General features: G+C 42.4%; 1 protein-coding gene across 2 annotated transcripts; it reads right to left on the bottom strand.

Moving 5' to 3' along the window:
- Positions 1-93,802: 93,802 nt before the first annotated feature.
- emx3 (empty spiracles homeobox 3) lies at positions 93,803-122,032 on the bottom strand. 2 transcript variants are annotated; one of them, XM_069899253.1, is made up of 3 exons: positions 121,439-122,032; positions 104,449-104,633; positions 93,803-94,439 (listed from the first exon to the last, which is right to left on the bottom strand). In XM_069899253.1, the coding sequence occupies exons 1-3, from the start codon at positions 121,788-121,790 to the stop codon at positions 94,272-94,274; spliced, it is 705 nt and encodes a 234-aa protein (XP_069755354.1). In that variant the 5' UTR covers positions 121,791-122,032; the 3' UTR covers positions 93,803-94,271. The 2 variants fall into 2 exon arrangements, with proteins under 2 accessions (XP_069755354.1, XP_069755355.1); XM_069899254.1 differs by lacking the exon at positions 93,803-94,439 and adding an exon at positions 103,660-103,895.
- Positions 122,033-144,179: the final 22,147 nt, after the last annotated feature.

Here is a 144,179-nt window from a genome sequence, read left to right as displayed (position 1 = left end):
ATGGAATTATTTGTTCAAAGTATTGCAAAAATTCAGTTTACCGGAGAAATATATTAATTGGATTAAAGCATTATATAAGGGACCGTTAGCGAAAGTGACAGTAAATGGACATGTATCAAAGCAATTTAACTTAAGCAGGTCAACGCGGCAGGGATGCCCACTATCACCATTATTGTTTGCGCTAGCTATAGAACCACTAGCAGAATCGATAAGAATAGATAATAATATAAAAGGGATAAAAATAAAAGACAGGGAATATAAAATCAGTCTATTTGCGGATGATGTGATAGTGTACTTAACAGAACCAGAACTATCAATAAAAGAACTATATAAGAAATTGAAGGAATATGGAGAAGTGTCGGGATACAAGATAAACGTAAATAAAAGTGAAGCAATGCCTATGAATAACGCGGATTTCTCAAAATTTAAGAAGGAATCCCCATTCAGATGGCAAATGCAGGCAATAAGATACCTAGGTGTACAAATAAACAAAAATCTAGGCCAATTATATAAACTCAATTACAATCCACTAATGAAAAAAATTACAGGACGATTTAGAGCATTGGAAAGAGCTACCACTAACACTGATAGGAAGGATAAACTGTATTAAAATGAACATTTTTCCAAGGATACTATACTTATTTCAGGCATTGCCAATACAACTGACAGAAAAATTCTTCAAAGAGTTAAAGAAAATAATAAGGAAATTTTTATGGAGAGGGGGGAAACTGAGGATAGCACTAGATAAATTAACAGAATGGTATAAACAAGGAGGCTTACAATTGCCAAACTTTAAAAATTATTATAGAGCCGCACAATTAAGGTACCTATCAGATTTTTATCAAACAAGGGAAAAACCAGACTGGACGAGATTAGAATTAGATAAAATAGGGGAAAAGATACCTGAACACATATTATATAAATGGGACGAAAAATTGGTACAACATAGAACTTCTCCAGTATTACACCATCTCCTCAATATATGGAAGAAGATTCATGTAGAAAGAAATAAAACAAATTATCAATTACCAAAACTAATATTGACGCAAAATAAGCTACTCCCTTTTTACAATAGACAACCTATCCTTTAGAAAATGGGAAAAAAAAGGGATTAAAAGAATAGAAAATTGTTTTTCAGGAAGTAGATTCTTATCCTTTGAACAAATGAGAGATAAGTACAATATAACTGGAGATACAGCGCTGGCATATTACCAACTGAGATCCTACTTGAAAGATAAATTAGGAAGCAATTTGAGTTTACCAGAGGGAAGTAACCTTGAATATGTGATTACAGATACAATGTTAATCAAAAGATTTATAACAAATATGTATGTTAAACTGCAAGAAAAGGAGAATGAGGAAACAAATGGTAAAACTAAACAAAAATGGGAACAAGATTTAAATATAAAGATAAAAAAGGAAACATGGGAGAAATTATGCTCTGGAACGATGAGAAATACAATAAATACGAGGCTGCGTATGATACAATATAATTGGTTACACAGACTATACATTACACCGCAAAAGTTAAATAAATGGGACCCAACAGTATCTGATAGATGTTTTCGATGTAAAAAAGAAAGGGGAACAACAATTCATGCAATCTGGACATGTGAGAGAGTAGAAAAGTTTTGGGATGATCTCAATCAGATATTAAATAAAATAACAGAAAACAATATACCAAAGAATCCAGAGATCTTTCTCCTAAGTAACATAAAAAATAAAGAATTTGGAATTGACTTGGAAGATGCACAAAAAAGATTTGTTAAGATAGCCCTAGCCGTAGCAAAAAAATGTATTATGTCAACCTGGAAATTGGAAGATAATTTGAAAATACAACAATGGTATATAGAAATTAATAAATGTATTCCATTAGAAAAAATAACATATAGTTTAAGAAATAATATTGAAATATTCGAACAAGTATGGGAGCCTTACATTAAATACAATAGCGAAAACCTACTGGGAACAAACATTACCTAAGTTGATGGAAGGAGAAGAAAAGAAAAGAATGGACTCAATAGAATTTCTGGTGTATTTTTGTTGAATGACAACATTGTCTGACTGGCTTAATGCAACCTAGATTGTATACCTAAAATGGATGAGAGGGGGGGGTGGGGGGGTGGCTTGGGAGGAGGGATGGGGGGGGAGAAAAAGTCACTGTATATGTGTGAAAAAGAAAAAGTGTATATCATGGCTAACGTGATTTATGGTGTGAAAAATAAAAAATTTTTTAAAAAAAACAAGGATTACGGGGAGAAAGCCAGGAAGTCGGGGAATGGGGCTGAATGGGTGGATGGATCAGCTCATGATTAGAATGGTGGAGCAGACTCAATGGCCTACTTCTGCTCCTGTATCTTGTGATCTTGTGAACACATGAAAGACTTAAAATGCCGGAATTTGAAGCTAAAGGTAATCTGCAAGAATTCAATGGGTTGAGCAGCGTCATTGGGAGAAAAATCATGTCTGATGTTTTAAGCATTTCATCAAGACAGAAGAAAGTTAATATAGAAGCAGTGCAAATAGGACAAGGAGGGAGAGGTGAGACACAGCCCCAGCAGTGTAAATAGGACAAGGAGGGAGGGGTGAGACACAGCCCCATGAGAATAACAATCTGAGTCTCATTATGGATAAATCAAAGGAGATGATCATAGGCTTCAGGAGGACCAGGAATGATCAACACCCATTGCATATTAATCACTTGATAGTGGAGAGAGCACCAAGTTCCTCGGAGTCCACTTAACAAATGGACACACAACTTCTCCTTGCTTGTCAGGAAGACAATGACTGCACTTCCTGAGAAGACTGGAGCGGCCAAAGCTACCAGCCACCTTTCTGTCAACCATCTACAGGAGTTCTATCAAGAGTGTTCTGGCTGGCTGCATCACAGTATGGTACACTTGCTGTAGAGACATGGATCAGAGGTCAATCCACAGGGCAATAAAAGCAGCAGAGAAGATCACTGGAGTCTCGCTCCCCCTCCATGACATTATCTACCAGGATCATTGTCTGAAGAGGGCACAGAAAATCGTTGAGGATCCCTACCACCCTGCACACAGCACCTTTCAGGTGCTCCAGTCAGGAAAGAGATACAAGAGTATCAGAGCCAGCACCACCAGGCTGAAGAACAGCTTCTTCTCATGGGCAGTGAGAATGCTGAACGACCCAAGAAACTGCGCACATTAACCATTCGAGATTCTCATATGTACAAAAAATATATTTATTTATTTGTATAGATGAAATACTTGTCCTGCATTTGTATAGTTTGTCTGTATGAGTGTTATGTCTGGTTGTGTGTCTGCATGTTTTGCACTGAGGACGTTGCTTCATCAGGTTAACTAGTACAATCAGATGACAATAAACTTGATTGGTCTTGAGATGCTGTCACTGCCCATATGTTAGTATCTAGGTGCTGGATACCTATTTATTTCTCTTTACTTTTCTGTTATCTTTTGTCCCCCACACTGGTGTTGTCCAACTCTCTGCTGTGCATTTTCAAGTCCCACTAGAGCCCAGCTTTGTTCTCATGATGGTCCCCTTCCTTCTTCAATATCATATCTAAACTATCCACAATGCGCCCCCACCCCAACACAATGCTCCCTACCAGCACCACCAGCCTCCTCTCTGATATTGCTTGGGAAATCTCCAAACTCCATCCACAAAACTGTTAAACATTTACATTGGAACTGTCAAAGTATCTGTAAGCATTCATACTTAATTAGCATTGGCCAATTTCAATTTTAAATCACCTATAAAATACCAATCAGCTTCACAGTTATTGGATTGGCAGGTTTCCCTGCGCACTTGGACATCTGTGCTGTAACCTTTTAAGTACAAGTGCCTTTTGAAATCCGTGGGCAATGTCCATTCATAGCTTAAAATATCCCATGAAACCCCCCCCCCCGCCAAAGCATTCTATCTGGAAAATTACATTGTGAAATCCAGGGTCCAAAATGGCCCAAGATTAAGAAAGATAAACCAAAATGAAGTGAATGTCAGCAATGATGCAGAAATTATGAGCATAAATCATACAAAGATATTCATTAATAGTTCCTTCTGTTCTCAAGTTTCAGCTCTACTGCTACAATACATTAGAAATCTGTACAGAGTTGAGCTGAAACTCAATGGTATTAGTCATATGACTTTTTAATCACTTTTCTTCCAACAACTTATACTGAAGAAATCTGAGGGTTTCTCTTTGTGAATTCCTAAAACCATTATCAGGGTTATCAGCTGCATGCTTTCTTGGTGAAAATACCACAAATTCCATCACTACTTAGGAAGATACAAAAAAAAGTGTTGCAATATATAATCTGTTCCTTGAAAATGTTGAATATAGTTTGATGGACACTACTCACTTTTCTATAAAATGATAGAACTGTCGAAAAAAAGATTTTCAGAGGCCGCTGAACTTCCGAAGGAACCCTCCTTCTGGCCTCATCTTCTTAACCAATTCATTGCCAGCTATTGACACAACATTGACTATCAACACTTCCACTGTTTCACTCTATACTATTAGTCTGGAAACGTCACTCTTCTCACAAAGGACCAACTCCTCCTTTAGGGTTAGGTTTATCAAGGACAGTGCTATTGTGGTTTGGCTTTTCAGAGTTGAACGACAACTCTCTTTCACTTTCCACCTCCTCATACCTTGCACTAGGCTTCAACCCTACAACCCCACTAATTCCCAGAAATACCTCATTTCTCAGAAAATCTTCCCTCAGAAAAACCTCACACAGCATCTTCTACCTCCTCCCAAATGTTTTCATTGAGAACCACCTGGGAGATGCAAAGTTTTGACCTGGTCTTGCCCAACAGAACTCATTTTACCTTTCACCACATTACATGTTGTTCCAAATTTCAGAAACTGCAGCCTCCTATGTGACTCTTGTATCTTACCCCAATTCTGTTCCCTTGATAAGTCCCATTCCATTTAACCCTGTGACCTCCTCTGACGTCCTCCATCACTTGCCAGTTTCCTAACTCAACCAGCTCAACTTTACCATTGGTGACCGACCTCTCTCAACTTCAATCCTACATCAGGATAGTCTGGAGGTGCTTCACTTCTCCCTGAACAGAGGCCTAAACCCCAGTCACCTTGGACCACCACCCTCTTTACCTGGCTCAGCTCTTCCTTTCATTGAAAAACCTTTCCTTCAACTCCACTCTCTTTCAAAAGTGGGATTATGCCCTGCTTCTTCATTGGATACATAGAAAGTCCTTCAACCTCTTGTTGCATTGGATTGATGTTGGTGCTGATTTTTTTACTTGTATGCAAGTATTTAACAATCCTTTCTGTCCATTTCCACCCTGCTCTCACTTTCACGTGGTTCATATATGGTTCTTCCCTTTTCTTTCTTGACAAATTGAGTACCATCTCAGGGAGAAGTAGACAATCATCATTACAAGCCCACATGCACCCAGGTCTATTGCATCCATATATTAGTCAAGTCAAGGTTATTGTCATCTGATTGCATAAGTTTATCCCGATGAAACAGCATTCTCCGGGCCTCAGTGCAAAACATGCTTGAACACAACCAGGCATAACACACATACAGACAAACTATTTGCCGGACAAGCATTTCATGTATACAAATAAATTAATATTTTGTTTTAAACGTATGAGCGGTTCCTTGGGTTGTTCAGCATTTTCACTGCCCATGGGAAGAAGCTGTTCCTCAGCCTGGTGGTGCTGGCTCTGATCTCTTTCTTGACGGGAGCAGCTGAAAGAAGCTGTGTGCAGGGTGGAAGGGGATCTTTAACTAGTCTTTCACTAGTTTTCCCACCACCTTCAGACAATGATCCCATCAGTGGTGGGGACTCAGTGATTCTCTCTGCCTCTCTTATGGTCCTGTGAATTGACCCATGGTCCTATGATCTTGAACTTATGGTCCTGTGAATCCACATCTCTACAGCAACCGCACCACACTCTGCTGCAGCCAGCCAGGACATTCTCGAAAGAGATCCTATAGAAGATTGACATAATGGTGGCCGGTAGCCTTGCCTGCATCAGTCTTCTCAGGAAGTGCAGATGTTGAGTGTCTACGATCAGTCACTAGTTAACTGGACTCCAAGGTACTTACTATAGAGTTATTGATGTGTAGTGGAAGATTATCTTTGGTGGTCCCCCTGAAATCTATGATCATCTCCTTCTGTGACATTTCTAGCAGCAGGTATTTACAGTACAACTCCGATTATCCGAAATCTGATTATCTGAAATCTTCATTTATCCAATTTTTTTTTGGATCCGAGCAGACCAGGGACGTTGGGCTCCCAGCAGCAGCACCAGCAGACCTTGGGCCCACGGCACCAGCAACAGTGGACCTCAGGCCCTCGGCCGCAGTGGAGACCTCAAGCTCTCAGGCAGGAGCAGGGCCTCGGTGGGGAAGTGTTGGTGATGGGCAGTGCCCAGCACTCTTCTGGTGAGAATTAAACATTATTTTAATGTTTAAAAAGCCTTGCCTTGTTGTTTGTTGTGGTTTAAACAATGTTACAAGTGATTTGCTGTTGCTACTGGGTTGTTTTAAAAAAATTACCAGTTCTCTGGAAAAAAAAACGTTTATCTGAAAAGGGCACCATCCCGACTATTTCAGATAATCAGAGTTGTGCTGTATTTCTAAAATATTCAGTATCAATAAAACCTAATTGATATTTGCATTTCTAATCCTCTAAATACACTGGGCAATATTTTTTTCAAAAGGTTTGTGTCCTGAAAAAAATTGGGAATTATGATAGACAACTACAAGCTGAAAATAAAGATAATTTCAGATTTGTTGTATCATGTAGGATGTTGGAGAAACATTAAATTAACTTTTTTTGAATTTATCATGTTTAATGATGCTGAGCCTTGCTCTCAGGTTGACTGCACATGTTGCACAACAAATGTGAGGAGCCCAGGGTTTGTCTTGGTCACCAATTTTACAACCAAAGTGGAGCTTGTAGGCTTTCTTAATACGTGCAGACATGCTGCATCTTTGATCCTGAAGCATATACTTGCCTCAAGTGTAACAGAATGTATCGCAGCTGTTGCAACATTGACAAGACAGTTCAGCTGTACTGAATCTTCCTGAAGACAATAAATATGATTGTTAAGTATACTCACTATGCTTTGGCCTGGAGAACATGTGCATCAACATGAATTTAATCTATAATCAATGCAATGCACAGCATCTGTATATGTGAGCTGCTTTTATAGCCTGCCTGCATCTATCCTGACTAAACATGCACAGGGCTGAAATAACATTTGCATAGAATCTGCTTCTTGGACTGACCAGAACACCAAAAAGTATTCAAGAATACACACACACCCCCCTCCAAATTAGTGCCTTTATGAGACCAAGGACCATTAGCTATTTATAAAGCCATGTGGATATTCTCACCCAACTTTAATTAAGCTGCATCATTAGAACAAATGGTATCTGCTATGACAAAGAGTGGGCTACAAATAAATAAATGTTGTCTTTAATCTACACATTAGAAACGTGGTACAATTTTCTGGTGCTCCTATTCCACTGTGGGGCATGCATTAGTTGAAATAAAATATGATGCACCAACATTTACCATTAAGCCAAATCAATCTTAAAGGTCAATGTCTCTTTCTCTCTCTCTCTCTCTCTCTCTCTGCCCCGTAGCAAAAATACAAAGAAATGAAACAGGTGTGACAACTTGGATATATCTGAGCAGGTCTGTGCATCAATAATCAAGAGATGACAAGAGATTATTAAATCAGAAATGTCATAAATCAACCCCCAAGAAAGAACTAATGCATATAGCCTTTGACCAAGATTTGATGTTAATTGAATTTCCAGTGTGATTTGTACTATGTTATGATTATAAAGTATGTTCACTCCTCTGACTAACCAGGGATTGTCTTTAGCATAATTAGCCCCTGATCTCCCATGCACATGGGGTAAGGTTACTGCTGAATTGGCAGATTCAAACAAATGATAATGGAATTTAAAATAAGTTTATTGTTAGATACATAAGTGCAATGTATATCTGCGCTGGAGTTCTTACTTGCTGTAGTTGAACTGGGATTTTCTGTAAAAAAGCATGCATTAAATTATCCCCCTGCAGAAAGAGATAATAAATACTAAATTTGGAGTATTGTGTGCAATTTTGATCACCTATCTACAGGAAAGATATTAATAAGATAGAAAGAGTGCAGAGAAGATTAACGAGGAAGTTGCCCAGACTTCAAGCAAAGGTTAAACTGGTTAGAACTTTATTCCCTGGAGAGTATAAGAAGGAGGGGAGATTTGATTGAGGTATTTAGAATTATGAGGGGGATAGAGTAAATGAGGCTAGGTGAGATTCAAAGCAGAGGACATGGGTTAAGGGTGAAAGGGGAAACATGAGGGGAAACCTCTTCACACAGAGATTGGTGGGAGTGTTGAATGAGTTGCCAGCTGAAGTGGTGAATGCGGGCTCAATTTTGACATGTTAGAAGAATTTGGACAGGTGCATGGATGGAAGAGGTATGGAGGGCTATGGAACGGGTGCAGGTCAGTGGGACGAGGCAAAAAAAAGTTCACCCCAGATTAAAAGGGTGAAAGGGGCCTGTTTCTATGCTTTAGTATTCTCTGGATCTACAAAAAATAGACAGACAGTTAGTGCATTGAAAGTGCAGACAAGTCCTTTGATGACCCCAGAGTAGGAAAAGAAATTCAGACTGAAGCTTCAATGATCTTGTGCCTTCCATTGCTGCTGCCTTCCCTGCCAAGTTCCTGCAGCATTTTGTGTGTTTCCCAATTTAAACTCTCAGGTGCTCTCTAAAATAGTCCAAGTGATCTGTCAAGCATGAGTCTGAACAATAGAATTTAGAAGCCAGCTTTAATGAGGATGGTTGCAGGAAGAGCAGGGAGAAGTCGTAATCTCCATAGCTTTGGCTACGATCAGATGTGGGTGCATTAGCTGGATCAGTAAGACCAACTGCAAAAGAAGCTTCTACTATATAAAATCAACCATTTGAGGACAGAGAGAGAAATGTACTGAGGATCCCACTGGCTAGCACAGACTCAGTACAACACTACTTTTTCATCTTTCACTTAATAGACAAAACGTTTTGGGAACCTGCAGAGACAGCAATTTTCCAGGCATACAGTACAGAATGGTTGCACTTCAGTCAGGTCTGGGACTATATTTATAATTGCAGGAAACTGTTTATCGACATTTGGGGAGTAAACTGTCATTCAAAGGATGACTCCACTCCAGGGTTTCTTACCTTTCACTGTACTGTTCAGTTTAAAAGGCTGGTAGAAACTATCTCCTGTTTCTCAACATGCCAATATTATCCCTCCTCTTTGCCTCAGGCTCAATGGTGCTACACAAGGAACAGTAAAGAATGATTGCCAAAGGGGGAGGTTGGTGGGAAAATCACCACCTTTGTTGTCATGGATACATCACAAGGAAAGAGATAAATGCTTCCATAAATTACAGAAATATTCTTGCTCTAATCAGTGTCAGAAAGGGAAGAAAAAAACAACCTAGTGAGAACGTGCAGCATCCTTCTGCTTGCTTGGACTGCAAACAATTATATGAAGAATCTTTCCTGCTGAAGGGCTGACACCAGGGATTAACCCTATGTTTTGTATTATGTTGCAGATCTTTTTCACTTTTTGTCATGCGTTTTTGACGTAAAAATGAGTTGTTTTTACCATCCCTTTCACCCACTTTGACTTCAGGTTCCTGATGGAGTCAAAGTGGGTGAAAACGATACTCGCTTAGAGATAAAACTCCTCACTTTGTAAAAGCCTAAATAACCAAAGCCAAACAAGACAGCAAACTTACATGAGGCAAAAACAAGGAATGTTTGATCACAGCCGAGACAACACTGCTGATGAATTTCCACTGTGGATTCATACAAAGTGGACAAACTGATAGAAAGTAACTACAATATTTCCCTTGCAATCTTTCCCTAACTGCTGCAGAAGGAAAGAACTACAATAAATAGAGAAAATTCTGGAAATACTCTACAAGTCATGCAGCATCCATAGAACCACTGATCATTATACCACAGAAACAGGCCCTTTGGCCCTTCTAGTCTGTGCCAATCCATTGCTCTGCCTAGATCTGCTGATGTGCACCCAGACCATATACATCACATCCATGTGCCTGTCCAAATATTTCTGAAATATCAAGATTGAGCCTGTGTTCAGCTGGCAGCTCGATCCACACTACTACCATTATCTGCTTGAAGACGTTCCTCCAAATATTCCTTTTAATCTTTTCCACTTTCAGATATATTGGCAGAGGACATACTTGACATCACATACAACCATGAGATTCTTTGTCTCGAGGGCGAGGCAGAATGACCACTTATTGGCAGTGCAGAAAACTATACACAGTCTATATATGTAACCAAATAAAGAACTGTTAACAGATAATGAATATAAATAGAGAATTTTTTAAAATCAATAAAATGCAAAAATAAGAGTCATTAAATGAGTCCCTGGTTGAATTTGTCTTTGAGGAGTCTGATGGTGGAGCAGCTGTTCCTGAACCTGGAGGTGTGAGTCTTGTGGCGCCTATACCTCTTTCCTGATGGCAGCAGCGAGAACAGAGCGTGTGCTGGGTGGTGTGGATCCTTGATGATTGCTGCTGCTCTCCGTCGGCAGCGTTCCCTGTAGATGTTCTCGATGGTGGGGAGGGTTTTGCCTATAATGTCTTGCTGTGTCTACTATCTTTTGCTGTCCCCATACCAGACCGTGATGCAGCCGGTCAGCACACTTTTCACCACACATCTGCAGAAATTTACCAGGGTTTTTGGTGTCAAACCAAACCTCTGCAAACTCCTGAGGAAGTAGAGGCACTGACGTGCTTTCTTTATGATGCCATTTGCGTGTTAGGTCCAGCAAAGATCTTCTAAGATAGTGACTCCCAAGAACTTAAATTTGCCCACCCTCTCCACCTCTGATCCCCCAATGATCACTGGATCGTATACCTCTGGTTTGCCCTTCCTGAAGTCAACAATCAACTCCTTAGTTTTGGTGACATTGAGTGCAAGTTTGTTGTTGGTGCACCACTCAGTCAAGTTTTCCATCTCCATCGTGTATGCTGACTCACCCCCATCCTTTATACAACCCACCACCACGGTATTGTCAGCAAATTTGTCATACCAAGTCACACAGTTGTAGGTGTAAAGTGAGTAGAGCAGGGGGCTAAGAACGCAGTCCTGTGGTGCTCAGGTACTGATGGAGATTGTAGAAGAGATGTTCTTACTAATCATCAATACTTGTAGTCTGGAGGTGAGGAAATCCAGGATCCAATTACACAGTGGCATGTTGAGTCCCAGATTTTGGAGTTTACTGATCAGTTTTGATGGGATGATGAACTGTAGTCGATAAAAAGCATCCTGATGTACAATTCTTTGCTGTCCAGGTGTTCCAGGGCTTTATGTAGAGCCAGTGCGGTGGCATCCACCTTTGACCTGTTGCTACGATTGGTGAACTGGAACATAACCATGTCACCGCTCAGACAGGAGCTGATCTGCTTCATCATCAGCCTTTCTAAACACTTGATCCCTGTTGATGTAAGTGCTACTGGTTGATAGTCATTTAAGCAGGTTACTGGACTCTTCTTGGGCACTGGTATGATTGACACCTGTTTGAAACAGGTGGGTACCACGCCCTGCCAGAGTGAGATATTGAAGATATCCGTATAAATACCTCGGTAAGTTGGTCAGCACAGAGTTTTAATACTCAGCCAGGTACTCTATCAGGGCTGGATGCTTTCCCTGGATTCACTCTCCTGAAGGCAGCACATCATCAGATACAGACAGGATAGGATCATCAGGGGATGTGGGGGTGTGGAGAGGGGGGGGGTGCTTTGATGTTGTTGTTATCAAATCAGGCATAGAAGGCACTGAGTTCCTCTGGGAGCAAAGCTTCCCAGTCTGCAACTTCACCACATTTGGCTTTGTAATGGGTTATGGAATTTAGTCCCTGCCACAGCTGTCAGGTGTCCTTTGTTGTTGTTTCCATTTTCATCCAGAATCTCCACTTTACCCAGAAGATGGCTTTTCACAGATCATACCTGCTCCTTCTGTGCTGATCTGGATCTCTGGACTTAAATGCCTGTGATCTGGCTCTCAGCAGGGTCCAGATTTCACTGTTCATCCAGGGTTCCTGGGTGGGAAAAACACTGAATGATTTGGTGGGGACACATTTATTCACAGTTGTTTTGATAAAATGTGTGACACTTCTGGTGTAATCTTTCAGATTTTTATCTGAATCCTTGAACTCTGCCCATTCTGATAAATCGAGGAAGTCCTGTAGCCATTCTTCAATCTCCTGTGTCCAACCTCCAGAACCTCTCTTTTTAGGGTCTGTCTATATGAAGGCAGAAGGAGCACAGCCAGGTGACCAGACTACCAAAATGCAGTCTTGGTAGGTCTTCCTTATCTTGGTGTAACAGTGATCGAGTGTGTTGGGACCTCTGGTACAGCAGGTTACATGCTGGTGCTAGTTAAGCAGGGTTTTCTTGACACAGACCTGGTTAAAGTCATTGGCTAAAATTTGTAGTGGGTCAGGCTGGACTGTCTCTTGCTCCACAAGTGCCTGTTTGTAATCGGCATGGGGAGAGACATCTCTCCTAAACTCAGAAGAAAAAGCCTGCTTGCATTTACTCTATCTATAGACATCATAATTTTGTACACTTCTATCAAATCTCTCCTTGTTCTTCTACAGTCCAGGAAATAAAGTCCTAACCTGTTTAACCTTTCCCTGCAACTCAGTTGTCTAAGTCCCAGTACCGAACTTTTAATACTGCCCTGCAATCTTTCAATCTTAATATCTTTCCTGCAGTTAGGTGGCCAAAACAGCACACAATACTCCAAATCTGGCCTCACCAAAGACTGACACAAGTTCACCATAACATCCCAACTCCTATACTCTCTCTTTACAACTCTATCCACCTGTGGTGCCACTTTCAAGGAATTATGTATTTGTATTCCCATCAATTACCAACATAATTCATCATGGTGCACAAACATGATGGTGATGGTTATGTCCCACTCCTGCTCCCCTGACCTGGAACACCACCATTATCCTGATCTCTGTGTACATTCTGCCCCAGGCTAACATCAGGCTGGCAGTAGAGGGACTGAACATTGTGATCAGCAGCCATGGATCAGTACATCCTGATGCCTTTCTGATCATTGTAAGAGACTTCAATCAGGCCAACCTGAAGAAGTCTCCAATGAACCTGCTAGACCAGAGGAGCCAACACACTTGATCACTGCTACATCACCATGAAGAACGCCTGTAGAGCCATCATAGAGCCGCACTTCAGCAAGTCTGATCACTTGGCTGTACTCCTGGGGTAAAAGCAGAGACTGAGGACCACAGCACCAGTAGTGAAGATGGCGAACGTATGGTCAAAAGAAGCGGAGGAGCACCTGCAGGATTGCTTTGGTGGATCGGTGGATTGGAACAGATTGAAAGACTCACCCTTAGACCCGAATCAATATGCAACATTCGTCACCGACTTCATCAAGACCTGCGTGGACGACTTTGTGCGCACGTACCGGGAGTTCCCCAACCTTCGATAAATCAGAAGATTTGCATCCTACTGAGGGTGAGATAGAGGCTGGTTATCCAGATCTCTACAAAAAAATCCAGCAACAAAGAAGCAATTCTGGAGGAAGGTAGACACACTCAGATACATGCGACCCAGTTGGCATAGCGATTAGCACAACACCTTTATTATGCTCATGATCGGGACTGGGGTTCAAATCCCGCGCTGTCTGAAAGGAGTTTGTACGTTCTCCCTGTGTCAATATAAATTTTCCTGGGGGACTCCAGTTTCTTCCCACCATACAAAACTGTAGGTTAATTGGGTGTAAATTGGGTGGTGAGGACTCGTGGCCAAAATGGCCTGTTACCGTGCTGTGTGTCGAGATATTTTTAAATTTAAAAATGCCAGTTATGGTGGGGATTGCAGGCCATTACAGTCTACAAAATGAGTGTGAACATCATAAATGGCTGTATGTCTCACTCCCTGATGCCATTCAGTGCCTTGAGTCTGCCCCGCTTGATCCAGCTGCGCTGGATGGGTCACGTCTCCAGAATGGAGGACCATCGCCTTCCCAAGATCGTGTTATATGGCGAGCTCTCCACTGGCCACCGTGACAGAGGTGCACCAAAGAAAAGGTACAAGGACTGCCTAAAGAAATCTCTTGGTGCCTGCCACATTGACGACCGCCAGTGGGCTGATAACGCCTCAAACCGTGCATCTTGGCGCCTCACAGTTTGGCGGGCAGCAACCTCCTTTGAAGAAGACCGCAGAGCCCACCTCACTGACAAAAGGCAAAGGAGGAAAAACCCAACACCCAACCCCAACCAACCAATTTTCCCCTGCAACCGCTGCAATCGTGTCTGCCTGTCCCGCATCGGACTTGTCAGCCACAAACGAGCCTGCAGCTGACGTGGACTTTTTACCCCCTCCATAAATCTTCGTCCGCGAAGCCAAGCCAAAGAAAGAAGAATCCATTTCCCCACTCATCCCCACTCATTCCCACTGCCTGGTCTTTTCCCCATAACCTTTGATGCCTTAGTTAATCAAGAACCTCTGTCTTAAATATACCCAATGGCCTGTCCTCCACAACAACCTGTTGTAAAAATTCTACAAATTTACCACCCTCTGGCTGAAGAAATTTCTATGCATCTCTGTTCTAAGTGGACACCCTCCAATCCTGAACTTTCATAGACTTTCCCACCATGGGAAACAACCTTCATAAATCTGTTCTGTCCATACCTTTCAACATTCAATGAGATCCCTATTCATTCTCCTAAATTCAAATGAATTCAGGCCAAGAGTTATATGAAAACCCTTCATTCCCAGAATCATCCAAGTGAACCTCCTTTGAACTCTCTCCAAGGTCAACACATCTTTTCTCAAACATGGAATCTAAAACTGCTCATAACACTCCGTGAGATCTCACCAGTGCCTAATAAAGCCTCAACATCACATCCCTGCTCTTATATTCTATTCCTCTTGAATTGAATGCCAGCTTTGTATTTACCTTCTGCACCACTGCCTCAACCTACAAGTTTACCTTCAGGCCGTCCTGCACAATGACTCCAATGTCATTTTATACGTGGGTATTTCTATTTTCTCCCCATTTGTTTTTTCTACCAAAGTGCATGTTGTGATTGAGGAAACAGGTTTGGTAGGTCTCAAAGGCAAGGACTCTGAACACAGTTTCGATGTAGGGAAGGATTTTATTTACAGAAGGCAAGTATGGGAAAATGCTACACACACACACACACACACACACACACACACACACACACACACACACACACACACACACACACACACACACACACACACACACACTAGCTGGTACATACAATGATTAGGGGAAAATCACTACGATGCCCCTCCACCCCTCGACTCAGTGCAGGCCCAGCTCTGTGCTACAAGGGACACTAATGAAATGATCCCAACCCTTTTAACAGTGCACATCTTACCAACAGTTTCTCCAGCACCCTTCCACATTTCTAGGCCTGGAGTGAAGCAGGGTGGTCCCAAGCTGGCAAAGTGAAAGAACAAAGAGCACATGGCACCTTTATAGTGCTGGAGGGATAAGCCCACATCATTTACTGGGGGTCAACAGCTCAATTGCAGGAGGGTTAATCTAATTACAACAGCCAATGCCCCAACACCAAGTACAGGCACATTGGAGAGTCCAGTCCAGGTAATTGAGATGTACCCAACAGCAAGGTTTGCACTAATGGGTGGGGCAGAACCAAACTGTGATTGGCAGTTGGTGTATCCTCTGACTAGGTCACATGACAGCCACAACCCTTCCCAATACAGTGCATGACTGGATATTATATATTTTTCATTTGCCAGTTCTCTGCCCATTTTCTTAATCTGTCTAAGTCCTTCTGCAGCAACCCTGTTTCTTAAACACTACCTGCTCCTCTACCTCCCTTCCTATCACCTGCAAATATGGCCACAAAGCCATTCATTCCATAATCCAAATCATTAATATACAGCATAAAAAGAACCAACCCCTGTGGAACATCACTAGCAACAGCCAGTGAAGCAGAATATGATCCCAGTATTCTGACTCGGTGCTTCCTGCCAATTAGCCATTGCTATATAGCCATATAACCATTACAGCACAGAAACAGTCCAGTTCAGCCCTTCTGAACACCTTCTCCCAGCTTGTCCCATTGACCCACACCTGGCCCATAACCCTCCACATGTCTATCGTCCATTTACCTATCTGACTTTTCCTTAAATATTATAATCGAGCCCACATCTACCACTTTGGCCGGAAACTGATTCCACACTCCCATCACCCTCCGCGTGAAGAAATTCCCCCTCATGTTTCCCCTAAACTTTTCCCCCTTCAATCTCAATCCATGTCCTCTTGTTTGATTCTCCCCCACTCTCAATGGAAAAAAACCTGTCCACATTGTCCCCCTCAGAATTTTAAATAGCTCTATCAAATCACCCCTTAACCTTCTACACTCCAGAGAATAAAGTTCCAGCCTGTTCAACCTTTCCCTGTAACTCAACACCCTGAAACCCAGGCAACCTTCTTGAAAATCTCTTCTGCACTCTCTCTATTCTGCTTATATCCTTCCTATAATTTGGCGACCAAAACTGCACACAATATTCCAAATTTGGCCTCAGTAATGCCTTACACAACTTCAACATGACATCCTAACTCCTCTACTCAATGCTCTGATTTTTGAAGGCCAACATACCAAAAGCTTTCTTCACCACCTTATCTACATGTGACTCCACTTTCAGTGAATTATGTACCAGAATTCCTAAATCTCTTTGTTCGACTGCACTCCTCAATTGTCTATCATTTAATGTGTATGACCTTTGCTTATTAGTCCTTCCAAAATATAGCACCTCACACTTCTCAGTATTAAATTCCATCTTTCATCTTTCAGCCCACTCTTCTAACTGGCCTTTGCCAAGTAATGTGCTCTATCCACACTCGTATGTTTCCTGTTATATCATGGACTTTTTTCTTGTTAAATAACATCATGTGTGGCACCATGTCAAATGCCTTCTGAAAATCCAAATAAACAACATCCATTATATTTCCCTTTTCCAGCCTTCTTGTCACTTCCCCATAGAATTCTAATAGGTTTGTCAAGCAAGATTTTCCCTGAAGGAAACCATGCTGGCTTTGGCCTAACCTGTTATGTGCCTCCAAATGGTCCGTATCCTCATCCTTTCTGATCAAATCCTATAGCTTCCCAACCACAGATGTCAGGCCTATAATTTCCTTTCTGCTGCCTCCTTCATTTCTTAAATAGTGGAGTGATATTTGCAATTTTCCAGTCCTCCAGGACAATCCCAGAATCTATTGATTCCTGAAAGATCATTACCAATGCCTCCACAATCTCTACCATTACTTCATTCAGAACCTGAGGATGTAATCCATCTTGTCCAAGAGACTTAACCACCCTTAAACCATTCACTTTTCTGAGCACCTTCTCCCTTGAAATAGTAACTATCTTCTCTTCCCTTCCTGATACCCTTTGACATCCAGTACACTGATGGCGTCTACCGCAGTGAATTCTGATGCAAAATGCTCATTTAGTTCCTCTGCCATCCCCCTGTCTCCCATTACCATTATTATGTCTCCAGTGTCATTTTGTAGTGGTCCTATGTCTACTCTCACCTTTCTTTTATTCTTACATCCTTCATATTTCATCTTTCCCCCCCTTATGAGTTTTTTAGTTACATTCTGTAAGTTTTTAAAAACTTCTGAATCCTCTATCTTCCCACTAATTTTTGCTTTCTCCCATGTTGACTTTGACTTGCCTATTCAATTTGAATATTTCCTAATTTTTGGTTTGTAGTTATCTTTTACCTTCCCCATTTCTTGCAGAAACTCCATCCATTCCTGCTCTGCCATCTTCCAATCTACTTTGGCCAGTTCCTCTCTCATGCCACTGTAATTTGTTTTTGTCCACTGAAATACCAAAACACCTGATTTTAGCATATATCCTACCTCGGTTTGTCCTTCCAATGTGCATCAACTCACATTTGTCTTCATTAAATTCCATCCGCTATTTTTCAGCCCATTTTTCCTGCTGGTCCAGATCCCTCTGTAAGCTTTGAAAACCTTCGGCCCTTTCCACTGCACCTCAAATCTTTGCTTCAACTGCAAACTTGCTGATCCAATTTACCACATTATCATCCAGATCATTGATATAGACAACAAATAACAATGAACCCAGTGCTGATTCTTGACATACACCACTAGTCACAGGCCTGCAGGCAGAGAGGCAATTATCCACTACCACTCTCTGGCTTCTGCAAATCCAATGTCTAATCCAATTTGCTACCTCACCATGAACACTGAGTGACTGAACATTCCTCACTCCCTCCCATGCAGGACCTTGGCATAGGTCTTACTAAAGACCAACTGCGGCCTTTTCTTCATCAATTTTCTTCATCAACATCCTCGATAAACTCTATAGGTTAAGCACGTAATGTGTGGGATCTATCTGCAGTAATTTGAAAATTTTAAAGCAACAGGCAGGAGTCAGCATCTTGTGGTTACGATGTCTGTGAATTGGGGACCCCAGCTCTGTGAGCTCCTCACCCTCCAACCTGAGGACAAAATTAGGCGACACATTATGGGAATGTTAAAGGATGGCCTGTTAATGTACAAAAACTTGAGACCGCGGTTTTGCTCGGGACAAGTCTCAGGTAACCAGCAAGTTGAAAACCCTATGTAAAATATCCATCCCATCAGGTGAATTAACACAATGGTAGGAGTGGTAGAGGGTGTTTGGACTGGCCATATTTTGATCTGAGATTTTCCATCTGGGGCACAAGTCACGCTGCAAACCCAGTTGCTCTTCTGAGCAACTTGGAGGATCCATCTTCCCCTGAGACTGTTCCAGCTGCGTCTCCCTCCTCCAGCAGCAGTGCTGATGCCGGAGTCCCTAGCAGCATGGACCCTGAGGCCAACAATAAAGAATTCACACCTCATGGATGGACCAGGTCAAAAATTATATATTTTTGGGATTTTTATTCATGTGTTTTTGTGGGTGTGTTTGCCATCTCACTAATTACGCTTGTGTTCTAGCCTTCTCTAGGATGCCAGCTGCTGAAGAAAAGGCAGCAAGCAAAGCTCAGCTGGTGACAAAGGAGATGAAGGACATGTTACTGGCTGTGGGCTATGAGGATATGGAGAGGGAGCACCTTCAATTGGAAGTGCAGCTGAGGAGAACGGTGCAGGAGGCAGAGATGGCAGCATGGGAGGCCGATCGACGCGAGTGGGCAGAAGAAATAAATGGGTTCGGCAACATGCTTAAGGACCTTCAGCAAGAGATGAAGAACCAGGCCTCACTTATACAGGAAATGATGGATTCATGGCATCTCTTGCTCCCACTGAACTGCAACCAACTCCCGCACAACAACACCACCCTCCTGCACCCCATAGCCAGTATTATTCTGCACCACCACAGCATATTGACAGTGTCCACCACACCAACGAAATACGAGTCATTTCAACCACCTCCTTCCTCCAGCTGCTGGAGCGATGTGACAGTTATTATTTTAGCACATGGTTATTGGGGTTTTCTTTATTTGCACAGTTATGAATAGTTATATGCCATTAAATTAATCCTTTTCATTACATGTTTCCTGTTCACTACAATTCTCTGATATGTGCAAGATACATTTTCAAAGATGTTAATTGTTTGCTTAAATTGCTTACAGAAGAGACATAATTTCTTCACGGATCGCTTGTGCACCCTGATAAGCAATTTGATCAGGCTGAAGGAGATCGGGCAGCTCTGTGGTCCACTCTGGCAAGAAGTGTTCCTTATTGATCTCACAAGGTGTTCTATGGGTATGTGAAAACCAGAGAATGATGAAAATGAAGGTGGGACCACTAAAGGATAAAGGAGGCCACATGTGCCTGGAGGCGGAGGAGGTTGGGGAGGTCCTAAATGAAGACTCTGCTTCAGTTTCCACAAGAGAAAAGGACATTAATTAGGGTGAGATTAAGTAAGTGGAATTGTTGGATCTTTCTAAAAACATTAACCATATAACAATATAACCACTTACAGCACAGAACAGGCCAGTTCGGCCCTACTAGTCCATGCCGTAGCAAATCCCCACCCTCCTAGTCCCACTGACCAGCACCCGGTCCATGCCCCTCTAGTCCCCTCCTATCCATGTAACGATCCAGTCTTTCCTTAAATGTAACCAATGATCCCGCCTCGACCACGTCTGCCGGAAGCTCATTCCACATCCCCACCACCCTCTGCGTAAAGAAATTTCCCCTCATGTTCCCCTTATAATTTTCCCCCTTCAATCTTAAACCATGTCCTCTAGTTTGAATCTCCCCCTTTCTTAACTGAAAAAGCCTATCCACAATTACTCTGTCTGTCCCTTTTAAAATCTTAAACACCTCTATCAAGTCCCCTCTCAATCTTCTACGCTCCAGAGAAAAAAGCCCCAGTCTGCACAACCTTTCCCTGTAACTCAGACCCTGAAATCCTGTCAACATTCTCGTGAACCTTCTCTGCACTCTCTCTATTTTGTTTATATCTTTCCTATAATTTGGTGACCAAAACTGTACACAGTACTCCAAATTTGCCCTCACCAATGTCTTGTACAATTTCATCATAACCTCCCTACTTTTGATTTCAATACTCCGATTTATGAAGGCCAACATTCCAAATGCCTTCTTCACCACACCATCTACCTGAGTATCAGCCTTGAGGGTACTATTTACCATAACTCCTAAATCCCTTTGTTGCTCTGCACTCCTCAATTGTCTACCATTCAATGTATATGACCTATTTAAATTTGCCTTTCCAAAATGCAGCACCTCACATTTATCTGTATTAAATTCCATCAGCCATTTCTCAGCCCACACCTCCAGCCTTCCTAAATCACCTTTTAATCTACAGTAATCTACCTCACTGTCCACAACACCACCAATCTTTGTGTCATCCGCAAACTTGCTTATCCAATTCTCTACCCCTACATCCAGATCGTTAATATATATATAACAAATAATAGTGGACCCAGGACCAAACCCTGAGGAACTCCACTAGTCACCGGCCTCCAATTGGACAAACAATTGTCTACCACTACTCTCTGACACCTTCCATCCAACCACTGCTGAATCCATTTCACTACCTCCTTATTTATACCTAATGCCTCCACCTTTTTTCCTAACCTCCTGTGGGGAACTTTGTCAAAAGCTTTACTAAAGTCCAAATAGACAACATCCACAGCTTTCCCTTCATCAACCTTTTTTGTAACCCCCTCGAAGAACTCAATCAGGTTTGTTAAGCATGATCTACCCCTGACAAAACCATGCTGATTACTCCCTATCAATCCTTGTACGTCCAAAAATTTGTAAATAGCATCCCTCAGAACACTTTCCATCAACTTGCCCACCACAGACGTCAGACTTACAGGCCTATAATTCCCAGGTTTGCATTTGGACCCTTTCTTAAATAGAGGAACCACATACGCCACCCTCCAATCCTTTGGTACCACCCCCGTGGCCAGTGACATCCTAAATATCTCTGTTAATGGCCCCACTAACTGGCCACTAGCCTCCCTGAGTGTCCTAAGGAATATTTTGTCCGGTCCGGGAGATTTATCCACCTTTATCTTTTTTAACACAGCCATCACTACCTCCTCAGTTATCCTTATATGCTTCATGACCTCCCCACTATTTTTCTTTACTTCAACTGGTTCAACATTTTTTTCCCTAGTGAATACCGAGGCAAAGAAATCATTCAAAATTTCCCCCATTTCCTCAGACTTCTCACTCAGCCTACCCTCGCTATCTACAAGGGGTCCAATTTTATCTCTCACTAATCTTTTACTTTTAATGTACTTATAGAAACCCTTTGGATTTATTTCTACTCTGTCAGCCAAAGCCTCTTCATGCCTTTTTTTGGCCTTTCTAATTTCTTTCTTAAGATTCCTTCTACACTCCTTGTAGTCCTCCTTCAACTTCTCAGCTCCCTGCTCTTTATACCTCTTGTACACCTCCCTTTTTCTCCTAACCAAATTTCCAATATTCCTCAAAAACCAAGCCTCCCTATGACTTCCAGCCTTTCCTTTCATCCAGACTGGGACATAACTACTCTGTACCCTCAAAATTTCTTTTTTGAATATCCTCCATTTTTCATTAACATCCTTACCTGAAAATATCCTGTCCCACTCAATACTCCCCAAATCCCTCTTATTCCTACGAAATTTGCTCTTTTCCAATCCAGAACCTCAACTTTAGGCCTCTCCTTGCTCTTCCTTAAAACTACCCTAAAACTAACAGAATTATGGTCACTAGACCCAATTGGTTCTCCAACATTAATGTCCGCTACCTGACCTAGCTCGTTCCCTAACAGGAGATCCAGTATTACACCATCCCGAGTCAGTTCTTCTACTAACTGATTTAGAAAACAATCCTGAACACATTTAACGAACTCCAGCCCATCCAGCCCTCTAACCGTATGGGTATCCCAATCAATGTGTGGGAAGTTAAAATCTCCCATGATCACTATGATTTTCACACATATACGTTATCTCCCTACAAATGTGTTCCTCTAATTCCCTTGGCCCATTTGGTGGTCTGTAATACACCCCTATTAGCACCCTCTTGCCTCCTCCACCCCTCAATTCCACCCAAACAGCCTCACTGGTCGATCCCTCCATACCATCCTGCCACCTCACGGCAGTAATGTCCTCCCTAACAAGCAGAGCAACTCCTCCTCCTTTTTTACCCCCTGATCTATCACATCTAAAACAAATGTATCCCAGAACATTAAGTTGCCAGTCCTGCCCCTCCTGTAGCCAGGTCTCACTAATTGCCACAATATCATGACCCCAAGTATCTATCCATGCTCTCAGCTCATCTACCTTGTTCACTATGCTTCTTGCATTAAAATATATGCATCTCAGAGAATGACCCTCACATATATTCTCTTTTTTACCTTCTACCCTAATCTCCATCCTACCTTTCTTATCTTTTTTATTCCTAGCTAGGTGGCCATACTCCCTGGACACTGCTCTCACCCTCTGTTCCCCACCCCCCTGCCAAACTAGTTTAAACTTTCCCCCACAGCTCTAGCAAATCTACTTGCCAGCACATCTAGCAAATAGATCATTAAGTCCCCGGGGCCACATACAATATATCCAGGCTGCAGAGGGAACTAGCGATGATCTTTGAATCCTCTTTGGCCACAGGGGATGTGCCAGATAATTGAGGAATGGCAAATGTAAGCCCCTTGTTTAAAAGGATAACAGGGAGAATCCTGGGAATTATAGGCCAGTGAGTCTTTCGTCATTGGTGTGCAAACTATTGGAGAGGATTCTTAAAATTAGGATCTATGAACATTTGGAGAAGTAGAGTCCACTCAAGGATAGTCAGCATGACTGTGAAGGGAAGGTCATCCCTCACAAGTCTAAATGAGTTTTTGAGGAGGTAACAAAAGAAATTAATGAGGATAGGGTGGTAGATATGGTCCTCATGGATTTTAGTGAAGCATTTGACAAGGTCCCCGAGAGATTCATCCAGAAAGTCATGAGGCAAAGGATCAGTGGAATCTTGGCTGTGAGGTTAAAATATTGGCTTGTAGGAAGAAAGCAGAGAGAAGTAATGAAAGGAAAGTTTTCTGCCTGGAGGATGGTGAGTAGTGGATCTGTTCTGGGACCCCTGCTCTTTGAGAATTTTATAAATGACCTGGATGAAGAGGCGGAAGGATGGGTCAGTAAGTTTGCAGATGACACAAAGATTAGAGGAGTTGTGGATGGAGCCGGAGGTTGTCAAAGGTTACAAGAGGATATAGACAGAATCCACAGCTCTGAAACCAATAAAAGAAATAGAGGTATTATCAGCTTATGGATGAAATTACTGTGTGCCAACATGACAGCAAAATTTCATCTTGTACTCCCATAATTATGGTATTAAAATAATTGCACAGATTTATGGTTTCTGAATGAATCATTTGGAGTTGTTTATGGCTTTTATTTGAGGATGCCAGTGTCTCATGCAGTGAAGCTGAAGGATGTAAAATTAAAATGTCGCAGTGGGTTTACGGCATCATCACATCTTGCATCACCAGCATAAATGAAGAAGCAAGGTTCTAATCGAGTTATGTGCAATTGATCAATTAAATCAAAACATTTGCTGTCATAATGTGGGTTCCAAATTCTTTTCTTTGAAGTTCTGGATAAGGGGTCATCTTTTCAACTCTCATTCGGGAACACAACGTTCTGCTGAAAGTAACCTCAACAGATAAATATGATCAAATTCTGGGTGAAAAATGTTCAAAGTGTGCAGGTTGGAAAGCAGTACATAGATTGGTACGAGCAGGGGCAGCTAATGTCATTTGAACAGCTTAGGACTAAATATAATCTATTGAATAAGATGTTCCTCTGCTATCCTCATATAAGATCTTTCTTGAGGGACAAGTTAGGTCCATCGATAACCTTGCTGGTGTGCAGTGGCATGGAGATTCTGTTTCGAAAGGAGAACACCCGTAGATTTATTTCAGCAATGTATTTCCTGCTCCAAATGGAAAGTCCACAACCAGCCCCCCATAAATTGAGGCAAAGGTGGGAGTTGGATTTAGGTCAGATCTGTATCAGATCAGCATGACAGCAATTATCAATGCAAGATATAGGCTGGTACAATACAATTTCCTTCACTAATTTTATTTGTCACTGCAGAAATTGAACAAGGCTAAGCCAGAAATTTCAGATCAATGCTTTCGGTGCAGCATCAAGGCAGGAACCTTTGTGTACGTGATCTGGACATGTACCAAGGTGAGGCCCTTTTGGATGGATCTAGGCCAAGTCCTGGAAAGAATTCTAGGTAAAGAGTTCCCACAGGAACCAAAGTTGTTCCTCCTGGGGGACATGCTGGACATAAGACTGGTTCCAGTTTCAAATACAATTGATCACATTGACAGCAGCCAGTAAGTGCATAGTGGTTACCTGGAAATCTGACTCCCACCTAGATATTGCGCGTTGGAACACAGAAATGCAGAGCTGTGTTCCCCTGGAGAAAATTACATATAATCTGAAAATAAAATATAGTAAGTTTAAAATTTGGCAACCATATTTAAATTACATTGGAACACAGGTATAGTGTGGGCTGACATGCCTCCACCCCCTACTCCGCCTATCTACCCTGCCATTGGTGGGGAGCTAGGGAAATTGTTCCATCATACCACAATCGACAGCCCGGGTGCCGGCTGCTGAGATGTGGCAAATCTTTGAACCTTATTTATTGGTTAATTTCCTTTCCATTTTCTCCTTTGTTCCTGGGTGTGGTGTGTGAATGTGGATGTCCAATAATGTCTTGATGTATGTCTGCCCCTAAATAGATTAGTATGTATAGAAAGAGACCTGGAACTAAGAAGCTACTTTAAGGAGTAAGGGGCCGGGACAATTCCAATGCTGATTTCTTCACCTATGTTATAGATGTCCTGTATACAGGTTTGAGTGTGATGTGTGGAGGATTGGAGGGAGGGGGGAATAATTTGAACTCAGCAGTTCATTTTGTACATGGTTATAATTATATTTGTAAATATTTGAATATGGAAACTGTTTGAGTTTGAAAAATTATAAATAAAATATTCCAAAAAAAGCAGGGCGTAGAACAAATATTATCACCGAGTAGAAGAGTAGTGTGAACTACTAAAACCATATCTTTTTAACTTCTCAGGAGTCAAATGCAACTGATGTAAAAAATTATAATTAACTAAACTATAGCTTACATTAAGTAATTTAGTCACCCCATCTTGACACATAAATTTCCATTTCTCCTGAGATATATCAGAAGATAAATATTCTTCCCATTTAATTCTAGATTTGTTTAAATCTGGTTTATTCATCTTATCTTGTAACAAAGCATACATTTGTAAAATAAATCCATTTTTTAATGTATCTGAAATTAAAAGCTCAAACTTAGTTAATTTAGGTAACATCATTTCTCTTCCAAAATTGTCTATCACCAAAGCTCGCCCTTGATAATATACAAATAAAGATTTAAGTGATATCCCAAATTTCTCCCTAAGTCTAATAAAAGAAAGAAACTATCCATCTTTGAAACAATCATCCACCACCTTTATGCCTTTAGAATCCCAAATCCTTAAATGTAAAGTATCCATCAAGAAAGGAATAACTGGTTTGCCAGAAGGTAAAGAAGGACAAGATCCTCTTCGTTTCTTTAAAGACTGGATTCCGGAAATATTAGGGCAAGAATTTTACTCTGGGGGATTGGTACTGGAAAGAGCCCATAGTGCTTTAAGAAGAATGCCCTCAGCTGGTCAACCACCGAGACTGGTAATAATTCAATGTTTGAGTTATTTGGACAGAGAAGCAATAATTCGACTTGCAGTACAAAATGCGAGACAACGACAAACACTATTATTGATTCAGAATAGCAGAGTCTTTTTTTCATCCTGATTTGAGTCAATTCAACGTCGACGTCGATTCAATCCAGTTAAAGAAGTTTTGTGGCGTAAAGGTTATAAGTCTACTTTTCATTACCCTGCAGTGTTGAAGGTGTTTATGGAGACTATCAATTTCGGTTTTTTGAAACTGATCGTGAAGCAATGATTTTTGCTGATTCATTGCCAGATATAAGAGGACAAAGACGTAGTCCATCATTATCTCCTAAAGAAAAATCTGGTTGCTCTGGAAATGGAAGAAATGGCAGAAATGGGAAAAACGGGAATGGAAAGAGTCTACCTCGTTCTGAAATGGGATCTTTGAGATTGGAATCTTCTGGATGAAAAGAAGAATTTTCTTATTCTATTTTTTCTTTTGTTATTATGATATTTTGATGTTACTGTTTGGCTGGGGAGGAAGAGATCTGCACTAAGTTCTTTACTAGTCATCAGCCACTGGTGGGTGACCCACACCCAAATTTTGTTTAGGGGATTACTACCTTTTGGTAGTTTTTTTGAGGGGGGGAGATTTTCTTTTTTTTTTCTTTATTTTTTTTAGTTTTTAATTTCTGATTTTTTTATTAGAGGGCCTAAATACATTGATTTGAGTTTTTATATCAAGATATCATTGGTATTTAGGAATAATAGTAGATATGTCAAAGTTGAGGTTTGCTACTTTTAATGTTCGAGAATTAAATAGTCCGATTAAGCATAAGCGAGTCTTGGCGTATGTTAAGAAAATGAAAATTGATATTGCCTTTTTACAAGAAACACATTTGAATGTGAAGAAAAGCGTGAAATTAAAAAGGGACTGGGTTGGGCATGTATATTCTTCTTCATTTAATTTTAGATCTAAAGGTGAGGCAATTTTGATACATAAAATTTATCTTTTGAATTACAATCGATGGAGGAAAAGGCAGGATGTATTCTTAAATTAAATTGTAAGATTTTTAGTGAATTTTGGACTACTTAATATTTATGCCCCAAATGCAGATGATGAAATATTTATTTCAGATGCATTTTTATATTTGGGTCAGGCTAATGATAATATTTTAGTTGGTGGTGATTTTACTTGTGTTTTGGAACCTTTACTAGATAAATCTCCGAAGAAAGTTAAAAATTCAGAGATGGCAATTCAGGTCCAACCGTTGATGAAAGATCTTAATTTAGTAGATATTTGGAGACGTCTTAATCTGACAGAGAAAGATTTTTCCTTTTATTCATTTAGACATGAATCGTTTTCAAGGATTGACTTCTTTTTAGTATCGGCACATTTACAAGGGAAAATACAACAAGCGGAATATAAAAGTAGGGTGATTTCAGATCATTCTCTGTTATATTTTACATATGAAACTTCTGAGAAAATTCAAATAGCTTATCGTTGGAGATTTAATACAATGTTGTTAAAAAATATGGAATTTATTGATTTTTTTAAAAACAAATTAATTTTCTTTGAAAGAAAATTCTAATTCTGTTCAAAGTAAGTTTGTATTATGGGATGCTATGAAAGCCTATTTGAGAGGACAAATAATTAGTTATACTTCAAAAATAAAATAGTATCGATTAAATCAGAGTCTTGACTTAGAGAAAAAGATCGATGAGTTAGAAAAGGAATTTCAGAAAGATGCTACAGAAGATCAGAAAATAGAATTATCTAGGCTGAAATTGAAATATAATACTTTGCAATCTTATCAATTTGAATGTGTGATTAATAGGACTAAACAACGGTATTACGAATGGGGAGAGAAAGCACATAAGGTATTGGCGTGGCAATTAAAGAAAGAACAGGTTTCGAGGACAATTAATGCTGTTAGATGGAATTCTCTTATTACTTATAAACCTCATGAGATTAATGATGAATTTTGTTCATTTTATAAAAAGTTATATACATCTGAAGGAAAACAGGAAACTGGATCTTTTTTTTAATCACAGTTGAATTTACCGATATTAGAGGATGGGGATATACAGGAGTTAGAAGAACCATTTACTGATTTGGAAAGTAACATGGCTATGCTGGATGTGCCGAATGGTAAATCGCCTGGTGATGATGGATTTTCAGTTGAATTTTATAAAATTTTTTATGATGATTTATCTACAGTGTTTGGGGATGTATTATGTCAAGTTGGAGAACATTATGAATTACCTGAGTCTTGTTCTAGTGCTTTAATTACAGTAATTCCTAAAACAAAATAGAGATCCTTTGAAAGTATCTTCATATAGACCAATTTCATTGTTAAATGTAGATTATGAAATAATAGCTAAAATATTAGCAAATAGGTTGGCTAAATTTTTGCCAAAGTTGATTCATATTGATCAAACAGGTTTTATAAAGAATAGATATGCTTCAGATAACATTTTGCATGTGATTAGTTTGATTAATAGATTTCGACAATCTTTAGATCACCCGATGGTGATATCCTTAGATGCAGAAAAAGCATTTGATAGAGTTGAATGGAATGTTTTGTTTAAAGTTTTGGAGAAATTTAAGTTTGGTCCTTCTTTTATTGGTTGGATTAGGGCTCTGTATAGTAAACCGGTAGCTAGAGTATTGACGAATGGTTTGATTTTGGAATATTTTAAGTTAACTCGATCAACTCGTCAAAGTTGTCCATTATCACCAGCTTTGTTTGCGTTAGTGATTGAACCTTTAGCACAGTTGATAAGACAAAATACACAGATACAAGGCATGAAAGTTTTAGATGAGGAGTATAAAATTAATTTATTTGCTGATGATGTATTGGTGTATTTAATAAACCCAGCTCAGTCACTTTTGCATTTGAAGGAATGTTTAATACAATATGGATGTCTTTCTGGATATAAAGTTAATTGAGAAAAAAGTGAAATATTACCAGTAAGTGAAGGAGATTATTCAGTTTATAAGAATATTATTAATTTGATGTTGACTGATCGAATTAAATATCTGGGTATAATTTTGAATGTTAATTATCAATCTTTATAAAAATTAAATTATGCTCCGTTAATGAAAAAAATCAAAACTGATTTGATTAAATGGAAAAATTTAATGGGAAGGATAATTGCAATTAAGATGAATATCTTTCTGCGTATACAATATTTGTTTCAATCTATTCCGTATTTACTTGATAAAATTTTTTTTAAAGATTTGAATAAAATGGTTAGGGAGATTTTATGGAGAGGAGAATTTTCGAGAGTAGCTTTGAATAAATTAACTTGGAAATATGAGTTAGGGAGACTACGTTTACCACATTTTCAAAATTATTATGAGGCAGCCCAACTTAAATTTATTAGTTCATTGATGGATTTGGTACGGCCTCCTAGTTGGGCTAAAATTGAGATGGCAAGTATTTCTGAATTTGAAATACATCAATTTTTGTTTAGGTGGAATATAAATTTGTTACAACAATATAATGTGCCTATACTAAAGCATTTAATGAAGTTATGGATAAAGAAAAATAAAATGATAGGTTCTAGGGGTAAATTATTGGATTTGACTCCATTGTATACTAATCAACTTATTTCTTCTTCAATACATAATCAAAGTTTATTGCCTAGGAGATTTAAAGGTCTGAAAAATTTGGGAGATTGTTTTAAAGAAGGTAAGTTTTTATCTTTTAATCAGATGAGGGAAGATTTTGGTATTGATAAGAATTCTTTATTTCTTTCTTATCAAATTCGATCTTTGGTAAAATGTATGTTTGGTAGAGATATGATTTTACCTGAAATGACTAAATTTGTGACTTTTCTTATGAAGGTACCAGAGAAGGGTTATATTTCATTTATGTATCAAACATTACAGGACGGTATGGATAAAAAGGGTTGGGATAGATCTAAAATTAAATGGGAAGTGTATATAGGTTTTATTTTTTCTGGTTAGATATCTGTTATGATAGTGTAACTAGATTGATAAATGCACGTTAGGCAATGATTAATTACAATTTTTTACATCAATTATATTTGACACCTGAAAATTTTTAAAAATATGGTTTTAATTAATCAGATTTGTGTTTTAGATGTGATGATACAGTTGGAACTTTTTTTCATGCTGTTTGGTTATGTATACATATACAATCTTTTTGGGAGAAAATTCAATCGTTTTTAGAATACCTGTATAAGATTAAAATAGTTTTAGATCCAACAGTATTTTTATTGGGTAGTTTGCAACCTCTGAAAGGTTTGGGATTAGATAAATTCCAGCTTGCTTTTGTATATTTAGCTTTATCCGTAGTGAAAAAATGTATTGCTAGTACGTGGAAAGATACAAATATGATTGATATTAATAGATGGCATAATGAGTTGAAATATTGTTTAATAATGGAAAAAATTACGTATGTTTCTCGTGATAATTATATTTTTTATTAATAAGTGGTTGTTATATTCAGAATATTTACATTTCAATTTATATTGATTAGATTTTAATATGGATATTTAGCTTTTTCTTTAATATTCTTTCTTTTTTCTTTTTTTATGGCTCTCTTTAGGAGAGTTGGACTGAAGTGGGGGGGTTCTTTTCTTTTCTTTTTTTTCTATTAAAAAAATGTTCATGTTTAATTGCTGTATATGTCATATATTATTTGTTTTTTGAATGAATAAATAAAGTTTAAAAAAAAAGAAAGGAATAACTCTATTTTGATATATTGGTGTTTGGGCCACAATTTTGCCCCAGAACCTATGACAGAATTACCTTTGGTCCAAATTGCTAACAAATGTTTTAAAATCGGCATATTATATTCCTGTAACAAATAACTATTTCACTTAAATATAAATTGATGAACCTGAGACTCATAAATACAAGCCAATTCAACTTTAGCCCAACCAGGAGGTTGGGAAACAGCCAGCATCTTATTAACATGCATTAATTTTAATCTGTGCAATATTAAGGACACAATTTTATGCACCTTCTGGAAGAAGTGTGTGGATTCATTAATCTAATACATTTACAGGAATGTTTATGAACTAGCTAAATAGCTTTAAACAACTTACAACTAGTTCATTTGGCTGTCACTTACAGATGAAGCCAACAAAGATTTTCCACTACTGAAATTAATAGATTCCCGGAAATTGTTCTAGTAACTCTCAATAAAATCACAGAAGTTCTATAAAAATCATAGTTTTTCATTACAAGATCACTGAGCATTGTTGATGTGTTTCCCTGTATTAATATCAACACAGTACAGGTGTCCTCAGCTATCCCAAATTAAAGCATTCCTATGAAACCTTTCATAAGCCAAAATAGTGTAAAGCAAAGAATGAATTACCATTAATTGCCATTCATTTATATGGGAAATTTTTTTCAGCTTTCCCAGTCCCAAAAAAAACCTACCAAATCATACCAAATAACACATAAAATCTAAAATAACACTAACATATAGTAAAAGCAAGAATGATATAAATACACAGCCTATATAAAGTAGGAATGATATATGTACAGTGTAGTTTCATTTACCAGAATTGGGAAGACAGCGAGCACACTGGAAGGCTGAGTGCTGGTGGTGATGGTGATAATGATGGTATGTTAGGCTGAATTGTCAGAGGTTGAGGTGGTGGGAGATACAGGAGAGTGAGGGGTAGGAGAGAGAGGAAGAAGATCATCTATTAATGTCTCATCATCATCTGAATCGATCAGGGCAGGCAGACCTTCCTCTATGTCTGCCTCCCTCTATGTCGTAGATCTGAGGGTATTTCCTGGGGAAGGAGCTTGGTGGCACCACTTTCGCTGCTCGGGGTGTGTGCTACATCTATAAATCCCATGTTGAAACTCAGAACCTTTAAACTGATGTTCAAAGTAATTATGAAGTAGGTGAGACACCAAATCTTCAGACTTCTTAAAACACAAATCCTTGGCGAGTTCCTTTCAGAGAGAATGTTCCTTCATACAAATGATTTGTCATAATTCCACTCTTCCTTGCATAGGAGTTATGAAACGTGACTTCTATATGCAATGCTTCCACGAACACAGGCAAGGGTTAAACAAAATGACCATTAGAATGGTCATGATCCAAGTACAGGACTGATCCTGTTTCCTTTACCCAGACATGGGTCAATCAAAAATGACCATTATGAATTGTAGATCACTGCTCTCCTCTAACAAGGAGAAACAGCAGATGTGACCATCTCTCTGAAACTCACTTCGATTCTGTCCTTCTAACTGACTTTCTGATGAACTAAATGCTGTTTTTTCCAGGGGTCTCAATCACATGATTTGCCTGATCAATACTGGTTTCAATTTCAATTTCCCAAAAGCAGACGACCTTCTCTTTGAACAGATGTCTTCTTGAGTAAATATCCATTGTTATAGTCTTTCAATTGAGACCAACAATGCTGTTTAGAACTTTGAATAAGGTGTTCAAAATGTTAAAATGTTGTTATTTATGGGTTCCAAACCCCAAAGTAACTTTACTAAAAAACACATTTAAAATAAAGATAAGAAAAATAACAGAAGCCTGCAATGATCTTCCATAAAAGTGAAGTGGCGTAAAGTGAACTTTTGAAAAGTGGGAGATACTTGATCTATTGCGAGGTCTTAAAACTGCAAGAACATGAGGCATAAACCTGGCAGCCAAACCAGAAAAATGACACTTGCACATAACAAGCAGCCCTCTTCTGTCTTCTGCTTCAAGAGTGAATCCATTAATGATCAGAGAAAGGAAGGAAATAGTCCCAGAGGATCAGTGAAACTTAGACCTGCTGACTGTCTCCAGACAAGTTATCACTGATCCAACTAGGTGTTTCTAGCAGGAGGTTGCTTGACAGGTCTCTGTAAGGAACAATGCAGGATGCAGTCTGTTACCAGTCCAGAGGACACCAAAACCCAGCAGCAATAGATATGCACCACAACAAAGGGTTACTTAAACAAAAGTTGCTTTTAATTTTCTTTGAACATGAAAATAGAATCATATTTTAACTTATCTCTATTGACTCATTTAACCTACTTAACCCCCTTCTCATGTTAAGCACACGTGTGTGTAATGTGTGTGTAAGTTTATCAAAGTTCTTTGGTTCGCAATCCAATCTCACTGATTGCAGGAAATTCTTGTACTGTGCACAGAAGTTAACGTTAATAAATTTGATGAGGCTTTGGGGCTTAACATGTAAATGGTTACCACTCAGTAGGGTTCTTGTTGGTTTTCAGCAAGAGAGTTTTTCTTGTTCCAGGGCATCCACAACTGATTCCTTTTTAATCAGCCACTCCAGTGTCTTGCTGTTGAAACTTGCCTTCTTCAGGGTTCTCCAGATAATAACCTCTTTCTTTTAGGTCACCACAGAGTTCCTTTCTGTTTCTCCTATTCCAAGGGAAACACCAGACAGCCAGTCCTTTCCTTTGACCAGGCCGTCTTCCAAAGCTTGCCAGCTTGTCCCTCTGGAACCAATGTCTCTCTCTCTCTCTCTCTCTCTCTCTCTCTCTCTCTCTTGCTCCCTCCAACTCTGAGAGCAAAGCCTCATTTTTTTTCTGCTCTCTGCCTGCAAAGATCACATGACCTTCCAGACAGTAAGTTCTGTTTTCCAGACAAAGCTGCTACTGCCTGTTGTTACATTTGTTGCCTTTTTCAAATGACCGTCCATCATGAGTCTGAGCCCTCTTGCAAAAGCTCCTGCAAAATTCTGTTTTAAAGTGTTTGTGTGTGACCTGCTCAAACAAACCTTTCCCAATTTATCTCCCAAACACCTCTATATACTCTGTCACAAGTCCATGACTGCATGCATTCTCTGGCAGACAAAGCCTGCTCCTGTTGACTGAAAAAAACATTGATGAAATCTTGATTCCTTCAGCACACAGCCAAGATGACTCAGGAGTGAGCTGTGAAATGTCAAGTAGATCAGCAGAAGAAGCTTAGAATGATCCTGTGGCAAGGATGTCCATGAGCTTGACTTTGATCTCCACAGGCAAAACAGACAAGACTCTGATGATCTGGAACTGAGGTCAGAGAGGGCATAGTTCTCAGTGGGTTTTGTCTGCAGACACCATGGTTGAAGTAAAAACGATGCTGGAGAAACTCAGCAGTGTACTTTATATAAGCAATGTTTTGGGCTTGGACCCTTTATCTACAAATGCAAAAATATCAGCAGGTATCTGAACAAAATAAGTAAGGGTGGGAGGGGTAGGGGAAGGAGCATGGTCCCAAAGGCAGGAGGTCATAGGTGGAGAAGGGAGGAGCAGGGGGAGGAGGGATGGCTAGGAGAATAGAGAAGGAAGGAAGGGGGTGGAGAACTGAGGAAAAGAAGACAAAGGGAAGGGAAGAGAAGGAGTAAAGAGAGCAGGTTAGGAGAAAATGGAGAAGTCGATGTTAATGCCATCTGGTTGGAGTCCCCAGATGGAAAATAAGGTGTTGTTCCTCCAATTTTCAGATAGTCTTGGTGTGATAATACATGAGGCCACAGTCAGACATGTCAGCATGGGAGCTGGACAAAAAACTGAAATGGTTGGCAAGTGTGAGATCACTGTTACTGGTGTGGACAGAGCGAAGGTACTCAGCGAAACGATCTCCCAATCTGTGCTCAGTCTCTCTGCTATAGAGAAGGTCACATTGGGAGCACCAGATGCAGAAAATAAATCCTGCGGATACGCAAGTGAAGTTTTACTTCATTTGAAAGGCCTGTTTGGGGCCCCGGACTATGGTGAGGGAGGAGGTGTGGGGTGCAAGTGTGCCCACAGGGAAAGGTGTCAGGGAAATGATTGGTGGGATGGGATGAGTGCACAAGGAAATCACAGAGAGAGTAATCCTGATGGAAGGCAAAGAGAGGAGGAAAGGGGAAAGAAGTGGGATCCTGTGTTGGATGTAGAAGCTGGTGGGGTGGTAAGTGAGGACAAGGGGAATCCTGTGTTTGCTGTGTCTGGGGACAAAGGGGGGCCAAGGCTATAGATGTTGTCTATGTGGACTTTAGTAAGGCCTTTGTCAAGGGTTGCATGGGAGGTTAGTCATGAAGGTTCAGGCACTAGGTATTTATAGTGAATTAGTGAACTGGATTTGACAATGGCTGCTCAGGAGAAGCCAAGTAGTGGTGGATGATTGCTTCTCAGACTGGAGGCTGGTGACGAGTGGTGTGTCTCAGGGATGGTACTGGGACCATTGTTGTTTGTCGTCTATATCAATAATCTGGATGATAATGTGGTAAATTGGATCAACAAGTTTGCAGATTACACTAAGATCGGAGATGTTGTGCATGGTGAATAACATTTTCAAAGCTTGCAGAGGGATCGAGACCAGCTGGAAAAATGGGCTGAAAAATTATAGGATTGCTGCCCACAGCTCCTCACTCGATGACCCAAAGCTCACTGCAAGATGTCACAGACAGCCCCTGTGTGGATCTTTGCCCCTCTCCTCCCTCTCCACCCAGCAACCCACTGGCTACAGGTGGGAGTGGTCCAAGCACATGCATGCTGACCCAGGATGACGCTTGCTGCAAACCACATGACCGTTCACGCTGCTGTCTGAAGTGAGTTCTCAGACAGCAGGTATCCAAACCAGAAAAATCTACATTAGGTAATGTCCTACTTCAGCTTCTCTTCCAGTTGGGCCAGGGTCCGGGGACTCGGCAAGTGGAGAGTGGATAATCACCTGTGGCTGTAAAGAAGAGAGAAAGAGGAAAGGTGAGATTTAGGTCTCTCTGGCATTGCCCAGATTTTCCCCACTATTTTGTCTGAATTTGAGAGGGCAGTTGCCCCCAACTCCCACACCTCCTCACCCCTCCACCATCTTGAGTCGTACACCTATGGGAAAGATATCAATAAGATAGAAAGAGTGCCGAGATGATTTACTAGGATATTGCCCAGATTTCATGAAATGAGTTACAGGAAAAGGATAAACAGCTTTATTTCCTGGAGTGTAGAAGAATGAGGGAAGATTTGGAAAAGGGATTTAAAATTATGAAGGGAATAGACAGAGTAAATATAGATAGGCTTTTTCCACTGAGGGTAGGTGAGATACAAACCAGAGGACATGGGTTAAAGGGGAAAGGTTTAGGGGGAACTTCTTCACACAGAGAGTGGTGCAAGTGTGGAATGAGTTTCCAGCTGAAATGCTGAATGCTGGCTCAATTTTAACATTTAAGAAAATTTGGACAGGTTAATAAATGGGAGAGATATGGAGGGCTTTGGACTGGGTGCAGGTCAGTTGACTAGGCAAAAAAATGGTTTGGCACAGACTAGAGGGGCCGAAGTGGCCTGTTTCTGTGCTGTAATTGTTGTATGGTTCTGTTGCAGATAGAACAATAGAAAACTACAGCACAGAAAATAGGCCATTCAGCCTTTCTAGTCTGTGCCAAAACATCATTCATGTAGACTCATTGACCTGCACCCATTCCATAACCCTTCATACCTCTCCCATCTATGTATCTATCCAATTTATTCTTCAAACTTAAGAGTAAGTTCACATTTACCATGTCAGATGGCAAGTCATTCCAAAAGCCCACCATTCTCTGAGTGAAGAAGTTTCCCCTATTGTTCCCCTAAAACTTTTACTTTTCACCCTAAAGCCGTGTCCTCTCATATTTGTCTCTTCTAATCTAAGGGGAAAGAGCTACTCGCATAATTTTGTAAACCTCCATCAAATCTCCCTTCATTCTTTGATGCTCCAAGGAATAAAGTCCTAACCTGTTTAATCTATCCCTATAACTCAACTCCTGAAGACCCAGCAACATCCTAGTAAATCCTCTCTGCACTCTTTCAATCTTATGATATCCTTCATGTAGTTAAGTGACCAGATTGCACACAATACTCCAAAATTGGCCTCACCAATGTCTTATACAACCTCACCATTCCACCCCAACTCCGATACTCAATACTTTGATTATGAAGGCCAAGATGCCAAAAGCTTTCTTTACAACCGTCTACTCTTCACTTTCAGGGAATTATGTATCTGCATTCCCAGATCCCTTTGTTCCTCCATACTCCTCAGTGCTGATCACTGCTAAGAGACTATACCAGAGGACATTGTGAGGTCCTCTGAGGACTTGAATCACCAGGCATCATCATCTCGCTTTCCACAGAGATATAGGAAGGTCAAGGCATTGTGAAGCTAGTCAAAGAATGACTAAAGAAGCCAAAATCGTCACACACACTCCCTGTTTGAGCATCCTGTTCAAGCACACAGAGACTTACTTGTTGTGTAGCAGAAAATTTAAGATCCTTGGAGTCACTAACTCAGAGAACTTTTCCTTGACCAAATACAGCAATTCCATTGTGAAGAAAGCACATCAGCACCTCTACTTCCTCAGGAGTTTGCAGAGTTTAGTGTGACACCAGAAACCCTGGCAAATTTCTACAAAGGTATGGTGGAAAGTGTGCATCACTGTCTGGTATGGGGACACCAATACCCCTGAGTGCAAAGCCCTCCAAAACATAGTGGTCACAGCCCAGGACATCACAGGCAAACTCTTCCCATTATTGAGTACCTCTACAGGGAATGCTGCTGTCAGAGAGCAGCAGCAATCATCAAGGATCCACACCACCCAGCATATGCTCTATCCTCGCTGCTGCCATCAGGAAAGAGGCATACGTGCCACAGGACTTGCATCCACCAGGTTCGGGAACAGCTGCTACCCCTCCACCATCAGAATCCTCAATGACAAACTCAGTCAGAGACTCATTTAAGGACTCTTATTTGTGCACTTTATTGATTTTCATTTTGTTCTCTTTGTATTGCACAATCAGTTTGTTTACATTCGTTATCTGTTTACAGATCTTTGTTTTCACATTTACATTGTGTGTAGTTTTTTTTTGCACTACCAATTAATGGTAATTCCTTTATTTAAAATTTCAGTCAACATAGAGTTACAAAGCAAACAAAATCAAAGAAACATCACAGATCTATACAATAAAATACCAAACCGAACTACATTTTGATAGACAAAGAAAGAAGAATTAACACAATCACAATTTTAAAATCCTCCACAATTGTTTATGAATACAAAACTACAAACCATGCTGATCCTTGCTCACCTGCAGGGAAATGAATCTCAGGGTTGTATGCGATGTCATGTATATACTGTGACAATAAATCTGAACTCTGAAACTAGGAGTCAAATCACATCAGTGGCAATGCTGCCAGAATTAGAAATGCAAGAAAAAACAACAGGACGCAAAGAAGAAAGCCACAGTATCGTAGAGGTGCCGAAGACCTTCGTTACTGAAAGTTGAGGATGAAGCCCACATCAGACAGAAGGCAGTGGTAATTCAAAGCACGACATTACATGAATTACATGAAGCACAGATTACATGAAGAGGCGACAGAGCATGGTGCCCCATGTTTGAAGAACAGATGCTTCTTCTTCTTTTCTTTGGCTTGGCTTCACGGACGAAGATTTATGGAGGGGTATGTCCACGTCTGCTGCAGGCTCGTTGGTGACTGACAAGTCCGATGTGGGACAGATACTACTTCAGACACAATTAGCTGTGGAGAGATCCAACTAGTGAGAAGCAAAAGCACAAATCTATTGACCCAAGTATCTGGAAAGCATTGTTCAAAATAAAGTACAATGATGGTTGTTTGCAAGATGATACTTTTTTCATTATGAAGGAGAGATGCTACAAGTGTAATAGTAAAAAAGTATTTCTAATTGCTGACCATGTTATGTAGTGTGGAAACTGCTCTCTGTGGAGAACATTTTTTTTTAAATTTAATTTAGAGATGCAGCACAGTAACGGGCACTTTCAGCTCACGGCCCCGCATAGCTCAAATACACGTGTGACCAATTAGCCAAACAACCTATATCTTTTTTGGAGGGTGGGAGCAAACTGGAGCACCCAGAGGAAACCAACATGGTTATGGGGAGGACATGCAAACGCTTTCCACTCAGTGGTGCATTCAAACCCAGGTCGCTGGCACCATGCTAGGGTTGCACTAAACACTACACAAACTGTGTCACACTAAATGGTAGCAACAATAAAGCTGTACTAATCCTTTTTTTCACTAAAGTCCTGCTGTTGTTGCTTTGAATTTCCAGATAGTTTCCCAATCTCTAACCCTAGTTTTAACTCTAATGATCTAAATGACTATATCCAAGAGTTTATTTCTTAGGAAAATACATTCACATTATATCCATGGCAAATTAAACTTGTTCGTTTTAAATGAAGACTACCTGTACTGCGGCCCACCAGGAAGAATAACAGTTAGAATAAGGTACAGCCTTAAGTTGGACCATGCCTGGTGGGTGATAAAGCACAGGGAAAAGACAGAAGGAGTTTGGATTCAGTTCCTATTTTAATGAAGTGAAGATTGTTTTGCAAGCAGACCAGCAGAAACTCGTGTGTTGTACAAGACACAGTACAGAAGTGCAGAGTTACAGAGAGAGATCAGTCAGTACAGAGCAAAGGTAGCATTTATCTTTCTATTTTGGTTTGGCATGATTGAAGTCTCCAGGTATAATGAACACATCTTTGTGTTAAAAGTGGAGCTGTAGTCCATAAGTAGAAATCTGATGTGGTCCCAGTGTTCCAGTACTGAAAGGAGGGCCAGAGGGATAGTATCTGCCGTGTTCTGATTTGGCAGTATGCAAAGTGGGGTAAGTCAAGGATGGCTGGTAGGGTGGAGTTAACATGAGCCATGACCAAACTCTCAAAGCACTTCATGATGGTGGGTATCACAGCCACTGGCCAGTAGTCATTTAGGCTCATCATTACATTCTTCTTCAGCACCAGATGATACTGGCCCTCTGAGCAGGTGAGTATTTTAGCCTGTTCAGGATGTCTGTGAATACACACACCAGTGGTCTACACAGGAGTGCAAGACACAACCAGGGACTCTGATCCCATCACTTTTGGCGAAGGTCGATCTGATGTGGTAGTTACCATGGGTGCAGATGTCCTTGACGTAGGAGAGGTGTCTTCCACTGGCTGGCTACCCCCTGCTGAAAATGAGCATAGAATATATCAAGCTCATTTTGTAGGGATGTGCTGTTGATTACTATTCTGTCCAGTCTTGCTTTGTACCCATGATGGCATCCATGCCCTGCCACAAGTTTTAGGTATCCATTAAGTTTGTCTTGGACTCAAGTCTGATGTGGTTCAACTTCTCAGCATCCTTGATGGCCTTCTGCATGTCGTACCTGCCTTTGTTGCCTATGGCTGGGTTGTGTGACTTACATGTCATGTTCCTGGCCTTCAGTAGCAAGCTCACCTTGCCATTCACCATGGTTTCTGGTTTGGGGCCACGCGGATTGTTCTCTTTGGCACACAGTATTCTAAGTACTTTCTGATGAAGTCAGTGCTGATGGTGGAATATTCACTGAAGTTGGTTGCTGAACCCTTGAATACCGACCGGATGACCGACTCAAAGCCATCATGTCAACTGTTTCCTCAGTCCAGCGATGCCCGACATTTACGACTAGGTTCCTGTGTCTTAGCTTCTGTATTGATTGGTGGTCAGATTTACCAAAGTGCAGTCAAAGGAGAGAGCGATTGACATCTTTCATAGATGGGTAGCTGCGGACGAAGTTATTGGGGTCCTCTGATGGGATGGGTGGTGGAATTGTGATAGCACACGGTTGAAGATGGCATGATTGAAGTCTCCAGCTGGAATGAACACACCTTTGTGAGGTTTTCTTTCAAGGCTGCACCTGGAGGTAAATAATTCATTCAGTGTTAGCTTTGTTTTCTCCTGGGGTGGGACATCAATATAGCAGATGTAAATTCTTGCAGCAAACAGTAGAACAAAATTATATCAGCATTTAGAGCCAAATAGCAAAACTCAGGAACCAAAGAAGTTGAACTAGTTCAGGCAGTAAGTTTCCCTACATAGTTAAAGAGGAGCAGCAATTTTTGAGATTGAACTATTACATTGTACCTCATTGCACCTTTACAATGTGATAACTTTGTGCTGTTGGTATGGATGGAAGACTTTCACCAACAGAGGAAAGGTCTTGTGGGCAAAATTCTGTATAGTAACATATGGTTATTCACATTGGACAGTAACATCAAAGCTAACACTTGTTCGTATCCAAGGAAACAATTAGAGAAGAACTTTGCCTGTCTTAAAATTTGGAGGGAAGATCAAATTAAAAATTCATAGCTCGAGAGAAGAGTAATGCCAGTAATGCCAGCGTGGAGCTGTTCAAAGAAGAGAAGACAATGCAAGAGCATAAGGTATAGGAGCAGAAATGGTTATTCAGCCCATCAAGTTTGCCCCACCATTCCATCATGAGCTAATCCATTTTCCACTCAGCCCCGCTGTTCAGCCTTCTCCCCATTATCTTTGATGCTCTAGCTAATCAAGAACTTATCAATCTCTTCTTAAGTACATCCAATGGCCTGGCCCCCACAACGGCCTGTGGCAACAAATTCTATAGATTCACTACTCACTAGCTGAAGAAGTTCCTGGCAACCCTGTTCTAAATGGACACTCCCTTGTCCTAGATTCTCCCACCATGAGAAACAACCTTTCAACATCTACTCAGTCCATGCCTTTCAACACTTGAAATGTTTCAATGAGATTCCCCCCTGATTCTCCTAAATTCTAATAAGTACTGGCCAAGAGCTGTCAAACGTTCCTTATATGATAAATTCTCAGAATCTTCCTGGTGAACCTCCTTTGTACCCTCTCCAAATCTTAAATGAGGAGGCCTACTGTAACCACAGGCTGATGATGGATGCTATCTCACTGGCTCCACACAATGCCCTGAAACATCTGGACAACTAAGATGTATCAGAATGCTCTTTATTAACTATAATTCAGCTTTCAACACCATCATCCCCTCAAAAGTGATCAACAAACTCCAGGATCTGGGACATAACTCCCCACCTTGTAATTGGATCCTAGATTTCCTCACCTCCAGACCACAATTTCCTTCAGTACCGGAGAACCACAGAGTTGCGTTCTTAGCCCCCTGCTCTATTCACTCTACTCCTATGACTGTCTGACACGGTACAAATTCGCTGATGATACCACAGGAATGGATTGTATACAAAGGGGCAATGAAAACTTGGCTGAATCATTCAACTAAGTTTTCAATCTCCCTCCTGTATGTTGGTTACACCAACAACAACCTCATATTCAAGGTAACCAAAATGAAGGAGCTGATTGTTGACTTCAGGAAAGAAATAAAAACAGAGGTATACAATTGGGGGATCAGAGGAGGAGAGGATGAGCAAATTTAAGGTCTTGGAGGATCTTTCCTGGATCCAACACACCAATGTCATTGTAAAGATAGCATGTCAGCGCCTCTACTTCCTCAGGAGTTTGCAGAGGTTTGGTATGGCAAATTTCTAGAGATGTGGTGGAAAGTGTGCTGACGGTATGGGGACACCAATACCCCTAAGTGTAGAGCCCTGCAAAAGGTAGTGGACACAGCCCAGGACATCAAAACCCTCCCCTCTATTGAGTACATCTACAGGGAAAGCTACTGTCGGAGAGTATCAACAATCATCAAGGATCCACACCAACCAGCACACACTCTGTTCTTGCTACTGCCATCAGGAAAGAGGTATCAGTGCCACAAGACTCATACCACCAGGTTCAGGAACAGCTGCTATCCATCCACCATCAGATTCCTCAACAACAAACTCAATCTGGAACTCATTTCACGACTCTTACTTTTGCATTTTTTTTTTCTCTCTTTATTGCACTGTCAGTTTTTTTACATTTCCTTATTTGTTTATATGGGTACAGTGAGTCTAGTTTTTTTTTTGTTTGTACGACCAGTAAGTGGTAATTCTGCCTCCCCTGCACGATAAAGAATCTCAGGACTCTATGTGATGTCATGTATGTACTCTGACAATTGATCTGAAATCTTATTCCACATCCCTGCTCTTGCTTTCTATTCTTCTTGAAATAAATGTCAGCCTTGCATTTGCCATCTTCGCCATCGACTCAACCTGCATGGCTATCTTGCACAAGTACTCCCAGGTCCCTTTGCATCTCAGTATTTTTAATTGTCTCCCCATCTGCTCATTCATATTTTTCTACCCAAAGTGCTTAACCATAAACTTTTCGACACTATATTTTATTTGCCACTTTCCTGCCCATTCTCCTAATCTATGTCCTTCTGAAGCCTTCGTTGTTCCTCTGCACTGCCTGCTCTTCCACCTACCTAGTTTCACCTGCCACAAAGACAAATCATTGAAATACAACATAAAAAGAAGAGACCCCCCCCCCAACACCAACCCCTGTGGAACACCACTAGCAACTGGCAGCCAATTAGATGCTTGTATTCCATTTCTCTGCTTCCTGTCAACCACCCAATGCTCTTGGGCCTTTATCTTGTTAAGTAACCTCATGTCTGGCACCTGATCAAATGCCTTGAAAATCCAAATACACAACATCCATTGCACCTCCTTTATCCAGCCTTCTTGTCATCTCCAAAGAATTTCAATAGGTTTGTCAAGCAAGATTTTCCCTGAAGGAAACCATGTTGGTTTTGGCCTATCCTGTCATGTGCCTCCAAATCTTCCGTAACCTCAACCTTGATAATCAACTCCAACATCTTCCCAACCACTGATGTCAGGCTAACCGGTCTATAATTTCATTTCTGCTGCCTCACTCCCTTCTTGAATAGTGGGGTGATATTTGAGATTTCTCAGTCCTCTGAGAGCAAGTCAGAATCTATGATTACTGAAAGATCATTACCAATGCCTCCACAACTTCTACCGTTAATTCTTTGAGGTTGCAATTCATCTAGTCTGGGAGACTTATCCATCCTTAGACCATTCAGCTTTCTGAGCACCTTCTCCCTTGAAATAGTAACTGCACTTACTTCCCTACCCTGATAGCCTTCAACATTTTCCACAGTGAAGGTTGATGCAATCTATTTATTTAGTTGATCAGCCATCTCCCTGTCTAACATTATTATGTCTCCAGCATCATTTTCTATATCTACTCTCACCTCTCTTTTACTCTTTATATACTTAAAGAAGCTTTTTTCATTCTCTTTGATATCATTTGCTAACCTACTTTCTCTCTCTGATATTCTCCACAATCCCCCTAGATTCTACCATCCACCTACCACTACACACTGTGGCCACTGCTAAATTACATTTCATAATGTGGAAGGAAACCAGCATTCTCAGGACAAACCCACACAACCACAGGAAGAACATGCAAACTCCACACAGGCAGCAACAGGGGTCTGATTTGAACTTGATCTCTGGTCTACTTGCTTTATTACTGTGCCAATCTTGGCCTCCATCTTCATTTTCAGTCATTAGGATTGGACTGTTAATGCCAGTGTAGCTGATAACATTCGCATCCCATGAGCATGTAAATGTGGAAAGGTCCAGAGGTTGTGCGAACAGATACACTAAAGACAGTCTTCTCAGACAACCAATATGTGGCTTTCTGCTTCATCCCACCTCCCCATTGAACTCCTGGCATTGGACACAGAGCATAATGAGAGGTCTCCCACACTATGTAAAGAAACCTGACGCAGCAAAACCAGGGTGGCATGCTATTTTGGCGCCAGTAGCCCAAGATAGCATAACTGCAATTTGTGGGGAACTTGTACATTCTCCTCATGACCACAAGATTCCTCCTGGTGCTCTGGTTTCCTCCCACCCTCCAAAAACATGAGGGTTTGTAATTTAATTGATGTATTTGGGTGGCACGAGCTCACCGGCAAGAAGAGCCTGTATCTCAAAACAAATTAAAATTAAAACAGCCAAAAGCACACATTAACATTAATAATGTCTAACCCAACCAAAGTGTAAGTGCTCAGTCACTGTATCAACAAATGCCTTGGAAATGTGAGACAATAATGGGCACTTAAGAGACTCTTACGCAAATGGAGGAAGGTTTAGTGTTTTTTAGGGGTTTGTGTGTTGGTGCAACATAGAAGGCTGAAAGGCCTGTATTATGCTGTAGTGTTCTATGATCTACAATATTTCCACTTCATTTATCAAATATGTTTAGGAATACTCGGAGACAAACATCAAAATTCTATTTTTGTTTGCCACTCTAAGTAGGACAGGCCTGATAAGTGCTGATGGGTAGCGCATGTAATTTGCAAAGCTGGACATTCTCCAATAACTCATTCAGATTTCTGCACTTGCCACATTCAGTGTGATTTGCTGCCTGAGAAAGATTTTAAAATTCCTGTGTGGTGAAAAAGCAGGGCCCTAAATAATAAACAAGAACAGCTTGGTACTTCAACAAAAAGATTTGCTCTGTTGATGGTCCAGTCCTATCATTAGCTTGCAACTGAGCAGGATGATTTATTACTCTTTTTCCTGTAAACCTTAACATAAGCCAAAATATACAGAATTTTTTTGTTGTTGTCTGAAATGCATTGACTGTCCTAGTAACCTTTCCTGGACATTCTTTGTCTACCGGATGTAAACAGGTGGATTGACCAAGAGCTTCTGCAGTTGTGACCTATCAATTATAACCGCACGTAGTCCTTCCTGTAAATAAAATGCTTTGTTTCCTCCTTCCTTCCTTGTGACTAAAAGTATCCATGACTGATCGCTTAGGTTCTCACACCAACAAAAATCTAAAAATCCTGAAGTTTTAAAAAAAAAACTAAAAGGCAAGAGCGGAAAATGTTTTGTGTTTTCAGTGACATTCAATCTGTGAACAGGTGTGAAGTTCTGGTGTACCATTTCCTTAGCTCAAATTCCTGTCATAATCAGGGATCCAAGGCTTTTCTTTGCAGCAAGTTCCCCAACCTCTGGTCAAACACTCAGTGCCCTAACTGCTGAAGGCAGAATTAAAGGAGAGAAAGGAAATCTCCCTTGACTTTCAACCCATTTGCTTTTTTTAAAAACTTCGCCCTCCTGCTATTTTCTCCATTGTTTAAATATTGAATGGGTATAGCAAGGACATGCATGAAGAGCTGTAAGGGACACAGCACCTAATCAAAACACTGCCAGAATATCTCCACACGCATGACCCACTGCAGCACCAGTGACATCGAAACAAATTGGCAATTAGCTCTCGGGAGTTCCTCTCACAGATTACAGTTGGAAACCATATATCAAACACAGGAAATTTGTTTTAGAAACAAAGTGGCATTGCTATCACAGTTGAGGTGTGTTCTTTTTTTAGCAAAGTTCTAAATAGAAATGTGCACTCAAGTTATCCAAACTATTCTATTTTGCAAGCAATAACTTAAAATAGGTCGGTTCATGCGATGTAATAGACAACATTCACTTCAAATCAAGTAATTTCATATTAATTATGATGCCATCAATGAGATACTCTCATCCTCTTGGGGCAACCAATACTGTTCAAAGTGACTGTCTCTAGAGAAGGATAAATCCCTTAGAGTGAAATAACATAAAATGATTTTAAAATCAATACACTTCTAACAAAAGACACAAATCAGCTTGGTGTACGTTGGTAACAACAGTGCAGAGATGTTCCTTTTCTCTCCTTCTAATAGACCATAGGAAACATACCCACTAGTATGAAGAGCAGATTAAGCCTGTGGCTTGTGAAATGCATCTTTCTCCTTTCGAGGAATGACTGTAGGGTTTTTTACCGGACCAGTTCACGGGATTGCAAAGCCATTGGTGACAAGCAGGTAGCATTATTTCAGGGGGCACAGTGAAGAATCTTTGAACCAGTGTCTAGGCAAGGGGTAGAGTCTGGTGGCCTGATGTTGCCAGGTAACAGGAAGCCTCCTTCAATTAATCTAACAGTGTTCAGTGAGGGTGAAGTCAAGAAGGCAAACAGAATCACGGATCATTCTGAGGAGTATCAACACTGTTTCTCTTTGCCTAGATACTGTTGACCTGTTCAGTTTTCCCAGTCCCTCCCATTTTTGCTTGAAGTATATAGGTTTCATCAGAAGCGTAGGAGGGAGAGAGGGTTGACATTCACTCTCATTCTATGACTTGGGGTATTTCAGTGGAATGTGTGGGCACCAGTTGCACAATATCCCTTTTGCTTCTTCCAAAACCAGTCCCATCCTGAAAGTAATTGGAAGTGTCTCAGGTAATAGTTTGTATTGTCTATCTGGCCTTCAACCAAGTTATCACAGGAGAAACATCACGGAAGCTTTGCAATTTTCCTTTGTGAAGAGACGTTTGAACCTGAACCCATCTTAACCTTGCCATGCAAGTTGTGCCACTACAGCTCTCACTGTCGCACCAAGCAATGTTATGCACAATAAGGAGTGCTGCTATAGCTATAGAATTTGATGATTTGGTAATCAAATGTCTGTTTTAATAGTTAAAAGGATCAGAATCAAAGTCTGGCACCTCAAGTTTAAGAACAGTTCTAGTTTTCTTCAGCTTTCAGGCTCTTGAAACTTCATGTACTGCACTGACCAGAACACCACTTGAGGGTCAACAATCTGTCTGCACTATTGTAATGTCACATTTTTTTGCAAGAACTGCAACCATCCTTTTATAATAATTAGCTTCTTTTCTCATGTGGTAATTTAATTTATATTTCTGTTTATTTGTGATTTTTAGTTCTTGTGTAGTTTCAGCAAGCTAGAAGAATTTCAGTGCATTTGTACGTGTCTGACATTAAGCTTACGTTGCCAACATAATTTTTGCAAGAAATTCATTTAGCTTGTATTATACAGGTTATGTAAAACCATCTTTCCTTTCATCGATGTATAAGTAGATAATGCGACTTGATAATGTTCATGATTGACATGAAATATCATTTTTAGTGATATTAATTCAACTGTAAACCTAATTTCTTTTTAGACTTTTATCACCACATTGTCTGCCTTGAAGTGGAGCCCATCACCTGGGCCAGTCAAGAACTGTAATATTAATGATGGTGGGTGGCATTGCGTAGTGAAAGAGAGTACAAAGAAGGGGCAGTGAGAGGAAGAGAAGATGGCAATATATTTAAAAAATCCTGATTGGGTTTGAAATGTTAATTCCAAAGTTTGTCACTTCAGCAAGATCTAAGCTCAGTGCGTTAGCTATCAGCAAAGCTGCCTCCCGAAACCATATCAAATTTATCAATTCTAAATTTAAATGTAGACATACAGCACGGTAACAGGTCACTTCAGCCCACGAGCCCGTGCCCTCAGTTACACCCATTAATCTACAACCTCTGGTACATTTTGAACAGTGGGAGGAAACCAGAGCCCCCAGGGAGAAGGCACATAGACACAGGGAGAATGTACAAACTCCTCACAGACAATGTGGGATTCGAACCCTGGTCCCGATCACTGGTGCTGTAGCACCATTGTGCTAACTGCTACGCTAACTGTGTCATCAAGGTGAAATAAATCACAGCAGTGAGAAGTTGCACTGAAAATGGAGGTAAAAGACAAAGAGAGATTCATTTTGTCTAATGGAAATGGTGCTTTGCAGTCCTGTTTCACTCAGGGACTAACCAGGCTTTGGTGGATCAACGTTGCCACCCTCTCGGGTGTGCAGAAAATGAAGAAGATAGTGACTTTATTTTGAAAAGATTCATGCAAATGAACAGCTGCAAAATGTCATCCTTATCCATGCAATTCATGGACATGGGATTGAAGGCAGCCCAGACTGGTGGGATGCAGACTTTCTGTCTGAAATTACAGATAGATCCTGTTTTCAGTTTGTCGTGAGCAGGAAACCACATATTAAACAATTCAAGTCAATTTTCTATGTAAGATGCAACTTTCTGCAATTAAAACAAACTGTTATAGATTTAATATGTTTGTAAAATTTAGGATTCTCTGCTCGTTCCCAAAATCCAGCATAGCTCACCAGACTTGTATAAAATGCACAGTCGATAACAAATGAATAAAGAAAATAGAGACAAATGGTTGCTGGAGGAACTCGGCAGCAGGTCACATGGCATCCACGGGTAGAAATGGTCAATCACTGTTTTGAGTATGAATCCTTTATCAAGACTAGAGAGAAGGGGACATAGGACATAGGACAAAAGAGGGAGGGGAAGAGGGAGAAATTATGGGGGGAGAGAAGAAAAGTTAGAGAGAGGAAAGATTTTTTTTTAAAATAGGAGGAGTTAAAGAAGAGATGGAAATAGTGGAATCTGATTGGGAAGAGAGTTACCTAATTTTTGAAAAATCAATGCTTATGCTATTAGGTTTAAAGCAGCCCAGCGGAATGTGATGTATTGTTCCTCACGTTTACATTTGGCCTCACCCTGACAATGGATGACATGGTTGGAGGACTTAAAATGGTTGGCTGTAGGAAGCTCAAGTTTAGACGCATGAACAGAGTGGATGTGTCTCCTAATCGATGTCTGGCCTCACCAGTATAGAACGGCACCTCTGTTTGAGGCCTCATTCATTGTCAGGATAAGTCTCCTCGAGGAACAACATATTACATTTCCTTGGACACTTTCAGTCTAACAGCATGAACGGTGATTTTTTTTCCATTTTAGTTAACCTCCACCTCCATTCTGATTCTGCTATTTCCATCTCTTCTTTATCAACTCCAGTTTAAAAAAAAAGCTCCCACTCTCTAAATTTTCTTCCCTACACATTTCTAATGGTTTCTCCCTCTTCCTATCTCTCCACCTCTCACACCTTCTGTCCGAACACCTTGGACCATCCCTCACCTCCTTTCCCCCTAATATATGTAACATCACCCCTAGACTGATACCAGGGTTGGAAGGATGTGTATATAAAGAAAGGTTCGATAGACTAGGCTTGCATTCTCTGGAATTTAGAAGACTGAGGGTGGATCTTACAGAAACATATAAAATTCTTAAGGGTTTAGACAGACTAGATGCAGGTAGGTTGTTTCCAATGCTGGGAAAAAATAGAATCAGGGGTCACAGTTTAAGGATAAGGGAAAGTTTTTTAGGACTGAGATGAGGAAAAAATTCTTCTCTCAGAGGGTGTTGAATCTGTGAAATTCTTTGCCACAGGAAGTAGTTGAGGCTGGTTCCTTGTCATTATTCAAGAGTAGGTTAGATTTGGCCCTTATGGTTAAGGGGATCAAGGGGTATGGGGAGAAGGCAGGAACCGGGTACTGATCAGCCATGATCACATTGAATGCAGATGTAGGCTTGAAGGGCCAAATAGCCTACTCCTGCACCTATTTTTCTATGTTTCTATGTTTCCCTCTGGTCTTGATAAAGGGTCCAGACCCAAAACGTTGACTGAGCATTTCTACCAATCTAGTTACAGGGATGGAATGGCTGGTCCAGAAGTGTCCCGATCTCATGCATGCTTCTTTATGAGAATTGCTAAGAACATAAGACAGAGCAGGAAACCTTGCTGTGAAAAAAATATTTTTTTCTGTGCTGCACCATTCATCTAACAATTCTCTTTTGGAAACTTCAGCAAAATGGTCCCCTCGTTGCTCAAAACCTGAAATTGTTGTTACTGAAGAGATACCAATAAGGATATTCCAGCGCACAGAGGACATGCTACGCTGAAGTCCATCAGCTTATGAAATGAAACCAGCATAGTCCTTCTATCACTTGATGCCTGCTTCAGCATTCAAAGAAATCATGACTATTCTTTTACCTCAGCGCTTTTTCTTCCACAAATGTTATTTCATTTAAAATCTATCATCCTTTTCTTCAATAAATTCAGCAACCAAATCCCTGCAACTGTTTCCGGTCGAGATATACAAAGATTCACCATACTCTGGGTAAGGAAATCTTACATCTTAGTTCCTGACTGGCCTGCCATTATTTTGAGACTGCAGCACTAGATCCAGCCATCCCAGCCAAGGGAAGCATCATCGTTGCATTCAGCCTGACAATCCCCATAAGAATTTGGATGGTTCAATAAGACAAGCCATCTTTCTTCTTAACTAGAGTGAATATAGGCATGGTCTACTTAATCTTAGGACACACCACCCATCCCAGGTCTTAAGCTGGTGAACCTTTCCTGCAGCCTCAACGACAAGAATAACCCTCTTTACAAATCTATACATAATGTTCTTGATGCAGTCTCACCCTTGCCCTAATAATTGCAGTAAGATCGTTTTACTCTAGTACTCAAATCCTCACAGTGAAGTCCAGAAGAATATGTGTTGTACCCACACATTAAATTTCAGTGATCTGTATGCAAGGGTGTATCAGTTCCCCTGAACGCACAACCTGTCGACTGCTGCGAGACCTCCTGAGTTCCTTCAGCATTTCTATGTTTTTACTACAATCACAGCGTCTGTAAACTTTCGTGTTTCACTCCAACCTGTGAATTGCTCATCATTTTTTTTTAAAGCACTTCATATTTTTTTCTACCAAAGTGGCCAACCTCCCACTTTTTTACATTCTATCCTGTCTACCATGTGCTTCAAATTTAAATTTAAACAAACATTTGGCCCATGAGTCCGTGCCACCCAATTACTTCCAATTAACCTACACATTGGAATGGTGGGAGGAAACCAGAGCCCATGCAGACAAGAGTTATGAACTCCTTACAGAGTTATGAACTCCTTACAGACAGCACGGGATTAGAATCCTGCTATAAATAGGCAATAGTTGTTCTAACCGCTACTCCAACTGTGCCGCCCCTTCTCTTAGCCTATCCAGATGCCCCCAAGGCCTCTTTGCATCTTCCTCACAACCCATACTGCCTTGCATCACCAGCAAACTAAAAATCATTACTGTCTCATCCTAAAAATAACCAGTTTATTGCTACTTTTTGCTTTCTACCCAGTATCTAATCTTCAGTCTTTTCAGTAAATTACTTCCAATTGCATGTGCTCAAATTTTGATTAATAACTTTGATTTGACACCTGAATGGCCAGATGCACCACATCAACTGATTCTCCTTTATCTATTCCTTGATTTAGAAGTTGCTGCTTGCAGCTCCACTCATGAAATCCTATTTCACTGCAAACATCCCATTCTCACTTCTAATCAATTCAGAACTTTTGGTCTCAATTGCCATTACTCTGACATTGAGAATTACATCTTTACAAAACGCTGAGGTTTTCGACCCCTAAATTGCAAACTTTCAATGTTGTAAATGGAAATTGAATTTGAAGTTTAAACAACTTTTCCAAAAAATGTACTAGTACAGCAATAGGAAAATACTGTAAAATTATTCCACGTTAATGGACGAGCATTTGTAAGTATTTTCTCATCCTAATTCCTCAAAATTTTCCTTTGATTCCACCATCTTGCAGTTTGGCAAGCTAAGCAATTAATAGAGTGTTTCATTGGAAGACTCTCAATTCTGTCACAACTATATCAACATCAACCACAATCAAAGAATAGGTCCAAAGAGATCTGACCATTGTTGAATGCAGATTTACTTTAGTCTATATTCTAAAAATATGCCTTTATTATAGATGCAGCCAAGTTACATACCTCACACAATTGCTGCAATGTTATTAAAACTTCTTTAGTTCCAGAATTTAGTCCAATTTTGATCATGGTTTTTATTTTTTATTGGTCCCTTGCCCCCATTCCTCAGCCATGAAATACAGATGGGGTCACCCTTGAGCCAGCTGGTAAACAACATTTTAAAAAAGTAGAAAATGAATAACCAAAGATACAGAGACTACAGATGATGCAGGGTCAACCATTACCTCTGCCTCCACAGATGCTTCCTATCCCAATGAGCTCCTCTAACATCCCATCCACTCTCACATGCTCTTCTCTCACTCCCTTCAGGCAGAAGATAGATTGTGAAAACATGTGCCTCCAGTTTCTTTCTCTGTTGTCAGACACTTGAATGGCCCTCCCATTAGTATAATGCCTTGCACTTTTTAACACCAAAATCTGCACTTTTGTTTTATAATGTACACTGTTTTTATTCTTCTCTATTTGCTGTATAATGTAAAGGTTCACTTGCCTGGATATCACACAAAGCAAAGTTTTTCATGACACCCTGCTGCACATGGACAATGAACAATTCCTTCAATTACCACCATATAACTTCTCTTGGGAATCTTCCCCAAATAATTCTGTTATGACTGTGAGCAACATCTTGTACACAAAACAAAATTCTTCAATTGTATGCACAATCAACAAGCGTCCAGCTTTGCAATCAGTTGTTTTAATCATCCATTACATATAAGATTTCATTGACAAAAGCATTCTTTGATAAAAAGCATTTAATCTCTTTTGGTATTTTCATACATGGACTAAAGACAAAGGAGGAAAAACCCAACACCCAACCCCAACCAACCAATTTTCCCTTGCAACTGCTGCAACCGTGTCTGCCTGTCCCGCATCGGACTTGTCAGCCACAAACGAGCCTGCAGCTGACGTGGACATTACCCCTCCATAAATCTTCGTCTGCGAAGCCAAGCCAAAGAAAGAAGGTAGATGTGGAATATATACCAGGATGGAAACATAGTAATCATTTAATTTCTATTGAAAGCAGGATTCATAAGATTGAAAACAGTAAAATAACAATTACTACACATACTAACCACCAGACAGTGAGATGTTTAGTCACCTAAATAAGAGGAATAGAAAATAAAATCAAACTCATGCAGCACGATTGGCATAGTGGTTAGCGGAATGCTGTTACAGCACTAGCGATTGGAACTTGGGTTTGAATCCTGGCTGTCTGTAAGGAGTTCTCCAGGGGCTCCATGTTCCTCCCACCCTTCAAAACCTACCAGGGGGTGTGTGATAGTACAGATTCTATCACCAATGTGTATATGTATATATTGTAGTATAGAATGGTTGTGATTGGGTGAAAGCATAGCCATGCCTACTGGCAGGCCTTTAAGGGTTGCCATTCTGGACTGGTCGACCTACATGTGATATACTCTAGTCTTCTAGTTAATAAAAGCCTTGGTTTGGATCAACGAGCCTTTGATTCTTTCAACGTGCACTACAATTTTATTAACTAGAACGCTTTCAAGGGATGGAGCATTTGCTGCGACCAGAACGTCTCAACATTGACCCGCAGTCGGCTACAGCTCCGAATATCTTTAAGCTCTGGGTGAGGTGTTTCGAAGCTTACCTACAACTCTCTGACCCTGATGTGGTGGAGGACGACCATCGGCTACTAGTATTGATGTCTATGGTGTCCCCAAGATTCTATGAGAGCATCCAGGACACAGCCACTTACGCCGTAGCCATGAAGGTGCTGAAAGGACTCTACGAGCGACTGGTAAATAGGGTCTATGCCCGGTACAAACTAGCGACCAGGAGGCAACTGCCTACCAAACGTGGCGTCGCAGGAGGACAGGTCCGGGAACCGTGAGCCACGCCGGAGTGGTTATTCCCGATTCAGATTTCCTCTGGAAAAAGAACATCCTTTCATGGGGAGTGGCAGTGGTCGTAGTGCATAGGAGGAAGCGGATGGAGTGTAGGGTGCTAGTGAATACATTCTGCCAGCAAGCGGTGGGGAGGCCCTTGGACCAGAGAGAAAGCGTAACCACTTTCCAGACGGTGGCATTCTCTCTTTCGACCTGCCCATTACCACGTGGGTTATAGCTGGTGGTCCTGCTCGAAGCAATACCATGCTCCAGGAGGTACTGCCGCAGCTCAACGCTCATAAACAAGGACCCACAGTCACTATGGATGTAACTGAGGTACCCAAAGATGGCCTCTATGACTGAGGAGGCGGTCATGTCCGAGCAGGGCCCAGCGAACGGGAAGCGAGAATACTTGTCAATCACTGCAAGAATGTAGGTGTTACGGTTGGTCGACGGTAGGAGCCTCTTGAAGTCGATGCTGAGACGTTCAAAGGGCCGGGTGGCTTTGATGACGTGGGTGTTCTCCGGATGGAAGAAGTGGGGCTTGTACTCAGCGCACTCCGGGCAGTCTCGGGTCATGGAGCGAATCTCCTCGACTGTGTAGGGCAGGTTGTGAGCCTTAGTGAAGTGCGCGAACCTAGTGACCCCCGGATGACAGAGCTCCTCGTGGAGTCTCTGCAGCCTGTCCAGTTGTATGTTGGCGCAAGTTCCCCTGGAGAGCGCGTCTGGTGGGTCATTGAGTTTACCAGGCCAGTACAGTATGTCATAATTGAAGGTGGAGAGTTCGATTCTCCACCTAGCGATCTTGTCATTCTTGATCTTATCTCGCTGGGTGCTGCTAAACATGAATGAGACCACGCGTTGGTTGGTCAGCAGTGCAAAGTGCCTGCCAGTGAAGTAGTGCCTTCAACGACGTACTGCTTCGACTATGGCCTGGGCCTCCTCCTCATCAGAGGATTGTCGACTCTCAGGGCCCTGGATGGTCCTGGAGAAGAAGGCTACTGACCGGCTGGTCTGGTTCAAAGTGGCCACCAGTGCAAAATCGGATGCTTCGCTCTCTACTTGGAACAGAATGGACTCATCGATGGCGTGTAGTGTTGCAACGGTGATGTCCGATTTGATGCAGTCGAAGGCCGCTCTGGCTTTGGTTGACAGGGGGAAGGAGGTGGTCTTCATAAGTGGCCATGCCTTGTCGGTATCGTGTGGAACCCATTGGGCGTAGTACGAAAAGAAGCCCAGGCAGCGTCTGAGTGCATTTTGGGTGTGGGGGGGGGGGCAAGTCCATGAGGGGACGCATGCAGTCAGGGTCCGGAATTACCACCCCGTTCTCCACCACACAACCTAGAATTTCAAGCCGAGTGGTCCGGAAGACACACTTGTCGAAATTTTAGGATACGTTCAGCCAAATCGCAGTCTGAAAAAATTTCTTGAGGTTGGCATCATGATCCTCCATGTCATGACCACAGATGGTGATGTCCAGATACGGGAAAGTAGCTGTTAACCCATTCTGGTCTACCATCCGGTCCATTTTCTGCTGGAAAATCGCAACACCATTCGTGACCCCAAAGGGTACCCCGAGGAATTGATACAGCTGCCCATTCGCTTCAAAGGCCATGAAAAGTCGATCTTCTTGGCGGATCGGGAGCTGGTGATAGGCTGAATGTAAGTCAATGGTGGAGAATACACGGTATTGGCGATCTGATTCACCACATCTGTGATCCGTGGGAGGGAGTACGCATCCAGAAGCGTGAAGCGGTTGACTGTCTGGCTGAAGTCAACCACCATCCGCGGCTTCTCCCCGTTCTTAACAATCACCACCTGGGTTCGATAATGCCCTCATCCAGCAGTCTGCACACTTCGCTTGTGATGAATTTCCTGCCATAACTATACTGCTGGCTTTTGGTGGCCACCGGTTTCCAGCCAGGGGTGAGGTTTGCGAAGAGTGCTGGAGGAGCGACCCGGAGGGTGGAGAGGCTACAAGTGGGCGCCGGGATGCGGGGGTAGGTGGCTTGGGCAGTCACTGACAGGAGGCCTCTGGGGTGGAGTGGATACAGACAGAGAGTGGGGCACGGGGCAGGGAAACTATAGTGCATGGTTCAGAACTGGCAATGAAAATCCAGTCCCAGCAATACGGGAGTGCATAGTTGGGAGAGGACTAATAGTTTAAAATCGGTAAATGTGATGCCCTGGACTTTCAGGGTCACCACACAATACCCCTTTACCCCATTTGAGTGTAATCTGGACGCCAATGAAATCTTCTGGTCAGTGGGGAGAATGACCAGTCTGCGACGTTGGGCCAGGTCTGGATGGATAAAACTCTTGGATAACCCCAAGTCAAATAAGCAATTGGTGTGGTGTCCATGCACTTTAATCAGTTCCATTACTTTTGTAATGGGATGGAGGCAGTTCTGGTCCAGGGTCACTGATGCAGCGACCTGTGCTGGAAACAGTGAAGTCTTGCGTGATGGCGTAACGCAGCGTTGGGCCTGAGGTGCACTACGTGTGCGTAGTGATGTCACAGAAGCAGTCGGGCTGGAGCTGTCAGCATCAAGTAGCTGGGGCTGCTGCCTGCAGCCTGCTGGGGGTGTCAACCAGGCAACGTTAAGTGCTGGGGATCGCTGCTTGCAGTCGGCGGTGGGGCAGTCAGTTAGCAGTAGCGGTGGTGGGTACTGGGTCAGTACCGTCGGTAGCAGTGGTGGGTACCTGGTCGGAAGCGTCGGTGGTGCCGGTAGCGTCAGTAGCAGCAGCGGGTACTTAGTCGGCAGTGTCAGTGCTGGCGATGGTGGCGGTGGGTCCCTGGTCAGCAGCGGCAGCAACGGTAGTGGTGGCAGCAGTTCTCAGGTTCGCGGCAGCGGTTGCTGAATTCAGGGCTGGGGTCTGAGTGGTCGTTGCTCTGTATGGGAGGTCCAAGCAGGCCAACGTCATCGCAGTGAGGGTGGAGTGTACCTTCCATGCTCAGCGCCTGCCCCGTGACATCAGGCAGTGCCACGTGATGGAGCCCTTGCTCTCATTGGATGAGAACTCTGGAGAAGAGATGTTTGAATGGGAGGGTGACGGTTGGGCCTCACACGAGGCATGGTGCTTGACGGTGGCTATTTTGGAGCGACAGACTACAGCAAAGTGACCATTTTTAAGGCACTTCTGGCACCTGGCTCTCCTTGCCAGACACTGGGACCTGCTGTGCTTGTCTCTCCCGCAGAAGTAGCACTTCGGGGTTGCATCAGGCAGTGTAGCGGCGGCCAACAGTGGGCCGTGGGGTAGTAGGGTTGAGGAAGGGTATCCTACTCACTTCATAGCTTGGGGTCCAGCCCTGAGAGTAAGTGTCCATACTTAAGACCGCAGCCTCCATTGTCTCTGCGATCCGGATCACGTCCTCTAGGTTTTCTCCCCCGTGCTCTAGCAGCCGCTGCCTCACCTCATTCGATCGGACTCCAGCCACATAAGCATCCCGAATGAGTGTATTATGTATTATTGAGTACCCAGACGGGCGGGAGGACAAAGTCTCGGTAAGGGACCTAGCCCAAGCTGGATCGGACCCAGCATTGCTTCCAACCCAACCTCCTCCAAATCCTTCTCCACTAGGTCACGTGCTTCAACAGAGGGATCAGTACCACCCCACCAACTCAGGCCAGCCTATCGACACCCAACGAGCCCGCCAGTGACACGACACCAGTGACCCCAATCCCAGCACCACGGCGGTCACGCCAGACGATCAGAACCCCCCCTACTGTTACAGCCCCTAACCTCCCACCAGTTTTTTCCCCGTTTTTTTTTTTTTACAGCCCTCCATTCACCCCGGGGTCAGTTCTCAAAGAAGGGGTGAATGTGATAGTATGGATTCTATCACCAATATATATATGTATATATTGTAGTATAGGATAGTTGTGATTGGCTGAGAGTGTAGCCATGCCTACTGGCAGGTCTTAAAGGGTTGCTCCAGTCTTCTAGTTAATAAAAGCCTTGGTTTGGATCAACAAGCCTTTGATTCTTTCGAAGTCCACTACAGGGTGTAGGTTAATTGCGTGTAAATTGGGCAGCATGGACTCATGGGCTGAAATGGCCTGTTACCATGCTGTATGTCTAAATTTAAATTTAAAAATTTAGGAACAAAATTGAATCAATTAACTTATAGTTGTAATCAGTAACAGCATGGAATTACATTTGCAGGTTCTGAATTTCAACAGAAAAAATGTGATAAATTGGCTAGGACATGCCACTTTTAGGTGGCCAGAATACCCCAAGGTAAAGACCCTAAAATACTCGAATATGGCTGTTGGGAGGCCACCTGAAAGCAGAGAACCCTGACCCGAGGAGTACTTACCCAACCCTCCTCGAGTAGGTGTATTCTCCGCTTCCGAGCGCTCCCCCAGTCACCTGAAAGCGGGCAGGATTACAGCCACAGTCGACAGGAGCCGACGTTTGCTCTGCAGCACCTCTCCCCGCTGCGGACCTTTCAGCTGTCAGAACAGAGCCTTCAGCGCTGCCACCTGAATGTCGCTTTGCACACACCAGCAGCCAGCTCCGGAGTTGCATTCTCCGAGGAATTCCACCTGAAAGCGGCTCTAGACTTGACCCCAATCTGACCATGACTTTCTAAATGTGCAGAAACCCTATCCCTGAGTATTCTTTATTCTTTCCAATACTTTCCCTACCATTGATGTAGTAGGAAGAAAAGGATCAACTTGAATACCAACTGAATAATTTTTCAGTTATTCCATTTTTTTTAAACTGAATTATAAAAGTGGAAACTAGTATTCAATTCAAAATATGAAGTAACTTTTTTAAAATAACTCTCCTTTCCCCTCTGCTCCTGCATCTTAACCTTGCAATCGTCATTGAAATGAACAGTGTCTGGCCCGGCATAGGACACTAGGCCACTTCCACAGCTGAGATCGAGGAGAAGTCATGTCTCTGCCTTGTGTTCCTCTTGTACTCCCTACGGACTGAACTGGCCTTCCCAATCTGTTGGCAATTTTTAAGAGTTTTCCAGTTCTTGCATGGAACTCAGTTTCAATGCTGCTCCAATCAGAGCAGTTGGCAGTAACAGGCAGAATTCATTAATGAAAGGGTGATGAAATGGAATGTCCACTTCCCAGTTTGAGAAATCTGGCAGTCCCTTACCTACAACCATTCTCGCGCCACTATTGCACTGTTATAACAAAAGTATGAAAATATGCAGTTGGTTATTGACTTAAACTCATGTAACATCAGAAACTCAAAACAATGTGTTTCTCACAGTTTTCAGTGTTATTTCTCTCTAGTTGCAAGATGGTCAATTTTTAGAAATAATTTCTCAAAAGTATCAGAAATTTGACCTGGACTTCTGCTTTAACTAAAACTCCAGAACAAAGCTTACAGGTGTGTATAAATACTGTGAGACATGATTACAGGCCCTATGGATGCACATGTGCAGAGGCATTTATATAGTACACATAATTAGCACATTTTGCAAAATACACATTGCAAGTGCATATAAAGTACAATATGAACAACACTCTCAATCAAAGTGCTAATGTTGTCCAGGAAACGGCTGATTTTCTCATTACATTCTAAGTATTAATTAAAGAAAACTAATTATATCAATTGAAAAAAGCTGATGCAAACATAAAATCTAAGTAGCTGCAACTTTTGAAACTGTTGTATATGATGAGCAATTTAAGGCGCAGTTATAGTGTCACTTTCAATGCAAAGTGGTTTTGACTGTGAAAGTTACTATATAACTCTAAGTCAGATTGGCAAGTTCACTCCAGGAACAGTTAAGCAGATCATGGTAAGTTGGAATGTATTGGACCGCTTGGAATCTTTATGCACAGAGATTCCAATGTTGTAACATTCGTGAGAGTCAGCTGCTCCGTCACACTCTCTTCACATTAAGAGGTAGCTTTCCAGGGAGCAGAAGTCTGTGCATAAATTCTTTCATCATTTAGTTCAATGTGACCTGCTGTGAAATGCCTCTGACAGCATAAATCAAGACTTCCAAGTGAATATCACACTTCACTAATATCTGTCTGAGAGCAATATCTGCAACCTTATCACTTCCATAAGTAGATCTTTAATACTTGAATCTCTACTGGAGTTTTCTTTCCGACAGGCTTAGCAGTGAGGTGGAGAAGCAGTGAGAGTTTTTAAAAGTCTGTTGTGGATGAGCACCTGTTAATTTTTCTACCAACGGGATAAGCAGCAAATAAAAGGGAAAATGGCCATGAGGTAATGTTACAGCTGTAAAAAAAACTTTGGTTTGACTTGAAATATTTTGCTCAGTTCTGTTCACTTCATTACAGGAAGGATGGGGATACTATAGAACAGGTGCAGTGATTTACAAGGATGTTGCCTGCATTGGAGAGTATGTCTTTTGACAATAGTTTGAATGAACTCGGTCTTTTCTCCATGGAGGCAACAGAAGATGAGGAGTGGCCTGATAGAGGTGTACAAGGTGATGAGAGGCATTAATTATATGGATGGCCAGAGGCCTTATCCCAGGGCTGAAATGACTAATGTGAGGGGGCATAGTTTTAAAGAGCTGGGAGTAAGTACAGGGGAGATGCAAGAGGTAAGTTTTTCACTCAGATAGTAATGGGTGGCAATGATGATGGAGGCAGATACAATAAGAGACGGTTAGATTGGTACTTGGAATTAAGAAAAATAGAGGGTTATGCAGTAGGGAAATTCTAGGCAGTTCTGATTAAGTTATTAGGTGGGCTAACAGATCTGTACCATGCTGTAGATTTCTATGTTCTATGGTCTCCAGCAGAACAGACATTGAAGAGCTGCCAATTTAAGAAGGGCTGCTTTGAGGAGGAAGTTCAAAGTGCAAGCTTTGATGGACACAGGGGGAGAAGATCACACACGCTAGAGAATTCAGGGAAGAGAATAGTGATGTTACAAAAGATGAGGCATTGGCTGCATCAATACACATCAAGGAGGATCAATCCCTGGGGCCTGATGAAGTATTGAGAGTCAAACAATTTTATAACATGAAAACAGGCCCCTGTATTGGGAAGGGTTGTTACTGTAATGTGACAGCACTGCCCCCTACCTAGTCAGAGGACACACCAGCTGCCAATCAAGGTTTGGTTCCACCCCACCCATTAGTGCACACCTTGTCATTGGTCCATGTAAATTGCCTGAAGACTCTCCAGCCTGCCTGTCCTTGGCCTTGGGCCATTGGCTGTTATAATTGGATTAACCCTCCTGGAACCAAGCCATTTTACTCCTGCTATTGACCTGGGCTGGACCTTCCAGCACTATAAAGATGTCATGTGTTCGTTGTTCTTTCTCTTTGCCAGCTTGGGACCACCCTGCTTCACTCCAGGCCTAGAAATGTGGAAGGGCACTGGAGAAACTTAGATGTGCAATATAAAGGGGTTGAGAGTGTTTAATTAGTGTCCTCGTAGCCTAGAGCCATGCCTGCATGGAGTCAAGGGGTGGAGGGGCATCATAGTGATTTTTCCCTGATCAATGTAAGTACCTGTTCATTGTGTGTGCGCGTGCACTGCATCAGTTACCATTTCCCACATTTGCCTTTTGTAAATAAAAGCCTTTCCTACCAAAACTGTGTTCAGAGTCCTTGCCTTTGAGACCTATCCAACCTGTTTCCTCACTAACAACAATTGGTGCTGCAAGCAGGATCTCAGTGGTCTTGGCTGGACAAAGGTGTGGGGAAATGTTCTGAAACGGTGGGGGGGGGGGGGAGAGAAAGCCAGTGTAGGCACTGAGGATAGGATTCCCGGGTGGATAGACGAGAGGGAGGGATTTGAGCACTTGGCCAGCATGCTGGCAGACCACGGTAAACCAGTGGACTGGTCTGACCCACATGATGAGAAATTGGGCCATCATACCTGAAGGCTGATACACCTCCAGCAGGTGTGGGTAGCCCATAGGTCTGTCTGACCTGCAAAAAATCCTAGCCCTGGTCCACCACAGTAACAAGTAGGACACATGGCTGGGTGGGTGGGGGGGGGGGGGGGATATATGGTTAAACAATAACAAGGAGGGGGTACCCGAGGAGCCTAGGTCCCACAACCACCCTTCTCCCTATGCACCTGAACCCCTGCAAGCTTAACCTATCACCACCCGATCCCAGGTCCATCTCAAAGAGGAGGAGGATGAGGATGGCCAGGCTGCAGGGGAGCCATGCCCATGGTCACTCTGAGACCACAGAGACCCGAGAATTCTCCCCAAAGGAGCTGACTCATCTGGTGGATCGCTACTGTCAATGATTGGGCGATCACCTAGCTGCATGGCTGCTCCACATATGGGATGAGGTGGCGCCCCAATGAGCCTCTCTCATCAAGAGGTGAGTGCCCTAGGGAACCTCTCTGACCAACAAAGCATCAACCATGCCCTTTGGGCACCACAGCCAGAGATCCAGGAAGGTATTACCCTGTGGGAATCAGGTAGTGACTGCGATGAGGGTCCAGTACCCCTCCCTCCTGGAATGGGATCTACACAGGTACCTGCAATGGGGTATAGTCAGTGAGGGCCCCCAGATTATTAGAGAGTGGGTGCTGGTAAACAGCATCTACCAGGGAGCCTGTGATCGTAACTTTTTGGAAAATACCCAGGTGATCAGTGCCCTAGCAGGGTACCTGGTCACCACCACGCGCCCCGAATGAAAGTGATTCTGCTCCTCATGACACCATCTCAAAGGGCTAGAATACATGCAGTGGGGGGAACCTACCCAAGTCCATAGGTCAGCAGTGAGGACTGGAAATACATTCCCTCCCCGCTTTACCAACAGACAGCTGTTCTTGGATCTACTGTGTACAGGGGTCCATTTACACACTGTGGAAAGAGCTTTGTGTAGTGAAATCTGGCTAGGGGAAAACCTACAACCGTCCTGGGATAAAGCCTAGGGCTGCCCCTAGCACTAGACCATTTCATGTCAGGCCTCCACCTGGGGTGGTTTTAGTGGATCTAAAACTTAAAACTTACCTTTCAGAGAGCGTCCCATTCATATCGAGAGGTGCCTCATAGCGCCCACCGGAGCTGTTGGAGATGTGGCGACTGATGCCGTAGCACCACCCATTATAAATATGCGCAGAGCAATGGCCATCTTCCCTACCCATAATCCCCCAAGCAACTGGAACCGCTCTGTGGTTCTCAGAACAGTTCCACCTGCATGGGGGATTATGGGTAGGGAAGACAACCATAGCTCTGCCGCGTTTTGAGCCACAGAGAGTGGCCCAAAGGCCAAAGCAGCCAAGTGTGGCTGTCTCATCCAGTACTGGTCACCCCCTGATGGCTCCCGCTGGCTCCCACTACCCTGCCGGCCCCACACTGATAGCTCCTGCTGCCCCGCTGGCCCCCACTGATGGCTCCCATTGCCCCGCCGGTCCCGCCCACTGCCCCTGCCTTGAAGGGAATGGTGTGAGTGGAGAGATGGGTCACAGACTCTCGGCATCATCAGCCCACCCCTAATCACCCGCTTGCAGCGGCTGTACATTCCAGTCAAGCGAAGGAGCGCAGCGCTCCACTGATTATCCTTCCCTGAGAAGGGTTGGAATCAACACCTTGGAACTGGCCATAGCGCATTCAGGAAGGTACGTCTTTAGCCGTTAGGGTGAAGACCCTCTGCCTTTACAGACTGGTGTTTTCCCTGCTTGAAAGTGGCTACACACTGTTTCTGCTCCTCCCCTACTTGAAACAGTCTCTCCTGCCCTCAAGGGTGAGCTCAAAGACCTGCTGAGACAGGAGGGGGCTGGTGAAGTGTTGTCATTGAATTTGACTATGTGCCTTGTCAGGCTTTTGGAAGGCACTAGTGTATATATATATCTTCTTTGGCTTGGCTTCGCGGACGAAGATTTATGGAGGGGGTAAAAAGTCCACGTCAGCTGCAGGCTCGTTTGTGGCTGACAAGTCCGATGCGGGACAGGCAGACACGATTGCAGCGGTTGCAGGGGAAAATTGGTTGGTTGGGGTTGGGTGTTGGGTTTTTCCTCCTTTGCCTTTTGTCAGTGAGGTGGGCTCTGCGGTCTTCTTCAAAGGAGGTTGCTGCCCGCCAAACTGTGAGGCGCCAAGATGCACGGTTTGAGGCGTTATCAGCCCACTGGCGGTGGTCAATGTGGCAGGCACCAAGAGATTTCTTTAGGCAGTCCTTGTACCTTTTCTTTGGTGCACCTCTGTCACGGTGGCTAGTGGAGAGCTCGCCATATAACATGATCTTGGGAAGGCGATGGTCCTCCATTCTGGAGATGTGACCCACCCAGCGCAGCTGGATCTTCAGCAGCGTGGACTCAATGCTGTCGACCTCTGCCATCTTGAGTACTTCGACGTTAGGGATGAAAGCGCTCCAATGGATGTTGAAGATGGAGCGGAGACAACGCTGGTGGAAGCGTTCTAGGAGCCGTAGGTGATGCCGGTAGAGGACCCATGATTCAGAGCCGAACAGGAGTGTGGGTATGACAACGGCTCTGTATACGCTTATCTTTGTGAGGTTTTTCAGTTGGTTGTTTTTCCAGACTCTTTTGTGTAGTCTTCCAAAGGCGCCATTTGCCTTGGCGAGTCTGTTGTCTATCTCATTGTCGATCCTTGCATCTGATGAAATGATGCAGCCGAGATAGGTAAACTGGTTGACCGTTTTGAGTTTTGTGTGCCCGATGGAGATGTGGGGGGGCTGGTAGTCATGGTGGGGAGCTGGCTGATGGAGGACCTCAGTTTTCTTCAGGCTGACTTCCAGGCCAAACATTTTGGCAGTTTCCGCAAAGCAGGCCGTCAAGCGCTGAAGAGCTGGCTCTGAATGGGCAACTAAAGCGGCATCGTCTGCAAAGAGTAGTTCACGGACAAGTTTCTCTTGTGTCTTGGTGTGAGCTTGCAGGCGCCTCAGATTGAAGAGACTGCCATCCGTGCGGTACCGGATGTAAACAGCGTCTTCATTGTTGGGGTCTTTCATGGCTTGGTTCAGCATCATGCTGAAGAAGATTGAAAAGAGGGTTGGTGCAAGAACACAGCCTTGCTTCACGCCATTGTTCACGCGTGAAGCAAAACAATTATTCTTATTACCTGGGTACGATTTACTTTAAAAACCCAATAAAAATATTGAAAAGAAAAGGCTTACATTTGGCCCATATCACTCTAAATCTTTCCTATCCAAACCTCAATACTGTATTCTAGGACATGGTAAGAGGCTAGAGACCAACTGCTGGGGCCCTGGCAGAGATACCTGTATTACCGGTAGCCATGGGTGATGTACCAAAAGGCTGGAGAGTGGCTAATGCAGTGTCCTTATTTAAGAATGGTACAAGGGAAAAATGATGTCAGGGTGAGCCTGACATCAGTGGTGAGAAATGAAACAAGAAAGTCTGCAGTCACTGTCACTGTAGTTTATACACAAAAGTGCTGGAGAAACTCAGCAAGTCCAGCACTGACCATAGGAGGCAAAGGTTATCACCAACATTTCAGGCCTGAGCCCTTTGTCAAGGTAAGAATTGGTGAGAATATTGGTGGAGGGAATTCTAAAAGACAGGATGTACCTGCATTTGGAAAGGCAAGGACTGAAAAGGGATAGTCAGGATGGCTTTGAACATGGAACATTACAGCATGGCACAGGCCCTTCAGCTGTATATTCCTATCAAAAAAATCCCCTTCCTACTTTAAAACCCTTTATTTTTCTAAGTGTCTAAGTGTCTCTTAAATGTCCTTAATGTTCCAACTTCCACCACCATTCTAGGCATCCACAACTCTTGTGTAAAACATTTACCCCTTTTGTCTCCCCGAAACTTTCCTCCTTTCACTTTGTACAGATGTCCTCTGGTGTTTCCTATACCAGCCCTGAAAATAAGTTGCTGACTGTCTATCTTATCTATACCTCACAGAATCTATTAAGTCACCTCTCATCCTTCTCTGCTCCAGAGAGAAACCCCCTAGTACTGGTAACCTTGCTTCATAAGACTCGTTTCCCAATCCAGGCAACATCCTGATAAATCTTTTCTGCACCCTCTCCATAGCTTCCACATCCTTCCTATAATGAGGTGACCAGAACTAAACACAATACTCCAAGTGTTGTCTCACCAGAGATTTGTAAAGTTGCAACATGACCTCTTGATTCCAGAACTTAGTCCCCCAATTTATGAAGCCCAGCATCCCATAGGCCTCTTAACTAACTGATCAACCTGTTCAGCAACCTTGAGAGATGTATAGATTTGGAACCCAAGGTACCGCCCACTGATAAGTATCTGACCATTAACCCTGTACTCTGCCTTCATGTTTGACCTGTCAAAATGCATCACCTCACACTTATCCTGATTTAAATCCATCTGCCACTTTTCTGCCCAACTCTGCATCCTGTCTATATCCCCTTGCAACGTACGACAACTTTCAGCACTATTTACAAATCCTATTACCACAAACACTGACCCATCCTTCCACTTCTTCATCTAAGCCATTTATAAAAATCACAAAGAAAGGGGATCCCACAATAGATACCTGCAGAATTCTACTGGTCACCAACCTCCAGGCAGAATATTTTCCTTCCACTACTATGTTTTTCACAGGTAAACCAATTCTTAGTCCACACAGACAGTGCTTTGTGACTTTCTGACCGAGTCTCTCATGAGGGACATTGTCAAATGCTTCATAGAACACATCAACCGCCCTACCCTTATCAATGTCTTTTGTAACCGACTCAAAGAACTCAATTAGGCTCATGAGGCACGACGTTCCCCTTACTAAGCCATGCTGACTGTCGCTGAGTAGACTGAACATCTCCAAATGCTCATAAATGCTTCCTTTAGAAACCTCTTCAATGATTTGCATACCACTGACAGAACACCCACTGGTTTATATTTCCAAGGATTTTTCCCATTAACCTTTTTATAAAGGGGACCACGTTTGCCATTCTCCAATCCTCTGGCACCTCCTCTGTGGCCAAGGAGGATACAAAGATCATAGCCAATGCCCAAGCTATCTCTTCCATCCCTTTAGCAGCCAACTTGGGATATCGCATCTGACTCCATTGACTTATCAATATTAATGTGTTTAAGAAGATCCACAACTTTCTCTTTCCTAACTCTACATGGTCCAACACACAAGCTTGGCCTTTGTTCTATTTTGACTTCACCTTGATTAACATAGGAACATAGGAACATAGGAAGTAGGAACAGGAGCAGGCCAAAAATGGCCCATCGAGCCTGCTCCGCCATTCAATACGATCATGGCTGATCTCATTTATGACCTAACTCCACCGACCTGCCTTCTCCCCATATCCCCTAATTCCTCTATCATGTAAAAATTTATCTAACCGAATTTTAAATATGTTTAATGAGGCAGCCTCAACCACTTCCCTGGTTAGAGAATTCCAAACATTCACTACTCTCTGGGAAAAACTATTCTTCCTCATTTCTGTCCTAAATCTACTCACCGGAATCTTGAGACTGTGTCCTCTCATTTTAGTTTCCCTGGCCAGCTGAAAAAGCCTTCCTACATCTATCCTATCCATACCCTTCATAATCCTATATGTTTCTATAAGATCTCCTCTCATTCTTCTGAACTCGAGTGAATACAATCCTAGACGATTTAATCTTTCATCATAAGTCAACCCCTTCATCCCAGGGATCAAACTAGTAAACCTCCTCTGGACCATCTCTAAAGCCAGTATATCCTTCCTCAAATATGGAGACCAGAACTGCCACAGTACTCCAGGTGCGGTTTCACCAGTACCTTATACAGTTGCAACATTACCTCTCTACTCCTGAATTCAATTCCTCTAGCGATGAAGGGCAACATTCCATTTGCCTTCTTAATAACCTGCTGCACCTGCAACATAACTTTTGAGATTCATGCACAAGCACTCCCAAGTCCCTCTGCACAACAGCATGCTGTAGTTTTTCACCCTTTAAATAATATTCAGCTCTTTTATTTTTCTTGCCAAAGTGGATAACCTCACATTTACTAACATTGTACTCCATCTGCCAGACCTTTGCCCACTCATCCAGCTTAACTATATCCCTCTGCAGACTCTCCACATCCTCATTACAATTTGCTCTTCCACTCAATTTGGTGTCATCCGCAAACTTGGCTACACCACATTTTGTCCCCTCCTCCAAGTCATCAATGTAAATGATGAACAGTTGTGGGCCTAACACTGACCCCTGCGGCACCCCACTTACCACTCTCTGCCAACCTGAAAAACTCCCATTTATCCTGACTCTCTGCCTCCTGTCAGACAACCAATTTTCAATCCAGGCCAATATACTTCCCCGGACTCCACTTTCCTGTAACTTACTGAGAAGTCACTTGTGCGGCACCTTATCAAATGCTTTCTGGAAATCCAAATATACAACATCAACCTGTTCCCCTCAATCCACCGCACCCATTATACTATCAAAGAATCCTAACAAGTTTGTCAAACAAGATCTTCCCTTTCTAAAACCATGCTGCATCTACCTGATTGAACCCTTAAGTTCCAAAAGTTTCACTATTTCATCTTTAATGACGCTTCAAGCATTTTTCTAACTACCAACGTCAAGCTAATTGGCCGATAATTTCCAGTCTTCTGTCTACATCCCTTCTTAAAAAGTGGCGTGACATTTGCTGTCTTCCAGTCTGCCGGGACCTGCCCAGAATCCAAGGAATTTTTGTATATGACCACCAATGCATCAACGATAACTTCTGCCATTTCCTTCAGAACCCTTGGATGCATATCATCAGGACCAGATGATTTGTCTGGTTTTAGTCCCATTAGTTTCTCCATCACTACTTCCTTTGTAACAACTATTTTATCAAGGCCCCCCCCAACATTCGCATCCTTAACTCTGCACTTGGGCATGCTGGACGTGTCTTCCACCGTGAAGACTGACACAAAATATTTGTTTAATGCCTTGGCCATTTCCTCATTTTTTGCTACCAGTTTTCCTTTCTCATCCTCCAAGGGTCCTATGTTAACTCTGGCCACCCTCTTCTGTTTTATATATTTATAAAATTTTTTGGTTTCTGTTTTTATATTTTGTGCCAATTTACTTTCATAATCTTTATTCCCATTTCTTATTACCCGCTTTGTAACCCTTTGTTGTCTCTTAAAGTTTTCCCAATCTTCCAGTTTCCCACTGCTCTTTGCAGCTTTGTACACCTGCGCCTTCAATTTTATACTCTCCTTTATTTACTTTGTTAACCATGGTTGATTTTTCCCTCCCTTGCTGCCCTTTTTCCTGACCGGAATATATTTTTGTTGAGCATTACAAAATATTTCTTTGAAAATCTTCCACTGTTCCTCAACTGTTTCATCAATTAGCCTGTGCTCCCAGTCCACTCTGCCCAATTCCTCCCTCATCCTATGGTAGTCACCCCTGTTTAAGCATAATATATTATTTTTAGATCTAACTATTTCCCCTTCCATCTGAATGAGAAATTCAATCATACTATTATCACTATTTCCCAGATGGTCTCTGACTATTACTTCATTTACTCTACCTATCTCATTGCACAACACTAGATCCAGGAGAGCATTTTCTCTTGTGGGTTCCTTAACATGCTGCTCAAGAAAGCTATCACGGATGCATTCTATGAAGTCCTCTTCTAGACTCCCACGACCAACTTGATTTTCCCAATCTATGTGGAATTTAAAGTCCCCCATGACTACTGCCGTATCATTATTACATGCCTCACTTATCTCTCTATTTATTCCCTGTGCCACTAAACTATTGTTATATGGTGGGCGATAGATAACACCCACCAATAATTTTTTCCCTTTGTTATTCTTTATCTCTACCCAAATGGACTCAACATTATGCTCTTTAGATCTTATATCATTCCTCACTACTGACTGGAGCTCATCTTTGATTAAGAGTGCGACTCCGCCTCCCTTAACATCCTGTCTATCTCTTTGCACCACCTGATACCCTTGAAAGTTTAATTCCCATTTAGGGTCACCTTGTAGCCATGTTTCCATGATGGCTACCAAATCATAGGCATGGGTACCGATTTGCGCCTCAAGTTCACTAACCTTATTTCTAATATTGCGGGCATTCAGATAAAGTGCCCTTATGCTCTTTGTCCTTTTAATATCTAGTGACTTCTGTAACCTTTTCTTTTGATTTTTCTGCCCACTATTTTTCTTTGTAATTTTCTTAACACTATCATTGACCCGAAAACTCACTGCAGCATCTGATTTTTTTACTTTCTCCTCCCAACATTACTTTTCCTATTTTACTTTTCCTGGCCATTGCTTTATCTTCGCTACCCTTTTCCCTATCACTCTGGTTCCCATACCCCTGCCAAATTACTTTAAACCTTGCCCCACTGCTGTACCAAACATACTTGCCAAAATGTTGACACCTTTTGGATTTAGGTGCAACCCGTCCCTCTTGTAAAGATCATGCCTTCCCCAAAAGAGATCCCAATGATCCAAGAAGCCAAATCCTTGCCTTGTACACCAGTACCTCAGCCACATGTTCATTTTCCTTATCCTTACATTCTTTTCATCACTTGCATTTGAAACAGGTAGTAATCCCGAGATCACCACCCTCGCGTTCCTGTCTTTCAGCTTTCGTCCCAGCTCACTGTAATCCCTTTTCATTACCTCCTCCCTTTTTTTGTCAATGTCGTTTGTACCCACATGTACCAAGACATCAGGCTGCTCTCCCTCTCCTCTCAGAATATTTTGTACCCGATTTGTGATATCTCGTACCCTTGCACCAGGGAGGCAGCACACCATGCGGGTATACTTATCTGGCTCACAGAACCTCCTGTCTGTACCCCTGACAATGGACTCCCCAATAACTACTGCATTTCTCCTTTTCTTTTGCACCACTCTGCCAGGCTCATTGCCATTGACCTGGTGCCCGTGGCCATCTTCTGTCCGGTCATCTCCCTCAACAGAATCCAACACAACATAACTGATGCTGAGTGGGCTCTCCGTTTTTCTCACTTTTTTCTTTCCCCCCTTGACGGTTTCCCACTTACCTGACACGGGTTCTGGAGTATTTATCGCCCTGAAAGTTGAGTTGATTAACTCCTCACTCTCCCTTACAAGCCGCAGGTCATCAATCTGCAACTCCATATCACTAATTCGCTCCTTTAGTAACTCCATCTCGGTATACCTGGTGCAGATGTGGCCATTTGAGAGGGTGGAGGTCATCCATTGTTCCCACATCTGACACCCAGTACAGAGCACTAACCCTATTGGCATGACTCTGAATACGAAGGCAAATAACTCAGCTTACCTTTTCTCCTTGCCTGCTTTCGCCGAAGCCTGATAAGCCAAAGCCAGGAAGTCTCACTCCTTCACTGCTCCATTCACTCACTGAGCCATTCCTTGCTGGCAGCTCCCTCCCCTTTCACTCCTTTTATTGGCCCCTTGACCAATTAACCCTGTCACTTTCAGCAAGCTCCTCCTCCTCTGATTCACAGCCCTACTCTCTCCAAGCTCCTCCTCCGACTCCCAGCCGAACCAAGTAGGCCCAAGCCCCAGTAAGCCCCCGACTTTAATAGCTTACCTTCTCCTCACTTTCAGCAAGCTCCTCCTCCTCTGACTCACTTTCAGCAAGCTCCTCCTCCGACTCCCAGCCGAACCAAGTCGGCCCAGGCCCCGGTAAGCCCCCGACTTTAATAGCTTACATTCTCCTCACTTTCAGCAAGCTCCTCCTCCTCTGATTCACAGCCTGACTCTCTCCAAGCTCCTCCTCTGACTCCCAGCCGAACCAAGTAGGAATTCCTTTTCTCTGGTGAACAATGAAGCAAAGTGTTCCTTCAGGATCTCCCCAACCTCATCCACCTCCAGCACGTTGCCTCCTTTATCCTGAAGTGGCCCCACCTTCACTCTCACATATGGATAGAACACCTTGGGTTCTCCTTGATTCTACATGCTAAGGCCTTCTCGTGGCCCCCTTAAGCTCTCCTCAGACTTCTCTTAAGTTTCTTCCTGGCTACCATATAATTCCCATGACCCCTTCTTGTATTTTGCTTCCTGTATCTAATGTATGCTCCTTTCTTCCTCACCCAGTGATGGATTAACTACCACCCAAGCCCAAGGCTGAGCTTCAGTAAGCTCCCATCACCCCCACCCCCCGCAGTAACACATCTATGGAAAATTCCACCTATGGCAAGCACTGAAATTGCATCCCCCCTGTTAAAACTTAATTACTTCAACCCTTCATCCCACAAACATCCCTCACTGCTGCCACACCATCCACTTCACCTTCCCTGCCTGTCCTCGCCACTGTGGAATCCAAAAATAGTTGTATCCAACGTGGTGTTGGATATATTGAGATTAGGAAGATATTTTTTTAAAATCCTCTGTCTACTTCAAAGGCCTGCATTCGTGGAATGAAAGCAGTGAGTGGCAGTGAGTGGCTGGAGCAGAGCGGCCAAAAGTTAAAGATGTTGAGTTGCTGTCACCATCCCTGTGGGTGCCCTCTCTTACCTTTGATGGAAATGTGACTCTTGGCGCTGAGCACCCGATGAGAGAGAAGCAGGAAGATGCCAAAGCCCTCGCTCAAATTCATCCTTCAGTGCACACGCTCTTCAACCCTGGCTTCAACGGGGACAGAGGAGGGTTTGGAGTCGAGCATCAGAAGCACTGGTGAGGCTGAGGGGAGGGTTCAGAATCAGGTTTTTGGACCTTCAGTGTAGGTTGAGGAGAGGGTTCAGTCGGACGTCAGGAGTTCCAGTGACCAGAGCTCCAAACCCTCCCCTTGGCAGTCAGCCTACAGGTGCACACTTGAGCTCCCAATGCTGACTCCAAACCCTCCCCTCAGCCAATTAACACACATAGACACCAAGCAGATATGGTAAACACAGAGCAGGACAGCACATGGGTCCAGAGGAACCACGGAGACGACCACTATCCCCACCCACATCGGAGGCACCCACTCCAGAATGCAGCTGTGGCCCAATTCCAATGGTGTGACAGTACTCACCTTGCCCCAGGCCCAATCTGTTGATAGGTAACAGTCTCCACAGCTACTGTGACTATGGTGTTTATTCTCAAGGCAACATTTGCTACCGATCTCTATTCACGTTATCAGCTGCATGATTCGCATCTCCTAAAGTCTACTGTCATTGGTCAAAAGTCATGCCCTCCGCGTGGATGCCAGTGCTTCATTAGCCTCTTGGGTGATTGATCCGAGCCCCTAGGCTTCAGCCTACTCAGCCTAATGGGTAATCTGCCACTGTAGCTACCTTGTTGTGTCAACCACGTTCCCTTCTCGTACCATCTTTTCCCTGTCTCAGTGGGTCAAACCTATCCACAACCCTGCACAAATAGACCCTAAACATCTTCTTCATTACTTCTGTGCTTTCTCCCATAAGTATCTGCTCCCAATTTATCTTCCCCAGTTCCTGCCTCATCCCATCATAATTAAGCACTTTCCCATTTTGTCTATTTTTATCCTTGTCCAAGCTATGCTAAAACTCAGGGAGTTGTGGTCACTGTCACTGAAATGCTCCACCATGAAGAGGGCCATCACCTGACCAGGTTCATTACCAAGTCCTAGATCCAGAATGGCCTCTCCTCTAGACAGCTGGTCCACATACTGTGTCAGGAATCCTTTGTGGGCACACCTCTTGCTGTCAAGACATCCCAGTCAACATTAGAGAAGTTGAAGTCTCCCATAACAACAACCCTGTAATTTCTGCACCATTCCAGAATTTACCTGCTGATCTGTTCCTCGGTGTCCCGAGGGCTATTTGGGGGCCTATAGACTACTCCCAGCACAGTGATTGCTCCCTTCTTATTTCTGACTTCCATCCACACCAACTCAATAGACACTCCCTCCACCCTTTCTACCGCCGTGATACTATCCCTCACCAGTCATACTACTCCTCTCTCTTGCCTCTCATCCTATTCCTTTTAAAACATCAAAACCCTGGCACCTGCATCAGCCTATCAGCCGCAGCATTGTAATTCCATGTACTGATCCATGCTTTAAGTCCGTGCTTTGTACTGATGCATGCTCTGTTCATGGGAAATTGTGTCTCACCAATTTAATTGAGTTGATTGAAGAGGTGACCAAGGATTGATAAGAGTAAAGCTGTAGATATTGTCTACATGGATTTCAGCAAGGTCTTTTACAAGATCTCACATTGTAGATTGGTCCACAAGGTCAGATCATACAATATCCAAGGTGACCTAGCCAAATGGATACAAAATTAGCTTGGTTTGGAAAATAGCAGATGGTAATAGGGAGTTGGTTTTCTATCTGGGGCCCTATGACCAGTGGTGTGTTGTATGGATTGGTGCTGAGTCCACTGTTAACAATTTCAAGAAGAAGGTAGGAGTTGGAAAACATGCCAGAACTGTAGAAGACATTAGTGAGACCAACTGGGAGGATTATGTGCAGTTGTGGTTACCTAACGATAGGAAGAATAAGATGGAAAGGTTGCATTAAAAAAATCACTGGAGTGTTACAGGATTGGAGCCAATGAGTAAGCAGAGACTGAATAGGCTGGGAGATCGCTCCCTGTTGTGTGGGAGATATAGGGTAAACTTATAATAGATAAAATCATGAGGGGAATGGATGCAGTGAATGATCACAATCTTCTTTCCCAGAGATGGGAGTCTAGAACTGGAAGATGAAAGGGAAAGATTTGTAGGAGATCTGAGGAGTGACTTTTATCAGTAGTCACATGGAATGATCTAGCAGAGGAGTCAGGAATAAATAAAATGTTTAAAAGGCATTTTGACAGGTACATGGCAGGAAAGGATTAGAGGGATTTGGGTCAAACACAGAGAAATAGGAATAGCCAGTTGCCAACTTGGTTGGCATGGATGATTTGGACCAGAGGGCATGTTTCTATGTTGTATAACACTACGGGTTTATGCTAAACATAATCAGTTCTATGTTCACTTTAACTGCTTTATATTGAGCTTTATTGATTGTCATTAATGCCTTGGTGACACTCTCTTCTTGCTCTGAATTGGATGGGTTCATATTATACACCTGAACATACATCATCATGGCTGATACTCTAATGTCATCTTTTGGAAGGAAAAATCTCATCTGCTCTCTCGTGTGGACATTGAAAGGACTGACACTCCATTCCAGTGCTGAAGACACTGGGAAGAAGACAGGAGTATGGAGTTGAAAGGAAAAAAATCCATTAGCCATGGTTTGAATCATGGAGCAGATTTAATTACCTCATTCTGCTCCTGTCTTATGGAAAGGAGCAAAAGGGTTTATCCAATGCCACAGCTGACCATTGCAGAAGGAGTACCTACAAGAAGTGACCTAGTAATGCATTCATTACGCAGACAAATGTTTCCATGCTGTATCATTCTATAGCTTTGTGCTGAACATAATCAGTTGTATGTCCACTCCATTACAAAAATAGTCTTCATTCTTGGTTTCAGCTAACAGTTATTCACTCATTTTAAAGCTATAATCAGTATGAAAATACCATAAATTGATAGATGATCTTAACTATTGGTGTCGGTGCTCCAGAAAGAGGTACTCCCTCTGTCTGATAGCCTACTGGTCATCCTTGGACCTATAGTATCTGCTTAGCCTCCCAATCAGGGTCACGTGAAGCCATGGATTGTAGATGCTGGATGGTTCTTACAAGCAGGAATTTATGGTTGTAAAACTGAAAACTCTGGGCAGATGAATCTGCTGATCAATGGCCAGGATGACCCACCCAGTATGGACACTGCAAATGAAGAAGGCAACAGGAAACCACTTCAGTATTTTTCCCTTGTATAATCATGAACTCAACATCGACTATGGTCTCAGCTAAAAGATGGAGTCTTCACCAAAGGAGAACAACTACAATTCAGAGGGTCAGAGATCATGATGGATGGAGAGACATGATCACCTACGCCAAACAACAAGGCACCTGAATGATGATATTAAGCTTTATTGATTATCATTAGTATCAGCCTTCATGCCTTGGTGACATTCTCTTCTTGATCTAAATTAGATGGGTTCATATTGTGAACCTAAACATACAGTAAAAACATAATCTTGGCTGATACTCCAATGTCATCGTTTGGAGCGTAGCACCTCAGCAGGTCAGAGAGCATTCAGATTTCAGATTTATTGCCTGAGTATATATACGACATCATATACAACCCTGAGATTCCTTCTTCCTGTGGGTGTGGCAGAATTACCACTAATTGGTAGTGCAAAAATAAACTGTACATAGTGTGAACATGTAAACAAATAAAATAACTGTAAATTGATAACAAATGTAAACAAACTGACTGTGCAATACAAAGAAAATCAATGAAGTGCACAAGTAAAAGTCCTTTAATGAGTCTCTGATTTACTTTGTCCTTGAAGATATTAAGGGTAGAAATGGTCAGTCTATATTTTGAATTGAAACCCTATATTGAGATTAAGATAGAACAAGTGAAATTACACATACAAAGGGGAAAGAAGTTGGATGAGAGGCCCAGAACAGACTCTAGAACAGCAGCTGTGAGAGGTGGAGAGTTAAAGCAGAAAGAGGTAGGCAGAAAAACTTTTCCAGAGGGGGAAGATAAGTTAGAGAGAGAGAGAATTAAGTACAGAATTAGGTAAGGAAGAGTTGGAAATAGTAGAATCAGGTGGGGATACAGGATCATCTAAAATTAGAAAAATCAATGTTTATGCGATAAGGTTTAAGGCTTTGCAGGAAGAATGTGATGTATTGTTCCTTAAGTCTACACCTAGCCTCGCCCTGACAATGGATGAGGCCAAGTATGAATGGTTGGGAAGAGTTAAATGGTTGGCTACAGGAAGCTCAAGTTTAGCGCCACAAACAGAGCATATTACTGGTGAAAACTTTTTGAGTAAAAATTACTTTTAAGCTTCAAAGGAGCCTCATTTCAGGAATAGAAACATAGAAACATAGAAGATAGGAGCAGGAGTAGGTCATTCTGCCCTTCGAGCCTGCTCCACCATTCAATGAGATCATGGCTGATCTTAAGTTCAGTACCCCGTCCCCGCCTTCTCTCCGTAACCCCTAATTCCCTTATACTGAAGAAATATATCTAATTCCCTCTTAATTATATTCAATGAACCTGCCTCTACTGCCCTCTGTGGCAATGAATTCCACAGATTCACCACCCTCTGGGTAAAGAAATTCCTCCTCATCTCGGTTCTAAATGGTTTGCCTATTATCCTCAAACCATGGCCCCGGGTTCTGGACTCCCCCACCATTGGAAACATCCCTTCCGCATCCATTCTGTCCAGTCCTGCCAGAATTTTATATGTCTCTATGAGATCCCCTCTCAATCTTCTAAACTCCAGCGAGTACAATCCCAATTTGCGCAATCTTTCCTCATAAGTTACTCCTGCCATTCCAGGTATCAGCCTGGTGAATCGCCTTTGCACTCCCTCCATTGCAAGAACATCCTTCTCAGATAAGGTGACCAAAACTGCACACAATACTCCAAGTTTGGACTCACCAAGGCTCTGTACAGCTGCAGTAAGGTATCCTTATTCCTATACTCAAACCCTCTTGATATGAAGGCCAACATACCATTTGCCTTTTTAACCGCCTGCTGTACCTGCATGCTCGCCTTCAGTGACTGGTACACAAGAACCCCTAGGTCTCTCTGCTACCTTCCCCATCTCCCAATCTCTTGCCATTCAAATAGTAATTTGCCCTCCAGTTTGTATTACCAAAGTGGATAACCTCACATTTATCAACATTGTAGTGCATTTGGCATGTATCTGCCCAGTCCCCCAATTTATCCAAATCACACTGGAGCTTCCTGACCCCCCTCTTCAGTGCACACAACCCCTCCTAGCTTAGTGTTGTCTGCAAATTTGGAGATATTACATCCAATCCCCTCATCTAGATCATTAATGTAAATTGTGAACAGCTGGGGTTCCAGTACAGATCCCTGTGGCACTTCACTGGTCACCGCCTGCCACTCAGAAAATGAGCCGTTTATCCCAACTCTCTGTCTTCTATCTGCCAGCCAGTTCTCAATCCACATCAATACCTTGCCCCCAATCCCATGAGCCTTGATTTTGCATGCCAGTCATTTATGTGGGACCATATTGGAAATCCAGGTACACCGCATTCACTGGCTCTCCCCCATCTATTTCATCTGTCACCATCTCAAAGAATTCCAATAGATTTGTCAAGCACGATTTACCTTTTGTAAATCCATGTTGACTCTGTCGGATCCCTTCTCTGCTAGTCATATGCTCCGCTATTACATCGTTAATAATGGATTCCATCATTTTGCACACTACTGATGTAAGGCTCACCGGCCTATAATTCCACGCTTTTTATCTACCCCCCCTATTTAAATAGTGGGGTACCATTAGCTACCCTCCAATCCATGGGTACTGATCCTGAGTCTATTGAGTTCTGGAAAATAATTCTTAAAGCATCTGCTATCTGAATGTCCACTTTTTAAGTACCCTAGGATGTAGATTATCAGGCCCTTGGGATTTATCGGCCTTCAATCCCTTCAATTTCCCCAAGACCATGTCCTTAGAGATGCTGATTTCTTTCAGCTCCTCCCTTGCATTAGTCTCTATGTTTCCCAACATCCTTGGGAGGTTATTTGTATCCTCTCTTGTGAAAACAGAACTAAAGTAAGAATTTAATTGGTCTGCCATTTCCTTATTCCCCATTTTATATTCCCTTGATTCTGACTGCAAGGGACCTACTCTGGATTTCACCAATCTTTTGCTCTTGACATATCTATAAAAGCTTTTGCAGTTGGTTTTTATGTTTGCCGCAAGCTTACGTTCGTAATTTATTTTTGCCCTCTTGATTAATCCCTTTGTCCTCCTTTGCTGCATCTTGAACTGTTCCCAGTCTTTGGATTTGGTACTTTTTTTGGCCAATTGATATGCTCTCTCTTTGGACCTAATGCTGTCTCTAATTTCCCTTGTTATCCACGGTTGAGTCACCTTTTTTGGTTTATTTTTATGTCAAACGATTTCTGCAGTTTATAATTTCTTTCAGGCTGTGATTACCAATTTATGTCAAGTATTGACAAAAACAAACACGGTGATTATGTAGATGCCTAAATCATTGACTTCCAACTAGTTGTTTTTTTCAACTTCAGTCTGAAATATGAAGTCTTGCCATGAAATAATTGAAAAGCATTGCTATTCTGAAACAGTTTCCCTGGCGGATCTGTGGTACTTCAACCCACAGATTAACAGCAACTGCATGCTTTCAGCAAATAGCAGAGGAGTCTCTTGGAATAAGAACAAAATGTTTAATGATATACAATTCTGGCTGGAGGCCATGCAAGGGGTAGAATGTACAGGAAGCTTACAGAGCTTGAATGTTATAATTAAGTATTGAGGAAAAGGAAATTAAAAATGAGTATATTTTATATAAACAATGGTATCAGCCTAATCAGAAACAGTTGCCAGTAAAATCCATGTGTATCGTGCAAGCAATGATTAATGTGTTTTGTACCACATTTATCATTTAACATCAATTATAACTGAATTTATTTAATTTTAACTGGATTTCCTGCAATTTCTCCATACATGGTAGATGTTATAACCTTTCGCCAACTGCACTATTGCAAGCTTCATAAAATCTATTCCAAGAGTGGAAAGACCATGTGGATGTGTTGGAGAAACCCACAACTAACCCTCCAAGGTGAGACCTTATCACCGAGGGAACAAATTCATGAAAACACTGCCATCAAGAAAGAAAGAACAAATTGATGAAAGGAAGAGCACAGAGACTGAAGAAATAAACCAGAAGCAGTTTTTCAGACATGTAAGAATTTAAAAGCTGAGCAAATGACAACTGTCATGTGAGGATACAAAATATGAAACAACCACTTGCATTTATAAAATGTCTTTGATAAAGTAAAACATTCCAAAACTCTTAGGACAGGGCTTTGAGGGTGTCAGTCCTCTTAGTCAGATTCCCTGAAACCCAACCAAAGACTGAAAATCTTAGTTCTCCCCACAAAAATCAGATTGTTGATTTGTTAAAGGCCAATACGAAGAGAAACAAAAATAAAACCAATAAATGTAACTAAATAAAAAACAGAAAAAAGGTGTAAGTATCTGGTAGAGAATTAAAACATTATACAAAGTAAATAAACCAAACTGGGACTGGCCAAAAGGAGAGGCAAGTTGGCATAAAGGTTAGTGCAATGCCTTTACAGCGCTAGCGATCAGGACCGGACAGGGTTAAAATCCCGCAGTGTCTTTAAGGAGTTTGTACCTTCTCCCCGGGGGCTCCGGTTTCCTCCCTCTGCTCAAAACGTTCCATTTTATTGGGTGTAAATTGGACGGCAAGGACACGTGGGCCGAAATGGTCAGTTACTGTGCTAGAAATCTAAATTTTAAAAATTAAAAATCATTTTAAACAATATTTTATCAAATTTTTAAAATATAAGTCATTTCTTTTAATACTGGCAAAATTAATCTGTGGCCCAGTAATTAAAGATGGACAATAAACATCTAATTGCCCCAGATGGTGTGGATTGGAGTGTGGCTGAACTATCAGAAGTAAAAGAACCACAAAATGATAAATCTTGAGCAATTTTTTTTAATTTTGAGATCCAGCCCACAAGCTCGTATCACCCAAATACACAAATTAACCCATAAACCCCGTATGTTTTTGGACGGAGGAAGGAAACTGGACCACCCAGAGGAGACATGGGGAGAACGTACAAACTCCTAACGGACAGCGTCGCATTCAAATAACTGTAATAACGTTGCACTAATTACTACTCTAATCATGCCAACTGTAATTTTAACAGAAGTTCTGTATTGTGTGGGAAGGTCAAGCAACAATTATGGTCCAGTTAGAATGAAGTGTAGGAAGCAATATGTATTCCTTTTCATCCTTCATCCAACAATTTGTACGGAAGATAGAGTACATTATTTGAGGATAGTGTTCAACTTATGTCAAGTTTTAAATGTAGGATACGACCAATGTAATACCATTTATTATTTCATGAGTCTGGAGGATAGTTACACAACTAGACAACTGCCACACGAGTGATGGAATTGATGAAAGTCCATTCAAATTGTCAAAGTACCTTGGCTTTGCACTGACCACAGTAATTCTGATTTGGCATTTAAATTATTCAATTTGGGCACACCTCCAAAATGTGAGTCAATCTGCAAATATCTGTGGCTATTTAGTCTGCGATTAGCTGCATAGGAAGAAGAAATCTTTTATTTCAACACTGAAGACAGCCAATAAGACAGCTCATAGAAAGAAAAGGTAATGTTACAAAATTCCATGATCAAATGCACATATCCACTTTGAGTACAATGTACAGTTCTTGTTATGCAAACACAAGGGAGGCTTGTAATACCTGTGGCTGGAGCAAAACAGAACCACAAAACTGACCCCTGTGTTAGACCTCTGCCTGTTAAGATTGAAAAATATTAGCCAATGTGATAGAATATAGATATACTTCTGGGAGATAAATTGGGGAAGGGTTTTTAGTGTAGGTCACATATAAACACTTTAAAACAGATTTTATAGAAAACACTGGAGCTCTGCTCATGCTGGACATGTCGGGGACAAGAGCCTTTGCAGAAGCTTTTGAGAGTGCCCAAGACACTTCACCAATGGATTGTTGTTTACAAAAAGGCAACAGATGAAAGAGCTTGTTGGAGCTGCATTCTGTCTGGAGTGGAACTTGCTGTTCTAGGAGGGTCATGTGGTTTTGCAAGCAGAGAGAGTAAAACAGGCTTTCTGTGTGTGTGTGTGTGTGTGAGAGAGAGAGAGAGAGAGAGAGAGAGAGAGAGAGAGAGAGATACACACACACACACACACACACACAGATCAGTTCTACAGTTTTACACTCCACAGCAGCAACTGGAGCAGGAACAGGACAAGCTGACAAGCTTGTGGAAAACCCCATTCGGAAGACATGTTGTGAGTGCTTAGTTCAGCCTGGTCAAAGCCCTTGTGGTTCATGCAAGAGGAGAGGACTGGCTAACTAATGTTTCACTTGGAATAAGAGAAAGAAAAATGAACTCTGTGGTGATCTGAAAGAAAGAAGTTATCATCTGGAGAACCCTGAGGGGGAAGGTTTCGTCAGCAAGACAGTGAAGTGACTGATTAAAAAGGAATCAGTTGTGGGTGACCTGGAACAACAAATCTCTCTCTGAAAACCGACAAGAGCCTTCCTGAGTGGTAACCATTTACTTTTAAAGCACCAAAGCTTGGTGAAATTCATATATGTTGAATTCTGTGCACAGTATAAGAATTGCCTGCAACCAGTGAACTTAGAGGAGTGAGAAGTGAGATTGGACTCTGAATCAAAGAACTTTTCCAAACATACACGTGCGCTTAGAATTAGGAGGGGGTTAAGTTAGGTTAGTTAAGTCAATAAGTGATAAGTGTGATTCTGTTTTCATGTTTAAAGATAATTAAAACCAACTTTTGTTTAAGTAACCATTGTCTTGGTGAATATCTATTGCTGCTGGGTTTTGGGGTCCTCTGGGCTCGTAACTTTAGAAATTGTATCAGAGGTGTGGGCTTATAAAATGTTACATGCTAAAATGAAATAATAAATGTTACTTTCATTCTCAGGAGGGAAGGTGAGCAGCCAGATGTTGAGACCTAATGACAGTGGTGAGGAGGTCCTTCAAGGGGAGTTCAGGGAGTTAGGCATTAGGTTGAAGGACAGGACCTCCAGGGTTGTATTCTCAGTTTTGCGACCCATGCCACATGCCAGTGAGGTTAGAAATAGGAGGATAATGCAGCTCAACACATGGTTGGAGACATGGTGCAAGAGGGAGGGCTTCAGGTTTTTGGATCATTAGGCTCTCTTCCAGGGAAGGTGGGACACGTTCTGACATGACAGTTTGCATCCAAACTGGAGGGGGGCCTAATATCCTTGTGAGAAGGTTTCCTAGAGCTTCTCCAGGTGGAGTTTAAACTAGATTTGCAGGAAGATGGGAACTAGAGTGCCAGAGCACACAGGGGAATGGAGGAAGGAAAAAAATTGTGAAAATTGCATGTAATGTTAGAGGTCAATGAGTGGTAAGTGATGGAAATATTCTCAGATGCAACTGTTTCAAGGGTCCCCAAACTTTTTAAACCATCGATCCCTTCAGGAATACGTGGTCCCTCATTGATCCCCCAGGCATGGAATCCTGATGCTGGATTGGATGGGGGGAGGACTGGTCTGGGGGGCGGGGCTGGATGGAAGGAGGCCTGGATGGAAGGGTGTACAGTCTGGCTTTTGAGCCCTCTGTCCTCTCCCTGGTGCCATTTTGTTGGATATTAATTTGTCCTCCTTTTGGCGATGTAGGCCCTACACCCCCAAATAGAGGACAAATTAAGGGGCAGAAGATGCAATTGCCTGTTAAATGCAGCTCCCTGGGGTCTGCAGGGCATGTGAGGTGGGATGGCGTGTGCGCGATGACTTCAACGAATAAAAGTTCATGGTCGGTAAACCCCCCTCATCTGGGCTGGACGGGAAGGGTGTTGGGGAGGTGTCAGTGGCCGTTCTTGGACAGAAGGTGAGGGGTGGTGTGGAGGCACTATTTTAAATTGAATCCCCACATTTTCAACCCCCCCCCTCCATGTTATCAACCCCCTTTGATACCCCTTGACATTTAACAATCCTGGGGTTGATATCAACCAATTTGGAGGCCCTTAATCTATTTCAATGCAAGGTGTATTGTAGGAAAGGCAGACGAGCTTAGAGTGTGGCATGTGGAATTTTGACATCGTGGCCATTAGTGAAACTTGGTTTGCAGGAGGGGCAGGACTGGCAGCTCAATGTTCCGGGCTTCTGTTGCTTTAGACCACAATAGAACGGGGGGATGAAAGGGGGAAAGGGGTAGTGGCCATCGGGGAAAATTTCACAGCTGTGTTCAGGCAGCACCATCCAGAGGGCTCATATACTGAGGATATATAGGTGGAGCTGAGGAACGGGAAGGGTATGACCACACCCATGGGATTGTATTATAGATCACCCAATAGTCAATGAGAATTAGGGAAGCAAATCTGTAGAGAGATAGCAAATCAGCTGCAGGAAGCATTAGGTTGTGATCGTAGGGGGTTTTAATTTTCCACATATTGACTATGACTCCCATACTGTAAAAGGGCTGGATGGCTTGGAGCTTGTCAAATGTGTTCAGGAAAGTTTTCTAAATCTACAAATAGAGGTTCCAACTAGAGTGAGTGCAAGATTGGATCTCCTATTAGGGAACAAGACAGGACAAAACATTTTGGGTCCAGCAATCATAATGCCATTAGTTTCAAATTAATTATGGAGAAGGATAGATCTGGGCCTCGGGTTGAGATTTTAAATTGGAGGAAGGTTAAATTTGAGGAAATCAGAAAGGATCGAGGATGCATGATAAGTTGTTTTCAGGCAAGGATGTGTAAGATAAGTGGAAGACCTACCAATATGAAATTTTGAGAGTACAATTAGCAAGCATTTTGGTTTTCAAGGGATATTGGGGATCTATTTCAGAAGAAGAAAAAGGCATAAAGCAGGTATAGGAAACATGGAGCAAATGAGGTACTTGAAGAGTATAAAAAATGCAAAAGAATCCTCGAGAGAAATCAGGAGGGCTAAAAGAAGACATGAGGCTGCTTTGGCAGACAATGTGAAGGAAAAACCTTACAAGTATATGAAGAGCAAAAGGATAGTAAGGGACAAAATGGGTCACTGTGAAAATCAGAGTGGTCAGCTTTTAATGGAGCCAGAAGAGTTGGGGAGATCTTAAATGGGTTTTTCATCAGTGTTCACTGAGGAAGTGGATACAGAGATGTGGGAAGTAAGGAAAATAAGTAGTGAGGTCATGGAACATGCACAGATTAAAGAGGAGGAAATGCCTGCTGTCTTATGCAAATAAGGGTGAATAAATCCACATGGGCAGACAAGATATTCCCTCAGACCTTGAGGGTGGCTAGTGTAGAAATTGCAAGGGCTCTGGCAGAAATAATTAAAATGTCCTTAGCCATGGGTGTGGTGCCGGAGGATATGATGGTAGCTCATGTTGTCCCGTTATTTTAAAAAGGCTCGAAAAGTAGCCCTAGAAATTATAGGCTGATGACCCTGACATCAGTTGTAGGCAAGTTGCTGGAAGGTGTTCTAATTATTTAGATACTATTATTTGGATAGCCAAAGACTGATTAGGGATTGTCAACATCAGAGTGGGATTAGGCTAGTGCGAGGGCCTGTATCATACGTTATAAAGGGGCCCATAATTTAAAAAAAACATATAATTATTAAAACATCTAGTGGTTTAAAAGAGAGAACAAAAGGGGCAAGTAGGACACCAAATGCCAGAGAAAGCTAAATTCTGAGGAGAGTGATGAACTGGAAAGCGATGAATCATTGCAAATGCAGCCTCGCACATTTTATGAATGGAAACAAACTTACATGGGTGACTTTAGGAAATAGGTCCTCCAGCTTTTTGGTGACTCAGAAAAAGTCTGCCATAGTCTATTCTAAACAAGGCAATGTAACAAACTGTGTGAGGGGGGAGCTTTAAGTTTAATCAGGCAGCAGGCAGATAAATTATTTTCCCTGAAGGGATTTTATAATTTTTAGGGCAGCTAAGGATACCTGTAGAAAGGTTGTTACAGCAACCCTTTTAACCCTCAACTATATTAGCATATTCATGAAGCTGTAATTTAATCTAGAATTGTCCACATTTCAGAGTGGCCATGATTTACGATGCAAATAGACTGGTTTTACATGCTGCTGTTTAATGAACTCTTCAAGGCCATCTTCTCACTAAAAGGCAATCGCGCTCTACAGATTGATCTCCCTTTGTTTGCTGCTGTTTCTTCCTTTCATGGTAAACATTAGGATTTGTAAAGGGAAGCAAGAGTCATTGCTCTGCATTTAGTCCATGTTATTTTCAGCTAACCCTTCCTTACAACTACTAACTACATGACCTGAAAGATTTTGTTTCCTGAATGCAACATTATCAGTCACCCATGAACTTCTAGTGTAACTGCATTTCTACAGTTGCTGAGTGCTTTTCAACATAAGTGGTTAATCAGTTATCATAATGCTTCTTCTAATCCACCAGCAATAATATTGCCTTCCTTTCGGATTGCTGTGGCCGGGTCTTCGTGCCACATCGCCTGTTTTGTCTTTAGGATGGGTGCAGAGTGGGGGATCACTTTCTCAGCTTTGTTGAAAATAGCTCGCCTTTATTATCCTACCTTTTTAACAAGAATCAATGTGCTGCTTATCCATATTTAATAGGACGTACTGTTATTTTCATTATCGTCCATGTATTAAAACGGCATTTGGTCTTTTGACAAAAGATTACCTCTTTCAAAATAAAGTAGGAAAAAAATATCCTAAATGAACAAATAAGTGCAGAAGAATTCTTTGTTCAGACTAGATTTGATCACCTCGTGGTGATCTTTTAGATCACCTGATTTTTGCAGGGGATGGAAAGATGTGTCTCGATCTTTGGCTCCATCCCATTCTGATCAAAAAAGGCTGCATGTCAGAGTTGAGTCAGCTGGTTCTGCCTGAGATTCCCTGCCCCATGCAAGCCATCTTGGCGATTTGCCTCTGCAAAGGTATCGTTAGTGAGCAATGTTGGAACAATGAAACAGTTACTCTTTGACATTTCAAATCACTCCCTGCGCTCTCAACATTCCATAAAATGTAGCGAAAAAGGTGATCTATATCCTCCTACCCCCACCCTGCATGGCAGATAATCATGTTAATAGGTGTCCGGCAGCACTGCACCCCTGTATAGGCCAAGTGCAGAATCACTGAAAGGGAATTGATAGCTTGCAAGCATTTAGCACAGGGCCTTGAAATGCTACTTTTGCTACTAAGTTAATCCGGCACTGGTCAACATGATTTTATGCATGTCTAACCAATCTTAGATTTTTTTGAGGAGGTAACCAGGAAAGTTGATGAAAGAAAGGCTGTAGATGTTGTCTACATGGAGTTTAATAAAGAATTTGACAAGGTCCCACATGGGAGGTTAGTCAGAAAGGTTCAAACATTTGGTATTCATTGTGAAGTAGCAAACTGGATTCGACAATGGCTGAATGGTAGTGGTGGATGATTGCTTCTCAAACTGGAGGCCTGTGACTATTGGTGTGGCTCAGGGATCGGTGCTGGGACCATTGTTTTTTGTCATCTATATTAATGATCTGGATGATAATGTGGTAAATTGGATCAACAGGTTTGAAGATGACACTAAGATTGGAGGTGTTGTGGACAGCGAAGAAGATTTTCAAAGCTTACAGGGGAATCCGGACCAGCTGGAAAAATGGCTGAAAAATGGCAGATGGAATTTCATGTAGACAAGTGTGAGGAGCTGCATTTTGGAAGGATAAACTAAGAAAAGACTTGCATCGTAAATGGTAAAGTACTGAGAAGTGCGGTAGAACAGAGAGATCTGTGAATGCAGATACATAATTCCCTGAAAGTGGTGTCACAGGTGGATAGGTTTGTAAAGAGAGCTTTAGCATATTGGCTTTCATAAATCAAAGTATTGAGTATAGGTGTTGGGATGTTATGGTTAAGTTGTATAAGACATTGGTGAGGCCATCTTTGGACTATTGTGGCATTTTTGGGTCACCTAATACAGGAAAGATATCAATAGGATAGAAAGAATGCAGAGGAGATTTATTAGGATGTTTCCTGAACTTCAGGAACTGAGTTACAGGGAAAGGTTAAACAGGTTAGGACTTTATTCCCTGGAGTGTAGAAGAATGAGAGGAGATTTAATAGAGGTATTTAAAATTATGAAGGAAATAGACAGAGTAAATGTTGGTAGACTTTTTCCACTGAGGGTAGGTGAGATACAAACCAGAGGACATGGGTTAAGGGTGATAGAGGAAATTTTAGGAGGAGCATGAGGGGGAACTTCTTCACACAGAGAGTGGTAGGAGTGTAGAACGAGCTGCCAGCTGAAGTGGTGAATGTGGGCTCAAATTTAACATTTAAGGAGAATTTGGACAGGTATATAAATGGGAGAGTTATGGAGGGTTATGGACTGGGTGCAGGTCAGTGGAACAAGACAGAAAAAATGGTTTGGCACAGACTAGAAGGGCTGAAGGGGCCTGTTTTTGTGTTGTAGTGTTCTATGGTTCCAGTTGTGAAAAAATAACTCATGGAAATATTTTTGAACAAGGCCAACACACTGCTCACATGAAATATTTACACTCAAGTGTCTCCTGCACAGAGCAAACAGCTATAAAAAGTGCATCAAGTTCAGAAACAGAAATCCTGCCCATACATTTGTAACTGTGGGGCCTCACCCTTCCTCTTGCCTGCGGCTTCTTTCAACCCAATGGTCTCTGGGTGGTCTCTGGTTGCTCAGCACTGGAAATCTCTCCAGATATTTTCTTGCCTTGTCATATCTCTCAGTAACATTATAATCTGTACCTTGGCACTTCAGAGCAGCGTAATCAAAGAATCAGAGAAAATTTGGCACAGAGCATCAGGAGACTAAAAGGTTGGCCAAATATGTAAGTTTCAAGGAGTAAAGTTTTACAGCACTAAAACTAGGTTCAATAATGAAGCAAATAAAATCAGGGAGCTAAGTAGATATCTCAGGGTTTGGACAAGATTGGATGGAGGGGTGGACAATCTCTTATTGAATCCCTTGGTTTTCATTCTCCCAGCATGCATTTCATTAAGCCTTGGGAATTTATCATTCATCAGCTTGCTAGTATTAATGGTTTTTAATTCCTTTTTTTAATTTAATTTTTTTTAATTTTAAAGTTATTTTTATTTTAATTTAGACATATTGCACTGTTACAGGCCACTTTGGCCCTATGAATCCATGGCACCCATTTTACATCCCATTAACCTACATCCCGTTACATTTTTGAAGGGTGGGTGGAAACCGGAACCCCTGGAGAAAACCCACGCAGGCACGGGGAGAACGTAGAAACTCCTGACAGACCACGCGGGATTCGAACCCAGGTCCGATCCCAGTAACTGGCACTGTAGAGGCCTTGTACTAACCGCTATGCCAACCGTGACATTTATTGGTAGCTTGTTCCAGAAATTTTATATTCCCCTCCCTGAATTCTCCAAATACTGTACAAAGTTAACCTTCATAATTACAGATAAGAAATATTCATTATATCTTCTGGTTCCACTCAGTTTCCCTCTTGGTTCGTAACTCTTTCCATGGTTACCCACTTGACCTAAATATGAAATATTTGAGAATATCCTTAACTTTGTCCACCAGTGATATTTCATGCCCCCAACATTTGTTTGTTATGTACTAGCCAGTAATTTCTACATTGCTGTTATATGTACCCTGTTTCCTGTACTCTATACTTCCCAAATGCTTCCATTTTCACTCTATCATACCCCTTACTTCCAGGGCTTCATGGGCATTGCCCTTATCCTTACCCTTACATACTAGTTTTATTTCTGAATGATTCCCACTTTGTCAGATATAGACCTACCCACAGGTAGTTGCTCCCACTCTGCTTCTGCTAGATCCTGTCTCAGGTTATTGAATAGGTCTTCCTCCAATTTAGGACCCTGATTTCCAAATAATCCTTAACCCTTTTCAATGATTCTCTTAAAATTTACAGTTAGGTCAGTTTTTCCAAAATGCTCTCCCACGGAGCCTCCAGTCATTTGCTCAGCTGCAATCCCTAAGATTAGGCCTAGGACCACCCTTTCTTCAGTGAGATTAGCTCTGAATTGGCTCCAAATGCTCTCCTTGAATCACTTTTTTAAAAATCCCACCCTTCTAAGCCTTTCACTATGCATTCCTGGTTAGTTTTCAGGAAAGATGAAATTTCCACCCCTATTCCCTTACCTCTTTGATTTGCCGACATCTCTTCTCCTCCATCTCCTGTTGAGTGTTAAGAGGTCTGTTCAAAGTTCGGGATTTCACAGCTTGTTCATGAATTCTGATCATCCCCTTTTTGTTTCTAAGCTCCTTTCATTTGAAGAACCTTTAAGAATATCCTCCCTTATTTCTGTTGGAATGGATTCCTTGGTTAATATTGTATTGCCAACTCCAATTTTCCATTCCCCTCTTCCATAGTCACACCCGAACATTCCATACCTTGGAATAGAATCTGCTCTTTTAACCATGTCTCTGAAATAGCAAACAATATCAACATATTCAAATAATCAGACTCCTTGCATTAAAAAGTAGTTGCATTTTCGGATTGCTTCATCCCTTGTGTTCTATCATGTCTACATATGCTCTGCTTACAGTACTAGACTTACTCAGTATTCCTTCTACATTTGACTGCATCTCTTCCCACTCGCCATCCAAATCAGTTCAAACCTTCTCTGACAACATTAAAAACAAGGATTTGGACATGATCGTGTGGATGTCTGACCTATTCTACTTAAACAAGTTCACCTTCCCCACAAATAGTGATCCCACAATCCAATGTCCTTCCTCTCTCTCTCCATCTTTTTCATCAACACAAATGTGCTGGAGGATCTCAGCAGGGCACGCAACATCCATAGGAAGTAAAGGATAACCAAGTTACCCTTTACCTCTTATGGATGTTGCGTGTCCAGCTGAGTTTCTTCGCCATGTTGGTGTATTGCAAACTTTCATGTTGCAGAGTTTCACGTTGCTTAGTGCAGAGTTTCATGTTCAACTCCATCTCTTGCATCCATTTCCAATATTCACTAGCGCATGACACCAGAGAAAAGAAATGGAAAGGCTTGAATGGGTCCACAAAAAATATCAGATGTAACAACAAAAGAACAGATTTACACTATGGCAAGATGGACAAGAATGGAACCAGGTACATGCATTTCCATCTCGAGGCATGAAATGACTTGCTTTCCAAACCCTTCTCCTCCACTGTGAAAGAAGCTGATGAAGTTAAAGGTTAATCAAGAAGTCTGCAGATGCTAAAGAACTGGAGCAGTACTCAAAAAAAAAATGCTGGAGGAACTCATAGGTCATGCGGCATCCATGGAAAACAATAACATTCAACAATATAGCCCTTCATCAGGAATGTTAAAGATTGCATATTATTCAAGAAGGAACAGTCTGCTACTATCATGGTATCAAAGGATTCCTTTTGTAAGTTTGACCAAAGTCATTTCCATGTTGTGGAGGAGACATAACACTGATTGGGAAGGATGCAGCATAGTGGGTGGGAAAGGAAGGACATGGACTTGAATAACAAGGGAACTGGAAGTTGAATACAGAGGTAATTTTCAAGAAAGGATTTGTTTAGGTGATTTTTGGGGTAGTGATGATGACAGGTATCAAGAACAACATGATTGTACTTGAGGGAGAACTTTGACGATATGAGAGGCAGTTTCCTAGCAGTCAAGTTGAGGACTCTGTGAGTAGATGGCATGAAGAAATTAATCATTGCAAAACTGGAGAAACTTTGCTTGGAGTCAGAGAGTCATGCTGGCCATGCAGGCAATCTGGGCCAGTCCTGTTTGCAGTTGGTCCTTATCCTTATGAGCCTTTCCATCCAGATATCTGTCCAAACATTGTAATTGTACCACTTCTCTAGCTTCCTCTGGCAGCTTACTCCAGGTATAGACTACCCTCTGAATGAAAATGTTTCCTCTCAGGTCCCTCTTAAATCTCTTCCCACACACCTTAAGCCTATGCCCTCTTGTTCTAGAATCATCTGACCTGAAAAAAGAAGACAGAATCCATGCCCTTCATAATTTTATGAACCTCCATAAAATTGCACCTCATTCTCCTACACTCTAGGGAATACCGCGCCTATCCAACTTCCCCAAACTCAAGCCCTTCAGACACTGCAACATCCTGATGAATCTCCACCTCACTCCTTCCTCTAGATGAGCAAACAGAACTCCTCTTTGAACAAGGTGTTTTAAACCTTCATCACCAAGCATAAAGTCACCTGTCCTTAACTATTACAACCATAGAACACTACAGCACAGGAACCAGACCTTTGGCCCATCTATTCCAGACCAAACTATTATTCTGCCAAGTCCCATCGACCTGTACTCGGACCATAGCCCTCCCAACCATGTACCATCCAAATGTTTCTTAAATGTCAAAACGGAGCCCTCATTCACCACTTCAGCTGGTTCCACACTCTCACCTCTCTCTGCATGAAGGTCTCCCCTAATGTTCCCCTAAACATTTCACCTTTCACCCTTAATCCATGTACTCTGTACATCCATCCTCTGTCTTCTTCATGTCAATCGTTTTCTCATTACGCTCCACCATGTGGGACTCTTTACGATGTTAAAAGCACCTTCAAGATAAATTTTAATTAGATGTTGAAAGTCTGCGATCATTTAATTACCAATGCAACATTACATCGTGAAACTTTGGAGACATCATAGATCAGTGGTTCTCAACCTTTTTATCTTTCCACCCACATTCCACCTTAAGCAATCCTTATGCCAAGATACTCTGTGATTAGTAAGGGATTGCTTAAGGTGGTATGTGAGTGGAAAGAAAATGTTTGAAAACCACTGTTTTAATCGTACCTCGTTGACTCATTATGTGCTCATTAACTCCAAAGGAAATGGGCCGATGTCAATTTTCTCAAGCCAAATATTTCAGTAACAATGGGGTTAGTGATTCTCAATCTTTTTTCCGCAATCACAGAGCATAGGGATTACTTAAGGTGGAATGTGAGTGGAAAGAAAAGGGTTGAAAACCACTGTCCTTGATGAACGAAGAGGAAAGGGTGGCTGCCTTTCTAACTGTAGTGACCAGGTGCATCCCAGGCAAATATTGTTCCTGTTTTGGTTCCTGTGTATTGGTTATAGTTGTATTGGTTAATCCATATGAATAACATGGATTATTTCACTATTTGCTGCTCTTCTCTCGTTTCCAGTTGGATTCATCCCAGTGAATGTCGCCTATTATCGCTCACCGTCTGAATCTGTAGATATCGGAGATTTCCACGTGGTGTGTTCGCTTTTTTTTATGCGTGTGCTTGTGTGAATGTTTGTGTGAATGTGTCAGCAGTTTCCCGGAGGAAAGATTGAAACCGCTACAGTGGCTTGCGGATGTAACAAACTGTACGTTTCCAGGCGCACCAGGAAGAGCCTCTATTGTACATGTGGCCAAGCGTTCGGGAGCGCACTCTCCGGGTGGAGATTGAGCAAACGTCATTTCCAATACCTGGCCTTCACAAAACAAGTTTATTTTACAATATATTTTATTGTGGAAAAAAATATTTCCTCATTATTCTGTAGTGTAGACATGCCAATGGTGACACACATATATTTACAATTGACGAAGAAGACCATTATAAAACAGATCTACGGGAGGGCAAGATGAGACGTTAACTTCAAAAAAACGAGAATCACGTTGCGGTTCACTACACGAGGTCCTCGGCGCTAAACTCCTACTGACCCCCCTTTCCTCAGTTCAAAACCCGTAGAAACTTTCAAATGAGCTTCTCTCACACACACACACATTCTTCCTCTCTCCACACACTCTCGCTCTCTTATTTCTTTCTCTCACTCATTCTTCCTCTCTCTTACTCATTCACTCTTCCTCTCTCTCTCACTCATTCTTCCTCTCTCTCTTATTCTTACTCTCTCTCATTCTTCCTCTCTCCCTCTCTCTCATTCTTTCTCTCTCCTTCTCATTCTTCCTCTCTCCCCCTCATTAACCCCCCCCCCCCCACCTTGTGTTTAGGCTGTGCGCAAGGTTACGCCGGGCCTTGCGGGCATTTTAGTTTGTAAAACCTGCTCCGTCCTAAACGTGAAAAGTCCACCCCGTGGCTCTCTCTCTCTCTCTGCGAAGTCGCTGGATGCCACCAAGTGCGGAGGAAGGAATTAAATTCTCAGTGAGTGGCATCCGGCGGAGTAGATTCCATCCCCGACCGGCCTTCCAGTCCCAAGGTCAACACAAGCGAGGACAATCCGTCTTCAACTTGCCGCACTCACACTGTTTTCTTAACAGACATTCTTTTTAATTAAACTATATAATCACACGGTTGAAGATTATTTTAGTCCGCCTTGGTGATCTGAGTGGAATTAATCATTCCACCACGGGCCAGTTTAATTAAACGTGTCGAATATTTAATAACCTCGGTTCTCCCGGCCGCTCGCAGTCATCATTGCACGAATTATACTGAAACACTTGAATGAAACTGTTTTAATCCCGGGGCCTCTAATCCTCTGAGATCACGTCAATGTCTTCGGGGCTGGTCTGTCTGGTGGCCACTCGCCACCTGGTCACGTGCTGTGTGCCTTTCCTCTTCTGCTGGGTCTCCGGGCTCTCTTCCTCCAGCTTCTGGCGCTTGTACTTCGTCCTTCTGTTCTGAAACCAGACTTTCACCTGGTGGGTAAAGCATGGACATAGGTCATTCTTTCTCTTTTCCCATGTTCCTTTTCCATGTGAAATAACATTACACATACATGTACAAATCAAGGATAATTCCCAAGGTGACACTCTGGGTAGACGGCCTCATGCGGTAAGGTGACCATCCCTGGGCTTGCCCCTCTTACCCCAACTACCCGCGCTGGTTTTTACAGAGTGGACTGCTCTAAAAATTGCCCATCCCCTCATTTTCAGTTAAATCGTTACTTTAGTCCAGAGAACACAACAATAGATATTGTGATCTCGCCAAACAAGGAAATACTGCAGGGATTCGATATCCATGGAGCGCAATGAATCAGGGCGCTTTTTTTCGATTACTTCAGTCTGTCTGGTTCCTTTGCACCTGCCGTCTTAATGTGGCCATCGAAATAAAACTGTTCCCTGCTCTCCTCTCTCCCGCTATTAGTTTCACTTACACCTCTCCAAAACTGTATCCAACACTCCCTGTGCCTCAGCGGGGTCGGATGAGCAACAGCTGCGCATCGGTTTTGATTTTCTTTTTCTAGTCAAATGTGTCCCATTCAATCCTAAAGTTTCTCTGCCCTCGGCATAAATATAATTTGCCCTCCAACTTCCTACACTTTCGAAGTTCGCTGCTTCACAAATTCAAGGTTCGCCGATGCACAAATTAGAAAGAAGGAATACTTGCATTTATAGATTCGTGACTCAGATGAACACAAAGTTATTCATAACCAATGCAAACGTCACGTTTCTAACATAGGCTACAGTCCGGTCGCAGGCCCTTCGGCCGATGTGTCTGTGCCGATCCGAACATGGTGTTTAAATCAGGCTAAAAAAAATCTGTTGCTTGCACATAATAAGTATCTTTTTAATGCAGGAACCTTGAACTGGTGGAAGCGCCGAAACATAGTCCGTGTCGCCTCTACAGCAGAGCATCCTCTTCCTCGTCCTTTACCTATCGCCCTCAATGAGATAAAAGGCCAGGTCATCTGTTTTATCAATGAGATAAAACGACATAGGGAGCAAAAAAAATAAACACTGAACAGAAACTTAATCCTGGCCATCAACCCAGTTCCAATTTCATCCTTTGACCCGAGTTTGCATCCTTCCCCCAACGCTGTTAATCCCCGTATGGTGTCTCCGTCCATTATTTGAGATGTGCCGCCATGCACAGATTTTCTCTTACTGTAATGGCCTGAAATTCTCTTTTATGTAATTTTCCCTACTTTTCTTTCTGAGTGGTTTAGGAATGATCCTCCGCGGAAGATCTGCTTGTGAAGGGGACTTCGGACTTAAAATAGCAATCAGACTTCGCAAATGTGGACTACCCCACTCCGAACATTTATAAAAATGAAAATCAGCATGAGATGCACATTCTGTTCCGGTATCCACACATCAATCTAACCCTAGCCCTAACACAATGTTCGTTTTTCGAACCGTTTTATCAGAGATTTTACCTAAAGATGTTTATTAAAAATCGAAGTTATACCAATTCTTTTATTGAGTTTGCTTCTGTGGATGTATTTCATCTCCTGGCAATGTTCATTTCTGCCCAGTTATTCAAGCACCTTGACTTTGGATGTTGTACAGAGAATTGCCTCTGTTTTTACATGAAACTATTCCAGCGAAATCAGCCCAGATTCCCACTCTACTCTTTGCCACCTCTATTTTTTGGGGCGGGGGGCATGGTAGGTGGGGTTACAGGAGATTGCAGGTAAAATTTTAGAGTGTGATTGGTACCAAGGATAGTAGTGGAACAACATACCATCATTGCATTTAAGATGTTTCTGAACAGATACGCAGAGAATGGAGAGGAGTGGACTATATGGAGACAAGAAATTCCATTTAATTGTTCGAAGAAAGTATTACGGGCCGAAGGGCCTTCTGTGGTGCTGCTTTATGTTCTAAAATATTTGTTTTGTCCCTTAATCCGGGTGGGTTCTGAGACAAAACTCTTAAAGTAAGCATGCTGGATTTCTCAATGTATAACAAGTTTAGCCTCAATGTATAACAAGGTCGTCAGTGCCTTTTCTCTGGTGGTGTGCTTGAGAGCAACCAACCTAAACATCTAGCGCATTGGGCATTGAGAATGGAATTATGCCAACCTTTATGTGATCGAATAGTATCTACAATGGTGGGAATTAGTATTGCAATATATTTATAAAGTGGACATACAGCTCAGTAACAGGCCCTTTTAGCCCTCGAGTCGGTGCCGCCCAATTGACCTACAACCCCGGTACATTTTCTTTCGAAAGCTGAGAGGAAACTGGAGCCTCCCGAGGAAACCCTCGAAGACACGGGGAGAAGGTACAAACAGCGCGGGTGTGTGTGTGAGAGAGACACACACACATAGACACACACAAGATTCTGGGGGATGGTGTGATGAGATTTCTGTAACTACAATAATATTGAATATTATAGAAAATATGTGAACAATTTGCATGACAATGTAGTTAACACCATTACTAAATTTATTGAGGACATCAGAATTGGTGGTAATGAAATAAAACATTAAAACATTTCGGCCCTTCTAGTCTGTGCCGAAACATTTTTGGCAAGACCCACTGACCTGCACCCAGTCCAATGCCCTCCATACCTCTCCCATCTATGTACCTGTCCAAATTCTTCTTAAATGTTAAAATTGACCCCGCATTCACCACCTCAACTGGAACGTCCTTCCACATTTCGCATCAGTTACCCCTAAACTTATCCTCTTTAGTTCTTAACCCATGTCCTCTGGTTTATATCTCTCCTACCCTCCGTGGAAAATGCCTATCTACATTTTTTTGTCTATCCCCCTCATAATTTTGTATACCTCTGTAAATGAGGAACTATGTCTCATTTTTACTACAAGATCTGGATCATCAGGGATAGAGGCCCAGGGACAAATGGCATTTAACTCTGACAAGTGTTTTGTCATTTTCACACCAGGGTAGGACTTGCCCTGTAAATGGCAGAACCCTGGAGAGCGGGACAAGGACTACAAATGCATTGTTCCATAGAGGTGGAGACTCAGTTGGACAGGGAGGTGAAGAGGTATTTGACGCCCACATCTTATATGGGCAGGGCACGAGTACAAACGTTGGGACATCGTGATACAATTGTTCAAGCACTTGTCCGACTAAACTTGAAGTTCTGGTTGCCCAGGTGTAGGACGGACTGGAAGGCGCGAAGAAGATTAATCGGGGCATTGCTTGGACTGGAAGGCTTTTATTCTCTGGTGTGGAGGTAGCTTAGGGATGACCTGGTTTATAAAATCCCGGGATAATTGATAAATTGAATGTTTACAGTCGTTTTCTCGGGGAAGACAATTCTAGAACAAGAAGACTTTGGTTTAATGTGAGAGAAGATAGATTTAAGAGGGGTCTGAGGGGCTTACCTAGAACATTTCAGTTGACAGTTGGATATCTCAGTAAATCATGGGCAAATTAAGCAAATGTGTGCTCATTGCAGAAGTAATGTGTTGGATATGGGGTTTCTTTGATTGGAGGGGGAATATCGATTGGTTCAGATCCTCTCCAGGCAGTCCGAAGTACAAGGTGGAGGAACGAGTTTAATGGAAGATGGTGAAGATAATTATGGGGTGAACGCCTGCCCATCTTCACATCGTTGTAATCCAAAAGTTTTTATATCCAAATTAATATTAAAGTGCAACATGACACCCCACCGTTTCTCTCTCGGGGCTTTGCTTCCACTCGGAATAGTCTCACTACTGTACTTGTACAGTTGTACTGCTTTTTCTCCAAACTTCCCTGTGGCATCACATTGAAAAGGTAATCCAAATATCATTTCATCTTCGGTCGATTGAAACACGATCTCTTTCTTTCTGGTTATTCGAACCAAGTTTTGGACTATTTAAATTCTGCGAAGGAAATGTCCTGCCAGAAAGCGAAAGTTTGATCTATAATGGCAGGAAATGGAACCTTATTTTCTGAAAAAAAATATAATTTATTTTCCGACCGGGCACCTAATTTTTAAAAAAAACCCAGACCTGTCTGCTGTTTAATTTCTCGACAAAATTCCCTGTAACAATAGTCGATGGAGGGAAGATCTGCGCTGAGGGTTGTTCAATGTAACAGCGGGTGAATAGTGGAAAATAACTTTAGTTTTTTTTTAGGGGGAAATCCGTGTAGTCGTTTCTTGTTCTCTTTTTACGACGATAGCAGTTTGACGGGCTGCCGGGTTCTGCTATGAGTGCGATAATGGATTAAGGGATTCCGTTACACAATAACCAAAAACAAAACAAGTTGAATCTTATCATAGGTCTTACGTATAAAACTAACACCCTTGAGATTGGGGCATATTTAATGTTTATGCGCCGATCTCCTCATATCGAAAAATCAGAGGGACCAAGCTATTCAGTTGCACTGAATTAATTTAGGGGTAAATGTGCCAAGAAAGGCGACGGGAGCGATGTTTGAACTCGTCGAGAATGATGATGAAGCTGGATTAAGAGATGTGTAAATCAGGAGTTGCATTCGTTTAATTACTGTGAGTTCTGTCGGTCAGCGTTGGAACGCTGCCGTCAGTTTCAGCACCGACTGGATACCGTGTTTCCAAATACATTCAGATCCAAGATAGCCCTGTCACTTGTACCCCTGGCGGTTAAAACTTGCACACGAGTCCGGGGAAGTCTTGGAGCTCTCACTGCCAGAGGGCGGCTACATGCGCGAAACAATTTCCCCGCCCCCACCTCTATGTTCTCAAACAAATCAATAGCCATACCAGCCAAAAAAAATGGTTGTTGAGAAGACGTTACACGAGAAGGGAGAGCGGTGCGCGCAGAACTTTTCGTGAAGTGTTTATAAGATTATAAATGTTGAAGACTTTGGTTGTTAGTTTGTGTTACTTTTTCTTATCTGTGTCACTTGGGTTCATCGTAATGTGGTGTCGATGGTGTTCTAGACATACATTTTTATAAACACTCTCTTTGAAACAATATTTCCCATCTAGCTGAAAAGATCGTGCCTATCGATTGGTACGTTATTTTTGAGGTTTCCACACTTAATTCCACGGGTACAGTTTTCCACAGGTTTGAAAGAGCAGGGAATTTTAGATTGTGCCATGTAATTTTGCGGAATCCAGCAAGAAATGGAGGAAAATGTAGAAGGCGTCAAATCGAGTCGGTAGCAGGAGGGTTGACACTTCATCCTGTCTGCTTTAAACGTTTTCAGTTGAATATTTGTTCCGATACTAGAAATTTATCGGGCAATTTTCCATCGAACCAAACCCAGAATACATTTTCCCACTTCAATGCCTTTAATTTTGCATTGATCGGTTTCCCCACCCACCCCTCTCTTAGTGCCCGTGTTGTAAAGAAATTGAACTGTAGGGGACCCGGCGTTTTACCATTAAGTCGAGTGAATAGTGGAGAGGATTAGCCACATCCCCGTCTTACTTTCATTCCAGAATAGATCTTTATTTCACACACTGCTCCGAGAAGCTCTTTGAATCCCAGGCGCTCATGCACAGCTCAATAAACATTTTTTTTTGTAGTTTTAAAATTTGATCGGCCTTCTGGCCTCCAGAATTATCCTTGTCTAAGGCACATCGGCAGCTCATTTTGTTTGTGTCTGAAATTGCACGCAGGAGTGTGGAAACAGATCAAACGTAAAACGTGCTGGTATCAGTGAACCAGCAAAAGTGTAAAATGTCTGTCCGCATGACCTTTACTGAGGGCCCCACAGTATCGAGGGGAAACTTCATCCCCTTCGGGCCTGAAGAGTGGGGTAAATTATTGTCGGGATAAGTGTAAGCCTCTACCTTAAATTACAGACTGACGAGTCCATTAACTCCAGGCGTCCCAGATCACATAAACCTTCAGGCTGTTTATAAAAGTTAGCTTGCCTCAACAATCGAATTGAAACACAAAATAACCAGGATTTTTAAATATCTAATTAGCCCAGGTAAACTATCTCTCACGCAATAATTTCTAAGTCCTTTTCCGCAGAGCCGTTGTATCTGTATACTATAGGACCAACTGTCGATCTCCTGGCCAGTACCTGCTGAAAGGTCACAGTATCGCGGTGACCTGGTTTTCATTTGACTAAATCGATGTGGAATGTATGTGTAAATGCTTCTTTATATGATCGATCCCATGAAAAAAATTACAAAGGTATATCAATTGACTGCGATGAACTCAAACCTGAATGTGTCTGCACGTTTTTGCCACACAGCGAAATTTCCTTTCCTTTGCATATTTTTGGATCTCAAATAGAGAGCGGTCGGGCCTGCGTTTGAAACTGGCTGTGCGTGCATGAAAGTGGATTAGGAGATGTGCTTAGTAAATAGTTGACAAGGCCAGACATGAAACCATCAATGCTTTAACACGCCGGAATAAGTAGTCAGAGATTAATTCGCCTTAAAACAAAACAACAAAGCATTTTTTTAACTAACGATGACAGAAAATAATCAACTTGACACGAAGACACACAATTTTCCACCAAGAAACAGCCATGCACGTTACCCTTAGTCCTTGAGCCAGTGACAGCCGGAATGTTCATTCTCAGTAGGACATTTGAATATAATGTTACTACGGGTCTCCAGCACATTATACTCGACGCAGCATTTGCCGATTTTCTTGTTTAACTCCACAATGTTACTTCAACTTTTTAGCATAACTTTATAGGCTACCTCATGGTAGGCTATATTTCTGTACAGTGTAAACACACACACACACACACACACACACACACGCGCGCAAACAACTAATGTAGGTGTTATATATTTCGGCAACAAATTTCTTATTAGATTGGTAGAAATCTAATCAATTAAAGGGAGAGGCAAAAGCAGTCTTCCGTCATCTTTGGGAGGCATAACCATTCCTTCATTGGTAGGCGCAGCCCCGGATTTTGAATGGCTGGTTCTGATCCTCGATCTCTGCACAATCTTCAATAAACTCCAAATAATCCCTTGCGTCTGGACAACATGTTAATGAAAGAACCTTGAGCTCGGATTTTCTTCCCTCTTTATGTAAATGATCATTTTTGTAATTTGAAGCGATGTATGGATCTTAATACTCAATTGAAACTTCCCACTCAATGGTAAATTGTTGTACAGTTAACCAACAAAAACCATAAGCAAGTATGAATGATTGGATATGCGATCCTCGATTGACAGATTGTATTTCATTCATTGAGCCATGCAAAGGAGAGAACATTTGGGAGCCTGAGTTAGATTTTCTTCCAAAAAAAAGTGGAAATAAGCCGGAAGCCACATCCTTCCTTTGAGATTCAGACCCGATTAATAGAAGTGAAGAAAATTGGCCGAACCTCTGGGAATTAACCCATGAATGGTTGGAAGCATAGATGAAAATTGGATGAATTACTAAACCGAAATTTTATACATAACAACCAGAATTGGTGTACTGTAATTAAAGCCCTCTCTTCCACGTGGATTAATTTTTTAATCAATGTGTTTAAAGGAGATCATTCTCTTTGTACTAAGATACATTCGATTCCGATAGGAAGATTCGAAATAAAGTGATTCGATTTTATATTCCAGCATTGAAACAGCTGAGAACCAATCAGCCTAATCTCTCTCTCTCTCTCTTGTACCATGTGTTAAATCGAGATGTGGTTGTATGTAGGAGTCTGGGCGTATAAATGTGTGCGGACGTGCGCGCGCGCGCGTGTGTGTGTGTGTGTGTGTGTGTGTGTGTGTGTGTGTGTGTGTGTGTGTGTGTGTGTGTGTGTGTGTGTGTGTGTGTGTGTGTGTGTGTGTGTGTGCAAGCCCGCGCGCCTTCATGTCTGCTTACATGGTCGTTTACATTCTGTGTATGCTTTTGTCGATAAATTCGTATTCTGTTCCTGTCCGTATACGTATTCGGCCTCATGGATTGGATGGTGTGTCTGTGCACCACTCTTTTCGGCAGATGCGCGACATAGTGTATAAATATTTCCTTTAGTGCGTGAATTTTTTTTTAAACTTATCTAACCTAACGCATCTGATGACAGATAATTTGACTCTTCTTTCTCCGCAGATGCTGCCTAACCTGCTGGGAAATTTGGTTAGTTTTTTTTGGTCAAAAAATTGACGATCTTTTCGCTTTATCTGAGGCGAAATCTTGATAGCTTTATCTCTAACAAGTCCCATATAGTCACTGGTATGAACAATGCCCAATGTTTTAAAATATCTATTTAAAACGTTTTGCAGTGTTCATAACATTGGATTGCACAACTTCACTAAAATAATTCTAATTTTTGATACTTTTTAAAAATGGAAATAATAGTATATAATATATAATAGTGCATGTCTATTTATCAATAAACAGGGCACCGACACGCCTCTCGCCTCCTTGTTGATGTCGCCGAATGGCTTGCATGAGGTGATCATTCGCTATTGTGGTTGCTTCGTTTTGAACGGTGTGCGCTTCTTAAATTTTCAGCGAGAATGGATCGCATTTCTCCTGCAGTGATTTGCATCTTCCAGGTTGACTTCAAACGACAGCAGAGTTAAACTGTTTATGGGACTGCAGGCGTTATTAATATCAATTTTATTGATGTCCCAAATGGAACTGTCTCATATTGGATAATTGGGAGATGTAAGGAAAAAACATTCCATCAGTCAGACAGATCGAGATTCATATGAAAATCCAACTATAATTAGATTTGATTACCCGTTTCGTTCACTCCAGGCGCAGCCAACCATGATATCAATATAGAACACAGTATCTTTGAATAAACAAATTTCTAATGCATCCTAATGAATTTCGAGGCGAAGCTATGTTGTATATTATGTTCCAATACATTTAACGCACCCTGTTAAACAAGTATTTAAATATGGTCTGTATGCAAACACACATTTCCTGATTCGTTCCGCTTACAGTCCTCACCACCCTTCAGGAGCCGACCCGCTTCACTCAAACCCTTCTGTACATCAGACTTAAATATTCGCACCTCTGCAACTTAACCTTCGCGAGGACCATTTTAACGCACCGCGGGTATAATTCAGACCTCACTGCAGGATAGCAGATGATACAGACTGACGAGTACATGCTAACACATGCATTTGTTCATATGCAGTCTGTCCAAACGCCAAGCCAACTGACAATTACTTGCATTCCTTTTGTCAACATTGTATAATTCCCCATCTACTGTCCTCTATCTAATACTCCTTCGTGTTTCAAGTTCTAGTAATTCGCTCCTATTAGGAAGCGATTTGTTCGTAGCCTTTTTATTTTGGAGCATGTGGCCCGTTACATTAGTAAAAGGTGATAGTTTCCATTTTGCACCAGGCAATGGCACAATAATCACAAGAAATCCGCTCGACTGCAATACTCGCGTACGCTGACAGAAGGTTCCATTTTATTCCCACATTCTCCTCAGTTGCGTTTGTCCGCTGCTGAACACGCATGGTTCTCTCCCGCATTTACAGCGGAAATATCTTTCCGGGGAGAGTTAAAAATCTTTCGCGCACTTTTTTTTTGGTTTGTTGCCGAGCTGTCCCGAAGACCTGAGAAACCCAGATACAATAACTTGGTCGCCTGGTATTTAGTCCGAACGATATCACGTTGAAAGTCGGTTCAGTACCGCGATATTGTCGTTCGGCCTTTCCTTTAGATCCTCACCGAACAAAAACATTCTGAATTTTTCTTTAGTTTAGCCCCTCCCCACCATCACATACCTCGACGTGACAAATCTAACCAGCTGCTGTTTAAAAACTGTTTAATATGCGACTATTAGTTTCATTAAACGACAGTTGAAGGAATAAGAGTTGAAGGAATTAAAGTTATTTGTGAACTAACAGTTAAACTTTTACTCAAACGTACAGCAGCTCACACAATAAAATACCCCTAAACGCTTTGTGCTTGCCGGGAGCGGAGATTGAGACTTATCCCACACTCCCACACTCTCACAGGTCTGGTAAATTTTCCCGGTCAAGCCTCCACCCCTTCTCCTCAGGAATTACTCACTCTGCATCTCCTGCTTCTCCGCTCCCGTGTTTTTTTTTTGCCAGTGGCAGGTAGCCCAACCCCACCATGACCCCATCTAGCCCGCATTCTTACCTGGGTTTCTGTGAGACACAGGCTGCTTGCTAATTGCTTTCGCTCGGCTCCTACCACATAGTGGTTTTTCTCAAAGGCTCTCTCTAGCCTCAGGAGCTGGGACGGGGAGAACGCTGTTCGAATCCGCTTCGGTTTCCTGGTGAAAGGGCCGTGAAGAAACAGGCTGTCGGCTCCTCCCTCGCCGCCTTGAAACGGGGGAAAAAAGCAGGGGGCACGTTTAATAGGAGGAATACGTTCCCGGTTCGGAACCCAATATTCCAGAAGGATTTTTTTTAAATTTGCTTCGAAAATACAATCAAGAATAATAATCCTATATTGTAATTCAACACGCTCGGCAGTCACTACACGTTAACATATTGTACACTCCCAAAAATCCCACTTTAGCCAATATGTAATTTTTTTCGTGCCAATGTTCATGATAGTTTTAATTTATCACTTCAAATTGTTCCATAGTCATCCTTAATGATAAACCTGCTAACAGCAACACATCACCCGCGAGTTGCACAGTTTGAAACGTTTTGTCCAAAACCAACATACATTTTTGAAGGACAACATTGCTGAATCTTTTACTGTACCGAGTGTTAAGTGGACATAAATCGTGAATTTTCGCGCATGTACTGCTGTATCACTGGAATATTGACGGTAACACTGCAAAGCAATCTGACAAATATGCCTGATGTCAAAATGTAAATATGAACTTTAAACCAATTATGTTTATTCCACAGATTTAACTCTCCCATCCATCGGATGAAAACGAAATGGGTCCAAACGATATTATTTTCGTCGTAAAGCAATTAACTGTACAAGAATGAATATTAATTGTGCAGTTATTAGTATCGATGTGATTGCTGTAAACGTAAGAAAGTGTTATAAATTAGACATGCACAGTGTAATTAAACACTATTACCCTTCAATTTGCCAACAAAATTCACACTTTAAAAGGAAAAGAAAAAGAACACTGAGGTTGGCACAATTCCCATTTAATCAACAACATCCTATCGGAGTCAGTTCAGCAAAAAAAAACAGACTGATTCTGGGACAAACTTAATTAGATTGGCAATCTTCTGCTTAAAAGATGTAGGAAAGACCATGTCAGGGATCATATCATTTTTCTCCATGTTTTGGGAGGTTAAAGTTCTTTCATTTACATTTTTGGACGATGAAATTATGATATGACATGGAAATTATGGCTAAAGGTTGGGGAATGCCTCTTTATATCGGAGTGGGGTTGGTAACGTACGTTTGTCGGCGTGGGGTTAGGAAACGGCCCGTTTATGTCGCCGTGGGGATGGATAACGGCCCTTTATATCGGCGTGGGGATGGTAATCGGTCCGTTTATGTCGTCGTGGGGATGGATAACGGCCCTTTATGTCGGCGTGGGGGTGGGAAACGGCCCTTTATGTCGGCGAGGGGGTGGGAAACGACCGTTTATGTCGGCGTGGGGATGGATAACGGCCCTTTATGTGGGTGTGGGAATGGGAAACGGCCGTTCATTTCGGTGTGGGAATGGGTAACGAGCTTTATGTCGGCGCGGGGATGGGGAAAGGAGATTTATGTGAGCATGGGGATGGATAACGGCCCTTTGTGTCGGTGTGGGGATGGGAAACGAGCTTTATCTCGGCGCGGGGATGGGGAAAGGAGATTTATGTGAGCGTGGAATGGATAACGGTCCTTTATGTCGGCGTGGGGATGGGAAACGACCGTTTATGTCGACGTGGAGATGAATAACGGCCCTTTATGTGGGTGTGGGAATGGGAAACGGCCCTTTAAGTCGGCGAGGGGGTGGGAAACGACCGTTTATGTCGGCGTGGGGATGGATAACGGCCCTTTATGTGGGTGTGGGAATGGGAAACGGCCGTTCATTTCGGCGTGGGGATGGGTAATGAGCTTTATGTCGGCGCGGGGATGGGGAAAGGAGATTTATGTGAGCGTGGGGATGGATAACGGTCCTTTATGTCGGCGTGGTTGACGGGTAACGGCCGTTTATGTCGCTGTGTGGATGGGTAACTGCCCGTTTATGTCGGCGCGGGGGATGGATAAAGGGCCGTTTACGTCGGTGTGGGGGTGGGTAACGACCCTTTAGTTTGGTGTGGGTTTGCGCAAAGTGAACATTCTTGTTTAGAGATTATTTGGTCCTGGTTTATATGTTGTAGAAACTTTTGCTTTCTGTCAATAATTAAATTATGATTCTGATTCGTTTGTGTTTTTTTATGATTAGAATTCCTTGAAGGATCAGGATTTTATACCATGTTGATGAATGATAGATTAGGTTCAGCTAGTGTTTGGGTTTGGTTCAGGGTGGAATTAAACATTGTGTATTAAGTTGGTGGGGGTTTGTTTTCAGGAGTGGGACTTGGTTTTAGTGGTATAATGTTGTGGTTAAGATTTGGTTTCGCCCTGTTTAAGGTGAACAGAAGCCGTGTGGTTATACAGTCTCGTCGACAAAGTTAAAGTGTGGGTTATGCTGCTCCTCCTATCTCGGTGTTGAACCTAATTCTGTCAATGAAGAAAATCGATTCCTTTTGCTCCCGCACAACGGGCAAACGCTGGGGGTTCAAATTGTGTAATCCCGGATAATTTGACAGTTTGCCCAGTTTATACAACCAGCACAAACTATTACCGCTTTTACAAAAATGTTGACGGGCGATTTCCACGAACCTCCTGCTGAGGCTTTCTGATACAAAAGCCAGAGCGATTGGAAGGTTTTGTGAGATGGCGAGGCCCGTCTCTCTATTGGAAACTCTGGGAAATCGCCTCTTCCACCCCAACCTTTCGCGGAGAAAGACCTGCGCCTGAACCTTCGCAGAAGAAACAAATGCGAGACCTGTTGAGGTATTCGAGTACTCTGGCGTATTGCATTCGAGCGCCTACATTGTTTTACATAATTATATACAAAACCGTCTGGATGTCCTGCCTTTATCTTCGACCTATCCACTTCTCTTTCTGGATATATAGTTTAAACTGCATTGATCCACGAACTACACTGGTCAAAACACAGAAATGCTGGAAGATCATTTCTTCGAGAAATTCCTTTGTTCCTCCAGCAATTCTCTGTGTGTTTTATACGTATTACACTGACTAACTAATACCAACGGATCTATCCTGATCAAAAGCCCTGCATGTTTCCTTCCACTTGGGTTTTGTTGGTATTAAAACCGCGGCCGCAGTATCAAAAGAAACATCTCACGTCACCGGTTTTTTTAATCGGTACGGAAAACCAGTCCCGATGTATTAAGTCGACCAGAAGCAAAGCAAACGGGACCAACAGCGTTTATTCGAAGTAACAATGCATGGAATTCGTGTGCATCTCAGGAATATATTTGTTTCTGGAAAAAAAAAACAGGAAACATGCGGATCTTTCATAAATTTTCTAACTCCTAGGATCCCCCTGCCCTTTAGGTCTCGGGAACAGGATGATAATAATTGGGCCTTAAAGCTTCTCGGTCCGTTTTCCATTTGTTTGTCCAGAATGAACTGCCGAATAAGGATGTTGTCCGGTAGAAGGCAAGGGAGGAGCATTTGAAAACAGTTAATAGATTAACCAGACTCTGGAGTCGCAGTAAATAACCGCGTGGAAAAATGCACGCGTTTATTCGGGGGGACGGGCTGGTTCAGGATAACATGGAAGCGGAAAGGGGTGTGGATGTGCTCGGCTGCTCTTGAAAGTGGTGCCAATGAAGCTCGGGAGCTTCTTCTAATATGACAAAGAGCACAAGTGACCGCCCTGGACAGAGGAAAATATAAAGAAGAACTATTTTCTCCAAACTTGGATGGACTGCCGCACGAATTAAAGAGCAGGTTTTCATATGACCACATCAGGCCTCGTTAAGAGAGAATGCACAAAGGGAAGAAGGACCGTGGTTCAAGTCGCCCATTTTCTGAAGTTATCTTTCTATTCGCGGTTCAGGCACATGAACAGAACGCGCCGCTTGCAGCAAATATCGGGCCCTGAATGACAACATTGCTGGTTTCCCCGGCGCACGAAACTGCGCATCTGTTCGGCAGAAACTGAAAGAATTTTGGGAGGTATCTGTAGAAAAGGCAATTCATAACTTGTAACCTACAGGCTTGATCGCTGAATATTTTAAGATTTGCACACTTGTCACAACTCGGGGGAGTGCCAGTGTAAAACGTGACAAACGTGAGCACTTGCTCATGCAGTACCATGTGTTGTTTTTGCAGAGTCAAAGAATCAGTTGCTCTCCAGTTCCTCCAACATAGCACTGCTCACCTGCACACATCGAGCCACAGCCCAAATATAATGGTTACCAGTGAAGAGCTATGAGACAATTCATCAAGGGTAAAAGTGTTGTGGCTCTGACCAATCAGCTGATCTAGAATGGTGCCCATCTTACTCAACTGTAATTAGGAGAATTAGGCAGTGAGCTTTCTTTGAACACAGTTTATTGCTACCACCAGCCACAATGAGAAATCATAGACCTCCTATAATGAAAGCTGACCTCAAGGGAGTGGGAACTACAACAGGCATTTCCTACTTGTGATGACATCAAACAACAAATGACTTCATGGCAGGTGGTCACTAAGCATGTGACATCTCCAGAAACTCTTGTTGAATAGATTCCTCTGCTTCAAATGTTTCCAAGTCCAGATAAAGATTCAATGTGTGCTTTCTCTTGAAGCATATATTCGCAGAAATGCTGAGAAATGTAATTGAGTTCCTCCATCAGGTCTCATACATGATGATGAACTTCAAGAGAAGCTGGAGTTCAAGAGGTGAACAGGAGGAGTCATTTGAAATATTGTTGTGGTCTTTCACTGGTAGGTAGGACCTGTCAAAATCACTGAAGAAAGAGCCCACCAGGAATTATAAGATTGATCACTGATCCAAGAACCTCTGGATACTTAATATTATCATACTTGGTTTTGCAAGCCTTTTGTACAAAAAAAGTTAGAATTAAAAGTTAGAAATATTTAAATATTTCCAAAAATATAAGTCAGGATTACTTTTTTGGCCATCTACTGTCCATTGGGCAGTAAAGAATGTATGAGGAAAAGAAATGCAAAGAGGTCTGACAGAAGTAATCACCACATAGTCCATATCCATCAACACAAAGTTCCATCCAAGGACACATTCCATCATCTTGTGTGGCACTCCATTGTGTTAATGAAATGGAACCAGAATAGACCTGCCAGCACCAAGTCCTTGTTGTGAGATGATGGTGGACAATTAATAATCAATAGATGCTGGAAAACATCCCAATCTCAGTGATGCTGAAGAGAGGGTGAAGTATTCACATCCAGATTCAGCCAGAGTGCCAAGGAAAGAGTTTTGGCTTTCTCTGGAGTTCCTAAAAAAAAACACCAGCCAATTTGATTTACTCTTTATGGTATTAAGAAATAGCTGGGCACAGGGGCTTGAGCAAAGGCTCCAGAGGAGACCATATCCTAGCTGTAGTACTGAAGACCATATCCTAGCTGTAGTACTGAAGGCCGTATCCCAGCTGTAGTACTGAAGGCCGTATCCAAAATGTAGTACTGAAGACCATATCCTAGCTGTACTACTGAAGACTGTGCTTCAGAAATAGCCATGTCTCTTGCTTAGCTGTTCTAATAGAAATGCAACCATTGCATTTATCCAACAATTTGGAGAAGTGTGTGATCAAGTGCCTGGAGAAAGCACAACAAAGCTAACATGATTATTGCCCAACCAATGCATTTTCAATTATTAACAAATGTCATCAGTATTATCAAGCACATTCTTCACCAATCAGGGATCAAAAGACTGAACTCTGAGGTGAGAGTGCCTGTCCTTGATGTCAAGGCAGCATTTAATTAATCCACCATTCACCTACTGGTCCCTCTCTAACCCTTCTCCCTCTTGGTCCTGATGCAGAGTCAACAATTCCTCCCACCCCTATACTTGTTGCCTGACTCACTGAGTTCCCCCATTTATTTTTTGCTTCATAATTGCAGCATCTGCAGGCACTCTTATCAGCATTTGACATGACCCCTGGTAAAATTGAAATCAATGCATATCAAGGAGGAACCCTTCTACTTGTTGGTGTCAAATGTCACACTATAGAAAATGGCAGTGGTTGTCACCTGGAAAACCCCTCAGGTAGCGTTCGAGCCTCAAACATCTTTGTCTGCTTCATTAACGACCTTGTTTCCATTATGATTTCAGAACCGAGGATACTCACTGATGATTAAAATCAGAATCAGGTTAATTTTCATAATCATGTGTCGTGAAATTTATTGTTTTGTGGCAGCAGTATTGTGCAGAACAAGGTGCAAAAATACAAGAATTTTTAAATAAATAAGTAATGCACAAAATTCACTCAGCAAATGAAGTAGTTGCATAGGCCATGGGCCACCAAGGGGTGGACTGGAAGTAGTAAATAATATTCCTGCCGTAAAAGTGCTCAACAATGACCATTGCCAAGATGGAAGAGTACAAACACCAAGCTTTGACATTTAATGGCATTACTGTTGCTGAGTCATCTACCATAAACACTCCTGGTGGAGGGGGTGGGGGGAAGTGCCACAATCTGAAACTTATTTGAACCATTCACATCAATACCATGAATACAAGAGTAGATAAGAGACTGGGTAAGTGATTTTTATTTTCCGGAAACTCCAAAGGATGTCTAAGGAAGATACAAATAAGAAGAAAAATGGAAGATGCTCCACTTGCCTAAGTGATGAGAACACCAAGTACTATTAACAAGGTGAACAGTAGCAAGGACAATGCAGCCCACTAGACCTGCACCACCTGAAATAATCATCTTCTCCACCACTAGCAATTATAATGCAAGGACCAATAATGAAGATGAAGAGCACAAAGTCACATGGAATTGTCCATGAATCCTGGCCCATTTTGGGAGCCTGGAGAGCTCAGATCCTGAACAGAATGGAGAACCACAATGCCCAGATGCTCACACATAAGGGAGAGCTGATGATTGAAATATCCTACGTCTACCATGGTGGTCTCCATTGCTCTCAAAAACACCCTGATTCTTATAATATTTTCCTTTTTTTTTGGTGTGCAGATATCACCAGCATGTCAACGATTATTGGTCATCCATGGTTGGTGAACGAGGTTGTGAGCCAGGTGTTTCTTCTGAGGAAGGTGGTCCCAGTTTGTTGCTGGGGATGGAATCGGACCCAGCACTGATGAAGGACTGGCAATGTGTGTCCAAGACAGGTTGATGTGCTTTTGGAAGGCAACCTCAAGGTGGTAGTGTTCCTCGACACTTCTTGCCCTTGTCCTTCCTGGTGGTGAGAGTTGTGATTTCGGGGAGGGGGAGTACTGTTGGAGTAGCAAATAAAGTATAGGTTTGCATTGCTAGTTTGCTTTGCTCTCAGTAAACTGACCAACTCTAGGATTGAACTGGGGTGGTGTAGTCACCTCAATTCAAACTAATAAATGCAGAGTCTAAAACTATTTATTACTCTCCTAAACACCAAACTATTAACACATAAAAATCCATATTTTCTCTATTTTTAAGTTTGCTAACATTGTTCATATATATGAGAGCTCTTAAGGAACTTGCATTGAGACTGAATGCTGAAGATAATGGATGATATTCCACTTTGTCTCTTTGGCTATGGTTTTATTTTCTACTGAAAATATATGTTGGTTTAAAAATAATATTCCAATTTATCCTTGAGACTTCGTCCAGATAGTTGGTGACTGACCATAACAACCCTAATTCAACAATCACATTGCCACACACAAATAAAAATTTGTGGAGGAATTGAACATCCATGGGTAGAAGTGGACAGTCAACATTCTGGGTCTGAACCCTTTATCAAGCCAAAATAAAATAGGTAAAATTACACATATATGGGGGAAAGAAGCTGGGTAGGGGCACAGAGGTAACAATATGATAAAAGGTGTGAGAGGTACAGGGAGAAACTGCAAGGAAGTTGGGGGATGGAGAGAGTGAAAAAAGTCAATTCAGAAGTAGGCAAAAAAGAGATGGAAATATGGAATCGGATGGGGGGGTACGAAGGGTGCAAAAAAATCATTGTTCATGCGATAGGTTTAAGGAGGGTTATGGTGTTGTCCTCAAGTTTACGTGTGGCTTCAGAACAACAGCAGATGAGGCTGAGGACAGACATGTAGGAATGGATGGCTGCAGGAAATTCAGGTTTAGACCCACAATAGGGTGCAGGTGTTTGGGCAAAGTTGCCATGCCTGCCACCCAAATTATTTTTAGCCCATTATTAATTCTCCACTCTCTTTCCCCATTTTCTTGCAAGAATACTCATTCCAGTAGTCTTTTTTTTTAATCTGGAATCTTTGACAGTGAATATTTTCAAAGTCTTCAATTGCAGAAGGTATCATATCCAAGTCCACTTCTTTCCTCATCCAGTGTTTAATCAGACCGACTTTGGGGAACTAAAATTTGGCCACTTTTGTTTTCTCTAATTTAGCAATCATGAAGGTCATTTAATCTCTTTAAAACCACATCTTAAAATTGGTTAACAGTCTGCTTGAACCTAGTAATTCTCCACTTTTATTCACTGGTACATATAACCTGAGCATAAGGGATGAAAGGGAGCCTTAACTGCTGCCAATGTATATCGAAAAAAATCTTGAGCATGTGCCCTTGACTTCCTAATACCCACAGATGATGAATGATACTCCTCACTTTCACTTTATACCCTTGAAAATATCCCCCCTGATTTAGGACAGATGGTTTTAAGTTATGCTGGTTAACTTCCGCACAGTTACCTATTCTGTTTGGAGGTAAAAGTTCATCAAAATCAATCATGGTGTAAGAAACATTCTAGCCTGCCTTAATCATCATTATATGATTATGTCTGTAACATCAGTGTGAAGCAAACAAAATACAGTATATGGAAAAAATGTAAATCACGAAAATCTGTACCATGAACCATGGTCCATCTTCAATAACACTCTCCCCTTCCTGTATCTCTCTGTCTCCACCTCGGGAGACAAGCTTTCCACCTACATATACTACAAACTCTCTAACTCCCGCAACTACATGTCCTCACACCCTGTCCCCTGCAAGGATTCCATCCTCTCTCAATTTCTCTGACTCTGCCACATCTGTTCTCAAGATGAGGTCTTCCAGTCCAGATCATCTGGAATGTCTGCCTTCTTCACAGACATGGCTTCCCCTCCACCATCATCAACTCAGGTCTCTCCTCCATTTCCCGTTCATCTGCTCTTGGCCCCCTCTGCCCCCAGACATAACAAACATAGAATACCCCTCATCCTCATCTACCACCTCACCAGCCTCCAAATCCAACACATTATCCGTCGGAATTTCTGGCACTTACTACAGGACCCCAACACCAGACAGATTTTTCCTTCTCTTCCCCTCTTGGCATTCTGCAGGGACTGTTCCCTCTGTGATTCCCTCGTGCACTCATTCCTCCCCACCTATTCTCACCCCCCACCTCCCCCCCAGCACCTTCCCCTGAGGCTGCAGGAGGTGTAACACTTGCGCCCACATCTCCTTCCTCACTATGCTATAGGGCCCCAAACAGGCTTTTCAAGTGAAGCAACACTTCACTTGTACATCTGCAGGACTGATTTATTGCATTCGGTGCTCCCTTTATGATGTTCTCTGCATCGGAGAGATCAGTCGCAGATTGGGAAATTGCTTCTCTGAGCACCTCTTCTCCGTCCACAACAGCGACCTCCCAGCAGCCAACCATTTTAATTCTGAGTCACACTCCCAAATTCGTGTCTGTCTATGTCCTTATGTACTATCCTACCCTGATCACCTGCAGATTGGTGGAACACTTCATTTCCCGTCTGGACACTCTCCAGCCAGATGGCATGAACATTGACCTCTGCTTTCTGCTAAACTTGCTTGCCTTTTCTTTCCCCTCCTCTTTCCTGTCTTTCCAGTTCTCCGCTCCCTTCCCCCTTACCCACCCAGATGTCCCTCCTCCCCCTCATTGCTGCTGTTCCCTCCCTCATTTCTCCACCTATCATCTCCTGCCGCTCCACCTTCCCCTCTTATGTCCAGATACCTGCCAGCATTCTCTCATACCCTGATGAAGGGCTCAAGCCCAAAAACGTCGGTTCTGTATCTTTACCTTTGCTACATAAAGGACACTATTGGACCTGTTGAGTTTCACCAGCATTTACAGTACAGTACAAATACAGTATATGTGTTGGAGCAGTGTATATCCAGGTCATCTGTGTAATAGCACAGAAAGTCCAGTTCCGGAGGATCATGTTGAGTATGACTGTTTGCATCTGGTTTGCATATTGACTTAGATTTTTAGACCAATTCCACTGTGGAATCTCACCCTATTCATTATTGATATAGAAAGAATGGCTTCCCAGATGAAGTTTCTTTAGTTAAAGTTATATGTCCAATGATTATCTTCATGGTGCATTTCACAGCAGTTGTATCAAGATGGGTTTATTTTTAATGTACATATGCTCTTTACAAGTGTCCCAGGTGATTTCAGAACAGGTGCCTGAGAGGCATGATACACTAACAATAAGCTAACTTATTCAGAGGAGAAGGTGAATGGGAGCAGGAAATTTATAAGTACAAGAATAACAAGCAATGAATAATTCAGTTAACAGGCAATAAGTGTGTTGATTTAATGTTGAAGTGATTAAGACCTGGAACAGGATTGAATTAAATCAAAATCCTGGGGGCCTTCACTTTTATTGCCTGATGCTATCCTTGCTTTTACACAAAATAACTACTGCTTTAAGCAGGTGTACTGCTGAAATAAATTAGAGGGGAAAGATTTGCTTAAAGGGATAGCAGTTCAATATATGCAGCCGTTAGAACTTGTACAGTTTGTGACACTCAAACTTCTACTTCAAAATCAAATAGCCAGCACTCTACATCACTAGCAGCAGATACATAATCTCCAAAAGTACGATGTTAAATTCCTCACAAATGAATTGCCATCTTGTTGTTCAAAGGACAGACCATTTCTTAAACATTGACTACTCTTTGAATGAACGCCCATTTCCAAGAAAGACAACTATTTCCTTAAATGGATCAAAATCTCCCTGACATGTTTTATATTAGACATGCAGAATAGTAACAGGCCCTTCCAGCCCCTGGAGCACGTGCCTGCCAAATAAACCAATTAACCTACAATCCCTGTTCATTTCCAAAAGATTGGAGCACCTAGAGCAAAGTCATGCAGAGAACATGCAAACTCCTTACAGAGAGTGCAGAATGAGAACCCAGGCGTTGCTAGCACTGTAGCAGCATTGAACAAACCATAACTAACCATGCTGCATAGTTTCACAATTTATGTAGTTTCAAAGCATGGATAAAGAAAAATCTCTAGAAATCCAACAGCATTATATTTTACTTTAAAGAATCTCATTATCTCTTATAAAACCTTAAAATTTACTTTTTGGAAAGACACCTTAAAACAACATGTATAAAGTCTAGCTCTCTGCAAAAATAAATCAAATGCCTATTCTACTCATCTCTTTGGTTTTAAAATTATATCAAATATCAATCATTTCTGTTTTAACCATTTCATAAGGCAAAGCTCTAACCAATTGTGTAAAAGTACTTTTCCCAACTTCTTGCTTCATTTTCAATTGTTTATTTTGAATTGATGCATTTTTTGATTGACCAAATGGAGTAAATCCTTCAGCATTTTAAACTGCTTCATGATTTTTAAACACACCCTTCACCACTGCAATAAGAACAGTATCTAGAATCCCAAATCATAGAGATAGTTACTCATCTTTTATATCAACAAGATAAATCATGAACAGTTTGCGGATTTAACTTCCCTCTTTGTAAAACCTAAAAAAAAATCTGAATCAGTATTTCATTATCCTTTCATGTATTTAAGGTACAATTTATTTTCTTTTCAAATAATAGTTACGAGATGTAATGAATGCTGTTGAATAGTAAACAATTGCCTTGAAGTTAGGCTTTCTAAAAGGACAGCCTCCTATCGGAACAGCAGTGGAAGAAGTTACCAATAGCTCCTTATGTTTGCTGTCATCAAATGCAGCACATTTCAGAGAAAGACTTTCATTAGTTTAAGCATCTATACTAAAAGAATTACATTTAATGAAAGAATTTTACAAGAAATCTTTAAGGAAGCTGTGGGAGTATAATATTCTACACTATTATTTCTTCTGTCTCCTGGTGACAGCAAGCCGTGCTGTGTCATTTCAAGTGTAGAGATAAAAAGCAAGTCACACACACCATCCAATATGCTTTCCCTCAGCAAACTATCCATGCCACACCAAGCCCAAGCTGACCTCTTTTTATTTCCATAACATCCACTTCTAGCCTTGGATTAACTTGCATTCTGTGAAACATTCATCTTCACCTCTTTTATACCTCTTGCTTATACCAACACACTCCTGCCAGGCATTTATTGTCCAACATCCATAAACCTGAAGTCATCCAGAAATCGGTTCCTCATGTCCTAACTCACACCAGATGTTCTTAATTCATCTTTCCCTTACTGACCTGGTGAAGAAACATTATGATTCTTATCTTTGTATTCAGATTCCTCCAGGGTAATGATACTTCTTCTCTCCATAATTTCTTCAAGGCCTGTAACTCTCCAATATACTTACATTCTCATGGTTCTTCAACAATCCCAGATGTAACCACTTCACCTGTTATAGCCATTACTTCATCTACCATGCAGTAAGCATCTTATTGCCTCACTATCTCTCTTGCCTTCTTGAAGAAGTATCTCTTTGACCAAGGTTTTGGACGACTGAACTAATATCTTCCCTGAGTTCTTCAGTGACATTTTTTTCTGATATAGATCGCACAAAACTCTTTGCACGTTCTTCTATGTGAATGGTGTTTTTTTTTCAAAAAGTAGTGTTGATTTTGCAGAGAATTTTAAGTTGCTTGGTTTAACAAGTTGGCATAAAATAACATAAGGATCTTATTCCTTCAATAAATTGTATGAAATGTGACTATGTTACAAATGGGAAGAGTGTAACAAAAGTTAGAAGCTGATGCTCTAAACAAGACTACACCACAAATATTCAAATGTTACTCAGAATTACTTCCATGGTCCTGATGTCTGATTGTTTTGTTTCACAAATTAAATTGCCAAATATGGAACAAGTAGTAATAATCCATTTAAACACATTAAGTATATAAGAAGAGTTTTGGATATTAAATATTTGATGTTGGAGTATTATTTCTACATCTAAATTCCACATGTATGTAAAATATATATGATTGACATCAGGATTGGGTGAGGTTGTAAAGCACTTGCTTCATCAATAGTTCAGCCAGCAACTATGAAGAGAGAAACAGTGTTAATGTCTCAGGTCCTTTATAAGGTTTGAAACAGTAATCCTTTATGAGGTTTTGATGAAGGTCAGCAACATATAACATTATCTTTCTTTCTCACTGCACTGATGTCGATTGATCTCTTGTGCATTGCAGTATTTTCTATCCTTATTTTAGTTTTCTAGCATTTATATTTTTCTCGTTTAAACAATGCATTAATGTTATACCATTTATAGTAGAACAATAATTAATCCTCACATTGGCTTTTTAGTTTTGCAGCTTTACCACTGAAACAATCACTAAATTTAAAATCAGATATTTTGCCACAGAGGAAATTATGTTTTCAATTGCTTTGTTGCCATTTTCATCTCAAAAACCTCAGTACTTCAGAAATTGTAAAACTAATATCATGTGTCAAATTAATGTATTCATTTCTCTAAAACTCCATTTAGCTCTGACATCTAATTCAGTAACTCGGGTATTCACATTATAGCCATAAACATTTGATTCTAGCCTGTGTAAATGCAGTCATCCATTCCTACTCACCATTCCTATTCATCCATTCACCCATCCATTCCTCAACCCCTTTATCACTGGATGTGTTTGTGTGAATGCCATGCAGTTGTTCAAAGTATCCATCCAGAAACTGTCACATTTAAGTTCCTACATCCAATCAGCTCAGTGCCCATTTCGTTGCTGAAAAACAATGGGTTGTTTAAGTAATGCCTCAATTTGAAAACTTTGCCCCAAGTTTTCAAATCTTACCATGATATTTTTGCTCCCTGTATTTGTTATCTTCTCTATTTCAAAGTCACAGTGCTTCTCCAGCTCTGCAAACTCCATCAACCTGATATATCTATAAATTCTGCCATTTCCAGTCTAAGCCTCTCTGGCATCCTTTTCATACTTGACTCATTGACCAAGCTTTTGATCAGCTGACTTAAATACTCATTCTTGCTGTGATTTTACTTGATAATGTTCCTCTGAAGTACTGTAGGACATTTTTTCTGATGATAATACTGCTATACAAATACACTCAGTTGGAATTGAAGAGTTAGCTATTTTATTTTGTTCCTAACTCATGATTTGATTCTGGCGCAGTTATGTGTCTTTGTTATATGACAGCACTTTTATTCTCCATGATGATCACCGATATTGCACTTAGTTGGTAATTAGGATGCCCTGATTTTATGTACATGCACCATCTAAAATGCTATCAGCACCATCCTCTTGTTGCATTAACATCCGTTCAATATGAATTGCAGGCTGATTTTTGAGTGTTGTGGAAGTAGTCAACACGGGCTACTTTTTTTTAAGGTGAGTTTAACCTTAAACTCCGTGAGTTTAGAAGATAGTTAAATGTCAATCATAACGGATCCACTATGCTGGGTAAGGATGACACTAATTTTGTAGTGAACATTTGTCTAGATTTATCTTATTACTTTTAAATTCCTCAGCGTCCCACTGGTGTTTCGGAATCAACTCTGGCTTCTAATCCAGTATTTTTTTATTTGCTAGAGATACGAAAAGCATTTCACAAATGTGTCAGGCTGTGCAAAATGTGTCTTCTTTCTCCATAGGAACTGTGCATCATCTAAGTCGTGCGCAATGATAAATACTTAAAATACTTCCCAAATTATATACCTCCATTAAACGGTTTATAGCACGTCATTGAGAACTTGCAACATCAACGTGGAAGCTCCGTTTTCTCCACTTTGTGCAATATGCAGAAATATTAACTTTACAGGCAGTTAATTTGTTACTTTGTTTTGTGCTGTTAAAATGATAAATTTTACTTTAAAACTTACATTTGCAGTTGAAGTCACAAGATAATGTTAAGGGGGAGACTTATTTCTCGGCGTGTTTCTAACTTGTTTTAAGTTTGAAAGTTGCACGTTTACGAGAAGATAACACGCAGACACCGTCCTCAAATTATCACAAAGTTCAGCTTCTCTAATCAGTTAATTCGTAGTTATTTGAACCAAAGTGTCGATGATTTTTCTCTCTCGCGTCACTGCGAACCCCCAAGCCGAAACCAGCGACTCTCTATTCCAGCCCCCCTCCACCTTAATCGAAGGCTAGTTAGGGTTTTCACGTCTTTCCTTTCTGATAACTTTTTTAAAAGTTAGCTGATGTACCGATATTCACATATTAAACACTCATCACATTTATGGCATAGTTTACATTTATCCTTTTATCGATCCAGTTTACATTCCAATAAATTTAGTTCATATGTCATTAACTATTAAAATTTGTAGCACGCCTTTCACATCCAAGAGCGTGAAAAAGTTTAATAGCCATAGTGGATTTTATAGATCTTGACCTATGATGTGAAGAGATAGGTTAACTAGATAATTCATTTCTATCAACATCTGAAGATGATCCTTTAAACCTCGCACGGTTAAACTATTACTGAGGAATGCTCCTTTTAATTCCATATTTCATTTGTGCAAAACTCACGTTCCGTGATCGAGTAAACTGTCATTTAATTTATTGAACCCAACCGAGCATCTCATTCAAAACTGCCAGCTAATTTCATGTTCCACCTTTGCACCTCCTGAATTTAGAGGAACACGTTTCTTCAGATATTTCAATCAAGATATATTTGTATAATTTAGTGTGAAAATATGTGCTTTCAAGCCGTCAGTCTTGATAGTACGGAGGGAATGTGTAAAAAGATTCCATCCGGTTGCTACAAGGGCGTTATCTTGAACGTTTATGGCAGTTACTTTTCAGTAGGCAACGTTGATAAAGATGTTGAAGCTACGAATTCTTGCATATGTTTTCACATTCAGGCGTCTTACAACCGCTCTGCTTTCCGTTCTCCCTTTTGATTTTTGCACATTGCTTGCAATAGTTACATAGACCTCTGTCCTTCGGATACGGTGAACTGCGAAACTAAATGCATCTTTGCCGGGATAAAATACCACTCACCAAATCCAGCGGTGTTACTATCACTTCGTACTACTTGCATAATCCACGTTACAGATTTACGGCCAAAAAGATTTCCTTAAAAATCAACATACGCCTTCCTATATAGACTGGGTACTTCAGTCTGCAAGATAACCATTTACAAAGGGCGCATCCGACCCAGTAGAGAATTGCAAAGGACCAGTCTTGTTCTTTCACGTCCGTGGAGTGAAACCAATATCCTGCGCAGTATAAACTTTAAACCAAACTAGCAAATTTCAAGACGAGGAAATGTTATTGTTTATTTTCTCTATAAACTTGATTTCACTTCTCTTTGCGCCAGGTTTAATTGGGCCGTAAGTTCAGAACCTCGCTGCGAATCTGTCCCGGCAGCTAACAGGAGCAGTGGGACATCTGTTGCAGACCCGTTTACAACTGGGCTGGGGTCTCACGTCTGCTACAGAGCAATAGGGTCTGCAATTCGTTCTTACGAATTCCTTTTTGTTTTTTAAAAAAAACGATTCCCCGTTCTCTTACACTTCCTCGCAATGCTTTAACTTCATGTTCACCTGAGCTGACCGAGTTTCACTTTCTGTGCAGTTTAGTTTTCAGTTTAATGCGCATTGCACACCTCGCGAGAGGTGAATTTAAATCGTGTGAAAGAAGGAAAAGTCTAAAAAAAAGAACACGCACAAATCACAGCGACAGTGTCGTGCGAGGAACAGCAAACGCCGGCTATTTAAACATCTTCACACATCTATGGGATGTAAATGGCCCACAATCACACAGTTAGTTAATGGTCCGCCGCATATTTTTTTTGGCACAATCATTGCAAATAATGAGAATTGACAATGCCGTTCATTTACCTTGAAATCTGTGACCCAGATATCTGTTCCTTAAAACCCATGGGTAAAAACTCAGCGCTTCTCTCTGCTGAGGTGCAAAGAAAGACTGTGCGGGGAGGTGGTGCGCGTTCCCCGGGTGCATTGAGAGAGCGGGGCTGGCCGCGTGGGTCACCGGCTCGGGGAACAGGAGCTCGGGGCTGCTGTAGAGAGTCCTGCCGGCGTTCTGAAAGCCGCTTCCGAACGGAGAAGCGTGCACCGAATCGGTGTATCTCAGAGCTGTAGGTCGAAGCGGTTCATCCCCCAGTGTGGAAGTGTTGTCCTTGCCAACCAGAGCCTCGATGGTGAAGCATCTTTTGGCCGTAGGTTGGAACATGGCTTTCGCCAAATGCGTTGTCCTGACGGCGAAGATCAAGTAGATTTAGCAAAGTCCTAAAGAGGATCGAAATGTTTATTTTCCCCACCCAGTAGGTAGAATTCCTTAGATCCAATGTGAACTTCAATCTAGAAAACGATCCATCTGCGTACCTGGCAATGTGGGATTCGGTTGAGGAAACTTGTATTGACGATTTTGAGCCGTATGATCTAATTAAAAGGGGGCTGACACTAAACAGCTCATTGAATGCCAGCAGTTTCTCACCGATTGGCTCCGTTTACCTGCCTTGCTATTCGTGTCAGTTACAGGCGTGGTGGACATGCGCAGATTGCGAACGAAAATAAGGTCTCCCCCATTCAAATGGCACCGGGAAGCCCACTCTGGCGGCTGTGCGTGGATTGAAAACTCAGTCAGCAGACAATGAGTATCCCCGGAAAACGACCAGATCTTTCGGTATCGATCCAATTCACCAGTTCCATCCGCCTCGAACATTAAAATTACAACTTTTTCACTGCGAAATCTGGCACAAGTAAATAAACATGTTTCCCTTCCTGTCGTTACCTTTCTACCTTCTCCACAGTACATGTACTTGTTCCATCAACCCCTACCTAACGGGTTAGTCCTTCTCCTTTGTCTATCAGTATACATAACTTGGAACTGCACCTGTCCTGCCGCAATCTACCCTCACTTTATTCCCGCCCGCGAGATGAAACCGATTTCCCCAAGGCATCAATGCGTTTCGGGTTTGTCGGACTGTACCGTCAACTTCTGCTCCACTGTTCGGGTCATCGAGTACCTGCAGACGGCAAGTGAGATAGGCTGAAGGAATAGTTGCATCTCGCTGGGCTTGAAGCAAACCTTGCAGCACTCTCAGGGGCAGTGAATCCAGGCGAGTTTAATTTAACCCTTTGCCTCCTCCTGCTGGATATTTTATGTATATCTCACTGATTTTAAAAAATGAATCAAACCTTTCTTTGCACCAATTGTTGCACATTGCGTCTTAATCGTGACATCAAGTGCCGGACGGTGCCTGGATTTCATGTGCCCTGAGTTGTCCTTCTCACCCGAGCAAGCGGAGATGAATTTCAAATTAGCAAAGCCCATCGATAGATCCCTGATTACATCAGGACTGCGAGAATGGAAACTAGTCAGCGTTCTATTTCGTTGGGAATATTTTACCCTCTAAACAGCCCAGTGTCAAATATTGCTATCGGGTCTCACTCTCACGTGGAAGTGAAATCTCGTGGCGTGGAAGAAGAAACTTGCCTCGGCGTAAATAGTAGAGGTTGGATCCACTCTTCTTCGACTGTCGCTGTAACAAAAAACCCTGCGGAAATCCAACGGCAGGTAACTAGAATTACCCTTCTGTGAAATGCAACTGCACTAGCCTCGCTGCAGGCCTCCGGGAGTCCCCTCTCACTGCAACATTACTGCAGTAAAACCGCACTTTCCTCTCCACTTACCCGTACTTGTCTTTCGCTAAATCCCGATCTTTTCAGGTGATTCCTCAACGGTATCGATTCTCTCAATCAGGTCAAAAGTAATGTGGAAGAAAATCGTTTTAATAACAATTTATTGATAGAAATATAATTATTACTAGATCACCCAATTGATCATAACTTAGGTTAAGGAATATTTATCATCTCAGTTGCAATAAGCATCACATTCAGTCAGAACGATGACCGCGCTTCTATGAGTTCATTCTCGTCTGAAGTCTCTTAAACGGCAGATCGCCTTCTCTTCCAATGAGATTGCAGAGTGTTTTTCATTTTTAGATGGATGAAAAATTGGATGGTTTACATTTTAGAAGCCACATGCTTGCATTTCAGCGCTGGCTTCTGGCTTGGCGTTAAAATGAATCGTCGTCCAATGCCATTTGCCGCATTCGGAAACCCACGTCGCCCGCTTTCTGAGTTTTGTTACTCTGGGTCAACCGTCGCCCCGAGGCACAATCATAAAGCGGTCGGGAAAACAGATGGGACGGGTTTTCAGAAATGAACAAACGAGTAAACTGGTGGGTGTAAAGTGTGACCGAGAACGCGGAAGGTTGGGCCGGTTGCATTGGAATAAAATGCCCTGGAACTTTAGTTCTTGGTCAGGCGCGAATAGAGGACAAACAGAAGGAGTGGAGACCCGAGAGTTTGGGGAGCAGATCAGTGTACCCCGTCGCACCATTTTCCGTTCGCAATTTGTGGTCGAAAAGAAGTCCGGTCAATTGTGGTGCGAAGCTCGCAGCTCTCGAAAAGAGTAGCCGAGGGACAAAATCACAGGAGTACAACGATAGCCTGTCGGAGGCACCGTCAAGTTGCAAAGTGCTGCAGAAATTGAAGTCGTCTCTCCCCCCCCACCCCCCCCCCCCCACCCCCACTCCCACTAAGCCCCCGCATTGAGTAACAGCTGGTTTCTGCTCCAACATTCCTTGGTCGGCATTTCCATCCATCATGAGGTGATGATCCGCGTTTGCTCTACTGTATTATCAGCCGTCAAGTATCAGTGCCGTATCATTAAACTATAAACAAACGGGTAACTTTAAGGAGATTAATTGCGAAATGACACACTCAGATAAATTGTTGTTTGTAAGCCCCCTGTACCATCTTCCCGGTCATCCTCAGAGACCCTAGTTACTGTCAACCAGCAATACCGCTATTTGTAGTAACATTTGCAACTCTGCAGTTAACTAAAGGAGAATATTAATTTCTGCTGCTTTTATGAAAATGAAATGATGTTATTGAAATATTTGTTCACTGTTTGGCCAGACATCGAGTGGCTCCAATTCTAAACAATTTATTCTCTGCAATTGCCTCTGACAGTTCACAATCTTACTAGTGAACGTTAGATTAGTTCTACATTAACATTTTTTTGTACAGATATCTGAGTTGGCACAAATCGGAATAGTTGGAATCAAATACACAGTTAAATTTGCAGATTTTAAAACATGTTCAGCAGGGAGAGGGGAAATCCATTTAAAAATTAGATTAGTTTCAATGCATTCAGAATCGATTTTAGATCTTTATTAACCCCTTTGTGTTTCTGATGCTTTAAGTAATTAATGTTGGTGATGTAATATGTTTGCAACTGAGAGCACTGGCCTTGTTTGACTACATTACAATGGTGGAAGTACTTCAAGGTCATTCACTATGGTGAAGTGCCTTGAGATGCCTGTGAAAGGCCTGATGAGGTCATATATGAACCCTGTCTTTTTACTGTTGGCAGTAAAACTACCAAGAGGAAGGTACTGCTTCTCCTTCTCAGCCACCAAAACTTCTTATCACATGATGCAAATACCTACACGATTTAAACTTAAACTAACTCTTTGCCTAGTTTATCTGATAAGGGAATCACCAGGCTGAAACTGGCTTTGAAAAAATCCTGTCCAGAATTCTATGCAATTCTCTCAGAAATCTAACTTGCTGCAGTTTTTATTGTAGACACTTTGCAGTGCCATGCACACAACAGAAATGCAGGAACCATGCAATGGGAAAATTCTTACACGCCCATCATTTGGTTGAAATGACCATGAGTTTTATGACAACTGTAAGCTTGCTGTTATGTATATTGTTTATGAGAGCTGCAGCCTGCATTCAGTACCAGAATAACCTTGCATGCTTTAATTTGACAGAGTAGAATAACATTGTCAAGCGATGTTGATTGAAAAAATGTTCTTGTGAGTTATTGGACTCTGTGGAAGTTTGCCTCTAGTCAATTTCCTCATGATGAACCCAAAAGTACACTCTAGAATTATGATTACCATAAGAGGTTGGGTTTGATGGAGTATCAGCATTTAGTCTAAATGTGCTACAATTAGGCTCAAGTCTACATTGAAACCCTAGTCTGAGAGCAGTCAGTCTAACGTAAACCAGCACAAAAGTTGACAGATTTTGTGTATTTATGTACCTGATAATAAAGAAACCTTGGATCTTGAAAGGCTCAACCAAGTTCCCCTCCCACCGATCTCACCAATCTGGCAAGTGCCTCTGCTTCAAGTAGACTAGGTTGGACATGAGGCCGGCTGAAGAATGTTGCTCATTTAATTTGCTGATGACACATATCAACCATAACCTTATGGGTCTGGCCTGTCCTACTCCCACAGAGCAAGGAAAGGGAAAGAGGTGGGAGAGGGAAAGAAAGAGACAATCTGGTTAGAAATGAATCAATAGAAAAAGACCAATTTGAGGAGGTAAAAAAAAATTAAAGAAGCAAGAAAGTGGCAAGAAGAGACAAAGTAAAATAAAACATGAAAGAAAGTTATCAAGAAAAGCATAATGAAAATGAAGAGTAGGAGAATAGAAAATAACAAAATGGAAATACTCTGAGATCTAGAAAGGAGCAGAGTTAATGACATCACTGACAACACGTCCGTTGCATTGGAATGAAATGCCAGAATGCTGACATTGAACCAGCAATAAATGGAGAATCATCAAGACTTAAATTGACTGCCCCATCATTTATCATGACATTTTCTACAAACCCACTAACTGCCACAGTTAAATCAACTACACCTCTTCACACCCTCTCCCCTATTCTATTACTTTCTCTCAATTCCTCTATCTCCATCACATCTTTTCTCAAGACGAGGTTTTCCATTCCAGAGCCTCCAAATGTCCTCCTTCTTCAAAAAACATAGCTCCCCCCTCTACTACCATCAACTCAGCCCTCACCAATATCACCTCTGTTTCTTGCACACTTGCCCTGGTCCCCTCCATCCCAAGACACAACAAGGAAAGGATTCCCTTCCTCAGCCACCAAACAACCAGCATCCAAATCCAACTGCAGTTTCCACCACCTACTACATGGTCCCACCCCAATACACATTTTCCCCTCTCCTCCCCCCTCTGCTTTTCACAGTGACTATTCCCTGCGGGACTCACTCATCCACTCTTCCCTTCCCAGTGGTTGCCACCTCAGTTCCTACCCCTATGACCCCAGGACATTAACTTATTTTTCATATTTTACATTTTGACATACAGCATGGTAATAGGGCATTTCAGCCCATGAACCCGAGTCACCCAGTTACAATTCACCTAAGCCCAGGTACATTTTGAAATGTTACATTTGCACCTACACCTCCTCCCTCACTATCATTCTGGGCCCCAAATAGTCCTTCCAAATGAGCCAGTACTTCACTTGTGAATTTGCAGGGGTCATCTACTGTTTCCATCAACTGGACACAGACTGGAAGATCGTTTCCTTGATCACTTTCACTTTGTCCACTATAATAGCGGGGACCTCCCAGTGGCCAGCCAATTTGATTCTGCACACCATTCCCACACTGACATGTCTACCCATATCCTCGTGTACTGCCAAACTAAGTCTACCTGCAAATTGGAGGAACAACCCTTAATATTCCATCTGGGCACTCTCCAACCAGAGAATATTAACATAGAGCATAACTTCTCCAGTTTCCATTAACCTATCCTTCCCTGGGTCAGTTATGTTTTTTACATAAAACTTATGTGATTTTTCTGTTCTGAGTGTCTCCTTACCTTCCAGGAGTGGCCATTCATACAGAAACGACCAAAACTCCAAATATCTGTATCACATCACGAGCTTATACAGAATAGGTGAAGTGTGGTATTTAAGGAGGCTGGACGTCCTATTTATTAGCCCATTGTTCATGGATCATCTGCAGTTCTAGAGGTCAAGGAGGTAAAATGTCAGAATGGGTATTAATCCTTATTCCCATTCTGATCTCTTTACATGGCTGCATTCTGGGAAATTGGGAATAACTTCCTGGAATGCAGCGGCTGTGAAAAAAATCTCTTTCCCTATCCCTCTGTTTCCTTTTCTTCACTCTCCACCACCTTACCTTCTATCCCCATTCAGGGATACTCCCCGTCCCCTAAACGCTTCTCACCTTTTTTTTTCCTTTCCCCCTCCCCCCCCCCCCCATCTATAACCACCTATGACCACTTAGCTGTTAGCCTGTACTCCTCCCCTTCCCCTCTCCTCTTCTTCCCCATGGTTTTATTCAGGTGCTCGCCTGCTCAGGCATCTTACAGATGCTGCGCAACCTGCTGAGTTTATCCAATACTTTTCTGTTTTGCACCGGTGTCTGCAGACGTCCCTGTTTACCTGCTAAATTTTGCTCATGGCTTCATATTTTATATCTCTTGTTTTAATCTTTTGACCTGTTTCTGCTGTATAATTGAGATATTTAGATGCGTACATTTGTTCACCATTTACATCTCTCGCCGAACAACAAAATGTCCTTAATTATTAGAAATTCCAGAACAATGACGACCAAATTTATATCCAGTACCAATCAGGAATATTTTTTGCTGGTCAACTTGAGGAGTGGCATCATTTTGCATCAACAGCATCAGTAACATCTCTCAATAGGAACTTCCTTAACCCACACAGACTTTTAACAGAGACATGTGCCCTGTGACTTCCTCCTCACTATGAACAGTCAGATGCCATGCAGTAGGAGTAAATATACATCATTTACTTCATTTATATCAGGAATAAAAACCTATAATTTCATTTCAGGCAATATGAAAGGGGTTGTGAATAGAGTGTCTTCGCCTATGTTGTTCTTCAGGAGAATCAGGTTGGCAGATTAAAATCTGCCTTTTTCTATTTGTCATTTATATTGCCGGGATTTTTGGTTTTCATGCAGCAATGTTCATCTGCCTTTGTGACAAATATTTTGAGTAGTGAACTCAATATGAAAATTGCTATTTTAACCATTTTCTTCAGCCCCCAAACTGTGATAGTGTATAAGGTGCCGGGTTTGGGCTCCAGCCCTCTATGTTACAGCAGGAAGAAGGCAATTTCATGTCACCTGGAAGGGACATGTTTATCTTCCAAGTTCGGCAAACAATGGACAGAACTGCGGCTTGGAATCAAAAGCACATTCATGCATAGAACAGGAACTTCTCTACATAGCATAACCAAGTTTGTCATAAACATGTGCTGTGTGTAGTGTAAGGTAAAACATCATGAGATGGGAATGTGTAAGGAGTTACCCTGTACAGGGCTGTAACAAGATGTGAATGCATCCTTGTACTTACAAGATAAGAGAGACATTGATGGATTGAGAGGCAGGAAGCTAGCAGGGAAAGGATAGCAACAGTTTTAGTCATTGGACAAGTAATGATATGATGATGTTCTAAGCATGTATCCAAGGGTATAAAAAATCACCATTTTGCTGATAACGGCAGAATGCATTCTCCGACTAACATGGTTAGTCGCAAGTGTTACAATCCGGTAATAAAGAACAAAGAACCCTGATTTCGACTCAGTCTGGTGTTTGTCTCACTCATTCATGAACAAAGCAGACCTAACAGTAGCCATGCCTGCTTCACAAGCTGCAGTTCAGGTGAGTACCATGGTAGAATAGAATAGCTCTCCCGTCATACCTCTCCCGTTAGAAACCTGTGTAAGATAGTTAAAGCCTAAATTCTCACTTCAAAACTATCCACTTCACAAGAGGTTGGAAGAACTGACCGTGGGATGATTCCCTTTGTTTAAGCTGAATTCCCACCATTCCAACATTTCCTGGAACTGAACTATTAGAAGGAGAAATGTTTAAGGAAAGGTAAGAATTTTTCCAAAATATTTGGTAATCCACTGTTAACCCCCAATCGAGCAGCAGCAATAAATTGCTGGCAGTTGTCTCAGTAATAAGTACTTGAATGCAATTTCATTTCAATTTATTACACCATTATAAAACCAAACTGCTTCATTTTCTAGATTAGCTTTAAATGTTAATGGGGAGGTGAAATCACAGCAGTGCTAAGATTGGGAGCATTGCATTGGTGTCTCAGTGTGAGTCAGTGACACATTCAGATACAATCTTTTCTCATTACAGTAAAATTATCACATTTCTCAAGCCTCAGATTAAAGGTGTGAAAGCTAGCTGCTGTTTGAAATTTTGTTAATCACTTGTGAGTAGGAGGGCATGCTGTAACAAATTTCAGCTTTTAACTAATGAGGTCAGTTATTATCAGAGATTCAACAATACAACAGCAAACAGGTAACCAACCAAGGACCATGTGAAAGTTTTTAAACATCTCACAGTTTGAGTTAGAAAGGATTGCAACAACCTGAATCAGTCCTGTCGCCATCTCCATTGTTACCCACCTCCTTCTCTCTGTTTACTATGCTCCATTCCCACTCGGCATTCTGCCATTTTGTCTCTATTTTTCTTTTCAATTAATGCCCATTTTAATTTCAATTTCTGTTCATCTTTATTTTAATATATCTTGGCTCATTCACATTCACCCATAATTCAACACCATCATCCCCTCAAAACTAATCAGCAAACTCCAAGACCTGGGCCTCAATACCCCACTGTGCAATTGGATCATGGATTTCCTTCACCTCTAGATCACAATCAGTGAAGATTGGTAAGAAAATCTCCTCCACAATCTTCATCGGTACTAGATCTTAGCCCCCTGCTCAACTCACTATATAAAGTGCCTATGACTATCTGACGCAATACGACAACAACGCCATCTACAGATTTGCTAATGATACCACAGCAGTGGGTTGTATTAAAGGGGGCGAGAGGTCAGCATACAGCAGGGAGACTGAAACTTGGCTGAATGGTGCACCAACAACAACCTCGCACTCAATGTCACCAAAACCAAGGAACTGATTGGGGACTTTAGGAGAGAAAAAACAGAGGTGCGTGATCCAGTGATCATTGGGGAATCAGAGGTGAAGAGAGTGAGCAAATTTCAATTCCCGGAAGTCCCCTTTCCTGGACCAAACACACTAATGGGATTGAGAAGAAAGCACATCAGGGCCTTTATTTCCTCACAAGTTTGCGGCTGTTTGGTATGACATCGGAAACCCTGTGAAATATCTATAGCTGTGTGGTGGAAAGCGTGCTGACCTGCTGCATCATTGCCTGTTGTGGGAGCATCAATAACTCTGAGTAGAAAATCCTGCAAGAGATAGTGGACACAGCCAAGTGCATCACAAGCAAAACTCTCCCCATCAATGAGTACATCTACAGCGGACGTTGATGTCAGAGAGCAGCAGCAATAATCAAGGATCCACACCACCCAGCACACGTTCTGTTCTTGAGGTGTCGGTGCCACAAGACTCGTACCACCAGGTTCAGGAACAGCTGCTCCCCCTCCACCATCAGACTCCTCAACGACAAACTCAATCAGGGACGCATTTAAGGCCTCTGACTTGTGCACTTCATTGATTATTGCATTTTTTCTGTATTGTGCAGCCAGTTTGTTTCCATTTTTCATTGTTTACATTTCTCTCTTTTGTATCCGTAACTTTTCTTGAGTACTTATAAATAGAAATTCTGCCTCGCCCACAGGAAAAAGAATCTCAGCATTATACGTAATGTCATGTATGTACTCTGGCAATAAATCTGAATTTAGGACCTTTCTCAATAAGCTAAAAATGTACCTCATACATCTTTATTCTGAATGTTTCCAGCTTAAGCATTTCCTCCATGTTATCCATCTACCTGTGATCTGAATGTGTCCCGTCTCCATTAAATGAAATTATTTTATGGCTGTTTCTATAATCAGGAAGTAATACATTATGTGTTTTCCAAACAAAAAAAGTCATTATATGGTCATGTACACTCAGACCAGTTCCATCGGCCATTCAATATTCTCACTGCTCACTCCCCACCCCTTTCCTCCATTCAGAGAACTGCCCCTTCTCTGCTACATTAGCTTTTTTTTCTCTTCTGCCCTCCTCTTGCCTGATGGCCTGTGCTCCTTCCCCTTCTCCTCCCCTCCCCCCCACCACTATTTTATTCAGGCACTGGCCTGTTTTTTGCTCATCCTTTGATGAAGGGCTCAGGCCAGAAATGTTGGTTACCTTTTGCTGCGTGACCTGCTGAGTGTCTCCAGCACTTCTGTGCATTACACTACAATCACAGCGTCTGCAGACTTTCCTGTTTAAGAGAAAAAGAGGGAATTCATTTATAAGATGATTTTTCACCACTTCTGCAATTCTGGCAATTATATTTTTTACATGTAAATATTGTTATTTTTCCATCGTCAATGTTCGCACTTACCTTCCGGGGTGGCCGTTCACACAGATATTGCTGCGTGTTTAGACTAAATATCACCTTGCGGTACTTACGTAGGTTCTACGTGGGTCGACGTCGCCTGCTGCATCGTATCCATTAGCCCATTGTTGCGGACCACCTGCAGTTCAGTTTAGACTGCAGACAGCCCTCAATAATGTCTAGGGGTGCTTCGAGTAAAATTTTGGAACATTTCCCTTTTGATCTTTTGGCACAGGCTGATTTCTGGGAATTTGGGAATAATTTCCCGGGACACAGCAGCTATGTAAAAAAAACATAAATGAATTACTTTTAAGCACTTGGACAGAACTCTCCTCCCACATTCTCTGCTTGGTATTTTGAGACATAGAAATGGGCTGTGGTTCTTTTCCTTACAGGAACACATGGAATTGGCATAAACCTGATTTCCTGTGGCTTTGTGCTTGTACAGTTTCATTTGAAATCCAGAAAAGGTATTAATGGGTTGATCTCTAAGAGCATTTAGAATGGTTTGAGAAAGAGAGCAAGATTTCATTCTGGCCTTTATATCTTATCTGCAGTTCTGAAGGAAAATTGAGATATATTTCAAAACAGAAATACAAATGTAATGCACAGTTAAGTGAAGAACTGAGAAGCATCTTAAAGTTTAGAGGAAATTAGCATCCAGATGATGATTTAAAAAGGTTTGTATTTAGACAAGAATATTTAAAAAATGCACAACAATAAATTTCTTATGTTGCAGAATGATGTGAAATAAAACTGTGTACTAACAATAAAATTCCAGTGCACAGCATGTGGCAGAGAAAACTAAATTACGTCCATTTTGACACAACCATTTCAGATTTAAGAACATTTTAAGAAGTCAGTTTTATAAAAATGATGTTACTTCAAACACGGTTCATGCAATAAACACCCTCAGTACACAGTCCATCGACCAACAGTATAATTATATTTTAACTGCTAAAATGTGGTCATGGGAATTTATGTTATATGGGAATACATTTATACTTCATTTACAATGGTGTTTTAAGGATTAAATTATAAAAAAATTTCTTTCTTTATCTTGGTTTTTAAGGGGATAATCTGAATGCATTTGCCAATTAAAACTGATATACACACGTTCATACCAAGTGAATCCCACACTAGTGAATCTAAAACATCTCTTATCACAAACATATCCTATACAATTGTATTCCTTCCAAATATACCCAGGTCTATAAATTTGTACACCCCAGACCCAAAGTACCCCAGGCATTTTCACATCTGCAGTCCACACTTGTGTATCCTGGCTTTATGTGCAATTCATGTGAGTGACAACAGATGTGCACAGTCAGATTCATTTTCCTTGCCTTTTTTGGGAAAGGGGTAAAACAAAGGATCGGGAAGGATGACTTATCTCAGCATCAGCCTCAGAGGCTGGGTGAGCAGTGGCTGGGTTTCTGATCATCACCCAGTCACTCTTCCTTTTGATTCCTTATCTTGTGTTTTTGCATCACGTTCTGTTTTAGGGTGATCTTCCTTTGGTTCCTCATCTAACGTGATCAGAAATTATGCAAAATTATCCTTTCTTATACGGAATCATCTTTTATCCATTTCCAGCCGTTCCATTTCTTTACACGAACTTATTTGTCGAGAAATTAATAAAAATATTCAAGAATCAAGATTCCTTTATTGTTGAGTACTAGTATACAACAAGTTAAAATTCTTTGGCTTGGCTTCGCGGACGAAGATTTATGGAGGGGGTAAAAAGTCCACGTCAGCTGCAGGCTCGTTTGTGGCTGACCAGTCCGATGCGGGACAGGCAGACACGATTGCAGCGGTTGCAAGGGAAAATTGGTTGGTTGGGGTTGGGTGTTGGGTTTTTCCTCCTTTGCCTTTTGTCAGTGAGGTGGGCTCTGCGGTCTTCTTCAAAGGAGGCTGCTGCCCGCCAAACTGTGAGGCGCCAAGATGCACGGTTTGAGGCGTTATCAGCCCACTGGCGGTGGTCAATGTGGCAGGCACCAAGAGATTTCTTTAGGCAGTCCTTGTACCTTTTCTTTGGTGCACCTCTGTCACGGTGGCCAGTGGAGAGCTCGCCATATAATACGATCTTGGGAAGGCGATGGTCCTCCATTCTGGAGACGTGACCCATCCAGCGCAGCTGGATCTTCAGCAGCGTGGACTCGATGCTGTCGACCTCTGCCATCTCGAGTACCTCGACGTTAGGGGTGTGAGCGCTCCAATGGATGTTGAGGATGGAGCGGAGACAACGCTGGTGGAAGCGTTCTAGGAGCCGTAGGTGGTGCCGGTAGAGGACCCATGATTCGGAGCCGAACAGGAGTGTGGGTATGACAACGGCTCTGTATACGCTTATCTTTGTGAGGTTTTTCAGTTGGTTGTTTTTCCAGACTCTTTTGTGTAGTCTTCCAAAGGCGCTATTTGCCTTGGCGAGTCTGTTGTCTATCTCATTGTCGATCCTTGCATCTGATGAAATGGTGCAGCCGAGATAGGTAAACTGGTTGACCGTTTTGAGTTTTGTGTGCCCGATGGAGATGTGGGGGGGCTGGTAGTCATGGTGGGGAGCTGGCTGATGGAGGACCTCGGTTTTCTTCAGGCTGACTTCCAGGCCAAACATTTTGGCAGTTTCCGCAAAGCAGGACGTCAAGCGCTGAAGAGCTGGCTCTGAATGGGCAACTAAAGCGGCATCATCTGCAAAGAGTAGTTCACGGACAAGTTTCTCTTGTGTCTTGGTGTGAGCTTGCAGGCGCCTCAGATTGAAGAGACTGCCATCCGTGCGGTACCGGATGTAAACAGCGTCTTCATTGTTGAGGTCTTTCATGGCTTGGTTCAGCATCATGCTGAAGAAGATTGAAAAGAGGGTTGGTGCGAGAACACAGCCTTGCTTCACGCCATTGTTAATGGAGAAGGGTTCAGAGAGCTCATTGCTGTATCTGACCCGACCTTGTTGGTTTTCGTGCAGTTGGATAATCATGTTGAGGAACAAGTAATCATACATGAAATTGCCTTCTGCTCACGGTAATGCAGTCAAAGGGTATTGTCCAGTATCCATTACGGTACAAGAGTAACAAAAGTGAGTCCCTTTACTTACTGAGTGTCCGTGAATTCACCTCCAATGCTCCTGCAGCCTCTGCAGTTGCACAAACTCCTGTTTATCCATCGGCAACTTGAGCTCTAGATCCAAACCTCCAAGATGATCAGGGAGCCTTCAGCACCCGAGCCCCTTCAGGAGCCCGTCTTGCCCTCAGTACCTTTTCAAATCCTGGCTCTCACACCTAGTTCCCGTTAACCAGTTACCAGCAGCCCGCAGCCTGTGCGGGTCCCCCGACTGCAAGTCACCCACAACCTGTGTGGGTCCCTCAGCCCCTGAGCCCCTCACTGGTCCACTGCTGCACTCACCAGTCTGTAGGGGTGTTTCCTCTATCTCTCCTCCTCATTGCAGGGTGGCTCTCCCCATTTCTGGTGCCCTGGAGCGGCCCACTGCTCCCCTCGTGGCCACTGCAGGGCACAGGTGGTGCCATCCAGGGCACAGACCTGTGGTTGCAGGATTTTAGTTTAAAAACATGTCTGCTCCTCTAACAGGCGGTTTAATGGAGCCAGCAGCATTTGGAGTCTTCAAAGAAGCACTGTGACCTCGCTCTCTGCTCTGCCAGGTCCACACCCGCCACCGTGCTACCATTACGGGGCCTCCAGCAGCAGTGCCATCTTTTGGTATTATTTTTGACATATCATGTACACATTTAAATTATAAACAGCATATTCATCATGAATTTGTCAATGTAGCAGATATACATTTACACAGCTTAAGGCAAATTCTAAACTAAAGCTCATAAGCACTAGGAAAGGGGAAAATCTATAGCAAGGATTTTGTATATTCAAGACTAGATATGTGAACAAATGGGAGAGGTACAAAGGCATTGAAGGTAATCATTGGATCAGCCAATAACCTGATGGACTGTTCTATTTCATCAACAGCATGCTGGGCAGTGGTGTAATCTCTTTCAAAGCACGCATGTAACTGAAGCACAAAGATTCTGCGCTCAGACTGAGTTTAATCCTCTTTTATTAAACGTTTCTTGGGTTTAATCCCCTGCATCTTGCAGGGACTGAATTTCACTTCACAGAAATATAATATTAGGCTTTCATGAAAGGGCAAAGACAACATCGTACATAATACTAAGACATTCTCCTGTCAATCAATTCCATATAACAACTTTTATGTATAATAATACTCCAGCTGAAAATGATCACCCAAGTTTTCTGATGCCAGTCACTGATAACAAAAGAACTACTGGTTTTGCAATTAGCAGAATCTAGTGGGATCAACTCAGAATTAGAAAATTGTTGGGAACAGCCATGCAGGGATGGAGTGGACAGGATAAAACAAAATCTGAACTGAATAGTAGCAAAAAAGCAAACTTTTGGGGGGGTGGGGGTGGGGAGGGGGTGTCACTCGTCATTCAAAGCATGCACGGGGGTTTTAGGTTAATTGGGATAGTTGGGTGGCTTGGGCTCATGGGCCAGAAGGGCCCTTCACCATGCTGTCTATCTAAATTTAAATTTTGAAAATTTAAATTCATCAACAGTCCATAGTTACAATGGGTGTGGACAATACCAAGTTCGGTGTATGGTCTAACACTGCTGAGTCAGGGAGTGCCATATCTGACTGTCGATAGTTATGCAGGCAGTTGTCATCAGCTCTTCTCCACCGTTGAGAACCCAGTGGACAAGAGTCAGTGGATCCTCCTGACACTGTAACCAGTTATCAGTAAAATCTGTTTGAATCAAACCATATCGGTCATGGAACCTTCTGGTATTTTAAAATTGACATTCATAGAACCCAGCACAGAAATAGGCCTTTCAGCCCATCTAATCTATACCAATCTACTGTATTATTCTGCCTAGTCCCATTGATCTACATCCCTACTACCTCCCTCTGTACCTTTCCCATTCACATGCCTATACAAATTTTTATTAACTATCAAAACCAACCAGTTGAGTTCATAGCTCATTGCACACTTTCACCACTCAGCATATGTGTTTGTTTATTTGCAAAGCGGTAGAAGCTTATTCCAGCCATTTAAACCCATGCTGCCCAATTACACCAAATTAGCTTACAATGGTGGTGGGAGGAAACTGGGGCACCCATGGAAAATGCACGCAGACATAGGGAAAACATACAAACTATTTTCAGACAGTTCTGGATTTGAACCTGCATTGCTGGCACTGTAATAACATTGGGCTAACTGCTAATAGCTGTTCCCTTTAGTAGGATCTCCCAACTGCCATCCTGGGTGCAGACTTCCTCCTCACACATGGGCTTCTGGTGGACATTCGAGGTAGGTGCCTGGTGACACCCGTATCTTCCAGACCATTCTCCTCGACGCTTGCCACTCGGAGCAACTGCAGATGGCCACGATCAGCATGCCCAGAGATGAGTTCCAGCGAATCCTGGATGAGTTCCCAACACTCCTCAAGCCACAGTTCTCTGCTGCCTCGCCACGCCATGGGGTGTTCCACCACATCCCCCACCCAGGGCCCACCGGTTCACGCCAAGGCACACCGGCTCCTGCCTGACAAGTTCCAGATAGTGAAGAAGGAGTTTTCGCACCTGTTGGAGCTGGGGATCATTTGGCGGTCCGACAACCCATGGGCCTCGCCGCTCGACCTGGTCCCGAAAGCCTCCGGCGGCTGGCATCCCTATGGAGACTATCGACAGCTCAAGGAGGCAACCGTTCCTGACCGTTACCCCATCCTTCACATCCAAGACTTTACGGCCAACCTGCACAGTGCGAGAGTTTTCTCCAAGGTTGACCTGGTGCGCAACTATCACCAGATCCCGGTGCACCCTGAGGACATACCCAAGACGGCCATCATCATCCCCTTTGGCTTGTTCGAATTCCTGCGAATGCCATTCGGACTCAAGAATGCCGCTCAGACCTTCCAGCGCCTCATGGACTCTGTGGGCAGGGGCTTGGATTTCGTCTTTATTTATTTGGACAACATCCTCATTGCCAGCAAGGACTGGGCACAGCACAAGGCCCACCTACATGCCCTTTTCTCCCGGCTGGCTGACTTTGGGCTTACCATCAACCCGGCCAAGTGCCACTTTGGGAAAGAGTTCATGCAGTTCCTGGGCCATACCATCATGGCCAAAGGAGCCAGGCCCATCGCTGTGAAGGTCACCACTATCAGCAAGTTCCCATGCCCGGACAGCCTCAAGGGGCTGCAGGAGTTTGCAGGTATGGTCAACTTTTACAGCTGTTTCATCCTGGGAGCTGCGTGCATCATGCAGCCGCTATTCGCCCTCATCGCAGCCAAACACAAGATGCTCGCTTGGAACCCAGAAGCCTGCGCCGCATTCGAGACCACCAAGGACACCCTCGTGAAGGCCACCATGCTCACCCACCGACCTGCATATGGCACTCTCTGTCGATGCCTCTGCCACAGCCATCGATGCTGTCCTGGAGCAGTAGGTGAATGGATATTGGAAGCCGCTGGCATTCTTCAGCCACCTGCTCCGCCCACCGGAACGCAAGTATAGTGCCTTCGACCACGAGTTACTGGGCATGTACCTGGCAGTGCGGTATTTCCGCTATTTTTTGGAGGGGAGGTCTTTAACCATTTTCACGAACCACAAACCCCTCACCCAGGCACTTACGATGGCAAAGGATCCCTTGTCGGCCCGCCAGCAGCGTCACCTCTCCTTCGTGTTGAAGTTTACCACCGACATTCAGCACAAGGCAGGGAAGGACAATGTGGTTGCCATCTGTGCGCTGACGCCCGGCCTCGACTTCAACCAGCTCGCCTGGGACCAGGAAACTGATGAGGAGATGAGGGCCTTCAAGACCGCCATCACGGGCCTGCGGTTCCGAGACCTCCCGACACCGAGCGGCGAAGGCACCATCCTGTGTGAATATTTCCTTGGGCACCCTGCGGCCAGTGGTTCCCCAGAAGTGGTGTAGGCAGGTCTTCCATCACATCCATGACCTTTCGCATCCGTCCATCAGGTCCACGGTCCAGATGGTGGCAGAACGGTTCATATGGTATGGGCTGCAGAAGCAGATCGCGGGCTGGGCCAGAACATGTACCCATTGCCAGACATCCAAGGTGCACAGGCACACCAGGGTGCCCATACAGGAGTTCAAGCACATCCGGGAATGGTTCAGCCACATTCACGTGGACATCGTTGGGCCCTTACCTGTTTCCCGGGGCAACCGTTACCTGTTTATGGTGGTGGACCGCACCACTCGCTGGTCCGAGGCGATCCCGATGCCAGATGCCTCCACCAACTCCTGCTCCCGAGCACTGTTGCATGGTTGGGTCACCCAGTTCAGCATCCCGGATCATCTCACCAGCGATCGGGGCACCCAGTTCACATCTGCGCTCTACACACAGCTCACCAACATGTTGGGGATCCTGCTACACCACACCACAGCCTACCACCCACAGGCCAATGGACTGGTCGAACATTTGCACTGCCGCCTTAAATCGGCGCTCATGGCCCGCCTCACCAGTCCCAAATGGGCGGATGAACTGCCTTGGGTGCTCCTGGGCATCCGCTCCACTCCCTGCAGGCGTCATCAGCTGAGCTGGTCTATGGTGCGCCGCTGGCACTACCTGGTGAGTTCATCAACACACCTCACAATCCCCAGCAGTTGCTGCACAAACTACTTCCTCACTTCAGGGCATGCTTGGACTTGTTCGAACCCCCACCACCGCCCAGGCATGGCAACCGCTCGTCTCACATTCCTGGCGAACTGCTTTCGGCGGAATACGTTTTTGTTCGGTGGGGCCCAACCGCAGCATCTCTGCAGCGACCATATGAGGGGCCATACAAGTTGTACAGCATTCCGGCTCAATGTTCATGCTGGACATTGGTGGCAGGCGGGAGCTGTTTACCATGGACAGGCTGAAGCCAGCGCACCTCGATCCCATCGAGCCCGTGGTCGTTGTCCAGCCCAAGAAGTAAGGCCGCCCAGCGAAAAAGGACATTGTCACCGGTTCTGGGGGCGGCTGTGTGGCAACTCACCACAAGGCAGGTGAACCAGCCCCGCTTGTAAGCCACGCAGCAGGGTAGCCAGCCAAAATGGCGCCATCGGGGGTTTCCCTTCCTGAAACCCCCACTGGGGGACCACGTGACGCCCGGGTGACGACAGCGCCCTCCAGCGTGGTTCTCAGCCTGGTCCGGGCTGGGAGTATAAGTGCAGCCTAGCATCCTGCAATAAACTAGTCTGCTCACTGAGCTCAACCCGTCTGGTTGTGTGTGTGTTATTGCAGGCGCAGTGTAGCTGCCGCTACAGCTCTCTGATAATATGCACAAGTTCAGGACTAGCATGCATCAGAAATGTACGAATCTTCAGGATTAGGTGGGGAGGAAGGAGAGCCAGGAGGAACTCCAGATTCTGCTGGGGATTGATGAACGTACTGCCTTCCAATTGCACATTTATCCCCAATCCCAGAATCTACTGTTTTAAGTCACCCTAGTATCAGTAGGCCAGGCTTAATTTGACTCACTCTCATCTCTTGAATGTTTTCTTCCCCCTCCTTAACAAAATCCGATAATTCTTTTGAAACGTGCCTCCCTGCTGCTGGTCACCACTTGGGCCCAGCAATCCCATGTGAACCTGGCAGGAGGGGAATTGTCTGGGTGACCGCGTCGGATTACAATCTTGTCGGCTCCCTCTGTCTACCTCCCCTTAATTCCCAGGTATTTAATTAATACCTAACATGCTGGCTTTATATCAGCCATTGTCCAAATCATCAATTAACATTCATTACTTTTGCCTCCAGCAATTAATTATAAGCGAAGAGCTGTAGTCTGCTGAAAGAAAGCATTATGTGGGGTTTAGTGGTTGGACTTGCAAGAAAATAAAGGCGAACAGAGCCTGTGGCACAGTTGAAAGTAATTATTTCCCCTTGTCTGAGCAAAGCTTCACAGAACTAACTGTCTTTTAGTCCCTGTACAAAGAGGACACCTTAGACAGCTATTACGGAGAGCCTTGGTGGCAAGAAGCCAGGGAGAAGGAGATTACAGGAGTTACGGGATCTGTAACTGGCACACAAATGAGGGCAACTGGCAATGATTTTCTCATTAACCCCTTCCAGCATTTGTTTTCATTGCACATCCCAAGCATTGGAGAGCAAAAGAGTTGGGAGATACACTGATGTCATGTTAGATTAGGCAGCCTGGTTAGCGCAATGCCATTACAGCACCAGTGATCGGAACCGCGCTGTCTGTAAGGAGTTTGTACGTTCTTCCCCTGTCTGTGTGGGTTTTCCCTGGGGGCTCCAGTTTCCTCCCATTATTTGAAACATATGGGAGAGGGGGTGTAGGTTAATTGGGTGTAAATTGGGAAGCACGGACTCATGGACCGGATTAAATTTAGCACACGGTGAAAGAAGCAGTGTCACTGGGGCACATGCCAGTGTACCATCGAGGCCAGGTAGTGGAATGAAAGTCAGGTGTGAGCTGGATGGTAGGGTCAGCAGTTTTACGACCTCATTTGTGTACCCCAGCCACAGATTTGTGGGTCTTAATCTAATACCAGAGCTTATATTATGTCTAGATTTTAAAGAAACTTGAATTCAAATTCTCAAACCATTGCTCCACTGTAACCACGAGCCGCTTTCAGGTGACCAGAATACCCGACTGTAAAGCCGCCTATTCTATGCCAATGGGGCTGTCGGGTGGCCACCTGAAAGTGGAGAACCCAGCCAGGAGGAGGACTTACCTAACTCTCCTCCTGTAGGTATAATCTCCGTCTCGGAGAATCCCCCATTGCACCTGAAACCACCAGCGGGACTACGGCCACAGTCCACAGGAGCCGGCATTCGCTCAGGTGTGGCTCTCCTTCAGCCGGCACCTTCAGGTGACAGAAAGGCGTCTGCTCCACACCCACCTGAATGTCCCAGCTGTATTCCCCCAGTCGCGCCTGACAGTGCATTATCTGCATCCAAGTCCCTGAAAGTGGCCACTGTTAAAGGAACATGAACATGGGAATGGAAACATGAGAAGGGCTCTGATTTGCCAGACATTGCCAGTGGGAGATATCAATGGGAATCACTTGCAGACAGTGTTCTCTGGACTGAGTACATTTTGGGTGGAGACTTACTTGCTGGTTTAGTTCTCAATATCACTTGCTTCAGTCACATGTAAAAGTTCTGTGAAACTTTTTGAATCCCTTCCTATTTTAATTCAGCTTTCTATCTCCTGAAGTTGTTCTCACTGATGGTATTCAATTCATCTTTTCTTGGTAACCTTCTTTAACTTATCCCAGTCAGTATAATTCAATTGTAACCTTTAAGTCCTAAAAGAGTCCTTATTCTAATCATTATTCTAATTTTTCATCACTATTTATCTCTATAGTGCAGTCATCAGTTGTCATTCAGGAGCAGGACATACAAGCCATTTTTTTTCCTCTCTTGAATTCAAGTCTGTCCAAAATTAATTTTAGTCCTTCATTTTGCACCTTCATTGAATTAATCTAATTTGGCATGATCTAGGACATGTACCTAGAACCCACTTCTTAGAGGATATTATCTGATTCCAGAACAAAAGGTGCATTTGAACTCATTGAGAGAGTGGGTCGTTGTGAAAGTGTGGATAGTGGCGATACCCGGCCAAACCTGAAGGCCCTTTAATATTGCACTCACTTCCTTTTTAGGCCTGTGCATTAAGAGGGCTGATGAGCTACGAGGGTTAGATTGATCATAGAGTAGGTGTCTATGAGTCAGTACAACATCATGGGCTATGAAGCCTGTACTGTACTGTATTGTGCCATGATTTAGTCACTAGAATTCAGGGCGTTGTCAAAATGAAGAGAGGTTAATCAGTACAAATGATCCCACTGCCCTTGGGACAAGGAATGCCAGCGTAATATTAATTAGTGCCCAATTCCTGAAGTCAGATATCAAGTGACTCAGCTGGATGTCTTCCATAGTCACAGTAAGATGTCAACTCTCCGTTGCTGGATTTGCATGCTTGTTGAGGTACAGGATGCCAGCTAGAACCAGTGGATATTCACTGTGTTGCATGCACACATCTCCCTCAATAATGTAGATCAAAATCATAATCAGAGAGCTACCCTCCCCACCATCACCTTTCAGCATTTTCTCCTCTACCTTTCCACCTGTATCTGCCTAAACCCCTCCCCCCTGCCCCTTGCTCCCTCCTCTTCTCTCCTCCCTCACCCCACCTTTTTATTCAGTCACCTGTTTGTTTTTTATTAAACCTGACAAAGGACCCAGGCCTGAAACAATGCTGACCTTTTACTTTATAGATGCAACGTGACCTTCTGAGTTTCTCCAGCACATTTGTGCGTCGCTCTCGACCCCAGAATTTAGATGATTAACCTCACGATATGATATTGGGACGGCACGGTTTACGCAGTGGTTAGCACAACAGTGTTACAGTGATCAGGACCAGGTTCGCATCCTGCACTGTCTGTAAAGAGTTTCTATGTTCTCCCCGTATCTGCATGAATTTCCCCCAGAGGCTCATGTTTCCTTCCTCCTTTCAAAACGTACCGGGAGTTGTAGGTCAAATGGGTGTAAAATTGGGCAGCATGGGCTTGTGAGCCGAGATGGCCTGTTACCGTGATGTATATCTAAATATAATTTTTTAAAATTTTTTAATTTACATTTAATTTAGTTCTCATTTGACATATATGATTGACTCAGGAAAGAAGGTCCTTATCACACATACATTATTAAACACATCATTTAATATAGAACACTAATATTCATCTACCTAACATTTTTAACACAGGAAAAATATCAGGACGCAGCAAAGGAACAATTTATAAAATGCAGAAAGGACACTGGATTTAGTTAAGACCTTAAAGGAGGAGAGAAAGATGCAGTGATGAATGGCTATGGTGGAGAATAGTGAAGCTAAAACAATCAGAGTTTGCAGGACTTTTGAGGGCTGGAGGTGCTTTGGGGAAAAGGGAAGAAGAGAAGAACGGCCACTGTACAACATTGGTTGCAGTGGTCTTTCCGACTGACTGGGACCTGTTATAAAGCAGTAAAATAGCATGCTTTGGAAGGAAGGTGAACCAACCAGGCCCATTCCCATAAATGTAAAGCTACACATCAAATGCTATCCTTCAATATCTTCTTCTCCCAAAGAACAGTTGCAAGTAAGTGGACAGACTGGATTAGTTGTGTTGCTTTCCTGGTCAAGTAAGGATGACATCATTTGTTGCCCACCTCATTGATCAAAACCAGTCACCAAATATGGTCCAATAACAGGTGGCTGTGATGATCATAACAGAAGTACTGCCACAAATGGTTTGATGGTGATGGAAAGCATCAAAGTGCACCTCCCAGATAATAGGCCCATTTTCAATTTGCCCATAGAAGAAACCATTCCACTGATAATGCTATAGCCTTGTCCC

The sequence above is a fragment of the Narcine bancroftii genome, chromosome 9 (assembly GCF_036971445.1).
Source record: "Narcine bancroftii isolate sNarBan1 chromosome 9, sNarBan1.hap1, whole genome shotgun sequence".
Lineage (NCBI taxonomy): Eukaryota > Metazoa > Chordata > Chondrichthyes > Torpediniformes > Narcinidae > Narcine > Narcine bancroftii.
This window is presented reverse-complemented; position numbering and strand designations above follow the sequence as displayed.

Excerpts from the sequence above, each read along its gene's own strand:
- emx3 (XM_069899253.1), bottom strand. The coding sequence starts at position 121,790 with ATGTTCCAACCTACGGCCAAAAGATGCTTCACCATCGAGGCTCTGGTT. Across the intron at positions 104,634-121,438 it reads TCTGGGTCACAGATTTCAAG|GCGGCGAGGGAGGAGCCGAC; the intron begins GTAAATGAACGG and ends CCCCGTTTCAAG. Across the intron at positions 94,440-104,448 it reads TGTGTCTCACAGAAACCCAG|GTGAAAGTCTGGTTTCAGAA; the intron begins GTAAGAATGCGG and ends TTTACCCACCAG.